At 38.1% G+C, this 143,115-nt stretch overlaps 4 protein-coding genes across 6 annotated transcripts; 2 read left to right on the forward strand and 2 right to left on the reverse strand.

The window, feature by feature from the left end:
• The first annotated feature begins 2,846 nt into the window (after nt 1–2,846).
• On the forward strand, nt 2,847–61,548 carry cdon (cell adhesion associated, oncogene regulated). The gene is made up of 19 exons (XM_027999003.1): nt 2,847–3,292; nt 31,997–32,129; nt 33,808–34,086; nt 36,145–36,291; nt 37,218–37,361; nt 37,441–37,743; nt 38,601–38,870; nt 42,204–42,466; nt 44,053–44,227; nt 45,614–45,733; nt 46,732–46,935; nt 47,645–47,826; nt 49,084–49,189; nt 53,425–53,547; nt 53,640–53,831; nt 55,040–55,320; nt 55,406–55,485; nt 59,044–59,267; nt 60,991–61,548. The coding sequence occupies exons 2-19, from the start codon at nt 32,063–32,065 to the stop codon at nt 61,149–61,151; spliced, it is 3,321 nt and encodes a 1,106-aa protein (XP_027854804.1). The 5' UTR covers nt 2,847–3,292; nt 31,997–32,062; the 3' UTR covers nt 61,152–61,548.
• Nucleotides 61,549–67,154: 5,606 nt separating this feature from the next.
• LOC114161399 (uncharacterized) lies at nt 67,155–70,072 on the reverse strand. The gene is made up of 2 exons (XM_028044654.1): nt 69,527–70,072; nt 67,155–68,757 (listed from the first exon to the last, which is right to left on the reverse strand). Exons 1-2 carry the CDS (start codon nt 69,801–69,803, stop codon nt 68,396–68,398), a joined length of 639 nt encoding a protein of 212 aa, XP_027900455.1. The 5' UTR covers nt 69,804–70,072; the 3' UTR covers nt 67,155–68,395.
• A 20,091-nt stretch (nt 70,073–90,163) lies between these two features.
• bcl9l (bcl9 like) lies at nt 90,164–132,747 on the forward strand. Of its 3 annotated transcripts, XM_028045140.1 has the most exons (9): nt 90,164–90,588; nt 112,068–112,141; nt 113,181–113,575; nt 121,435–121,554; nt 121,779–121,932; nt 122,721–122,805; nt 123,762–125,985; nt 127,659–127,913; nt 130,442–132,747. In XM_028045140.1, the coding sequence occupies exons 3-9, from the start codon at nt 113,263–113,265 to the stop codon at nt 131,527–131,529; spliced, it is 4,239 nt and encodes a 1,412-aa protein (XP_027900941.1). In that variant the 5' UTR covers nt 90,164–90,588; nt 112,068–112,141; nt 113,181–113,262; the 3' UTR covers nt 131,530–132,747. The 3 variants fall into 3 exon arrangements, with proteins under 3 accessions (XP_027900941.1, XP_027900942.1, XP_027900943.1); XM_028045141.1 differs by lacking the exon at nt 112,068–112,141; XM_028045142.1 differs by lacking the exons at nt 90,164–90,588; nt 112,068–112,141; nt 113,181–113,575 and adding an exon at nt 117,172–117,543.
• Nucleotides 132,748–134,697: 1,950 nt separating this feature from the next.
• cxcr5 (chemokine (C-X-C motif) receptor 5) lies at nt 134,698–138,955 on the reverse strand. The gene is made up of 2 exons (XM_028045143.1): nt 138,595–138,955; nt 134,698–136,011 (listed from the first exon to the last, which is right to left on the reverse strand). Exons 1-2 carry the CDS (start codon nt 138,625–138,627, stop codon nt 134,947–134,949), a joined length of 1,098 nt encoding a protein of 365 aa, XP_027900944.1. The 5' UTR covers nt 138,628–138,955; the 3' UTR covers nt 134,698–134,946.
• Nucleotides 138,956–143,115: the final 4,160 nt, after the last annotated feature.

Here is a 143,115-nt window from a genome sequence, read left to right on the forward strand (position 1 = left end):
TTATAGGTAATTGTTTGGGTAAAATTAACTTTGTTATTTTATTCTATGAACTGCTGACAACATAACTCTGAAATTCCAAGCAGAAATTTAGTATTTAATTACAGAAAAAGACGAAAAAGATGCAGTGCTTTCAGACCTTAAATAATGCAAAGAAAACAAGTTCATATTCATTTAGAAACAACAATACTGATGTTTTAACTCAGGAAGAGTCAGAAATCAGTATTTGGTGGAAAAACCAGGAGGTTTTCAGTGGGGTTCAGTGCAGTGGGCTCTGTATGTCCTCCACTGAGCAGCACATATCCATAAAGTTATTTCCCAAAACTTTGCTGTGGCTGAAGGTTTGCTGAATTTGGCCTTGACCAACCGAAGACCCCCTGTGAGTTCGTCTAACCTCTGGAGGACAAGCTGACACCTTGCTGGAGCCTCCTCTGTCAGACGGCGAGCTGCACCTGCAGCCTGCAGCAGGGTGGGCCACCAAACACACACTGGAACACATAAGTGCTTCTTCAGAGCTGATTATGCTGTTTACTCGTGCCCATACGCACAGCAGATGACTGTTTGCCTCCGACTGCTCCCTCTCTGCTGCATTTCTGAGCAGGCGTCTCTCCAAGTCAGGGGAATGGTTTGCAGAACACTCAGGCTGTCTAAACAGCAGAGGACTTTTCAGAAACACAGTTTATTTTGTTGAGCTGTTTTCAAAAAGAAACAGATTATTCCACATTAAATAAAGATGACAGCAATCCTTGATGCAGTGTTTTGTAACTGGGGTCTCAAACAGAAAGTGTGTGAAGTGGAAAATGGTTTTATTATTTCTCTTAACAATTTTATTTAATTCTTTTACTCATTTAACCACATTAGTATTGTTCAATCTAGAGAGTTTCTGCAGAACCAGTCATTGGGGTCCCTGCAGGCTGATGGAGACAATGGCTCACCATACATACCACAGCAAGGCGCCAGTATTTGTTAACAGAGAAGAACAGATAGTTTAGATAATTATTGTGTGATGGAATAAGGCCTGAGGCTTAACAAGCTTCCCTATGAAATATCATCAGCTCAGAGTTTTGAGAAATTGATGCACCTGCTGGGTATCCTGGTCTGACAATGTCCTTGTTATGCACCTGAACGTGAGTTCATTGTTTCTAAATGAACAAAGGGCAAAACATTTTCATTTGAGAGCAAATCTAAGCAAAATATGTTTTTATGGAACTTAGAAACTCCAATGCAAAAGTAAAACAAAATTTCAAAAAGGAATCAGAAACTAAAGTATCTATCTAATACCGATTTGGTATCAATATTATTGATATTCTGGATCAATCCACCCTCCTCTAATGGGCGGTTAAACTTTATTTGTGAAGGAAAACAAATATTGACAAAATGACGACATCACAGCAAAAGTAATGGACCCTGTCCTGACACATTGTTGATCCTAACACACACACACACACACCCACCTACACACTATTTACTCTTTATGTAAATGAGTTAGTTCACATTTTTAACTAACACTGACGTACCTGGCAACAGAAGTATTACTTCTAAGATTTTTAAGTTTAATTTTTTATTTTAATTTGAACTTTTTGACTGGGTTGTTTAATATTGATTTGATTATTGGTGGGGAGTTTTATATTGATCTTTTTCAAATGCTTTGGTGTTAAACGTGTTAAACTCAAAGCCCAGATCTGGTAGCCGTAGCTTTTTTATGGCCCTTCAGACTCCAGACACTAACTTACATCAGTCAGTCCATCCAGTTTTTTTACAAGTGCCTTAACTTTGTCAATCATCCCTGTGAATGTGATGCTAAAGTTGTTAATGGCAGAGAAAGAAATTACAATTCTAGAAAAACCATTTCTCTGCCATCATCAGTGGCTATGCTAACTAGCCTTAGCATTCATGGCAGGCTCTGACATGGGGAACTAGCTGTAGCTTAGCAGAGAGAAAAGGGAAGGGTGTAAGCAGCACATACACAGGCATAATTGACAGAGAGAAAATCTGTGATTTTGATTGCAAAAAGTCACAAAAACAATTGCGAAATCATGGAGGCACCGATGAATGCTAAAAGAAGTTCAGTACTAGCAGTTTGGCAGAGGAGCCAAAAATGTCCTCAAGTCAAAGTAAAAAGTAGTGTCCAAGAAACGACTCCAGTAAAAAGTTATTTGGTAAAAAGGCGACCAAAGTACAGAGACAATCAAATTAACACTCATTTAATATTTAAAAATTACATCATCAGACTGACCAAAATATAAAGTTAAGTGGATTTTTTTTTTAGGGACAAAAATTACAGTAAATCATAAAAGTAACAAAAAATAATCAAATCTGGCAAAAGAAATGTTTCCAAATCAGTTTCTTTCAAGAAAAAAACGTATGAAACTTTAACAAAAACTGCAGGTGTGTGTCTGTGTCACACTCTGTGTTGAATTTTTGGATAAAAATATGTTTGTTTTTATTCACTGGGTAGAAAATCCAGAAATTTTCCTCAAGTAAGAGCAGAAAGTAGTAGAAATTCTCCTAAAAGTAAATTTTTCTAAAAAGTTACTCATGTAAATGTAATTGAGTAAAAGTTACCACCCAACTCTCAGTACTTATGGACTGCAGGGACAGCTACCTACTAAACTCCTTACTGTTTGTCAGCTGGACCTGTTTGTAACGCGGTTCTTGAAAACATTCGTGATCTCGATTCGGCCCGAAATGAAAACGAGTGCGACACCCTGGCTTAGGTGATTCCTTAACGATGTCCACACGTGTGCTCCGAGGGGGGAAGGAGGAAGTTATTTTCTCGTTAGATTGTAAAACTTGTTAATGCACAGCTCCTTCCCTGCCCGCCTCCTCCCTCCCCTGCCCTCTCCAGGAGCCGTGCCGAGCTGCGGGGCTGGGACATTCCTGGTTTGACGAGCAGCCGGGTCGCTGCCATGATTTGCTGAGCAACTCGACACTGACTGCCCTCAAAGATGCGTGTGTGGAAGAGGCAGCAGTAGAGACGGTTGCACTCAGAAGGTAGAAGTTAGAAGTTGCACTTAACGGGACCGGAACAAGCGGTTTCGGCCCGAAAAACTCGAGTCCAGAACCAGACTGGGGGAAGTTGGCGCACCTTGGCCGCCGAAGCCAGTCGCTGCTTTTCGGGTCTTAAAGGAAAACAAAACTTTCCACCTCCGAGAGTTTTCATGTTCCTCCCGTCACCGCGCACTTTGAGCCCGTTTCTAATGGAGGGCCCCGCACGGATTTGGGATCAGAATAATGCGTTTGGCCGCTGCTGAGGGACCCGACGCGTCGCAGCTTTCGCCCTCCTGGAAGAGAGGTGAGGCAGGCGGAGAGGGCTCGGGGGAAGGGTCGGTGTGCGCACCGGGGCCGGAGGAGCTGGTCTGGGAATAACAAAAGAAAGGTGACGCTAAAAGGAGCTGTGGTTGCGGTGTTTGGTTAACTCTGGTGAACGGGGGCGTCCCTGCGCTGCTCCGAGTTAATACACAGTTTGTGTATGAAGCCACGGTGCAGCATTATGGACTCTGCCTCTGAATGCATGCATTATGCGCTGGGCTGGTCTGATTTTCTGCGTTATGTTTGCGTTTCGGCACAGCTTGAAACAAGCCCTTCATCTAAAAAGGAAATTATGCTGATTTGTGAAAGTTCTGATCAGGAGTGACGTGAACTGATCGCGTTAAGATATGTCTGGCTGATGGTTTAAAACAGAAAGGCAAGTATGTTTATCTCCAATATGCCTTTATTTTGCTTTTGATGCAAACATTAAAGATAAATAATAGAAAAACAAACACTTGTTTGAAGCTTAGGTGCTTAATTAGCTGAATATGAACAATTTTTACAATTTTTATTTTGCTTCTCTGGAATATGAAAAGATAACATTATGATATTTGATGATTAATTAGTCAAGCTATCTGCTCAGGTAGTCCACATGCAGCTGTAGTTTTAAAACATTTCCCAAACTGATTGGTGTTTCCATTAGTTTATATAACAGAAAATAAAGACCTGTTTGAATTGTTGAGTAATTTCTAAGTGTTTAATTAACACAATCTGAACCGTTTTTGCTGCTCTTTGCTTTTCTGGAGTTTGATAAAAAGATGATATGATGATTAATTAGTCAGGCTATCTGCTCAGGTAGTCAGTCCAGTTGCAGCTTTAGTTTTAAACATTCCCAAAACCTCCATTAGTTTTCACGCGTTATGTTTTTTACCATGGAAAATTTTTTCCAAACGTAAGATTTAGTTTTCTGTTACACAAAGGAAATGTTTCAGCCAGCGGACTGGCAGTGCACAGCATCAAGAGGGGGAAGGTTGGTGTATTTTTTATGCTCCATATAAACAGAGAAGATGCCCACAGAGTCTCTGGCATCCAGTTAAATGAACTTGGACTTGCAATAGAAAACTTGATCAACTTTAAAACCGCTTTAAAGCCAAATGTTGGCGTTTGGTCCTTTAAACAAATTCAAAAAGTTGACATTTAGATGCAACATATTGCTGCTGCTCTCTGGGACGACTTGAAGAAAAACAAAAGCTTAAATAAATATCCATAAAAGGCACTATTGAGTCTTGAACAGTCGTCTTGCACTCTGGTAGAAAGCAGATTTCCTGCAGGCTGTTTTTCTGAAAGTGTCTGTTTAAAAAGGACAAACATGTTGCCCTGAACACATCAGTGTTACCTTTACATTTCATCACAACAGCCAACATCAACCACCAACCAGAACGTCAACATTTGGTGGGGTTTTCCCTAGTTTCCTCCAGAGATGGAAAACTTTTATCATTTCAGATAAGTACTTTTGGTGTTACAAAAGGTGCAAAATGTAGCGCATTAAGTACGCCAAGTTAAATGAAGATGTCATCATTTGTTTACTGGGAACGTATTTCAAAGCATAAACCAGAAAAAGGTTTAACCATTTAGTTTTAATGGTTATTTGCCAATCTATTTGAGATTTAATTGGGAGATTCCTAAAACGAATCTTACAATCAGTGATTTTAAACCAGTTTCCAATCGATTCCTGAGCCTCTTGCTCACATTTGTTGTCATTTACGTTGATTTTTGTCCCATATTGGCGGATTCTAGGGGACGTTTTCTGGAATCTGTCTCTTTCTCTCCCACATGCGTGACATGCAGTCAGTGGGACACACATGGCTGCTCTCAGATAAAATCCCTCCCCAAGTTCAAACAGTTGCACATGCATTGTTGCGTCGGGTGGGGGACAAGAAGACGCTTCTGATGGCTTTCAGATCCCTGTGCTGCTTTCAACCAACGCAGAGAAGCTCGCTCTTTGGGTCCATCATCACGTTTTGGTGCAAAGTGCTTTTGTTTTTGCAGTAATTTGCTTTTTTTTTTGTAGCTTCTCTCCCTCAGTTTACCTCACTTTAACTTAATTGACTTGATAATTTTGCTAAATTACGGAGCATTTCTCACTTGCAGCTGTTTTTTCCTCTATTTATGGTCAAAGAAATTTGTTTTTATAAAAGTCTCTCAACAAATTGTGAGTACAGATGCGTTTGTAAACTTTAACATAACTGCAAATTGCATTTTGTCATGAAAAGCAAGATGTATATAAAAAAATCTGAATTATTTCAACAATAGCTGCCTTATTCTAAACCCAGTAAACCAGTTAGTTGAGTATTTTTGTCTAATTGTTTCCTCTTCAGTTCCTCTAAGTTTTTGTGACGCTGATTGAATGAGATGTCAGAGTATTTTTAATTTTTCTAAACTGTTTTTAAAGTGGGTTTTTTTCTCTTTTTTTGGGGGGAATTAATAAACCATTAGTGGCCCTGGCTCTTATCAGACCGACCTGCACAAAGCACAACCGCGCCATTAAGAGGGCCTGAATAATCTTTGAGCTATTAGGGCGCTCGTTAATGATAAACACATGTTTCTGTAGGAAAACTATGTTAAGTGGGCAATTTGAATGTAAGCATGTGTAATGATACCAGCCTCTGCTCTCATAATGGCTCTCTTGATTTTTTATTTTTTCTAATGTTCGTGAAGCCACGTGCACACCAGCAACGACAAATTATGGCTGAGGTTTTATTTAAAGTTAAAAAAAACAACAGGAAGTGAGGTCATATGTGAGTTCTGATCTTTACATGAGGTAACTGTTTGTGCCTTTCTTAGTTAATGCCAAACAAGAGGAAAAAATGGCAATAAAAGTGTATTTTTGTGTGATGTCTTTTTTATAATAACCTTAATTACCTCTTCGTTTTAATAATGCGTGATGGATTAGTGGTTGAAGACCAGGCGTGTCAAAAGAGATAATATTTCAGCAATAATTTGGGGAAAACTAAAACTTTTCAAAACAAAGTAATAAAGATGTTTATATACCGAAGTCCAGCTCTGACAAGTCTATATGTTGCATTTTTTACATGGTCATAAAGCCACTAAAGCAGTATTAATGTCCAATTTTTATGTTTTCACAAATTAAATTAAGATTTAATAAAGTTTTAAAAGCTCTCCATTCAGTGTAGAATTATAGAGATCAAGTCTGGCCAATATTTTTGTATTTTTTAAAATAGACATGATCAAATCCAGTCCAGACTCTTAAAACACTTTAAACTATCCCTAAGATTGAATCAGATGCTAACTGTAAGCTAACTGTGTTTTCACAGTGCTTACAAACCATTTGAATTTTTCCTGTCATCGTTTTGTTCCTTTTTTCTTCCTTGAACACTCTGCACAAACAATTAAACTTTTTAAAAGGGATTCCAGTATTTATGTAACCCAGTATAACATGCTAGGCTAATGAGACGTCTTTATTAGCTGACTCTGTCAACACAACAAGGCAACTTGTTAATTTCTTGCCTTATTATTAAGAGATTCTTAGAAATTTTGTAAATCTCTCAGTACTAACCTCCCTGTCCATTAGATTCGGACGATCAAACGCAGTCCAAACTTTGTAGAAACTGTAAAATAGCTCATTAATGTAGACAAGAATCTTCAACACAGATGCTAACTGTTAGCTGCTAACAACTAGCCAGTCAATATTTTCTTACGTTGCTTGGATTTTGGATCTTTTTTTAATTTAATTTAATTAATTTTTGTTCCTTTTTCTCTGTCTATGTCACAAGATGCGGTTCAATGTGTTCAAGTCTCGATAAATAAAATGGTGGCATAAGTTGATTCCACCAAGAAGCTTGAAAGCTGATGCTAACAGTAAGCAGCTAACGATTAGCTGGTGGCATTATTCTCACAAATGATTTAAGATGGAAATCAGTGAGTCTGATTGATAATTTCTCTTAATTTTTCAAGCCATTAGGCAAACCCGAATGCTCGTCCCAATGTGAATGGATTTGAATTTTCCAAATTGTGTTTTGCTTCTTTATTTTATTATGGTGTCAAATTCAACAACAGCTTTTGAAACTGGCCATTATTTTAAGGACCTGCACTGTTCTTCATAGAAATGGACCATTCAGGACCGATTTCAGGTTTTCGTCAGGATGGCTGATTAGTTTCTGATTTTTATTTGTGTATGCTAAAGAAAATGGCTCATGAAAGAGAAGAAAATATGCTCCAGTTTTCTTGTTTGAGGTTGTAGTTTTGAATCTAACGGAAAACTAACGGAGGAGGTAAAATGCAAAATCAACTTTTTTGAGATTTATGCCGTGTTATAATATTATTCCCTCATCAAAAACAAACCTAATGTTGCTTTGATTCCTTCATGTATGTTTGAGTTTGTCTACAAACTACATATTGATTGGCTGTAAACGGCATAATGAGGAGCATTGTTGTGATGGAGTCTCGTTAAGAGCAGGAGCTTCTTAAAGAGACAGAGGCCCGAATTCAAGGTGTCAGATGTGAAATTAATTCTTTTAAAGTTATGTTTGACATATACAGCTTTTTTTATAACTGAATGAAATGTATAGTTACTTGATTGTGCTGTAAAATAACACAATGCGCCTGGAAAACACTTAATACTTTAAGATCTCAGGTGGTTGTCATTCATCAAAACATGTCTCCTTAACCCTTATGATTTTTATTATATTTACAAGGAGTGTATCGGAGTACGTCCTGTTTATTTACTGAAGTGTTTGGAGTTCTTAGTTGGGATCCATTTAACTAATAAGAGAGGGAAACTTAATCTCGGACAAGGGGTGAGCTCAGCTACAACACAGAGGAATTTAGAGGCTTGTTTTATGGTTGGTGTTTGACCTTCCAGGCAGTCATTCCCAAACTAAAAACCTGGCTTGGTTTGAACTTCTGACACCTCTCATTGCTCTGTGATTGAGTCACGCTGCTGTAGTTTCTACCAGTGCTGGAGAGAAACAGTGTACTTAACTAAACCCACAAATAAACAGGTAACAATAAACTCTAGTAAAAGTACCACATGAATATTTCACTTGAGTAAAAGTAAGTACTTGCTTTGAAAAATAATAAGTATTGAAAGTAAGTTGAAAATATAACAAATATTGTAATTTTGGTCCCCACTGGAACCGAGTCGAACCGGATGGTCGGGTGTGAAAACACCCTAAATGTAAAATTAAGAAAAGAAAAAAGTAACCACAAGTACATGTACATGAAAAATGTACTTAAGTACAGTAACAGAGTACTTACACTTTGCTTCATCCCACCAGGGGATGAAACGATTAATCAGATTAATCGTTAACCCGTATCACCCACCTCATGAATAAATCATCTTTTTTGATGCTTTTTCTCATTAGCTGCCACATCAAAGTAGGGATGAAACAATCAGTCCAGTTGTGATTAATCAAGTTAATTGTGATTAATCAATTATTTAAATAATGACAGACTTACTCATTAATCAATTAATCGTTAACTGGGGTATATAGACTCAAAAAAGGCCATTTGATGAGAAAATAAATTAATTCAGAGCAGTAATAAAGCCAAGACTGTTAAAAAATATACACTGCTCAAAAAAATAAAGGGAACACTTAAACAGGTGTTTAACACTTAAAGTGTTCCCTTTATTTTTTTGAGCAGTATATAAATTTTGCATCTAAGATTAAAAACACCTTTGTCTAAATATGTTAAATAGTCAAAATTCTTCTAGTAGTTTAGTTTTAGGTTCTCCGGGTTCAGATTTACCAAACAATCAAATGTTTATTTTCATATTTAAAAAAGCAATTGAATCGTTTATTTCCATCCTTTTGTGTATTTCTAATAGAAAAGGCTTAAGAGGTTAAATGAGAAATCTGCAAAATGTGCAAATTTTATCCGATTAATCGTTAGAATAAGCGATTAATCAATATTAAAATAATTGTGAGCTGTAGCCCTAATTGGTTTCTAATGCTGAATTTTGTTCTGTTAGCTACTTGTGAATGATACATGAACCTGAGGGTTGTTTTAGACGGACAGAAAGGCGTGTTGGGCAGCGGGCCAGGGAGCCGGTTGGTGCTGATTGACAACACCCGGCAGCCTTGAGACGGGGGTCGCTGGCAAAGATGTGCTGGTGACTTTACTCTCCACCAACTTCGAAACTGTGAGCGCTGGACTGAGGGTGAAAGCAGTAGCTGAATGTTTGTGTCTCTGTCATTTGTAGCACTTCTTATCGGCTCAGAACTCGCAGTGTAATTATTTTATCTGGACAACACATTTCTCTCCTTCAAAACTCCTCAATGTTTCCACCCCCATCCGAGTTTGACAGACGATCCAAACAGTCTCCTGTGCGTAACCAAGTCGGGCTTTCAGACGACCCGTGCGCTTCCTCTGAACCGACCCTTCCTGAATTGTCAGAGGCGTCCACTGACCGCTTGTTCCCAACAAATGACTGGATCTAGTTTCTGAAAGTTTGGAGCAGAAAAGGACCTGAAACCGGGTAATGGCTTTCGAGAGATTGGAGAAATGAAATGAGAAACATCGGGCCGTAATTGTTAAGACAAACAAACAGTTTTTGGTGCAGCAGAAACAGATGTTGGGAGGAAGCCACTGAAAGGCAGCAGAGGCAAAAGATGGGTTGGTTTGTATTAATGTAATGGGAATACAGGCTCCTGCTAAATGTATATGTGTGCGTTTGTGTGTTCCCAGCATGATTAGGGAATGTGGATCAGTACCACACACGGCTGCTATGAGGAAGAATAAACCATCCAGGCAGCTTTAGATAATGAAAATGCACCAGGAACGGTTTAGTTGACGCAGTAGGGGATGCTGCTTCTTCTTCTTCTTCTTCTTTTACTCTAAGAAAATGTTACAAACATTGCAAAATAAAAATATGTCCTCTTTTATGTTTCTGGACAGAATAAAACTTATCTGCTTCTATAAACATTTAAATCTAATCCAGACTGCAGCAGATTCTCTACTGACAATATTTATTAAACAAAGAGGGAAAATGAAAATTAAGCACACCCCCACTGCTTCCACGGAGTTCACCATTTAAACAGCATTTAAATCAGCTGGATTTATTAATTGATCGTCATGAGTTTGACTTTCTATGAAAGTAACAGGTTTTACTTTGTTTTGCTGGTGTGGAAACAAAGTTTAGCAAACTGCAAAGGCAGTCCGGAAGGGGTTATCAGGACTTTTAAAAACGATTTCAAGTCATCAGCTGTCGAGCACGGTGGTGGAAGGTTGGTGATATGGGCTTAATCAGCAGCAGGAGCTAGGTAGACTAAAAATCTACCACAAGCTCCTCTGTATGTGAATTTAAGTCAAATTTGAGTCTGATGACTGAAGCTTGACCCAAACTGGAGGAGTTACATTGGCCTAGTCAAAGTCCAAACCTGAATCTAATTATATGGGTTGAAAAAATTACCTCACCACTGACTTTACCGCTGCGTAGGTTAAACCCCCCACAGTCCTGCGCTGCGTTATCACTGTCACATGACCAGACAAATAACTTCCTCCACCAGAAACGAATAAAATGGAAATAAATATCTGTCAATAATATTGATCCAGTTTTAATTATTGGGCTGATACTGATATGTTTAAAAAAATGACAAACATCCGCCAATCCTGATGTTAGTGCTGATATAGGCATCCCTAAAATCTGTATCCATTTGTGTTTGAGGTTAGATTACAGGAGGGCTGAAACAATTAATCGATAACTGAAATAATCAACTAATTTAGTAATCGATAAATCGTTAACTGTCTGCATTTAATTGTGTTTTTTTTAACACTTTGTGTTAATTACATTAGGTCTGAAATGGTTAATTGTGATTTATCAATTATTGAAATCAACTATTTGAGCAATCGATTAATCGCTAACTGGAGTACAAAGTTTAAAAAAAGGTTATTTGTCTTTTTTTTTTTTTTTGGCAAATTCAGATACTGCTCATATTCAGAGCAGCATTTAAGCCAAAACTTAACAAAATACAAATACATTTTGCATTCAAGATAAAAACAACATTTAAATATGTTTTACACAAAACTCAACAAGTGGCAAAGTTTTAGTTTCACTCGGTAAAAATTCACCAATGGAAAGCTATATTATTGCATTTTAGACATTAAATAGTTTATTTCTTATTTAACAAAGAAAAGTATTTGCTAATTTGCCTCTTTTAATGTTTTTCCAATATTGTATAAAAAGGTTAAGAGGTAAAATGTGCAGAATGTGCCAATTCAACCCAAAGATTTTCCAATTAATCGTCAGAATAATTGATTTACTGAAATAATCATTAGTTGTTTCTCTAGGTTCCATACATTTAAGACCTAGTAAAAACCAGATTTTTCATTAATATACCCTGGTTCATTAAACATTTAGTACCAAAAGAGGGTGTACTGTCTCTTTCCCGTGTTTTTATGTTGGTCAGATCTTAACCCGTACATTGCGGTTCTGCCAGAATCAAACCGAAATCGTCCAACAGAAGACTGATGGCCGCCATTGTTCTGTCGTTTTCTTAACTTCTCCCCTCCAGGAAGGAGAAACTCTGGCGCTGAACTTGTGAACCAGAGGAGATGTGACGCGATTTTTCTTTCTTCTGCATTCTTTGGCTTTTCCTGTTTGCAGTATTCATTTCTGTTTCCCTTCCTGTAAGTGACCCCGTTCAGTGGGTCCGTCACCTCAGCGCCGAGGCCCCCAGGAGCCAGCCCGCCCGCTAGCGACCGCAGCTTTCTACTCCCAAAACGCCGAACCAATGAGTCCCATCTGAGTGGGGCGGGTTTTCGGCAGGGACAGGAATGCCTGCGCCGCTCTAGAAGCCGACGCTCAGATCAGCGAGACTATATTAAGGGCCAACGCAGGGACTGGCTCTCCCCTTTTAGCTGGCAAACAGGCGTCTTGTTTGAAGGGCTGTTTTTCTCCCAGATCAGAGCGAGAGGCAGCATGGAGACCGCCGCTACCTGCCTCTGGTTCTGTGGTTGCGGGTGCCATTTTGGGCCTTCCCTCCACCAACATGTGGCCCTTCAGGGAGCAGCAGAAACCCCTATTTATAAAAGATATTTAAAGTGAGCCGAATAATCTAATTCAGATTGGTTCTGCACTGCAAAAACAAAATCTTACTAAGTATTTTTGGTCTAGTTTCTACAGTAGTGCAAATGTTTTAGAACACTTGAAACAAGAAAAATCCAACTTACAAGTTACAAGAGCTTGTTTTAAATAAATAATCACCTGTTATGCCTCTATAATCAACACAAAACAACTGTAAGTCAGCAACTGAACCCTTGTCGCTTCCAGCAGCCATTGTACAGCACATATAGCAGTAAAACCAGCTGACTGAACATGCTGGAACTCAGTGTGGGTTGCTAGGTGACAGAAGGCGTTCCACTGGGGTTGCTAGGTAACAGTCTGTGGCTCCTAGATGACCTGTAGTTCCTGCTGATTTGTGACGTTGCATTCGGTTTTTCAAACGGCACATTTTCCAGACACCAAAAAATGTTAATTGATTGCCAAACAAACAGGCGGGTATTTAAAAATAAAAAAAAAACACTTGGAATGTTTTCAGAAGCAGTAGAGACCAAAAAATGTGCGAAATGTGAATTTTGCATGATATGTGCCCTTCAATATTGAATAGGAATAGAACTAGTTCCATTGGCAGATTATTTCACTCATAAGACACTTTCCCCATGTTATAACTGAATAATCTCTCTAGTACTTTTTCAGGAATGTTAAGGAATTATGGACTCCAAACAAACTGAAATATTTAAGTTAGTTTTTTCTTACGTTTAGTGTACTTAGATCTTTACACCAGAAACCAGACCAAAAATATTTGGAAAGATTTTGTGTTTTTGCAGTGATTGGAGCAGACACTCCTACCTTGTTGACAAAGCTGGTGGGTGTCTGTAAGAGATGCAACGTTTTCTTGTTTTCTTGTGGTCGTTTCTTCCACAGAAAACTCCTCTGGCATCAGAAACGGCTTTCCAAGGAGTTCCGTCTTTATTTTAAGGGCCAGATGTGTGGATTTATCTCCCTCTGAGTTTGCTTCGCGATCGCCGCACGCACAACAAGATGTGCTACAAATGGAGACGGATAAACATTTAGACAGCCTAAATAAAGTGTTCACACTTTCTATTTAGGAGCAAGTATTTATCTTGAGGTCCTCAGGCTTGTAAGACAGCTGGTTTGTTTGCAAAAGATTTGTGGATTCGGTGAAGAAGACTAATTATATTTTAACTTTTTTTCTTTTTTTTTCTGCGTGTTTGTTTTGGTTGAGCCGTCTGCTTGTGGGGGTTCACGTTTTCGCAGTCACATAAATCCTCCCCTCCATGGATCTACAGCCGTTGCTTTAGCTTTATCATACTTTCAGAGTCCATTCATCACACAGACGACTGAAAAGTTCTTTCTTTCTCATGCCTGTCGAGCAACAAACAAAACGCCAAAAGCAACACCAAGCAGTTTCATCTCTGCAGGCGTTTTAGGCCGTCTGCACTGCCTGGATGTTTATCGTTTTGCTGCACAGGTTTAAAAAAGTAAATAAAGGTTTGAAAGGTGCAGACTTGCAAAGTCCATGTCAATAAATTTTTAGAAAATAGAGGGGTTTTTTTACATTTCACGCATTTTTAACAATTGTTTCAGAGTAATAAACTAATTTAATATTTGAAATTTTTCCCAAATACCTACCAGCTTGTTATATGAATCTACCACATAGCTTTGGAGATATTTTAGTATTTTTATGTTGTTTTTTTTTTACAGCATTATCCTAGTTTCGTCTGCAGAGAAAAATTAAGAAAGTCTTAATTTTAGACTTTCTTAAAAAGTCTAAAATTAAGACTTTAAATTCTTAAATTAATCAAAAAATCTGATGTGTTCATCACAGGCTGTAAATTTTGACGTGGAAGAACTATTTCATCTTTAATGCTCTATATAGTTCTAAATTATTCCTTTCTTGCTTAATTTTTTCTTTCAAACAACTCATAGACTACTGCTAGCTAGATGCTAACATACCCTTCCTACCTAGCCAACTAGTTTTTTGGGGGGGTTTTCGCGTCTGTTATGGTTTAAGTGCAAATTCATCATTTATCATTGGATTTCATCTGTTGCCAAACTACATGATGATAAGTAAATTTTTTACTGAAAAGCTTAACGCAGAAAACTGTTTGCAATGCTACTGCTAGCAGTGGTCTAAGTTCAGCTTTTGGTGCAACATAAATTCAGAAATCGGAGGTTTATTAGATTTTAAACACGATCAGGCTCCAATTTTAGCTTTCTAAGAAATTTATTTCAACAAAGTCGTTACTCTGAAGGGAGATGCAGCTGAAAAGGAGGAACCAAAAGAAAACAGAGCTGCAGCTTTCATCATTTCTGTCGCGATAGAGGGCTTAAATTTCATTCATAATGGTCTTAGAAAGTCTTAAATTTGAGTTGGTGTTTTTTGTTAAGTTCTGTATTTCAGAATAATTTAGTAATACCCTCCAAAACCTTCATTTTACACTATAAAGACAACACAATCTTACCACGAGGTTTTTATCTAGTTTCTAGTGGAAATATTTTCGTAGGACAAAACTAACTGACAAGATATAGGAGCGTGATTCAAGAAAAAATAATTCTTGAATGTGCCAGTTCCAAAATAAGACAGTAGAATAAATAATATGCTGTGGAAATAGTACTTTTTAAAATTAATAATAAAGAATGATTTACTTAAAACCAGCTCTTATATTTTGCCTGTAAGTTAATTTTGTCTAATTTCCAGTGTACAAGTGGACTAAACTTAGGCCTGTCACTATTAATTGCTCGCTCAATTAAAACAAACTCAGAAATTTCCATTAGCATTATTTATCATTTTTCTTTTTTCTCCCAATAATTAGATGATAAAGTCGTCAGGTTGGTGTTTTGGTCTCAACTAGCTCCTTTTTGTGAAAGACAGTTTTGTTTAGGAAGACTTTATAATTAATTTTATTTGTTGTTTTGTGTATTTATTTTGTTTATTTAAAATGTCTTACAGTTCCAGTGTTAAATGTTCATTAGAACTGAAAGTTTATTAATCTTTGAGAATGTGTTCTTGCATTATTATGTCATTATTACTTTTATATCACTTGAAAATGGTGTCAAAACAATATTATCGTTTATTGCGATAACGTCTGAGACAATTTATCACCCAGTAAATGTAGTTTTCCTGTGTGATTTTCTGGTTCAGATGTTGCGGCTGCAGCAGAGTCGGCCCAGATCACCACACTCCCTCCGCCGTGTTCGGCTCTTTGTCTGAATTGTTAGTTTAACTAACGCCTGAGGTAATGCGACTCACACTTTCCAGAATGTTCTACCTTTGGCCTTGTGCGTTCATAGAGCATGTTCTCATCTCCTCAGATGAGCCAGATTTTTGGGGTAATGTGAATGTGGCCTTTGTGTTCTTTTCGGTCGGTAGAGTTTATTTTTGCAGAACAAATCTTGCGTGGATGCCATTTTCTCCCTGCCTGCGTCGGTGCTGAACCGTGGACACTGACCTTAGCGTTTTAATGGCTTTGCTTGAACAGCCAGTTCTTAGGAAGGTATTTCATATTTTGTGAATAATATGACATGACCATTCTGACTGTGTTGAAATCAGTAGAATAAGTCTGACATTGATTGGAATTGGGCTAAGAAGGAATGGGATTTGGTTGCATTGGTGTCTTAATGGACCGGTGGATTTCCGTCCCTTTCTGCAGTAATTTCTGCTCTGGAGAAGAAAAGACCAATTTACTGGTCTTCAACTTGTCCTTTTTGCTGCCTTTGTGCATTAGCAGCCACATCAATTTTAATTGGATTAATCGCGATTAATCGATTATTGAAATAACTGCCAACTAATTTTGGAATCGATTAATCGTTAACTGGATTACACAAACTGAAAAAAGGCCATTTGCTGAAAGAACAACACATTCTGAGCATTAATTAAGCTGAAACTGTACAAAATACACATTCATTCTGCATTTAAGATAAAAACATCTTTGTCTGTAGAAATATTTTACCCAAAACTCTTCAAGTGGCAGTTTTATTTTCACCTGGTTCAAGGTCACTGAAGGAAAGCTATATTGTTACATTTTGTTTGTTTTTTACTTAAAAAAGGGGATTTAATTATGTATTTGCCTCTTTTAATGTATTTCTAATATTGCATAATAACGCTTAAAAGGTTAAATGAAAAATCTGGAAAATTTACCTTTTTCATCCAGCTAATCGTCAGAATAATTGGTAGGATAATCAATTACTAATTGTTGCAGCTCTAGATTACATACATGCGATACCTTATTTAAAAGGAAAATTATTTGTTTATTTGTACACTTTGATGTATTTCTAATGAATAAAAAGCTAAAGAAGTTAAATGAGAAATTTGCACAATGTGCCAACTTTTTAAAAATCAGATTAATCAATTAATCGTCAGAATAATTCTACCAGCCTTCTACCTTTCATTCAGTAGAAGAAAAACGATAAATCACGCAAGTGGAAATTAAGCTTGTATTAATTTAGCATGCGATTAATTGATTTACTTACAAGTCTACAGAAAATACCATTTTCAAAAGATGTATTATAGTTGAACAATCAACTGTTTCTGGTGTTTTATCTCAACTTTTGCTGTGGCCGTTTTGCAAACTACAGTAAACGTCTCCGGCTTGTCGCATTAATTACTGTTTTTATTTCAGTTCTCAAAAATATTTTCATGGTTTTGATCGTTTTGGTTAACTTTAACCGAATACGAACCGAAGTTATTAAAACAATTACGTTTTGGACCAGATTCTGTTTGAAGAAACTAATTTTATCACATTCTAAAATGGTTATGAAGTTACATACAGGACAGTCAAATTCAGTTAATGTTTGTAGGGATGAAACGATTAATAGTGATTAATTGATTTTTGAAATAATCGCCAACTAATTTTGAGTGTACAGACTTAAAAAAAGACAAGTTACTTTAAAAAAACCAACATATTCAGAGCAGTAATTAAGTCAAAACTGTACAAAAATGATAAAAAATTAAAGTTTTTTTTAAGATAAAAACCCTTCTTTCTAATTAATCTGATTGATTAATCGTGTTTACATATTGTAATCCTTGACACACTTTGGTACAAGGCAGTCAAATTCAGTTGATTTTTATAGGGATGAATGAAACAATTAATCAGATTAATCGTGATTAATTGTGATTAATACATTTTTGAAATAATTGTCACCTAATTCAGTAGCAGATTAATTGTTTATTGGGGATACAAACTCAAAAGGGGCAATTTACTGAAAGAACAACATATTCAGAGACGTAATTAAGTCAAAACTGAATAAAAAATTTATACATTTTGTATTTAAGATAAAAAAAACTTATTTGTTTTTCTCAAAACTTCTCAAGTTACATTTTTAGCTTCACTTGGTTCACATTATATAAGAAAAAAATGCCAGTTAAGCACCTTTTCTATTCAATTACGAATTGGTTAATCCAAAAAACAATTAAAGATATTATAGCTAAGTCTTTATAGCATGGCTATAGTTTCAGTTTTATAAACGCACAATATAATTCCAGTTAGTTATAGATTTTCCCCATTTAATCACCGTTTTTATTTATTTCAATTTCAGGTTTTGTCATTCCGTTCGTTTTGATGAACTAACTCTGGTTGGAACAGGCCAAGAAGGGCCGCATTGAGCATTCCTGCCATCCCTCAGCATTACCTTTCTGTCTGCGCTAATGGCTGAAAGGCCTGTGAAATCAGCTGGAAGCGCCCAGAGGGCCCACACAAAGGCCCAGGGTTGTTAGTTACATGCGCTTTGCAAAAGGTCTTGAAGGTGGCCTTGTTTGGCGGCGATACTCGGAGATCTGTTTCCAGTGTCCGAGGGCGCTATTGAGTTTCCTCCCCGCGGTTAATCCTCGCTGTTCAGGACCTTGGGAAACAACCGGGCCGCTTCGCAGATTCCCAGGAAAAACAAGACGTTCCAGAACAATCGCCAATTAAGACGGGGTTTCACATACTGTACCATTCAGCGGCTCCGTCTCCCTTTCTCTGCGCCTCAGGCTGGAATTAGCGCGGTCTCCCAGGTCCCGGCCCTGGCACTCGGGGAGAGTCGGGCTTTTGGGTGAACAGAGGCGTTGTTGGGAGGAGGCGGGGGTGTGTGTGTCCTTGGTAAACAGGGCTTTGTGGGATGTGACTGTCTGATCCCCGAGGGCCTCGCCTTTCATTCCTCCGCCAGTCTGATCCCGCTCCACGGCAGCGGACGCAGGGACTTTGGCGTCAAAGCGCTCTGGGGCCGCCTTGGCCTCTTTGTCACCTCCAGGACGGCTGATGCTCCGTCCGGAAACCGAACACATGCTTCGAGTGTCTGTAGCAAAAGCACCAGGTTTAAAGCAGGGACGCTACTTATCGATTAATGAATAAATCTGAAGTTGATTGATCTTAAAAACCTGACTTGTCTCCTATTTCAAGAGGGTTGACCATTTTTCCGTAACACAAGGAGTTTAATTCCTTCCTTCCCTTCTCTGTCTGAAAATCTTATCAAGATAAAAGCATTTTAGATGAGTCAATATCGATAATTATTGACTAGTTTTAAAAAAACAACATACCTGAAATACTGCCAGACTGGTGGCGAAACCTTTCCTGTTCATCCAGTTTTCACTCCGCACTGTTATTATTCATTTTCAAGCAGTTATGAGGCAGAGTGGCGAAACCTTAAACTGCTGCTGCGCCAGTTACTCAGTAGGTTGTATGGAGAATTTATCCGTTCTCCATGTTAAGCTCTTGATGTATGAAGTTGAAGAAGAGTCAGTGAGTTGAATTCATTAATTTATTAATACCAAAATAAAGGAGCTGGTCCATTTCTCATGCTACCTTTAGGATTTAGCAGGACAAAATGGCATCAAACAAAAGTTTTCCATTCCCTTTGTTAGCCTCTATCTAAGCTACGCTCTAAAGAGGGCATTCCTTTAGCCCTAGCTTTGAGGGCATTTCCTAACATGTCATTTCCTTTAGCTTTAGCTTTGCAGCTAGCTAAAAGAGATAAAAGGAAAAACACAGAATTATTTATTCTCAACAGTTGTTGCTAGGTAACAGAAGAGTGAGTTAGTTGATTTCAGCAACCTTGCTTTGCTAGCTGTGAGGTTGAGTGGCTAAAGCCTTTCCTCTGCCTACATCTCCCAGAATGCTGTGCGGTTATGGATCGGAGTTCAGTAAATATTCTATATATTGAATATTCTATTGGACCGTTTATCTATTGACATGATCTCACATCTATGGCGATATATATTGTTATTGATTATATGTAGGCAGATGGAAGACTCTCTCAACTAGCTCTCTCACTCTTCGGTTACCTAGCAACTCACTCATTCCTTGGTTACCTAGCAACGACCTTTTGAGTGGCTGATGCTGCAGCAGTTTAACGTTTCTCCACTGTGCTTGAAACAAACAAACAAAAAAAACCAACATGGACTGAAAAATGTGGATAAAACAGGAAAGGTCACGACACCAGGCTGGCAGTATTTCAGAGATATAAAACAAAAAACTAATCAATAATTATTGATATCGACTGACATGAAATGATTATCATGATACCTTTAAAGTGAACATAAACGACGACGTTATTTCTCCAACTGAGAAAGCAGCTAGCTTGCATCCTCCAAAAGCCCTTGAATGTGGTTTCTACCTCTCACAGTTCGATAAAATAACTTTCTCGTCCCGACTCCCTTCACCTCTTTCCAACTCCCACCGTCTTGCTCTCCCTTCATTCTCCTCCCTCCCTTTCTGTCTTCCTCTAATAAAGTCTTTAATCAGACGGTGTTGGGCTCAACCAGAACATCCTGTCTCCACTCAATAGTTTCTAGAAGCCCAAAATCAGCTCCTTCAGGATGTCGCAACGTTTTTTGGTGATTCTTTCAGAATAAAATTACTGATTTTGTGAAACCTTTTTCAAAACGTTGCAGTCAAAGTTCCTAATTTTTTTAAGCATTATTTTCAGCATAACGTCGTTTTTACTAGAAAGTTTAAGTTGATTCTTGAAAACGTTGTTGTACCTGAAGAATTGTAAATGAAAAAAATAAAAATAGAATACGCTTCATGGGAAAACCGGACATTTAAAACAATCAATGAAGTTTCCCTTAATGTGACGGAGCCATAATAAGAAAAAATGTAATTTAAAAAAATCTCATTTCAAGAATAAAGTTGAAATATGAGAATAAAGTGGAAATAATACAAGAATAAGGTAAAAAAAATATGAGAATAGTCATAATATTAGAATAAATATATAATTAAAGAATAACATCATTACAAAAAGTAATAATATTACAAGAATAAAGTCGAAATAAGACGATAAAGATGAAACAATGTAAGAATAAAGTCATATTACAAGAATAGTTATAATATTACAATTATAACTTATCATATTACAAGAATAAAGTCGAAATAATACGAGAATAAAGTCATATTACCATAATAATTATATTTTTACCATAAAGTTCGTCATATTATATTGACTTTATTGTCATACGTGTTTCTTTGTAATTTTATAAAAATATTTCTGAGTGGTTCTGATACTCTGTGGTACCTGAGCTGAACTAAAAGCGGAGGAAGAGGAAATCGAGGCGTGGCCGTTTGCCCTCTTTTTACCCGTCTGCCCCCGTCCCTCCGTGCTGAACTACCCGCCGTCTCGTTCGGGTTTCTGCTCCTCGTCTCTCTGTGGAACGGAGGAATGTGTTCGCTGCGGATCGTCGGTCGGTGAGACGCGGGGCGAGTGCAGACAGGTTCGGGGCATTCAGCACGGGTCAGATTAGACCACCGTTCCAGAAAAGACTTGCTCCGTCTCTTCCGCCCCGCTGATCTGCTTCACCCTGTTTTTACATGAATCCTTGGTGTAATTTGGACCCGATTGGTGCCTGTTATCAAATCCATGAGCTTCTGTTTGCTTTTGGCGCGGCGTTGTGAAGCGAACAGGCCGGGCCCTCTGCACCAAGTGGTGACCTGTTCTTCCTCTGCCCTCCGGCTCTTTGATGCTTTTGTCGCCGTTTACCCAGTACGACAGGGATGTGGGCCCTGCCCGCATGACGGGGGTAAATGGGGCTTTAAGTAGTTCCTACAGGCTGGAGGGTTAAAAAAAGAAAACAAAGTGCAGGTGCTAGCCGCCTGATAACTCTGATCTGTTTCCCTCCCCTGAGGGGATCCAGGCTTTGTGTTTATCTTCTCCTGTGTCATCACCAGGGATCCTGTATTTCCTGTATTTTAAGATGATTTCCTAGATCAAAGTTGGATTTTAGTGCCTGAAATCCTTTAAAAAAAGTGTTTTTCAAGGTTTGGAAAGGTTTGACATTCTTTAAAGACTCCTTAGAGAAGTTCAGGTGATTATCTTGTGCATAAAGGTGACCCCTTAAGCTTCCTTCAATAGGTTAGGATAGATTTATGGGCTAAAGAATTACATTTTTTCACAAAATCATTCTTAGATGATGAGATTTGAATCTGCTCAAGCTCCTTTCAGAATGAGATGTTTTAGGGTCTCCTGTCACTTTAAATCTAAATAAGCTGCTCCTGGCCACACCCCAACTCAACATTTACACTCGCCTGTAAAAATGGCTGCAAACAGATGAGCCATTATACAATCGTACGTCTTTGAGAAGCATTAATAGAGGCTTCTGCGCAACCAACAAGAATGCAGCAAGTGGTTTTTGTTAAGTCAGCAACAATACGTGGCCACTAAATGGCACATAAACCAGCTGGCCAAACATGCTGGCGCTCAGGTTGGGTTGCTAGGTAACGGGCGGAACTCTGCTGTGGTCGCTAGGTAACGGTGCAGTGGCTGCTGATTTGTGACGTTGCATTCAGAAGGTTTTTGAAACGACTCATTTTTCAGACACCAAAAAATATCAACTTACTGTTTTTTTTTTTAAGTGCTTGGACTATCTTTAGATCAGCAAAGACCCAAACGGAAGTACAACACCGTGTAAAAATTTAACATTTTCATAATATTGAGCAGGGAGGTAATTTACCTCAACACAAGCTGATTTGTTCAGTGTAATTAATATTTATTATTCCTCATAGCTCAATAAGTTCTTGATCTGTGTAATTTAAATAAAGGTGGTCAGGGATAGAGTTAGGGGGTAACATATTTTATATGTTTTTGAAATTGGGATATTTTTTTGTTAACAGTAATAGCAGTAAGAATTGATGCCATATAATGAATTGAAACTGTCTTCTTTAGTTCAGTTTTATTTTAACTCCACAGTGAAGTGCTGGAAAAGTTTGAAAAGTAACCCTGCTTGAGAGCAATTTGAATTTACTGTGAAACGTTTAGGAACCGTTTAGATGAATAAGTGAAGGTGCTGCATCAAACCGAAGCGTTTCAAACCTTTAAACCAGATGTCAGTTAAAAATGTACTAAACACAAGACAAGCAACTTTCCCGCTTGAACTCGCTGACATCCACTTCAGTTAAAGTGCAAAAAAAGAATAAACTTCAATACATGTTAGCTAATGATGTAATTACCATGGTTTGCTAAAATAAAGTAATTAGTGTCATGGATTATGTTTTATTTTTTTTAGCTTTATCTTCAAATAATTTACAACCAAAGATGAGTATAATAGAATTCATGAAACAAATCTAATTTCTTAAGGCTTTAAGTCTCAAAGTTTTAGAGTGTGGCGCAGGGGCCATTTGTGGCCCTTGAACTGATTTGTTGCGGCCCACCAACTGAAATTCAAGAATGATGCATATTTGACACATCCAGCTCAGGGATGTGACGTAGATGGAGACTTTTTATTTATGATGAGGGTAAAATTATAACAAACATAATTTTCTTACAACAACCCAAAGTATTCTGTATTTTATATATATATATATACAAGTAGCTTTTATAATAAATCGAACCATGTCTATTACTAAAAATGTCACTTTGCTGCATCCAAATCAACTTTAATCTAATTTATTAAACTTGGGTAAATACTGTAAACTTTTTGACAGGAAGTGACACAACTAGATGCATTTATTTTAATACAGCAAATGTACAAAATCTTGTTAAAATTTTTGCATTTACCACTACTACAAAAAATGACTACTTCATTTGCTTGATTTAACTTTTTTTAAAATTTGCTTTCACTTGACGATTTTGGCCCATGTGACATAAAGTTTGGACATTAATGTGAACTATGTCATGGTAGGAGATGGGAGGCAGTTTGTCCACATTATCTGTTATCTATCTCATGATGGTTGATCCTGACAGCAGCCATTTTGTTTATATTTCTCTTGCACATTGGTCAAGAGTGCCAATATACAGGTCTGGAAAAAACTAAGAGCCCACAGCACTGAAAACCTCCTGGTTTTTCCACCAAATTCTGATTTCTGACTCTTCCTGAGTTAAAACATCAATATTGTTGTTTCTAAATGAACATGAACTTGTTTCCTTTGCATTATTTGAGGTCTGAAAGCACTGCTTCTTTTTTTGTCATTTTCTGCAAATAAATACTAAATTTTCTGCTTGATATTTCGGAGACATGTTGTCAGTAGTTCATAGAATAAAAAAACATTTTACTCAAATATATACCTATAAAAAGTAAAATTAGAGAAACTGGTCATTTTAATTGTCTCTTAATATTCTCCAGAGCTTTGCTTTCTTTTTGTTGGTCTGGAAGTTGTGGCTCATCTATGCTTTGTGCTGTGCTTTCCTACCAAGATGGCGCAAGTCACTTCCTGTCCAGACTTGTGAGAACTATGTTAGTTGTTGAAAATTACATTTCAAAATAAGAGCATCAACATAGATTACACTGAGATTCAGAGATGTTTATAAGTAGAGATGGCTGAAAGTTGATGCCTTGCATTAAGAAAAAAAAATCAGTTTTAGTTGGTAAACATTTGACGTTGAGGCAGGAGATGGTACACTTAACTTTCTTTTTAAACTAGTCACCACACAGATCAGTTGTTTCTGTTAATTTCTGTAAGATTTCTACTGCTGGAACAAACTACTTGGTGTGGAAACGCCCACTATGACTCCGCCCACCTCCACTTGGCCACGCCCCTTAGTGCGTATTGACTCCGCCCACTTTGGAGTTTTCAAACTTTGTCGGTGGGGAGGTTTTGCTAGCTACACTTTCACACATTAGGAGCGTTTGGTTCGTCGTTTGGCTTCCTTTATTTAAAAGCTACTTCGAGTTTAGTCTTAAGAGGAAGCTTGAGTTTCTTTTCACTGTGGCTGCTGTCGCCTTCAGACGGGTCGGTCTCTGAGCCTCATGGTGTCCGTCTCCACTGAGCAGGAGGCTTCATGGTGGCGGATGTCACAGGAAAAAGCCAAGCAGATAAGAACCAGGAATGATGCCCCTTTGTTTCCTCGTTACGGCAGATCGACGGGTCCGATAAGGCAACTGTGTGTGTTTACACAAGGGCATCCATTTGGAAGTTCACGGCCCAACGGATCTACGAGCCGAGATGAGAGTAGAAATAAGACAGATACAGAATCATCTCCGGTGTCTTACTGTACCTTGTGCCAAAGTGCCGGTGCTTGGCAGCGCATTGTTCCAGCACTGTTGTTATCGTTGTAATTATATATCATTATTCCGGCAGAGGCAGGAGTTTCCAGCGCTGACATGGGGGCAGCGTGCAGGGCTTGTTGCGACCTGTGAGGTGGAGAAACGCCAGCCTCTGTCTGATGTGGGTTGATGTGCCTGACTGAGCATGCTCACATTTAAACCTGAGCTGGAAATGCAAAGAATATACATCCTGAGGTGCGACTCTGAGCCCTAGCATCAAATTTCCAGATACTTAGTCAATAATGATAGGTTTCAGTACAGGAGAGAGGGTTACATTTCCATTTTGATCAGCTCTTTTGACTCTTCAGTGTCTTTTTCAGTAAAATGTTCTGCACTGTTTGGAGATGCAACAACTGGAACTTTGTACCTTATTTCCCAACTGTTGGACTTTTTGTAAAGCTTTTGCTTCCCGACACTAATTTTGAGAGATTATCTTTAAGAGCTGCGATAAAACATTCAAAGCAGTGGTGGTTTTCTAGCTTTCCTGGAGTAAGCCGTCTTTCTTTGTTGTTGTTGTTGAAAGAGGGTGATGTCACACCATGTGTAAGAAAGAGCAGTCACTGTGAAACTGTTTTCCTCTTTAAAAACGGAGAAATTACATTTTAATACAATTATTAGCTTCCTGTGGTTAGCACAGGAAGCACCAGAGAGAAAATTTTGGGTTTTGTGAAGCTTTTGCCTCCTGATACTAATTTTCCGATTTCTTTTTAAGACCCATAATTTAAGAGGATAAACTCACGTTAAAATTCGCTGTAGTTTTCTAGCTTCCATGTCATTATTTTTTTATTGGAAGAAAGTCTAAAGTCACACCATGCGTTAGAATAAACAGTCACTATAAAACACTGTTTAACGCTTTAAAAACCAAGACAAAATGATCATGGAGTTGTCATTTTAACTCGAGGTGTGCCGATCGGTCGGTCACCGATCATAATCGGCCGATTGCCGTGAAAAAGTCTATGATCGGTGATCGCCGATCACCAAAACCGATCACCTGTATCTCACTTCTCAGCCTGCGCGTGCAGCTGATCACTTCTTGTCTTCGCGCAGCAACAAATCCTGTCATGTGGAACTTTAACGCTCTGAGAGTGAATGGGGAAATTAGCTCGGGGGTGAAGCGCGTCAAAATGCATCAACACAACGAATCTAACATGGCATTTAAAAAACAAACACTTGACGGACTTTGGCTACATCGAGGCTCAACGCAGGAACAAAATGACAGCAGGTAAAGCAGCACAACTACCAACACTCACCCTGATTAGCACAACAGTCAGAAAGCTAAACAAATAACCCAAAAAACAATTAAAGTCTTCGAGTTGGCGGTGAAAGATGCTGGTTCTGCTCTCGCTCTTGGACCGCCACTACGTGCTACTGGCAGTAATATTTCACAGACGGAGCGCCGTTTCTGCTTAAAGCTGCAGTATGTAACATAAACAACAACAAAGATTTCACATATTAAAACTTTCGCTATGTCCAAACATGAGAGATAACTTATGAAAAAAATAATGATAATAATTGATCTCCTCTCCCTCCTCCTGTATTCTGCAGAATTAATCCGCTCAGTCAGAACCAGCCAATCAGAACCAGCATTAATCAGCTAGCCGCTCTTAGGAAGTTCTGATTCAGTCATTTAGGATTGTTTATTTTGATGCAACCTGCATTTGACTTTGAATGAATGTTTCCCTCTTTTACTAGACATTGTTTGATATAGGCAGTGTTGTGAGATTTATTTGACTTGTGTATAATTTATGGAACCTTGTTGTTTAACTGGTTGCAGGTTTTTCAGTGTTTCTTTTGACTGACCAGCTGCTGTATTGTGCCTGCAAGTATGTTGCATGTTTATGTTAATTAGGTGAATTTATTACCAGATCATTTTTTAATTTTGCCAGATCACATAGTATCTTTTATAACTACCGCGAAAAATAAACAGTCGATCCAGGCGATTGGCAAAGATCGGCAGAGATCGGCCTCATGGGTGATCGGTATCAGAATCGGCAGCAAAAAACCTGATCACAGCATCAATAATTTTAACCCCATTTTTAGCTTCTTGGTGTTAGCACTGTTAGCATGGTGCTACCTGTGCTAACTCAGTAACGGACTTATTGTGGGATTTCAAGCACCAGCAAATTTTGTAGCTGATTTCCCAAGATTGTTTTTAAGAGCCATAATATAAAAGGATAAAACAACATTAAAACCAGCAGTAGTTTTCCAGCCTTCCTGAAGTAAGTTATCTTTTTTTTATTGAAAGGCTAACGTCGTGTGTTAGAATAAACAGTCACTAAAACGTTATTTACTCCTTTAAAACCAAGAAGAATGATCATGGAGTTGACATTTTAACACAATATTTAGCTTCTTACATTTAGCACAGTGAGCATCTCTAGCTTCTAGGGGTTAAGCTAGGTTAAGCTAGGGGCGTGCTGTGGTGGCGCAGGGGGTTAGCACGCCCCACATTTGGAGGCCTTAGACCCGCGGACGTCGCGGGTTCGACTCCCGGTCCCGACGACCTTTGCCGCATGTCCTCCTTCAAAAATGGCGCCGGCTCAGCTGGCTGCCAGCAGACGCAGCTCCCGTCATGTGTGTGTTAATCTGTGTATAAAAGATTCTTGCTGTAACTGCGAATGAATAAAGTCATTCTTCTTCTTAACACTGCTAACATAATTAAGCACATTTTGTAGTCATTTTCCATGTATGGTGTTTTTGTAAATCTTTTGCCTCCAGATTCTAGTTTTGATAAATTCAGATTTCTATTTGAGTCGTATACACGGGGATAAACCAACATTCAAACTAGTAGTAGTTTATTAGCCTTCCTGGAGTAGCTGGTCTTTTTTATTATTGGAAGAAAGAATGATGTTACGCCATGTGTAAGAAATAGTCTCTCTAAAACACTGTTTTACTCTTTAAAACCAAGAGAAATTATCAAGGAGTTGACATTTTAACGCCATCGTTAGCTTATTGGGGCTAAAACAGCACAGATGGCATCAGTAAGCAAATGTTTTGTAGCTGATTTTCCCAATTATGGGTTTTGTAAAGCTTTTTCCTCCCGATACTAATCTTGACAGATTCTCTTTCAGAGCCACAACATAAGTGGATACAACATTAGCATTTTTTGTTGTTGAAAGTATGACATCACACCATGTTTTAGTATAAACAGTTGCTATAGGACACTGTTTTTATAGAGAAATTACATTTTTATGCCAGTTTTAGCTCCTTTGGGTCAGAACAGACTGATTTTTTTGTTTTTGTTTTAAGCAGTTATGAAGCTCAGTGGCAAAACTTTAAACTGCTCCTGCGCAAGTTACTCAACAAGTTGTTGCTAGGTAACCAGAGAGTGAGAGGGTTGCTAGGTAATGAAGGAGTGAGTGAGATGGTTCATCCCACCAACCTTTCTTAGTTCACTTTGAGAGGTTGATCAGCTAAACTCTTTCCTGTGCCTTCATCCCCCAGAATGCTGTGGTTTAGTGACTGTTTCATATATTCAATAGTCTATTAGATGTATTATCTGTTGATATTGTGATATATTGTTGATTTATTATTCAGCCCTTCAGTTAGTGTTTATAATAATAAAGCAGATTTTGCTCACCAGTCATTCACTCTGTGTGTTAAATTGGGAAGAAAAGCCTGGTTTGTGATTGAAACAGTAAGAAGCGAGGGTGACCCGGGGCCACCAGACACCCGCTGGTGTGACCTCTCCCTCTGCTCTTCCTTGACCCCTGACCCCGGATTGAGAAGGGGGCGTGAGCCAGGAGCTGGAAGAGTTTATTATTTCCTTCCTCCTCCTCCTCCTCCTCTTCTCTGTCAGGTTTCCGATGAAGAGACGGAGTCGGGTGACATCAGTAAGGCCGGAGTTTTGACATTTAAAGCGATTAGCATTAAACTGCAGGCTGCGTAAACAGCTTGACATGTTGATTCTGCTGCTTATAGCAGGAGAAGTTGGCAAGGATTTTCAAAAAACACAAAATCTTATCAAGTATTTTTCATCTGGTTTGTTGTGCAAATGTCCTGCTACACTTGAAATAAGACAAAACTGACTCATAAGTAACTTTCAGCAAGATATACGATGAGCTTGTTTTAAGTCAATACTTTCTTAATATTGGTGAAAAGTACTGGTTCTGTTGGCAGATTATTTCCCTTACAGCATGGGGGAAATGTCTTGCTGTAAGTAAAATAATTTGCCATTGGAACTAGAATTTATTCATCAATATTATGAATTATTGACCTAAACAAACTCCTATATTTTGATGAAAAGATACTTGCAAATTAATTTAGTCTTATTTCAAGTGTACTAAGGTATTTGCTCTAGAAACTAGACCAAAAATACTTTGGGGTTTTTGCAGTGTACTTACTCTACCAAGCTGTGTTGGCTTTATTCACAGCAAAAAGACAAAATCTTACCAAGTAGTTTTGATCTAGTCTATAGTGCAAATATCATAGTACAGTTGAAATAAGACTAAACTAACTTAAAATTCACCTTTTAGTAAGATATAGGAGCTTGCTTTAAATTAATTCTTTAATATTCATGAAAAGGTTTTAGTTACATTAGCAGATAATTTCACTAAAATAAAGAAATGTTGCCCATATCCACACTAGAAAGTAGACTAATAAATACTTGGTAGTAATTTGTGTTTTTGCAGTGTACTTTCTCTCCCAAGTTGCGTTAGATTAGTTCACTGCAAAAACTAAAAATCTTACCAAGTAGTTTTGGTTTAGTGCAAATATCTTATTACACCTAACATAAGAAAAAACTAACTTACAAGTAAGATATAGGAGGTTAAGTTAAGTAAATAAATCCTTAATTATTTTTTTTAAAATACTAGTTACTTTGCCAGATTATTTCATGAAAAAATACGTTTATTCTGTCATAAGTGAAATATATAAATATTAAGGAATTAAAACTAGCTCCTATATCTTTCTACGCTAGTTTTGTCTATTTAAAGTGTATTAAGATGTTTGCACCAAAAACACTTGGTAATATTTAGTGTTTTTGCGTTCTGTTCACTATATTTGCTTTAAATTCCTACGCATCGGTTGAGTTGTCTCTGTCAGAACTGAAAATGAGCTCCTGCTCTCTGACAGGAGGCTAAGCAAACTGACCTGACTGATTGTCAGGTATTTGAAACAACTTCTTAGCCTGAAGAATGAGGGTTAGAAACCTGTTCACCTCCTGCCATCCCACCCAGGCGCCGTGCCTTTTCCCTTTGACCCCCCTCAGCCTCGAACGTCGATGGCTGCGAGCCGCCGGAGCACCAGCGTGAATGTCACAGCTGGGCGGCCATTGTCTGTGCAGCCTGAGGCTCCAGGCCTGGTTACCAACCAGGAGCACGGGATCAAAGCCGGCCGGGATTTCTCTGAGGAGGAGGAGGAGGAGCAGGAGGAGCTCTCAGAGGGTTTGATTTGAAAAGGATGGAGGAATGCTCCTAATTACGCTCCTCCTCTTGTCCTCTGGCTCTTCTGCTGGTGTGGAGGAAACACGGTGGGACAAGAGGGGAATATTAGTGTCGACGTGACTCGTAATGTCCTCACTCATTTATCTTAACATTTATTTTTACTCATTGGCCTTCAACCCAACTCAGACGTGATTTTACTTAATAAAAACAGTTAGTTTCTTTTGACTAACTGTGTAATTTTGCTCATGTTCCTGCTGTGACTGGTGTTAAACTGGTTTATAAGTAAAGCTGATGATGATTTATCGTTAAACATTTCTTACAGGACTTTTGATTTACTGTATTCTTGGTGTGTTAAATTCCACTTATTGACGGTAAATAAAAAAACTAAACAAAACTGACAGAGCTGGACAGTAAATTAGGATTATAATAGCTTTAGGTTTGTATAGTTTAGTTATTTTGTGACTTTTTGTCTAAAAACTATCTGAATGTTTGCTAGATTTGCTTAATTATTACCAGTTAAATATTGTTTAGTTTTAGTTTATTTTTTTTAATAGTTTTAGTTAATAAGAAATAAATCAATTAATTGCATGATGAATTAAAATGAGCTCAATAATTTCCATTTGCATGATTTATCGTTTTTCTCCTTCTACCAAAAACTGGATGATAAAACTTTTCATTCTGGCGTTTTTGGCCTCCACTATCCATTTTTGTAATTCATTTTATTTGTTGTTTTGTTTGTTTATTTTGGATATTAAAAATGCCTTCCAGTTGCAGTGTTAAAATGTTTATTAGAATTTAAAGTTTATCATCTTGTTATTATGCCATTACCATTACATTACTTCAAAATGGTCTCAAGATGACAATATTGTCGTTTTTCCCAATAACCATAAAGATTTGTTATTTTGACAAGCTGCCGTTGTTTCAGTTTTTTCATTCTAAAAGGTCAAAGTATTATATTGTGGTTCAGTATATGTGGATTGGTTAATGAATGCTCAACAGACGACAACATTTTCAAAGGATGTTTTCAATTATCGTTGAACAACCAACCGACTGGTGTTTTCTCTCAGGTTTTGCTGTCACTGTTTTGCGGATTAGCGTAGCCGCCAGCAGGAATATGGAGTTGTTACTGTTGGTAACTGTACTGACGTAAACTGCTAGTGTGGAGGGAAAACAAATTATCTCACATCAGTTCGAAATAAATAGATTCATAAGCACAAAAGCGAAAGGTATATCTATAATTTTGGTATGTTTTATTTTTATAAGCGCGCAACATAATTCCAGTTATTGTAGTTTTCTCCCATTAATTATTGTTTTTACTTCAGTAAACAAAAATATTTTCAGTAAGCTGGGCAGTAAATCAATAACAATATAAATCAGTATGTCAGTTCATAGAATATTGAATAATTTCAATGAACTTTGACCCAGAACCGCACAGCATTCTGGGTGATGTCGGCAGAGGAAAGGCTGTAGCCACTCAACCTCTAGAAAAGCTTACTCACTCGCTCTTTGGTTACCTAGCAACTCACCCATTCTTCGGTTGCCTGGCAACGACCTGTTGAGTAACGTACGGAGCAGCAGTTTAAGGTTTCCCCACTGTTCCTCATAACTGATTAAAAATAAAAAACAACGGCGTGGAGTGAAAACTGTGGATTGAACAGGAACGGTCGCCCAGTTCGGCTGTATTTCAGATAAAAAAACAAATCAATAATTGTATTATTTCGACTGATATGAAACGCTCGTATCGTGATACTTTTTCAGCCACCGGAGCATCTATAAATATCTCTAAATTCAACAATATGATTAAATGCAGTTTCTGTGCCAAGTCCCACCTTGTTTCTGTTTTTTTATTTTCAATTTTATTTTGTGTTTCAGGTTTTCTAAGCGGGCGAGGGCGCGCGCTCCAGGCAACACGGCCGCTGGCTGGGGTCAAAGGCCGCCATGGACAGTGGCCTAAGGGTCCTCCTGTCCACTGTGCTGTGGCTCAGCCAGATTATCAGCTGCTCAAGTAAGTTTGAACTATTCTTCCCTTAAATGAATCAAAACTGAAAATTCCCACAGTTTTTGCTCTTTAAATGCATCCATGACAACCCGGCTCTTTAACATACTTTCCTTTTTTTATAGCATCTTTATAAAAACATCAGAATTATTAATTTTTTTAAATCCCCTTTTTTTAGTTCTATGTTCTCTAATAAACATATTTTTTATGAAATTTATAAATCCTTTAAGATCTAAAATAAAATAAAAAACAGTTTTTGACAAGAAAAACAGACAATATCCAAATATTTGTGGTTATAAGTTTTTTTATATTTTGACTTGGCCGATCAAAATTATTTCAAGGGCAATAAATGGCCCATGTGCCACACTTTGGACACCCCTGATCTAAAGCTTAAAATGCAACAAAAAAAATAAATAAAATAAAATAAATAGAAACCAGAACAGGCAGAAAACAATTGGATTATTGTCTCTTTTGTATTTTTTTTTTGTCACAGTGGGAAATCTGTGGGTAGCGTTTTGAGAAAAGAGATTAATTTAATACAATTTGAAATGAGGCTATAAAGTCACAAAATGTGGAAAAATCATGAGAATATTTTCCATATTTGGCATCCAGCAGAGAATCTGCATATTTAATTAGGGCTACAACTGACAATAATTTTACAAATTAATTATCTATCAATTATTCTGGCGAATAATTGGATTTTTTAAAAATTGTTTTGTTCCAGAGATTTTTTTATTTAACCACTCAAGCCTTTTTTAATGCAACATTAGAAATGCATAGAAATATAAACAAGGTATTTAATTCCTTTTTTTGAATGAGAAACTAAACGTTTTATTGCGTAAAGTATAATAACAGTATTTCTTTAGGGAACGCTTTGATCATCTGCAGCTAAGAAAAATTTTTACAACATGTGAAAAGCTCAGCGCTTTCTGCTTGACTTAATACAGCGTGGGACGGATCTGTTTAATTTTTAAATTAACTGATTAATAATTGGATATGCTTAATTGGAAATGTTTATTTTTACAGGATTTGAACCAGGTGAAGCTAAAGTTGTGCAACTTGAGGAGTTCTGGGTAGAAATTATTTACAGACAAAGATGTTTTTTAATCTTAAATACAAAATTTTATATTTTTAGGACAGTTTTGGCTTAATCACTGCTCTGAATATGTTGTTCTTTCACCAAATAGCCTCTTTTTGAGTCTTTATACTGCAATTAACAATTAATCAATTACTAAATTAGTTGCCAATTATCTTAGTAATTAATTAATCACAATTAATCGATTATTTTAATATTTTTGGTCTAGTTTCTAGTCCAAACATCTTACTACACTTGAAATAAGACAAAATTAACATAGAAGTAGCTTTTCAACAAGAAGCAGGAGCTTGTTTTAAGTTAACAATAAGTTTTTTTTCTTCTACCATCAGGTTTTAAACAGTGACGACATTTAATGTACCACCAGCTGGTGTTGCTGCTTTTTTGTGGCCCATTTGGAGGAATAATTTAAAAACTAGATGAACTGATAATCATCTCCAAATTGCACCAATTCTTTGTATTAGTAAGGAGAAGCATGTTGCTGAGTGCTGGAGCCTCCCAGTGTTGTTATTATTAGTGAGAAATCCCAGACTGTATGTTGTAATGCGGTGCAATCGGATGATTCACGTTTCTGCTGTCATGTTTTCTCTCCAGCTCAGTATCCGTCTCTCCGCTCTGAGCCAACCTCTGTGGTCCAGAGTCCAGGTTCTGCGGTCCATCTGCAGTGCTCGGCGAGCCCTCCGTCGGCGGCGGTTTCCTGGCGCTTCCGAGGCCGTCCCCTGGACCGGGACTCGCTGCCTGGGGTGGAGCTTGGCCGCGGCTCCCTCGTCATCTCCAGCCTCACGCCCGACCACGCCGGCGTCTATCAGTGTGTGGCGCGCTCGGGGCGCGGGCCGGCCGTCGCCAGCCGCCTTGCCCGGGTGGCTTTAGCAGGTACGGAGGCAGATTAGAGCTGGGCTGTAAATCGATTTTATTGTTTCAAAAGTGGAGCTGTTGTACATAATTCACATCTTATATGTTATTGTTCTTCAGCTGCTTTTAAAAACAGCCAAAGCTCTTTTAAAAAACACACACAGCCAGTTACTGGTGTCTAGAAAAGGAGCAGTTTCAAAATCTTCTCGATTGTTAAAACACATTCAAGGGGCGTTGCACCGTTACCTAGCAACCTCAGCCTCAGCTGAACCCACCCCATCACCTAGCAACGCAAGCAAAGCTCCAGCACGTTTGGTCAGCTTGTTGTACAATGGCTGCTGGAAAAGAGAAGTGTTTTGTTGTTGACTTGCCATTCAGAAACCACTTGCTGCATTCTTGTTGGTTGTGTAGGAGGCTCTACTAATGCTTTTCAAAGATGAAAAGCATTAGTAGTTATACAACTGCACATCTGTTTGCAGTCATTTTCATGTGTGAGTGTAAACATTGAGTTTGGGGGCGTGGCCAGCAGCAGCTAATCTTGATTTAAAGTGACAGAAACCCTAAAACAACTCATTCTGAAAGGAGTCCAAAACTGATCAGACTATAAACTTTTTATTTAAGAATGATTTTGTGCAAAAAATTAAATGAACATGTTTTTATAACACCATAATCTTATGCCAACCCGTTCAGTGTCTTTAGTCAGAAGCTTCTTAAATGCAGACTGCTACAGGAGATTTTTCCTGCTTCACCATTTACTGTAATTCTTTGAAGACTTCTGAGTTAATGAGTTGCCACATCTGGGCCTGTCACAATAACACGTTTTCTGGACAATAAATTGCCCCAGAAGTTATTTCAATAAACATTAATATTGTTTTTTTGTTTAGATCATTTTCAAGTAATATAATGGTAATACTGCAAGAACACAGTTTCAAAGATCAATAAACTTTAAACACTGGAACTGGGACACATTTTACATATCCAAAATAAATAAACTAAACAGAAACAATAAATAAAATGAATTATGAAGTCTGTAAACAAAATTATCCTTAAAAAAAAAGACTTTAGTCATCCAACTTTGGTAGAAAGGGAGAGATTATTTTATTTATTATTTTGTTATTTTATTTTAACTTATTTATTACTTATTGTGACCCGCCTAACCACATCATTTAGTTTCTCTTGTATTTTTGTAATTTTAAGGAAGCACAGAGTGCTGGAACTCAGTTTGGGTTGCTAGGCAATGGGTGGAGTTCCGCTGGGGTTGCTAGGCAACGGTGCAGTGCCTGCTGATTTGTGACGTTACATTTTATATCTCGTTACATTCGAGATATAAAATTATATTTCACATTTCAAATAAAAACCCTTCTGTCTATGTAAATAGAATGATTAATCGATTAATTATATTTATGACTAATCGATTAATCATATTTAGATATGATTAATCGATTAATCATGCTGGATGAAACAATCACGATTAAACGGCTCACTCTTCAGGCACCAAAAAACATGAACTTATTGCCACAAAACAGCCGGGTGTGGGTTGTTTTTCTTCTTTTTTTAAGTGTTTGGGCTGATTTTAGACGCAGTAGGAACCCATCTGGAGGAATGAAAACGTGCTACGTATCGCCCGGCCTCAACACGGATCATAATCCCACTCTGCACACTTCATGTCAAAGAGCGTTGAAGAAAGAGAGGAAGCGGCCTTGAGTAAAGGAGTAAAGGAAGTTCATTTATGCGTTTCGAACAAGTAGAAAGGAAGAGTAACCTCGGCTGCCGGCCGCCGAGTGGCAGACGGGAAGGAAGCAGTTGGAGTTTCAGTCAGGCAGCCGTCCAGTTTCCTCTTGACTGCTGTCCTTAATGAGCCTTGGGCTTTCCTGTGTGGAAGCGTGTTATGCTCCTGTTGGGACGCTACTTTCTCTTGGCCTCCACACGTTAAGTGCTTGACCCCGATCGGAAGCCGTATCCGGCATGAACTGAATCCCTCTTTGCAACAATAAACAAACCCGGCGATCCAACACAAACAGCTTCACTTCAAGTAGCGCCGCTGCTCAGTGAGTGTTTTCCTCTCTCCGTTTCATGCAGAAATATCAGAATACGAAGCTGGCCGACAGCCGGCGGTGTCGGCGCAGGAAGGCAGCACGGCGGTCGTAGAGTGTCCGCTGCCGCGCAGCGCTCCGCCGGCTCGGCCCAAACTGAGAGTCAGAGGCGACTGGATCGAAGAGTCGAGAGGTTTGTTTGAAACTACGTAAAGACAGGACTTTTTAACTTTAATAATGATTTATTTAGTCTGTTTCATACTCCTGATGGAGAGCCAGACCTCTCACTGCTCTCTGCAAAACAAATGTATCCCAGTTCTTATCAGGGTCATAAAAGTATATTTTAGTTTTATTTTGTTGTGACCCTTTTGTTTGTTTGTTTAATTTAGTTGGTTTTAATTTGTTTTTAGTGTGTTTATTTGTTATTATTAGTTTTATTAGTTAATTAATTTTAGTGTTTATGCTTTGGTTAACTTTTAGGTGGAGAATTCTTAATCATATTGTGATTATGTTTACTTTTAATTATGATTGTCATTTACTAAAATAATCAACAAATTTAGTAATTGATCAATTCATCAGTTACTCAGAAAAAGGCAAATTGCTTAAAAACAGCATTCAGAGCAGTAATTAAACCAAAACTGTACAAAAAAATTTATTTCACATTTCAAATAAAAACCCTTCTCTCTATGTAAATAGAACGATTAATCGATTAATCATATTTATATATGATTAATCGATTAATTATGCTGGATGAAACAATCATGATTAATCTATTATTGAAATAATTGTTAATTAATTAATCGTGTATAGATTCAAATAAGCAGATTGCTTTAAAAAAATGACGTATACCAGAACAGTAATAAAGCTAAAACTGTACAAAAGTTGACAGCAGCAGATCTGTCTTCATTCTTTATTCTTTTTTTAAATTATGTTTTACTTGCAAACATCCCATCTTATAATAAAATCTAAAATAACCTGAAAATACGCATCGGTTATCGAAAGGAGGTGAAAGTTTATTTGTGCTGCATAAAACAGAGAAATTCTCCACCCTGCTCTGTATTTTTTGTTACATGCAGCCCATTAAACGCTGTAACTGAATGTGCTGTTCTCTCTTTTCAGATAACTATTTATTACTTCCATCCGGCAACCTGCAGATTGTCTCGGTGTCGGCCCAGCACCAGGGCATGTATAAGTGCGGCGCCGTGAACCCTGTTACCGGGGAAACCGTTGTTCAGTCCCATGGCGTCAAGCTGCTAGTCAAACGTGAGTAAATCTCATTTAAAAAATGCAGATTTCTGTTTGTTTTTACTACTGAAGTGATTCGTTGCATGTTTGTGTACAGGATCCTCTTCCTCCTCCTCCTCCTCCCCGTTGGTTCGGATAGTTTATCCCACCGCTCCGGTGTCGGTTTCGATGCTGCATTCGGAGCCGCTGACGTTGGAGTGCGTCGTCTCTGGGAGTCCTGCGCCTGCAGCCGCGTGGTTTAAGGACGGTCAGGAGGTCGCATCGGGGCCTTCGCTCCAGAGACGGAACAACAACCTGGAGTTCACGCGGCTGGCGAGGAGCGATGAAGGGCGCTACAGCTGCAGGGTCCAGACCGAGCGGGGCACGGCGATCGGCCCCGACTACACTGTAAACGTTCTCGGTAAGAAAGAGAAATAAAACTAGGGCTGTTAACGTGGTAATACGACGGGGTATTAGGACCATTGTAGATTAAAAAAGGAGTAAATTTCACGCAGAAGATTTTTTTGTTTTAGAATATTTCTGAGTTTGAGAAGTCAAAAATTTGCTTCTCTTTTTCTATAAAATGTATGAGTTTCAAAAAACTAGTGGAAATAATTTCTCACAAATTTTCAATTTTTCAAACTCAGATATTTTCTAGAAAAAAGTTGGAAAATTTCTGAGATTCATTTCAAAATGTTTGAGTTTTTTGTTGGACTTCTTAAAATTTTCAAAAGTTCAACTCAGAAACTTTTGAAAAGTTTATCATTTTTTCTCAAAAACATTTTTAGATTAATTTTCGAGTTTCTTCTCTCAAAATTTGACTTTTCAAACACCAATTTCCATGTTCTTTTTCTAGAAAATATGAGATAACCTCACTTTCTGAGATTTTTTTTTTTTTCAGGCAAAATTTCAACTCAGCTCAGAAACTTCCTTGATTTTTTTTTTTTTTTTTAATTGCAAGAAAATTTAAGAGATTAATCTAAAAATTTCTAAATTTTTGGCAAAAATGTACTCTTCTTTTTTTTTGGGGGTCGTATGTTAGCATGCTTTTAACAAGATTTTGATGCCTGTATATCACAAAATGTAGACAATTACAATTCAACCAGTTGCATAATTGTAATTGGTTGAATTTTAATTGAAGTGTGGCAGAAGCATGTATTTAATAGCTAGAGAGTGATTAAGAATATCTCTTTTAACTGAATGATGACACTAAAGAAAACCCAGGAGGTTTGCAGACGTTTTGCAGCAGATGATGGTTTGTCCGTGTTTCTCTAACAGAACCCGCCTCCATCGTCGACGGACCGGGTGACCAGCTTGTTCCTCTGGGCTCTTCTGCTCGTTTCACCTGCTCAGCGAGAGGAAACCCGTCCCCGAACGTCACCTGGCTGTTCAACGCCGAGCCCGTCGCTCCATCTCTACGTCTACAAATCTCCGGGTCCTCGCTCGTGGTGTCAGACGCGACGCCGCAGGACGAAGGCGTGTACCAGTGTCTGCTGGACAACGGCATCGGCTCGGCGCAGTCGCACGGGTTCCTCACGATACAGTCAGGTATGACAGCTTCGACTGACCTCAACTCTCTCAACTGATGGGAAGTTCTCAAACCTGGGTGATTTTCAGCTTTTATTTCCAGTTTATGACATTAAAAATTCAACTGAGATTTTTGTTGTTTCCTTCAGTGGTTCTTGCTACAGCGCCCCCCCAAAGGCAAGGAGGGGAACAGGTTTTTCAATTAGTTTGGTTTGTTTGACAGTGCAGTGAGAACGTGAACCACCCCAGCTGAAAATGTAGCAAATATTGCAGTTTTGTCTCAAATCAGTTGTGAATCCACACTAAGCTTGTGTTGGCTCTCTGGAGGTCTGCACATACAGTATCTGCAGGGCGTCCTTGCTCTCTGTGTTACACTGTGTGTGTGTAGGAGGTTTGGGGGGTGCAGGCCAAAGCCAAGGCCGCCTCCTCCTGAGCCTTGAACTGAGCGTGAGAGTGAGCTTTGTGCGCACCGTCGGGGATAAGCTCCGGACGCAGGAATGTAAGGAGTAGTCGCGGAGGGCTATGACGAGGTCCAGACCACCCAGCTGTCAACATCGTACACAACTGCCTTTTATTTATTAACACATCACAGCCCTCCTCCTCCTCCCGAGCCTCCGATCCTCTCCCGTGCCAAGGCCTCGCTCCTTGGCTGATTAATGCCGAGACACGGGGAGTTCAAATCAGACAGGATCCCCTCCACAAACCGCACCAGGAAGAGTTGGGATCAGTCTCTGCAGACCACCGTCATACGCAGAACCCGGGGCCCGACTATCAGGAGATGTAGTAAACACTCCGTGGTACCAGGCGCAGAGCTTATCGAGTCCTTCGTAGTCGGAGTAAACTGTTATTGCAATGAATCAGGAGAAATAATCTGAAATTGGTTCTTTTTGAGTTCCGTACGAATGTTTTCCATCACCATGAAAAGGCCGCCCTCGACTCTTTCCAATAACACACGAGGTGTTTTTTTGTACGGAAGAAAATTACGGCCACTGAAAAAAAAACTAAAAAGAAAATTCTAGCTTTTTTTCTCAGAATTCAGAAGTTTCAAATCAGAATTCTGAGAAAAAAAATCAGAATTCTGGGAATAAATTCCATATTCTGAGAATAAATTCCATATTCTGAGATTAACTCTAGAGTTATAAGAAAAAAGATAGAAATTTGAGGAAAAAAGTCTCAATTAGTTTTTTCCAGTGGCTCCAATCCTCTTACATAGTTTTCAGAAGAGGATTGAGAATCTAGTCGTCTTAATCCTCCTAGGACTATTACTACAGATTATATTGATAGATTATCTGTGAAAAATCATTTTTATGCGACTCTATTGTAAAAACATTTTTGTCTATAGCAGAAATGTTATAGACATTTCTATAACATTTGGTTATATATGGTTATATGGTTATGGCCATATATAGGGACTATAACTATAGGACAACCTACCAACTGTGCACAGTGGCGCAGTTGGTAGAGCTGTTGCCTTGCAGCAAGAAGGTCCTGGGTTCGATTCCTGGCCCGGGTATTTCTGCACAGAGTTTGCATGTTCTCCCTGTGCATCTCCAGGTACTCCGGCTTCCTCCCACAGTCCAAAAGCATGACTGTGTGTGTAAAAAAGCTTAATTGGTCTCTCCAAATTCTCCTTAGGTGTGAGTGTGTGTGTGCATGGTTGTGTGTCCTGTCCCAGGTGACCCTGCCTCTCGACCCGGAACGTTAGCTGGAGATAGACACCAGCACCTCCAGACCCAACTAGGGACTATGGGATTACTGATGGAAATTAGCATTCGGCATTTTGTTTAATCTGGTATTTTTTACAACATTGTACGTGTTTGTTTTGCTGCGATCACCATAGAGGCGGTACTATGTATTTTTACTATGTATTTTTACTATGTATTTTCCAGGTACATGTTACCATTTTATAGCACAATCAAGTAACTGTGCTGCCTTCAGTTGTTGTGATCAATTGCAGTTGCAGATTTATTGATTGCTAACTTAGTTAATAAATTAATCACGATTAATCGTTTCAGCCCTAAACCAAAGTGAACTTTAGGTATTTACCGTCCATGTGCCTCTCCCAAATGGTCTGGACCATGTTTGTCTCTCCGGGCCGCTCAGGTGCGATTCTCTCCGGTATTTTACTGGTCTGTGTGTGGAATGTGCGGCAGCTGGCCGCGGTCCGGGGATCAGGTCTCGTGTTACCAGCTTCAGGCCTGTTTGTTTTACAAAGTGGACCGGTGCGCAGCAGCAGCAGCAGCTTGTTACGGGACCCTGAGCCCTGAAACGTGGAAAACCTTCCTCTGCTCCCAGTTCAGCTCTGACCTCAGGGTCCAGTCCGTGTCGGCTGTTTGGCTGTTTCTCCGAGCCGCAGCGGTTTGGAGGAGACAGAAAGATTATTGTTATTTTTACTCAACTTGATTTTATTTTCTGTTTCATCATTTATCTGCCTGTGACGTCGTTTTTGTTGTGAAGCACTTTGGTCAGCTGAGGCTGCTGTAAATGTTTTGCAACTTTAGAGGAATCAAAATCAAAATTAAGCTTCAGATTCTGATGATGCATAAATCTCAGTAGAAAACTGACAGATCCTAGAGACAGTTTCCTCCAAAAATGTTGTTTTGTAAGAGAAGTTCACTTTTTTTTCACTTTATTTTTTTTATGTTTAAGGATTTATTTTTCTTTTTTCTCTTGATCCATTTTTTTAAGGACCAAGATGTAATAATGCTGTTGGCTTTACATTCATTTATATATTTAAATGACAAATTTATTATTAATTTTCTATTTTACAACTTGTTTTTAAGACCTGCATTTAGTTTTTTGACTTCCTGATCATCAAAGATTTAAAAAAAAATTTTTTTAAATCTAGCTTTTAACCTTTTTTCACTCACTGGACAACTTTAAAACTTTCAACATTTTCAGGGTTCCAGCTGAAATCTACTCCTTATTTATGTTCTATCTACAAAGGCCCAGATACACTGCTGTAATTATGAGATTAAACTCAGAATAAACGGTTTTTATCAGTGTATCTAATCCTCTTCTGTACTTTTTTGATGTTCGGTACTTTTAGCGTTTGTATTTGGCAGAAGTGTCTTGGCTTTAAAGCTTAAACGTGTGAGATTATCACATTTTAACCTAATAATCAAGAAATCAGTCCTTTGTTGCTCTACAAATATGTGGATAAAATCAAATGTTGTACCGTTTGCATTTGTCTTTTCTGAAGTCCTAAGAAATATAAAGACAAATTTTTGCTAAAAGAAGTTAGAGTTTAGACCTTAACTTTGATGCATAATGTAAATGAACAGTTATGGATTCGTGTGATTTATCTCAGATTTTGTCTCCTCTGACGTAGATTTGATATTTTTTCCCTCACAGATCCTCAGTTGGGATCCACTGCCGTTCTGCTGCCCAAAGCTTCACCGTCGTTTCATCCGATTCAAAGCGACGAGAGCTTCCTGACCGAAGACGACGACCCGTTTAACGCGCCGGCCGACCGGAGCGGCGACCGGCCCACTCCGGAGGCGCCGATCATCATCAGCCCGCCGCAGACGCACAAACCGGACGTTTACAACCTGGAGTGGAGAGCGGGCCGAGATGGAGGCAGTCCCATCAACGCTTACTTTGTTAAATACCGCAAGGTGGGAACATTTCTGCTGCCATTTTTATTCCCTTTGTTTGATCTGAAGTGTTGTTGACTGAAACAAGTGAATCAAAAATGTAAGGAGGTGGTTGATGACTTTTTAAAGTAAAAATATTAACGAAATAATTGTCTTAAAAAATGTTAAGTGTTGCACAAAGTACACTGCAAAAACACAAAATCTTACCAAGTATTCTACTGCAAATATCTTAAAATAGGGCAAAACTAAAAGTAACTTTCAGGAAGACAGTGAGACTTGTTTTAAGTCAATAATTCCTTAATAATGATGAAAAAGTTCTTGTTTCATAACAAGACATTTAACAAGACGAGACAAATATGCAAAGTAATTTTTAAGTTCAGATCTACAATAGAGCTGAAAAATAAACCAATAATACAATAATAACACGTAACAAATATCAATAGATAATACGTCTGATATCATTTTAAATAGTCAATACTAATATAGTTAAGAAATTTTGGTGGCACCAACTAACTCACTCTGGTTGCCTAGCAACTCGTTCGTTCTTTGGTTACCTAGCAACAGCCTGCTGAGTAACCTGCAGTTTAAAGTTTCGCCAGTTTGTCTCATAACTGCTGGAAAATAAAAAAAAATGACGTGGAGTGAAAACTGTGGATGAAACAGGACAGGTCATGTCATCAGTTTGGCAGTATTTCATATATTTAAAACAAAAACAACTAATCAGTAATTATCAGTATCACCTGACATGAAATGCTTATATTGTGATACGTTTTTCAGCCACATTTAAACCAAATATTTTCACTACACAGCAAAAACACAAAAGCTTGCCACGCATGTTTGGTCTAATTTAACAAGGGAATAATGTCTTGTTATAATAGTATACTTTTTAAAAATCAATATAAAGTAATTAATTATTTTATTATTTCTTTACTTATCTAAAACATAAAACGAATCAATAATGATTGATATCTACTGATAAGAAATGCTTATATTGTGATACGTTTTTCAGCCACATTTAAACCAAATATTTTCACTACACAGCAAAAACACAAAAGCTTGCCACGCATGTTTGGTCTAATTTAACAAGGGAATAATGTCTTGTTATAATAGTATACTTTTTAAAAATCAATATAAAGTAATTAATTATTTTATTATTTCTTTACTTATCTAAAACATAAAACGAATCAATAATGATTGATATCTACTGATAAGAAATGCTTATATTGTGATAAATTTTTCAGCCATATTGCTCTGACCTAATCCACAATGAAAAACATCCATTTAATAAAACAAAAAAACTACGTTATTGGCTTGATTTTAGTTTCTTTTGGTAATTTTGACCTGGCAATTTCGGCCCATGTGATCAAAACTTTGGACACCCCTTGAGTTGTTTCCCCCTTTAAAAAATGTTGTGATTCAGAGTCCATCTCACTATAAAACTGCAGCAAAACCCAGTAAGGACAGCATTGGCAGCAGCACTCAGTTTTGCTAAAGTTGGAAACTGTGACATAAATCTCACAGGCCTTGTTTCTGAGCTTAAAAAAAACGCTGACCTGAAAAAAGCTAATTCCCTGTTGCTTACAGGCATCTGTGTGTTTCTGCATCAGGTTGACGACATGGGAGCAGTGGTGGGGAGCTGGCAGACGGTCCGAGTCCCCGGCAGCGAGAAAACCCTGCGGCTGTCGGAGCTGGAGCCCTCCAGCCTCTACGAGGTTCTGATGGTGGCTCGGAGCGCAGCGGGCGAGGGTCAGCCGGCCATGCTCACGTTCCGCACAGGAAAAGGTCAGTCCCGCTAACAAAACACACTTTTAACGGTCAATAAACTGGTTTCAACAAGTGTTTTTGGTCTAGTTTTCACTGCAGATGTTTTGGTGTACTTGAAATAAGACAAAATTAACTTACAAGTAACTTTCCAGCAAGATAAAGGAGCTTGTTTTACTGGCAGATTTTTTCACTTTTAACAACACATTTTCTGATGGTAAATTAGACCAAAAATACTTGGTAATATTTTGTGTTTTTGTTGTGTAGTGAAAAGATTTGCTTTAGATTAGTGCTGGTTGATATGGCTGAAAAACAGATAATGGAAAAAGCAGATTAAATTACTCTATATCCATATTTACTGATACGTCTTTTTTTGTTTGTTTTAAATATCTGAAATACTGACAAACTGGTGGCGTTATTTTTTACTTTTAAACAGCTATGAGTCACGGTGGTGAAAACTGAAACTGCTGCTGCTCAAGTTACTCAGCAGGTTGTTGCTAGGAAACAAAAGAATGAATGAGTTGCTAGGAGACCAAAGAATGGATAAGTTGCTAGGTAACCAAAGAGTGAGTGAGTTAGTTGATTCCACAAACTTTTCTTAGCTAGCCATTAGAGGTTTAGCAGCTACAGCCTTTCCTCTGCCTACATCACCCAGAATGCTGTGCGGTTTTGGGTCAGAATTCAGTGAAGTTATTGAAATTTCTATCAGACGTATTATCTAATGATATTATGAGTCTGTCATGACTTATTATTATTGATTTATTATCCAGTGCTGGTTTACGTACTTGAAAAGAACAACAGTGTTATTATTGTGTAACAACAAGACTCACAAAGTTTTCCAGAGTCAGAAACTTTTAAGACTTTTATGACTGTGAATGTTCAGGTTCATTAAAAAACTTCACTTCTTTTTTGTTGTTTAAATGGTTATATTGTCTGTATTTGAATGAAAATTATTAGCATATTAAAAGAAGCCCAAATGGGTTTTGCACAGCTTTTAAAAAATCAACATAAGCATCTGTCTCAGGCTTCCATATGTTCATACCAATGTAAAGAAATCAATGTTGAAATTTCTTTAATTCCAGCTATTTGCTCATTTGAAGGCATCCATTGAAAATTAAAAATCCCTTCCCAGATGATCCACTTCATAGTAACAGTAACTTCTCTTGATTCCACACACTTCATCCCAATAAAGATGCTCTATTCAGAATGGAAGTTCATCAAAAGTGGCACAGACATTTCAAACATGGAAGAAATTTCTATTCATCTTCTCACATTTACACCCATGTACTTTTTAAAACTCCAGGATACGTCGCAAGATAGAAAAATGTTCATCAGCTCTAAATCTGCTGCTGGTTCCTGCTGCTAATGTTGTCTCAACCCCAGCAATTTTTTTCATATTTTTTCCAGAAAAGACCATCTCTCCCAGTAATAAGAATCCTTCCAAGCCTTCCAGCATCCCAGTTCCACCCAAGGTTCCAGAGGACAGACCCACGAAGACAAACTATGGCGTCGTCCTCCATGACAGACGTAGGTGTAGACCAGATCACAACGGCAGAATCTGCAGATTCCTATCATCATTCTGGATTGGACTCTGCAGAATCAGAGCTTAATGCTTGAAAAAAAGAAGAAAGTTCTCTGCTTTGTTTCGCATGGAAGCACAAACAGTGAACCAGCAGCTGACAGCATGTAACGACTCTTTGGGAGAGAAATGCTGTAACCAGAAAATCTCAGACTGCACACAGCATTGGGGTCACATTGTATGCATGTTTTACTCACTTTGCTACTAAACTTTCTGCTTGGGAGTTCGTCTCTTTCTTCAGCTAACCCTCTTTTCCTTCCACCCCTTCTGCCTTCTGTCTCTGTGACTAAGAGCCATAATAGTGAGTATGCGTCTTTCAAAGTCTCATACACAGACACAGATGCTTTTGTACTCATAACTAAAAACTGCAGTGTGTAAAGTAACATTATCTGTTCGGCTAATGTTAGCTTAAATCTTTTCATTATCATGTTGGCTTATACTAACATTAAGGGTAACATTAACTTAATCTACCCTGTAAGTTCACTTTAGCTTTGGAGTTGACATTAGCTAGGAAGCTAATGTTAGCTTAAATGTTAGCTCATAATGATTGGCAACATTATCTTAATCCATTCAGTAATGAAATAAGGTCATAATTTTAGAGGAACTTTAACTTTATACCAAGCTTAAAATGAGAAATACTGAGCATCTTGTGACATTATAGTTGGTGTTAAAAGCTAAAGTACACATTAGCATTGTAGTCCAAATTAGCTAAGAAGCTAATGTTAGCTTAAATGCTTTTATTATCATGTTACCTTAACATTATGGGTAACATTAAGTTAATCCTTTCTGTAAGTAAACTTAAGCTTTTGTGTCTAAATTAGCTAGAAAGCTAATGTTAGCTGAAAGGCTATCCTGATCATGTTCACTTATGTTGGGTAACAGGTAACAGAGTAAAGACTGCAATTCTGTCTTCCTGAGTCCTGATGTTCATTTGATTCGTTCACAGTTCCAGAAGCTCCCGACCGTCCAACCATCTCCATGGCAACCGACAGTTCGGTCTACGTGGCATGGATCCCTCGAGCCAACGGCGGCTCCCCGGTCACGGCGTTTCGAGTGGAGTACAGGCGCGGCCGCAGCGCGGAGTGGATCGTGGCGGCGGATAACATCTCGCCTCTGAAGCTGTCTGTGGAAATCCGCAATCTGGAGCCTGGTGAGGTTTCATGTCAGTCAGGAAAATCTGAATTAATCCAGCCAGATTTTCTCCTACATCAACAAATCTTAGCAGAGTTAAGCCAAAAAATTATATTCAAGTAGGAGTAGAAGTACGTCAACATATTTTTACTCAAGTAAAAGTAAAATGTAAGCCGTCCAAGAAATAACGTAAGAGTAAAAAATTATTTTTTAAAAAGGCGACTCAACTGATCAATTTATCAACCATTTAATATTTAAAAATTTCATCATCAGATGGATCAAAATATAAAGTTACATGGAAACTTCGGTATGTTAAAGATCAAAATGAAAATAATTGACATAAATAATAAATACATATAAAAAATTCAGAAACAATTTCTTTAAAAATCAAACTTGTGAAATTTTAACAAAAACTGCAGATGTGTGTTTACCGGTATGTCTGGTGAATTTTTAGTTAAAACAGTGTGTAAAGTATCCAGAAATCTTACTGAAGTTTCTATTAAAATTACTCAAGTAAAAATAAAAAGTAAAAATACTCCAAAAAGTACATTCATTTTCTACAAATCAAATATAACTGGTTACTTTCGAGCTTTGCTTCCTGCTTTCTTTCCTGCCATCACCATCTACAATGACTCTGAAGAATCTGAATTAATATGAGTTAAGAAAACATTTAGTTTCCCTTTGGGATCAAAAATGTATTTTTCAATCTGAATGTTTTCGTGTGGCAGGGTCCACCTACAGGTTTCGGGTCCTGGCTTCGAACACGTACGGCGACAGCCTGCCCAGCACGCCCTCCAAGCCGTACCAGGTCCCTAACGCCAGCCCTCACAAGGCCGACCGGCCCGTGGCCGGACCGCACATCCTGGCCACGGACGCCATCAGCGACACGCAGATCATGCTGCGCTGGACCGTGAGTCGATCAAAACAAACACTTTCATTTACAACCTGATGAGAAACTGGTTGTGCACTGCAGAAACACCAAATCTTGCCAAGTAATTTTTTAGTTAAAATGTCTTGTTGCACTTGAAATAAGACAAAATTAACTTACAAGTAATTTTGTATTGACTTGTTTTAAGTCAATAATTCTTTATTATTTATGAAAAAGTACTATTTCCACTGGCAAATAAGTTATTTTTCTCATGTTATAAGTGAAATAATCTACCAATAATATTGATTAAGATACTTGTTTCACTGGTAGATTATTTCACTAATAACAGAGAAAGAAATGTCTTGCTATCAATAAAACAATCTGCTGGTGGAACTAGCACTTTTTCATCAATATTAAGGAATTATTGACTTAAGATAAATGATTTATGTCTAGTTTAAATAGTTCTAAGTTCGTTTTGTCTGTTATGTTTGAAATGTCGACAGAAAAGATGATGGATTTCTGTCTTTTGGAGAAACTGAGAGAAACTTACTTTCATAGAAATAGAAAGAAACTGAGGCATTTTGAAACATTAAAACACTTTGACCTTTTTATTTTTCTTGGTTCGTTCTTCTCCTACATTAGTAAAAAAAAAAAAATAGCGAATATTAAGCCTCCAAACTGATAAAGAGCCTTCCACAGCTCAGAAAAGAAGAAATGTGAGGACCACTGCATCATTCAGATTCTCCCATGTTTTAGTATGTTCATCATATTTAAAAGCAAATAAATGAAATATAGATGCTTAGGAAATATATACCGTATGACAAGCATTAAAATAAAATGTTTTACAGAGATTAAAGAAATTCATCTCTGTAAAACAGAGCATTAAATAACCAACAAGGGATGTAAAACAGCTAACAGTGTTAGTATTCTTGTTAACTAGCTTAACGAATTTTGAGAAATTTGCGTTAATATTTACGATGGTAACTTCCTGTATGGACTGAATTTCTGTTTCCTGTTTCCTGTGGCAGCTGAGACTCAAATGTTTTCTGATTAAAGAAGAAATTTCCCTCTTTGTTCTGATTCTGCTGTTTGAGCTGCAGACGGATGCAGATAGTTCCCCTCATTTTCTCCACTTGATTTCAGCCGGCCTCATTATTTCCCCGAGCTTCGGGCAGACAGCGCAATCATCATGTGCTGATATCAAGGCCCGCCATTAGCCGCGGGGGAAAATGGCCTCGCTTTGGGTTGTAATTGCCCGCTGATTTTCTGCCGTCTAACAAATGTGTTTTTTCCTGCCAGTATGACCCCTCGAGTAACAACAACACTCCGATCCAAGGCTTCTACATCTACTACAGACCCACGGACAGCGACAATGACAGCGACTACAAAAGAGACGTGGTGGAAGGTGAGAGAACCGAGGAGTTTACAGCTGACATATTGCGTAAAATTCACATTTTGCAAGTTCTTGTACTTCTTTCTGGGTCTCTACTGTTTCCAAACAATTTAAAAATATGTTTTGTTTTTTCTTACATAAGTCGGTGTGTTTTGGTGTTTGAAATATAAGCTTTCTGAATGTAACTTCACAAATAAGCAGGCACGACCTCTCACCTAGTAACCCCAGCATAGCCCAGCCTGTTACCTAGCAACCCCAGCAAAGTCAAGCTTGTTGCTTAGCAACCCAACATGATACAGTTTACACAGCAGTTTGAGCTCCAGCACGTTTGTTCAGCTGGTTTTACCGCTGTTCAATGTTTGATGGACTATTAAGGCCATACTAAGAAAAAATAAAAAGATAAAATGGTTACATTATTGTGCCACTGAGTCACTCAGCTTCTCTAAATTGCTCTGATGTTGGTAGACAGCTGCATCGGTCTCTAGAAAATGCACTAGCCCACCACCAGCAGTTGACATGACGACCCAGACCATCACTGACTGGAACCACTGGACTTCAACCTTTCCAAACTTTGAGACCTTAATTTCCTAATGAAATGCAAACCTTACCTGCCTTCCAGAGAACGCTCTGAGATGTGCATGGATGCAAAACTGTTTGCAGTTATTTTCATGTGCCAGTGTAAACGTTGATTTATTTGTTGAATCCCAATAAGCAGCAGCTTATTAAAGTGACAAGACGCCCTAAAACAACCCAAATAGGCAGAACTGAGCAGATTAAAATCTCATTATCTAAGAATGATTTTGTACAAAACAAATATGCTGGACATGTTTTGTATAACACCATAAATCCGTCCTAACCTGTTCAAGGAAGCATAACAAGTAACTTTTAAAGCACGCTGTAGAGAGAGTTCACAGAGTGTTTGTCGACAGCGTTGTCCTGCCGTAGATGTAACCTCAGAGTGTCCAGATCAACTGGAGCTGGAAACGTAACGGATACTGGGAGTAGTGAAGAGAGGACATCTCTGTCCGTCTGATTTATAGAGACAGGGTGTCTTCTGGGGTCTGTTTTTAATAAACTGCTAATGGTACGGGCTGAAATCGGAGCCCGTTCAGAGGAAAGGGGCTCAGGTTGCTGCCTGGAATGCTAACAGTTGAGCCTGCTGCAGGAAGGGAAGGAGAGGCATCTATTGACCCAACACGACTCTGCAACATCTGAGCATTTGGCTTTCCAAACCCGTCGCCTGGCTGGACTCCAAAATATCAAAACAGCTGAAAATGTCACTCTGAGTTCAGTACATTAAACAAACTGCAGCCATATTTAGAGGATTTCTGGTCAATTTCAGGTTTTTTCCGATCTCTAACTAGACTTCAACATATATTTCTTTGTTTGAAATCCAGACAGCATGTTAATTTCAGCATTTTAAAGACGGTGCTCTATGTACAAAAAACAGATGATTGTTATCAACACAACTGGGGTCATTTATCAGAAGAAATCTGCTTCTACTTGATCTGACAATATACTAAAACTAATAATATAAATGCCAGATATATAGCTATCTGAAAATTTAGTAGCTTTGCATTGAAGTAACTTAATAAAATCGATGTTATGTTGTTGCTGATTTTACCGAATTGAACTCGGTATGGCTTCAGTCAGAAATCAGTAGATTTTAAACTATTTACTGTACAACTACACAGCAATGCATTCTGGGTACATAGTAAACGTATCGCATTAAGAACATGAGGAGAAAAACCAGAAATGCTGCGTAAACAATCTTCACTCATTTCAAAATAAAAGCGTGAATATAAACGTCTGTCTGCTTGGAGAATTCTTAACAGTCGATAAACTTTCAACACAAATATTGAACTTTATTCAATCTAAAGTTTAAAAACAAGCCAATTAGCGAAAAATTAGCTTTGCTGTTGGTGCATTAGTAGAATAGTGGCAGAGTGCCCATCTGGTTCTCTACTATCTGGTTTTATTTTGTCCCTGGAAGTTTCTTGTTTGAAATAAATTTTATGGAAAAAAGAGACAGAATGTGAGGAGAGGAAACAGAAATAAACAGTCTTCAACTATTTCAAAACAGGAGCATAAATGTAAACGTTTAACTGAAGAATTATTTACAGTCAAAAACCAAGATTTCAACACGGATGCCAAACTTTATTCAATTGAAAGTTTAAAAACGGCAAAAAGTAAACTAGCACTTCAGAATTTGTCCGAAAAAATACATTTAGGGAAATCTAAGTGTGATAAATGTTTTCAAAATCAGTGAAAACGCTAACATGCTAACTTAACGCCACTAACAGCGCAGTAGCGGAAACGTGCCCATGACTGGATTTGCTTAAACACAGGAGAAAAACAAAGTTTCAGCCAGTCAGGCAGGCTGATGGTGTTTGGAAAATGAGCCGTTTCAAAACTCTTACGTATGTAAGAATCAGCAGTTAGTAACTTAGTAACCCCAGCAAAGCCCAGTCCGTTACCTAGCAACCCCAGCGGAGCTCTGACTGTCACCTAGCAACCCCAACTGAGTACTATCACGTTTGGTCAGCTGGTTTTACCGCTCTATGTTGCTTTTCTTTCATAAAACAACAAATTTGAAATATTTAAATACTAACTGTATGCAATAAAATGAGATTTTTATACAGATGTAAGTTATTCCAATTGATTCTTCTCAGATAAAATTCTGGTCTGCATATCACTAATTAACTTACATATTTACTCCTATCAGTCAGCCCTCCGTACGTTCAGGCAGCAGCGTGTTTTCAGAAGGTCACTTTGCACCACTCGGACCATAAGCAGCAGCTTATTTCAGCCTCATTTGTTGGAAATGTAGCGTTTCCACATCCACAGGCCGTTGTCTGGTGTGTGATTCTGCAGCGCGTTGCTGCGGTGTGACAGTGTGTGGTTGTTGAGCCGTGGGGAATGTACGGAGTGGGAACACTGGAGGCCAGCCAGAGCAAACATGAAGCGGCCATATATGGAGCTGGAACAGAGCGATGCGACCGTCTGGGTCCCGGTTGGTCTACTGTTGTGGTTGTGAACAGGGACTGCACTGAAAATGAGACCAAGGGAAAACACTTGGTTAACAAATTCTGGCTCCTTACAGAAACGTATCTGTGGTTTAAATTTCTCCACCACGTTCTACAGGACGGCTGTGGAGGCTGAAAAACCTGAAACAGAACAGAACTTGATGTTTCCATCAATCAACATCAGAACTTGTTTCCATCAGAAACAAGTTCAGAAATAGTCTGAACTTGTTTCCTTGTCTATTCAAGGAAATAGACAAAAAAAGGGAAATTTTGTCTATTTCCTTGAATGAAAACAAGGAAATAGACAAAACATTTGTTTCCAGACTTCATTATTCCAAAAAAAATGTTCTTCCTTCCTTCCGTAGTCGCATTGTCTTTCATAAACAGTTTTATTTATCAGGTTTCTGCACAAAACCTTTAAATTTCCTCCTTCGTTTTGTTTCCTTAATTGCTTTTCTTGTGTTTTTATTTCCATCTGTTTTCTCTGTTTATTCTTTCATTGGTCTCCTAGTCTGTTTCCTTCCTTGGTCTTCATGTCTTTCCTTACTATCTTGGTAAAGAAAGCTAGTTTCCTTTATTTCTCCCCTGGTCTCCTTGTGCCCTTCCTTCCTACCTTAGTCTCCTTGTAGGCTTTTTCCCCTTCTTGTTTTCCTTTTATCCTTCTTTCCTTTCCAATTCTCATGATGTTCTTCCTTCCCTGGTTTCTTTGTTTCCTTCTTTTCTACCTTGGTCTTCTTGTGTCCTTCATTCATTCCATCCTTTCGCTCTGTGTCCTTCCTTCCTTACTTCATCTTCTTATATGCTTCCTTTGTTGTTTTCCTTGTGTTCACAACACAAGGTCTTCCCTGGTCTCATCGTGTCCTTCCTTCCTTGGTTCTCTTCATCCTTCATTGGTCTCCTAGTATCCTTTTTACCATCTTTGGTCTCACTGTGTTCTTCTTTCTTACTTTTGCCTCCTTCCTTCCTAGTTCTTCGTGTGTCCTTCATTCCCTCTTTGGTTTTCTTCCTTTATCTCCTTGTTTCTTAATTTCCTTCCTTCCTTGGTCTACTTGTTTCCTTCATCACTTCCTTGGTGTCCTTCCTTGCTTCCTTTAATCTAAAAATGACATAAAACTACAAAGCACTCGGTAAATGTGATTCCTCGTCCTTAAAGCAACCCCTGACCGTATCTTCATGCGTATCTCTGACTTCTTGTCTCGTTTGTCGTCATCGTCGTCTCAGGTGTGAAAACCTGGCACATGATTGGCCACCTGCAGCCAGAGACGTCCTATGACATCAAAATGCAATGTTTCAATGGCGGTGGGGAGAGCGACTACAGCAACGTGATGATCTGTGAGACCAGAGGTGAGAGTTTCAGCCTCTAGTGTCGATGATGATGATGTCATCAGCAAACGCTTCTCCTCTAAAGCCGCCGCTCCTCTTTCTCTTCTCTGCAGCTCGTCAGTCTCCGGATTCGCCCAGTCAGCACCCCTTCACCCCGCCCGGCCCGCATCCTCCAGACCCCCCGACGCCGCCCGGCGGTCTGCTGTACCTGATTGTCGGCTGCGTGCTGGGAGTGATGGTGCTCATCCTGCTGTCCTTCATCGCCATGTGTCTGTGGAGGAACCGGCAGCAGAACAACATGCACAGTGAGACCAACAACTGATGACGCAAAATTCACATTTTGCACATTTTTGTACTTCAATTTGAGTCTCAACTGCTTCTAAAAACCTTTTTAAAAAGCTGATTTTTGACGATGAACAGCAGATAGTGATGCTCAATTCTGATTTTTTTGTTGCTAAAATCCGATTTTCCTTTATTCTTTGAGTGTAGTATTCTTCATATCACTAAATATAATATCACAAATCAGCAGGCACAGCCCGTTACCTAGCAACCCAACCAGAGCTCCTAGCGAGATTGGTCAGCTGATTTTACCGCTGTATGTATGCGCTGTGCAATTGCTGCTGAAAAGACGAGTTTTGTTGTTGGTTTATGTAATGTTCAAAGACGGTTGTATACTTGCGCATCTGTTTACACCCATATGTGAAAATGGCTGCAAACGTCAAGTTAGGGGGCGTGGCTAACAGCAGACGCCCAAAAACGGCTCATTCTGAAAGGAAGAACTGATCAGTCTATAATCTCATTGTCTATGAATATTGTTGTCCAAATAAGAATGTATTTATCATGTTGTACATAGCCTATAGATCTATCCTAACCTGTTCAGGGAAGCATAACAGGCCACCTTTAATAATAGTTGGCTCCGCGGCGGCTTGTGAGTCATATTCCAGTGCATGTACTTGTCCCGAGGTGCTTGCAAAACTGTTGGCTTATGGTTCGGTACGTTCGCTCTTTGACCTTCTGGATGTGGAAATAGTTGTGGGTTTTAAAGCTTTGGGGGAAATTTGAAAAAGAATCAGAGGTCTACGTTTTCTGCAGCCTTTTCCCATCATTCATTGGGCTTCCTCGGGTGAACAAAAGTTGTTTTTTTTTTAAACTGGAAAATTAACTTTGTTTGGTCAGTGCGAATAAACAAATCTTGCATTTTATTATAGATTAATCAGATTGGTAAGATCAGTATTTCAACCTGTTGGTTTTAATAAGACACAGCAATAACAACCTCTGTTGCGGTTGCTAGGTAACAGTGCAGTGCCTGCTGATTTGTGACATTGCATTTCAAATGTTTTTGAAATGGCTAATTTTCCAGACACCAACAAACATTAACCTGTTGGCTTGGGTTGAGTTGTTTTTAGAAGCAGTAGAGACCCAAATGCAAATGCAAAAAGTGAATTTAGCAAAATAAGACTTGATTTTAAGGTTTAAAGGGGCTAAAGCTCTCCATTTATGCACCACCTTGCAGAGTATGACCCTCCTGGCTACCTGTACCAGCCGGCGGACCTGAACGGCCACGTGCTCGAGTACACCACGCTGACGACGGGCGGCGGGCGCGTGAATGGAGGCGTTCACGGCGGCTACGGCGGCCAGATGTTGCCTCAGGGCTGCCATCACCTCCACCACAAACTCCCCAACGGCTTGACGTTGCTCAACGGCTCCGGCGGCTTCGTACCGCACGGCCACGACGGCACCCTGCCTCACAGCACCCACGAGTGCGAGCACCCGCACCCCCACCACCACCTGAATGTGAGTTCTCCGCTGGCGACCGGAGCAGACGGGTCTGTCCGCTGTTTTTTGGAGGCTAACTCAGATGTTGGTGTTGTGTTGTCAGGGTGGGAGTTTGTACACGGCTCTTCCTCAGAAAGAGACATCAGAGTGTATGAGCTGCCAGAACCTCTGCAACAACAACAGGTGGGAGGAAGTTCTTAAAGACAATGGAGATTTTTCTCTTCAAACTGCCTTCCTTCATTCCTGTTTCTCTTTCTTTTTTCCTTCCCTGGCCTCTTTGTCTCCTTCCTTCCTTCCTTCCTTCCTTCCTTCCTTCCTAGGTCTCCTTGTGACCTTTAACCTCACGCTGTTGTTTTTTAATTTTAAGCTGTTATGAGGCATGGTGGGGAAACCTTAAACTGCTGCTGTGCAAATTGCTTAACAGGTTGTTGCTAGGTAACCAAAGAATGGATGAGTTGCTAGGTAACCAAAGAGTGAGTGAGTTAGTTGATTCCACCAACCTGAGACTGAGCGGCTTAAACATTTCCTCTGCCTACATCCCCCAGAATGCTGTGCGGTTCTGCATCGGAGTTCAGTGAAATTATTGAATATGATGCAATATTTAATAATTTCATGTTGAATACTTAATCATATTCAGTATTAAATAACTGCACAACTCACAGAAGACATTATTGGAAATAAGTCACTTTTTGAAAAGAAAAAGAAACTAAGAGGAAAAAACCATTAAAATCAGAAATTGAAATTGCCCAGCTCTAGGTCAGGTTATTTCTAAGTTATATTATTATTGGGCATACTATGTTGGCTTAAGTTCAAGATGCTGAAACTCTTTTTTTAAACACCAGAATTGCATGTAGACAATTGTTGTTAGAAACAAAAACTTACTGCTTTTAACACTAAAAGTTTGGCGTAACATTAAGACTCATTGGGAGAGGAAAATATCTAATGGAGCCGCTTATTAAGACCAGCCTTTCCTCCTGGCATTGGTCAAAGTATATTTTTCAACTGGTATCACAAAAACTTAAAACTTGTTTGAAGAAGGTGGTTTTATGTCTTTTAGGCAAATACAAATTAAGCATGATGTTTTACAGAAGGACTTCTTTAGTTTTCTCCAAGACATTTTGTACAATCATCACTTATTTTTCCAGATGACCAGCCAAGCTTCAATCCCGTAGAACATTTTCTTAAATTTAATGAGTCCCAACCATAAAAAGAAATTGATTTCTTTTTTTATGGGCAACTAATGATGCTAAATCCTCTTACAAATGAAAAGTCCAAACCCATTGGGAAACAGATTTGCGAGTTGAGATTAACAGCGAAACATGGTCAAAGCCCATTTCACTAACAAAAAAACATGTTTTTCTGCATAATCTACACAGGTTACAATGTACCACACAGTTTATGCAGGAACTTCACCCTCAATGTTCAGCGCTCTGTATAAACGCAACTCAAATGGGGGCAACTATTGTCATTGTATTTGGCTTTGTGCTTTTTGGAAACACGCTGAGCTCCGTTCTATTTATTGACGATTCCTACATTGTTTCTTTATTTGGATTGTCTCTAACGCAAACTTCGATATCTATCAAGATGTTGAATTCAGTTACAGTGGATCCAGGGAAAGCCGCCTTTGGTGACTAAAATTGCAACATTTGTTACATTTTCTGTTGGTTTGGTTCGCTTTTGAAAAACCTGTTCCCCTCCTCGACTGTGGTGGCGCTGCACCAAGGACTACTGAAGGAAATGACACAAAACCATCTGAAGAAGAAACTGAGTGTAACTTCCTTCTTCATAAAATGTAAACAAAAATGGAGTGGTGTCAGATTTTAGCGGTTGTAAGATTTCTCTATTTTCCGTTTGGTAAAAAAACCCACAAGCTACTCCTGCTAGCGCTAGACTCTCCAGTTGGTTTTGTATTTACCTAGAATGCCCTCGCTGTAGTTCACTTCCTGCTTTTGGAGCAGTGTTTAGTCCGCTTGACGTTCACATTAGCGCTCAAACCGCAACAGAATTCAACCATCTATGTTTGTAGCCAAACTAGAGTTTGCTTTGTTGGTCGGCATCAGAGTTTGATTACACATTCACACCTCCTCAAAGAAACCGGACCTTCTAGACAAATGAACTACAGGTAGATTAAAATGGACTAAACAAACGGGTTAGCCGAGCGCTAGCGGGAGAAATGGCTCGTTGTCTTTTACCAAAGACCAAACAGAAATCCTACAGCCGCTAAAATCTGACACCACTCCATCTTTTTACATTTTGTGAAGAAGGAAGTTGCGCTCAGCGTCTTCGTCAGAGGTTTTCATGTAATTTGCTTCAGTGGTTTTTGGCGCAGCGCTCCCACAGGTGAGGAGGGGAACTGATTTTTTTGAAGGGTTTTGTTCATTTGACAGTGCAGCAAGAAAGAGAAGCACAGCAACTGAAAACGTAACAAATGTTGCAACTCGACAGACTATCAAGTGTGAAAACACCCTGAGATACTATTGGGAGAAAAATGTTAATGAAGTGAGAAGTAGGTTGGTTTTATGCTAGTTGACTTTGACATCCTAACAGGTACATGTGATTTTCAATTCTGCATTTCAAAATAAGGCTACTCACACACCATCTTGTGACAGAATATCAATGGAACAGGTGTTTAAATTGGCTAATTTAATTTGAACGTAATCTCTGCTGCCATGACAGCTAGTCGAACTGCTGCCAGTTGGTTGCCACAGTAACGGATGTGCATGTGGAGGAAAGCCAACACAGAGGGAATGAGAAAACAGAGGCATTTTGAGTTGTTCTCCACCAGATTTTCTGCGTTATTTTTCCTTTTTTGTGGCAAACTGCAGCCACTGTAGTTTCTGGAAAATTAACAAATGACAAAACCGGGACTAATTGCCTCGCTTGTCATCAAAGATGCAATGTTCGTTCATAAAGTGTTGAACGAACTGTGGTTCCTACAGTGGCAATTAGGTGAAATCAAAATAATAGTCCGAAATAAAAGAGGAATTTTTAAAATATTTTGTTGCATCTTAAGAAAGCTGACAGAAGCCAAATGGTTTATAGATTTATATCATGGTATAATAAATATTTTACACATCAAAACATCTGAAATATTCTCATTTTTTATAGAAAACGAATAAGAAATAAGTGACGGATTCTTCCGATTCGTAATTGCGCCTGTAGATGCACATCGGTAGCATTAGCGGCTAATTGGGCCCCGTCTAATCCAGTAATAGATATTGACGTACAGGAGGACATGCCACACTTTTCAGATTTAAAACATTTGGTCTGTAACTTTAAATCTCCACATTTTCTGATGGTTTGCAGTTTTACCGGGAAAATAAATAATCTGAAAACGCTTAAATGATGCATAACAGTTAATCTTGGTTAAAATATTAAACATTCCTCACATTTTACAAAACAGAGCTGACAGAACGTGCTTCTGAGGCCCAAACGGACTCGCGCGCACACAGACTGAGATGCAGCTCCGGCCCCCTGTTTGCCTTGTTTATGTGTTTAAGAGTCTCCAGCATCACAGTTTACTCTGTGTGCATCCAGCCGGCAGACCTAATGAGCTCTGTGTTTATTTACCTCCGGCTGCTGGGAAAATGGAGGGGGCGGCGTCACAATCACATCGTGTACCGATGAAGCGGCGTCGAGCTCAGAAACTTATAAACCACAATGTGTCACGGTTTGGTCAGCCGGTTTGGATCCGTTCCTGATTTGTTTTGGTATTAATCCTGCCTCTCCGTCTCCGACCAGATGCTACAATAAAACCAACGGCGCTGCGCCGTTAATGCACCGCGTGGCGCCGTGCCACCAGGACGGGCTGGAGATGGTTCCGCTGGGCCAGGTTTCCCCGCAGTGCCGCGGGTCGGACCCCGACGCCGGCTTCCAGCCGCCAGACGGGAACAGAGGGTCGTCGCCTTCCCAGCATTCCTGCTGTCTGATCCGGAACAATGAAAACTCTCAGGGGGACAGCACCGGTGACTTGTTTATTATTAGTATTTTAAAGCATATTTGTTCAAATTCAATCATATTTTTATGATCCTGAAGGGAAATGAAATAAAATTTTGTCCATCTGGATTCAAATTAGTGAAGAAATTTAATTTGAATCGGGAACTATAAAGTAGAGATGCACTGATCCGATATTAATATCTGATAATGGAAAAAATATTCTAGACCTGGCATCTGTGACAATAGACAGATCTATTCAGTCTAATTCTAGGCTTAATTATTTATTTTACATTTTATTTAGAATTCTTAATTGTACTTTCTGAACCATTTGACATGTTTGACTGATAGGAACATTTTTGTCAGTTTCAGTTTCCTTGTTATTTATTTTACATTGGATGTTACATTTTTAATTGCACTTTGGTCTGTCGGGCTGGGTCCCAAAAGTTATCGCAATAAACGATAATATTGATTTGAAACCATTTTCAAGTAATATAATGGTAATAAAGGCATAATAATGTAACAACACAACCTCAAAGCTCAAGAAACTTTCAATCCTACTGAACATCTAACACTGGAACATTTTAAAGATCCAAAATAAATCAATGAAACAACAAATAAAATTAATTATGAAGTCTCTGTACACAAAATTATCCTTCTAAATAAAGTTAAGACCAAAACACCAGACTTTTATCATCCTGTTTTTGGTAGTTTTGTACTCAAGTACACTAGCTGAGTACTTTGCCCAGAGCTAATGCTAACACACTGCATTCACGTTTGTTGTGAAGGGTGTAAATACTTTTCAATGTGTTAGTCTAAAACCGCTGTTTTAAAGGGGAAGTATTATGTCTTTTCCAGGCTCTTTGTGCCATGTTGTAGCGCAATAAAGCAACTATTTTACCTTCAATTGGTATAAAATAGTTGTATATATCAAATATCACTTAAAAGAAATTTTCCTTCCTGATTTAACTCCTTAAAATTGGGCCTCTGTCTCTTTAAGAACTCCTGCTCTTTCTGAAGCTCCGCCTTCTGGAAGTCGTCCCAACATGGCTCCTCTATTAACCCTTTAACAACGTTTTTACCAGCGTTTCAGTGAGAAGTAGCTTCTATAATGAGATGCACAGTTCCACTAATTGCTGCTGGCTAGTACGAAGGAGCTGAGTGGGTGTGGAGTTAGGTCCAATCAGGCGTTTTGCACAGCTGAATGGTTGCCATGGAGATTAAAGTATGTCTCGCACATGCAACACTCCATGTTTGTTTTAGATGAGGGAATAACATAACATGAAGTAAAGCGCAAAAAAAGTAAAATTTTTTATGACACCGTCCCTTTAAGAGATGCAAGGCTCTCATAGTTCAGCAGTGAACTGTCACCACTGCGGTTTTATATCAGCATTTCTCATGTTTGCAGACAAACTTTGCAGCAAAGCCACAAATTGCACCATGAGCTTCTCCAGAATCCGGCCTCTTTTCTCCTTTCTTTAGTGCACACAGAACAAACATTACAGACCAACAAAAAGATCTACAAAGTAAGAGAAAGTAAAACAGCAACAACAAAACAAATCAAAACAAGGAGGTAAATATTAAATTCATACGTTCAGAACAAAAAACACAGAACATAATCAAATGGTGTGACAAGAAAAACAATTCAATAAAAAAATGTCCTTTAATCTTTGCAGTTATTTTTTATTTGCTTTTTTTTTTGAAGTACAAACTGACAAGCCGTCTCACCTCTCTCTGTTTTTGTGGTTTCTGCAGCGGAGGACGAGCCGGAGGACAGCGTGGAGACGGAGGACCAGGTGGTGTCCTCCTGGGACGGGCTGGGCCTGCCGGACCTGGACTGTGACGAAAAGCCCGGCTGGATCTCCAGCAGTAGCCTGGTGGGAGAGCTGATCCCGGCCGGCCCACAGGAGGCCTGAGCCCAACTGGCGGGAACACTGGGAGGAAGACAGAGACTCTAAATGTGACGGTGAAACGGGACTGAGACAAAATGGACGTTAAGGAATGAAAAGACTCAGAGATGGAAACAAAACAAAAACTCTTAATCCCACTGGAGGGAAAACTCATGAAACATCAAGAACTCTTTAGAAGACTTATTTATTTTTTGTAGTAGTAAAATATTATTTCATATGAATGTATCTGTTTAAAAGAAAAAAGTTTGTCTTTTATATTATTTATGCCTTTTGGATGAGAAATACTTTTTATTTTTGTTGTTTTGTCCCTTTGTGTCCTGCTCCAAGCTGTGGAGATTAGCGATTGTTTGTGTAAAGTTTTGTAATAATATAAAAAAAAAAGAAGATATGGGAGACAAACATCCATTTTCTCAGAATATCCTTTGATCTGGTGACCTTTGAACTCCGCAAACACTCCTTGCTTTGTTTGGATCTGCCCGGCTGCGGCGCGCTTCGCCGGATGCTCGATAACTCATCACTTTCCGCAAAACGCATGTCGGCTTTGAGAGCAGCGCTGACCTTTTGACCCCAATCTGTTGCAGAAGTGAAGCGGTTGCGCTAACAGTGAAGCCTAATGTCTGATGCTAATCTGGAGTTTTACAGGATGTAATCTCTGTTTACATGGCAAATCTGCAACCAGCAGATGGAAAGAATATGAAGATTTTACAGAAGAGGCTTAGGGCCACTGATAGAAACAAATTATGAATTTAATCTCAGAAATCTGGCTTCCACTGTCCAAATTCTCCCTTTTAATCTCAAAATTTTGACTCCCACAAATTCTGACTTTCAGTCTTACAACTTCAATTCAGTTCAAAAATACTTTATTGATCCCAAAGGGAAATTAAATGTTGTTGTAATTTTCCTTCAAATTTGAAGAATTCAAATTCTTCAATGATCTCCTGTAGCAGTCTGTATCAGAGCGAATCTGAAGAAGCCTCTGACTGAACACTGTTTTCCCAAGAAGCGGGATGATCCATGATTTTCTTGATTTTATGGAGAATCCTTCTCTGTATTATCAAAGGCTCCCCAGCCATTAACTGTAATCTCAGTATTCTGACTTTTTTTCTCCAGAATTCTGATTTAAAACTTAGAATTCTGATTTTTTTTTTTGCAATAATTTTGATTTTAATGAATGGGGGAAGAAGGGAGCGGGAGATCGACAGGCGGATTGGCGCAGCGTCTGCTGTCAAGCGGGCGCTGTACCGGTCCGTCGTGGTGAAGAGAGAGCTGAGCCAAAAAGCGAAGCTCTCGATTTACCGGTCGATCTACGTTCCCACCCTCATCTATGGTCTTTCGTCATGACCGAAAGAACGAGATCGCGGATACAAGCGGCCGAAATGGGTTTTCTCCGTAGGGTGGCTGGGCTCTCCCTTAGAGATAGGGTGAGAAGCTCAGTCATCCGGGAGGGACTCAGAGTAGAGCCGCTGCTCCTTCACATCGAGAGGAGCCAGTTGAGGAGCATCTGGTCAGGATGCCTCCTGGACGCCTCCCTGGTGAGGTGTTCCGGGCACGTCCCACCGGGAGGAGGCCCCGGGGAAGACCCAGGACACGCTGGAGAGACTATGTCTCTCGGCTGGCCTGGGAACGCCTCGGGATTCCCCCGGAGGAGCTGGAAGAAGTGGCTGGGGAGAGGGAAGTCTGGGCCTCCCTTCTGAAGCTGCTACCCCCGCGACCCGACCTCAGATAAGTGGAAGAAGATGGATGGATGGATTTCAGAATTCTAAAATAGAATTTCAAAACTTTGACTTTTTTTTCCAGAATTCTAATTTTTAATCTTAGAATTCTAACTTTAATTTGAGTATTTTGACTTTTTTTAAATTATTTTTTTGCCAGAATTCAGATTTTTTAATCTCAATTTTTGGATATTTTTCCCCGTCAGAAATCTGACTTTAAACTTAAAGTTAGAATTTCATTTTATTCTTAATTTGAGAATTCAGAGATTTTCCCCAAGATTTCATTTTGTTTATTTTATTTTATTTTTTCAGTATTCTGACTTTTTTCAGCTAGAATTCTGGTTTTTAACCTAGAAAGTCTACGTTTTCATTTCAGTATTTTGTCTTTTTTCGCCAGCATCATATATATTTGGCCCCAGAAATCTGACTTCAAGTTTCAGAATTCTCAGATTAAAAATCTAAATTCTGGTGGAAAAAAGTAAAAATTCTCATATCAATGTCAAAATTTAGTTTAATTTCTAATCTCAAAATTATTTTATTCCCATAATTCTCTTTCCTCAGTATGCCAATTTACATTCTTTAATCTCAGGATGATGGAGAAATCTTGCACCCTAAATTTAATTTTTTTCCACCCGTTTGTTCCCTTCTATAGGTTGTGAATATTTATTATTATTTTGGAAATACTGTAAACAAACCCAATCTACTAGAGCAGCACACCACTCCCATTGTCAAACAAGGACGTGGCAGCATGATTGTAGGGTATTAAGTGAACTTACCCTTTAAAAAACTCACAAACTTGAGTTTTTGCCTGCAGTGTGATGCCTGCCTTGCTGTGCTTCACTAAGGACCACCTCGGTTCGGGCTTTCCAAACGCTCGGAGCCTGTCTGGCCCGGTTCGGTGCCAGACCCGGCTCGCCTGGCATCCTCTCCCCTCAGTCATGGTACATGTTCCTGGACCGAGTCTGTGCTGTGGCGCGGCCTCTTCCGGCTGTTATTTTCAGATCTGATGGCGGCGGCAGAAGTGCCATTAGGGCTGGCAGGAGGGGAAAAAACACGTTTCTGTCGCAGGAACAAAAGGATTTTAGTTCTGAAATGTTTTTAAGGTTTCACGCTTGACCCAAATCTGAATGTTAACCTGTATCTGATCTTTTCACGACAGTCTGAAAAACAAAGATAGGATTGTTGATAGTATCTGATCTTTTCGATGTGGTCGAATTCACCCGACCTATACGTCATTGATACTCGACAAACGTCACTATTCGGCGCCCTGATATGCGGAAGCGGAAAGAAAAACAACAATCATAAAGGACGACAATGCGGGTTAAGTTGTTCATGTGCTAGACAACAACTTTAAAATCGTAAGTTACGATTCATGTTTACTTCCGCAAACACTGAGCACGCTCGCGACGTGTGACGTTACTGCGCCCTCTACTGCGCATGCGGGACACTTGTAGGTTGCATTCACACAAGCAACTTTTCTAGTATTCATGAAGTTAAACATAATACAATCAACATAAATAAATGTACCATAACATATAAAGTATATGTTCAAACTACATTTTTGCAGAGAAACAAGAACAAAACAAAATGAATCGAAAACTTAGCAGGGCAAATTTTCAAGCATTTTTTGACTTCACAAAAAATAAGGACAAATTTAACTCATTCTCTGTATGAAGTTAGGGATGGTTTTAAAGAAGTGACATTTGTGTATGTAATGTTTGACTAACGAGAGAACATTATTTATACTATTGTCAATGTTATGATCATTACATAAAGACTCAAAATTTAACACAGGAGATCATACAAATTGCATATATTTGGAAATGGGAACGACCACTCACAAAAAAACAAACAAAAACATCAGATTTGCGCACTAAGGCCCCTGCAGTGTGAACGTAGCCAAAAATAAAAAGTAATGGTCCACAGAACTGGTTTGTTGAGTTTGCTTGCAGCTTTAATTTTATTTCAATGCAGTCGCTTTGAAAGAGGAACGAAACAATGTGGTCAAAAATGGAGCCAGAAATGAAAGAAAAATGGTCTGGGAAAGGGAGGATGATGCTGAAAGATACAATCCGGCCTGATGAGACCGAGATAAAGCCTGAGGTTGTCTCTAAAATGAGCCGCTTCTCCATCTCCCACATCCGTCAGTCGGCACTCTGCTTCAGCCCTGCATGCCCCCCTCCACCCACACGGCTACACCCCTTCATTAAGAAGCCCAATGGAACAAGAAAACTTATTGTTCGGACAGGAATTTTGCCCCCTTGTGCTGCATATCCGACCTGTTAACACCAGTCCGCCCACCGTTCTCTTCCCAGCACGCCCTGAATGAATGAAAGAAACCCATGAATCCACCAGTCTGTCGCTGGCTTTCTAGATTTAGCGTTTTTTATTTCCTTGACATGTTCCAAACCACAAAAAAAACATGCTGCTTTTGGATAAAAGCCAACAGCACTGAAAATCATAGGGCTGAATTGATGAATCATGATAAAATTGATTGTTGAAATAGTCGTCAACTAATTTAGTGATCATTAGTGATTCATCGTTAACTATAGTTTATAGACTCAAAAAAGGAATTTTTCCAAAAAGACCAGTCAGAGCAGTAATTAAGCCAAAAGTGCCCAAAAACATATGTACATTTTGTAATTGAGATTTTAAAAATCCTCTACGTTTTAATAAGTTGACACATATCAATTATAACTAAAACAATTTATTGTGATTAATCAGTTATTGAAAGAATCGTAAACTAAATTTGTAATCGATTAATCGATAACTAAAGCTTACAGACTCAAAAAGGGCCATTTGCAAAAAGACCAGTCAGAGCAGTAATTAAGCCAGAACATTTATACATTTTGTAATTGAGATTTTTAAAAATCATCTGAGTTTTATTAAATTAATGACATTTAAATTGGACTCAAACGGTTCATTGTGATTAATTGGTCATTGAAAGCTTTAATAAACTGACACATTTAAATTGGGGCAGAAAATGATTAGTCGATAATTGAAATAATTGTCATCTAATTTAGAAATTGATTAAATGTTAACTAATGTTACACATTCAGGAAAATGACATTTGATAAAAGAACAACAAACTTATTAGTCATCTTTTGCGATCCTGTTATTAATTGGTTAATCCAAAAGATAATCAGCAGATTAATACAGATTACAACACAGCCTTTACGTTAAGTGAAGCAGAAAGGGCTGAACTTTTCTCATGTTCTTTTCTCAAAGTATTTAGTTTTTAGCTGCCACAAGTTACAAAGCATTCACTAAAGGAATGCTAGGTTGTTGCATTTTAAGCAATAAAATGTTTATTTTCTAACTTTAAATAAGAATTCAATTATTTATTTTTATCTTTTCATGTATTTCTTACATTGCATAAAAAAGGCTTAATTGAAATATCTGCAGAATGTCATAATTGTTATCCGATTACGTAATCGTCAGAATTATTGTGCATAATCAGGCTGATTCAACGATGCATAAAGGTGTCAGCTGTAATCCCAATAACCTTCAGGATCAAACTTTCTGTATTTAAGTGGTGCAATTCAGAAAGTGATCAACTTTAAACCTTTATTTCAATAAATTCGAATGACTAATGAAAAGGCAACGTTCAAATCCAGTCAAATCCTAAATAAATATTTAAAAACCTAAAGATTTTTAATTTTTTTTTCCATTTATTTATTCACTCATTTCAAAAATAAGCAACAGTTTGTTTATTTAAAACACACTAATTGCTCAGAAAAACATTTGTGTTGTGTGCAAAGATTTCTATATATTATCAAAAAGTTTCCAGAATTTGGTTTCTTCAGATTAAATCTCAACTACAATGAATGCTACAACATACAGCCTGATGCACTCAAACACATAAAAAACAGACATTGCAGAGCTATTAGGACACAAAAAAAAAACACTAATGAGTCATATGTATGTGTGGAAAACAACAGTCTTGTCTAATGAATCCACCGTCCAGGTGGTTTCAATAGTCAGGACTGGGAAAGGCTTTGAAATTGAAACCACAACCTGCATGACTGCATGACTGCAGGAGACAATAGTGCAGTCTTCACTGATCAAAGCGTGTCAGTCTGCATTAAGTTTCAGCTACAAGGACATTTAACAAAAGTCTTAACTCTACAAAGACAGACTCATATTTTCCATTATTAGCTGCTTTCAACAGATGTGTAAACATCCAGGAAAGAGCCATAAAAACTGTATTCAGAGATTAATTAAAATGATCGCTTTAAAGGAAAACTTGGTAGATTGTCACCACACCCTTAAACTTAAATTCTGGCTCCATTTAATGTTTTTTCAGATAGTTCAAGTAAAAAAAAAACATCTCAAGAGAAGCTATGTGTCTTCATTGTGTTTTGGTTTGAAGATTTTTTTGGTGCTTGTTTGTCTTTTGATGCAGCACTGGGGAGATTCCCAGAGTTGGACACTGATCTAGACGATTTATGATCTTTCCAAACTGAAGCTGAAACAAATTTGAGTCTACTTTGTTCAGTTTATGTGAATTAACTGCGGATTCAACTACAGACATGTTGCAGCGTCACGTCAAAACTGCTAGCCAACGACTAGCATTGGTTTTAGCTGTCAAGTTATCAACATGACGCACTAAGTCTTTCATATGCACATGATATATGCAAGAATAATGGATGCAGTGCTTTGCTACTAATGGTGAACACTACGACAACTAGATAAGGTCAGGAAAAAGTTTTAATTACAAACAAAGGCGAGTTAGAGAGAAATATTTCCGGTATGCTAGCTTGACTTTGACAACTTTAACATATAGATGTGCTGTGGAATTCTGTTTCAATTCAGTTAGAAAACATAATTTAAAAGGCAACATGAACACCAATTTTCTAACAGGTCACCAGTTGAGCAGGTGTTTAAATTAGCTAATGAACCACTGCAGCGTTAGCTTAGCTAACAACAGCGGTGGCTAATCTACCTCAGAGATCACTTATTAAAAACCGCAAAATAAACATCAAGCCTGAAAACATAGAACTGAAAGAAACTGAATTATCTGCTCTTTGTCTAGGAAATGTTTGAGTGTTTTTTGGTATTGAGTACTGATACATTAGCACGATTGTTGTCAGTCAGTTGCTATGGCAACGGGTTTGCCTGGCATAGCCGTCACAGAGAGAAAAGAAGAATACTGAGAGGTTTTGAGTTCTTTTTCAAAGATTTTTTTGCATTATTTTCCTCTTTGCTGTGGTGCACAGCATTAAATTAACAATACCATCATCTACAGGTTTCATTTAGTTAGCGGTTTTGTTTTACTGTGGATGCACGGCTATGGACAGCAAGTAAAAGAATCAACTTTTTGCTCTCTGTGCGCAAGTGCAGAACTTCTGCAAGCAACGTGTCTATAAAGTTTTTTTTTTTGTTTTTTTTAACTAGTTTTCCACCTCCACAAACAGCTCAAGTAGTCTTTGATTTTTGAGTTAAGGGGTCTTCATCGCCTTTAATCACCTGCCGGCTCTTTAAGCTTTACAATGTGACCAAGTTTTGCTTTAAAACTGTCGATGTTGAGGAAACTCGTTATTTGTCCTCCACCTCAAGCCGGGTGAAGTAAAAGGTGATCCTGGCTCCTTCGTCTGTGTCGTACAGAGCCTGGCAGGTGTACATCCCGGCCGCGTCCTTCTGCAGGTCCTCTACCACCAAAGCGGGGGCATCATCCCGCAGCTTGATGCTGCCCAGGCTGCCGGCCTGCAGCTGGACCTTGGGGCCCTGCCCGTAGTTGTGTGCCACCGCCACGTTGTTGTCGGTTCCCGGTTTGGTGAACCCCCAGATGTAGATGGCGGGCATAACGGAGCCGCAGTCCAAGGTGACCGAGCCACCTGCAGTTGCAGTGGCGTTGGAGCGAATGTATTCCACCTCCTCCGGGTCAAATATCTCCAAACCTGCAAGACAAGATGGCTGGAGTCAATTACTGTAATTATCAACAAAGAAAGACAAGAAAACAGCCTCCGGACTGACAGGTTTATTCACTTCTGTGTTTCGGGATGAACAACAGGTACTTAAAGACAGTTTTCAGCCTCTGGGATCCTTGATAGGGTGAATTTTATGACTGTCTCTTGCTTTACTCAGCAGTCTGACAAAATAATAATACCAATCAAGGGAAAAAAACAAATACCAGTTTCAGCTTGTCTCTAACTGAAGCTCTTTGTTATCGGTGATCTATTATGCTTACTCCATCAGGTTAGGATAGGTCTTTGGGCGATACAAAATATGTTCTTTACATTTTTCGCACAAAATTATTCTTAGATAATGAGATTGTAGTCTGGTCTGTTCTGCCTATTTTGAGCTGTTTTAGGGTGTTTTGTAATTTTAAATCCAAATAAGCTGCTGCTGGACCACACAGTTTACTCGCATATGACATCGACTGCTGGATTACACAACGTACGTCTTTAAAAAGCATAAGTAGAGCCTCCTGCACATGCAACAAGAAAGTGGCAAGTGGTTTCTGGATTTACTTATTTTTTTCTATATAAAATGGCCCTAACATACCATAAACATACAGAAAATATTAACTTCTTGCTAAAACAAAAAAAAAAAAAGCTGGGTGTTTTTAAGCTCTTCAGATGTTTTTTTGAACCATTAGCATCACAAATCAAAGTACAAAAACATAGAAAATATAAGTTATCTCTTTAAAACACAAAGAGCCTTTACCTTGTAGAGGAAGTGCGAGGCAGCAGAGGAGGAAGCAGACATATAGAGTCATCCTAAAGACTTTGAGTGGTGCCATCGCTGGAAGCCTGGAATCAGAAGCACTGGTAGCGTTTCCCCTTTCTGGTCTTCTCTGCTGTTCACACCGAGAAGGACTGAAAGCAGCTGGAGCACCAGCGGGGAGAAATTCAGTCAAACTACACTTTAAATTATTCATCTGCGTTTCCACCTCCTCGCTGGCGCTCCACCGGGCGAATGGCTGAATCTGAGAGAGGGACATATAGGGTGTCAGGATGATGTCGCTGCTTCATCTATTATTGAAGTTGCTGGCTGAGGGGAAACTTTTTAGAAATTCCATCACTTCCAAGAAAATTGAAAACAAAGGCCAGGCAAGGTCAAGACCTCTGAGTTTCCCCAGAAACAAACAAAACAAAAAAACAAAACTCATAACACAAAAGCGTCACAAGCAAAAAGTAACAACCAAGTTCAATCTTTGGCAAGCTGGAACCATAAACTTCAACGTTTTGGTGTAGGTTCAGTTATCCAGTTATCCAGGATTTGAAAGTTTTAAATCAAGATGTTTTGACTCTTATTAAAGAGGCTTATAAATTGTAAGCTGCTTACAACTTATAAGCTGCTAATGAGGCCATTTTTATCACCAGTTGTGGTCACCATTTTGCTAAAGCGCTAACCGTGGAGCTAATTTTCATTTAGCGCCTTCTGCTAACATTGAAAACATTTAGTGCACTTACCCAATCCTAATTTACTTGGCTGATTTCTAAACTTCTAGTTGAATAAAGTTCAACATCCGTGTTGAAGTTTTGGTGATCAACTGTTAATAATTCCTCGGCTAGATAGATGTTTATATTCATGCTCTTATTTTGAAGAGGGTGAAGACACATGCAGTTCCATTTCCTCTCCTCATTTCTTCTCTGTACTTTTCCCGCCCAATAACAATACAATACAGGAACCAAATAAGACACAGACAACACAGAACAAGATATAAATACAATATATAAAGACATTGTAGAACCTGAGTATAAACGTGATTGAAGTTAGCATTTTAACATTAGCTTCTGCTATATAATGTGTTGGTATAGCCCCTTAACTTTAGCAGAGCAAATATTTATGATGCTTTGGGGTTAGCGCAACTAACTTTTTAGCTAGTTAGCCTGCTACTTGTTATCACTATATGTTAGCACTTATGCTTTGAGCTAATTTGGACTTCAAAACTTCAATCACATTACTGAATAGAAAAAGTTAACAAGATAAACATAAATACACTACATAAAGACATTATAGAACTTAAGCATGGTGGAAGATCGCATTTTAGCATAATCTTCTGCTAAATAATGTGCTGGTGTAGTTCTTTAATGTTAGCAGAGCATGTGTTTATAATGCTTTATGGTTAGCGCAACTAATATTTTAGCTAGCGTGCCCCTTATCATTTATCACTAAATGTTAGCATTTAGGCTAACATTAGCTGTTTAGCTAATATGGATTTAAAAACTTAAATCATCTCACTGAATGGATTGAGTTAATGTTACTCAACATGCTAAAATGATGTTGAGCTAATACGATGTTGAGTAACATCGTATTAGCTCAACATTAACAATATTATATCATTAATATAATATTAGTTATATTATATAATATAACTTATTTATTAGTTGTATAAACTAATATATAAGTGTTGACTTATATATAACATAATATTTTGAGAATGTTTGAAAAACATTGCGGGTCAATTGTTTTCCCTCGGACCTTTCCTGGTTTTTCAGTAACTTTCTATCTTTGCAGAAACCGTTTAAAAAGTCAGTCAGAAATATGAAGTGTCTTAAAACTTTTGCACACTACTGTATGTCCATGAGAACTGTGCACCAGATGTGTAAAATCACAGACCTGTATCACATTCAGTGGGGAAAAAAAGCTTCTGCAGTGAAATCTGGCAGATTTTCGGGCCTGCAGGCTGCACCGTTAGAGTCCGAAGCTCAGCGCTGCTGCCATGCATGCAGTCCATAAACTTGCGCTTATACTGGAGGCAACCCCAGACTGATGAGAAACCTCTAATTAGTAACAGCTTTAAACGTAGCTCGTTTTTTTTCTTCGCTGAATCAGAGGAAAGGGCTAAATTTAGGATTCAGCTGGAAGGCAAACAGATGTAATTTGAACTGCAGAATAAGACAACATTGAGGGCAGAGCGAAGTGATGTGTTAAATTAAAAGATGTTAACACAGATATTTTCTGATAAGACAGCCAAGAATCAATCAATCAATCAAATTTTATTTGTATAGCACATTTCAGCAGCAAGACATTTCAAAGTGCTTTACATCATTACAAACACAGAATCACAATGCAATATAGAATCAATCATTAAGTCAATAAATTTGTAATTGATTACATTTCAAATACAATTCTAAACAGGTGGGTTTTCAGTTGAGATTTAAAAGAAGTCAGTGTTTCAGCTGTTTTACAGTTTTCTGGAAGTTTGTTCCAAATTTGAGGTGCATAGATGCTGAAAGCTGCTTCTCCTCGTTTGGTTCTGGTTCTGGGGATGCAGAGCAGGCCAGAACCAGAAGACCTGAGAGGTCTGGAAGGTTGATACAATAAAAGCAGATCTTTAATGTGCGTGTATTTTAAAAAAAACTAACCGTTTTACTGCTTCATAAAAGCATGAGTCACGCCGCCGCCAAGAGGATGATGTAATGTGGAGGTCCACCACAAAAGAACGAGCTCAAAACATTTTTAACGTGATGTTGCTGGAAACCTCAACTTGTCATGTGAATATTTATGAATATATTTCTTAATATTTTGGAAGAAAGTTTTTCTAAAAAAAAAAAGAAAAAAGAATTCTCTGCTTTCTTCTGTTTTCTTTGTGGCTTTGAGCCGTAATTGGGAAAATCAAAGTTGTTGCTTACATCGGGTTCAAGAGGACCCTCTAAATTAGGAGTGTCCAAACGTTTTGTCACTTCATCATCAAGTTTAAAAGACTTGTGGGCCAACCAAATAAAGAAAGAAGGAAGAAAATAAATAAATACTGTGTGTTTTTTAAATGTACTCAACAATAAATCAAGCTGCAGTGCAGTAATTAAATGAGAAAAGTACTGTAGTTAAATGGTTTGTTGGAAAACAATGTGACTTATTGATAGATCCAAAACATATAAATTTTGAATTAATAGAAATTGTTTTTGTTAATAAAGAAAAACTATTTTTTATTGGATGCAGCTGGGGAAGAGAGCAGGTAGAGGCAAATCAATAACAGCTAAAATGGGAGCCATTTCTTCTGCTAGCACCGACATGTTTGTTCGGTGTGGTTTTTTTACCCAGAATGCCCTGCGCTATTGGAGCGGTCTAACCCTGGTTCGTCTACAAACCTGTCTTGGTTCAGTTGAAGTGAACTCTGGTTCGGTTTGAATGCATTGGTGAACGCCAAACGAACCGGAGACCGCTCCAAAAGCAGGAGGCGGACTTCAACGCAAGGCATTCTGGGTAAACACATCCAAAACAAACGTGGGAAAAAAGACAAAAGAGAAATCCTACAACCGCTAAAATCTGACGCTACTTTTTGTTTACATTTTGTGAAGAAGGAAGTTGTGCTCATTGTCTTCTTCAGAGGTTTTTGTGTTGTTTCCTTCAGTGGTTCTTAGTGCAGCGCCACTGCAGGTGAGGAGGGAAACAAATTTTTCAAAAGGTTTGTTTTTTTGACAGGTTTTTTGAACCGCAAAAAATGTAACAAATGTAGCAACTTCTACCAGATTATCAGGTGTGAAAACTCTCTTAATGTCTGCAAACATCAATGAAGGGAAGCAGATCAGATTTCCTCCACAAAGGGATGAATAAGGTCAGACTGAGAACATCTGCTGAAAACTGAAAGGTGGCTCCACAAACTCCTGAATCACAGGGTGGAGCAGGAGTTTCCCACGACTGGAAGACAGTGACTGGAAACTGTTTAAACTCCCAAACTTTGAAGAAGACATTTGAACTTGGCCTCAAAGTCATTCTGCTTTACGCTTCTACTGCATCCTAGATGAGACAAACTGCAAAAACAAGCATGATGCGTCGTGAATGAGACCACGAACGATGGACGGTTCTGCTGCGTGGAGACAGAGTTGACCACATTCTTGTCTGGTGAAGCACATCCTCTCTGAAACGCTGCAGTCCTGCCACATCTACTGGCCGCCCGCCTGATTCTCTTCAGGGAGAAGAGGACCAGGCGGCTGGAAAATGTGAGCTGTTTGAAAAACAAAATGTTTGGGCGAAAGTGGGGAGCTTCATCTCTTATCTGGAGCTCTTCTGGTTTGGTAAAAGCTTTCAGGTACCGCGGTCCGTTCGGCCAACTTCTTGCGGTTTCTTCTTCATCTTTGGCAGCAGATAAGACGTCAGAATCAGATCCAGATAGCTGAGGCTGTTCCACATTACTGCCACCCGGCCAGACTGCAAACTGTTGGCAGAACAGGTGGGACCTCTGAGCGCGCCTTGTAATTAGATCAGTCGTTACCACAGTGGCATTGTTGAAAGCTCAGCTAACCTCTAATTTCTGGGGACCACCAGTATGGGAATGTGCTGCTATGGTTTAAAGGTGACATATAATGCAAAATTCACATTTTTATACTTCTGTCTGGGTCTCACTTGCTTCTAAAAACAGTTTCTTGGCTATAAGTCTGGGAAACTAAGGCTGTTGCTGCCCATTGCATCTGGTCAAATGCCGTTGTTAAAATCATCAATACACATCAAATATGTTGGTCAATAGTTTCATATATTATCGTTCAAAACCAAATCTAAACGGGTGGATTTTTAGCCTTGGTTCAAAGGAACTCAGGCCCTGTTTACACAACAGTTTCTGGTGAAAATTGAAGAGTTTTGTTGTGTTTGTACTGTACATTTACATAAAACCACCGAATGTTTCCTCTGACAACGGCACAGACTGAGTATGGATTCCAGAGTGCAATGTTTCTGAAACGTACCGGTGTCCATTGTCTTGTAAACAGAATAAATGAATCTTTTCTGTCAGGGAATCCCTAGCTCATGCATAGTCTGACGCAAAATGTAGCTGCTTCCTACAATCCACAGAAGAAGAAGAAACTACGGACAATGCTGGTGTTACTACAATTCGTGTTTCCCCATCAGATACGGTTCCCCCAGCGCACAGGTGTACCTGACGGGGAATCGAAGTAGAACTTTTTTTAAAACACATGCGCACTTAGTTTCAAAGAACTTAGCACCAACTAGTGGCGTGGCGAGAGCATTACACCTTTTCGATGCGTACCGTTACTGTGTAAACAAAGATTGTAATTAGAAACAAAAATTCAATTTTCGTTGGATCATTGTCATATAAGCAGGGCCTCAGTGTTTCAGCTGTTTTGCTGATTTCTGTACTCACTATCGGTAACATCACTGAATGAAGAACAACCTTTTGTTTTTTTTTTTGTTTGTTTTTTTTTTACCCCTCCAGGGGGTCTTTTTTGTGGGCTCTAGTGTCCCTTATATGATAGTAGGCTGACAGGAAACTGGAAAGGAGAGGGGGGGAAGACATGAGGCAAATATCGTCGAGTCCGGGAGTCGAACCCGCGACTGCCGCGTCGAGGACTCAAGGCTTCCAAATATGGGTCGCGCTAACCACTACGCCACCACGACACGCCCAAACAACCTTATTTTAACCAAAAATTCACCAGACACAGGGGCACACTTAAAGTTTCAAGAATTTTAAATTGAAAGAAAATAATTTACAATGTTTTTTTTCTTTGTAAATATATTATTTATATTAATTATTTTCATTTTGGTCCTTAAAATACCAACATTTCCATAACTTAATATTTTGGTCCATCTGATGATGTAACTTTTCAATATTAAATAATTGATGTTTTTATCAGTTGCTCATTACTTGAGTCCACATTTTTAACGAATACCGTTTTACTATTGAGTAATTTCTTGGACGGCTACTTTTTACTTTCTCTTGAGTAAAGATATGTTGAATTCGTGCTACTCTTACTCCTGTACAATTTTTGGGTACTCTACCCGCTTCTAACGCTGTATGCACTGTGCCATGGCTGCTGAAAAAGACGAATGTTTTGTTGTTGACTTACCATCCAGAAACCACTTTCTGCATTTTTGTTGCTTGTGCAGGAGGCTCCACTTCTGCTTTTCAAAGACAACCGGTTGCATAATTTTACATCTATTTGCAGGCATTTACACATAGGTGAGTGTATACGTTGAGTTGGGGGGCTTGGCCAGACGCGTAAAGGAGACCAGAAACCAAGAGACCAGACAAGAGACCAGAAACCACCTACTGCATTTTTGTTTCTTGTGCAGGAGGCTCCACTTCTGCTTCTCAAAGACAAACAGTTGTATAAAACAGCTCAAAACAGGTAGAACTGAGCAGACTGAAATCTCATCATCTAAGAATTATTTTGTGCCAAAAAAATGTAATGAACTTGTTTTGAATTTCCCATAGACTTATAATGGGTCACTTTTAACAGAAGACGATTTAGGATGATAAAAATAATCTGCGCTGGTTTCCAGTGAGAATGTGTGTTTCCACTTACGACCTAACGAGATTCTGATTTCGCTCCATTTTTCCTTCTCTGACAGAAACTGCTGTTCAACCTCTTTGTTTTTCTTTCTCATGAGAATGGCTTGGCCTTTCTCCAGTAATGTAGACTTCCTCTGACTTTAAAGACCACCACAACTCGGTTACTCCCCCCCACTCGGCTGCCGAGTGACGGACCACACATTGAGCAGGTGAAGGCTGTTTATCCTCTGCTGCACAAGCTAGCATCTTGCATCCTGGCCAGACTAACATAATTTCAGCTGGGCAAACAGCCATGCAGGCGTTTGGTCTTGTGAAAAACACAGAAGCATCATCCTCCTCCCCCCACCTTGCCATGTTAGCCTTGACTGCAGAGCAAAGCCACAGCTGACTGGCCTTGGGACAAGGGAGGCAGGAAGGGGCCTCTTCCCTTCACGGAGCCCCAGGAGCACACAAGCACAAAATATTGTTTAGGAGATATTTTACGTTTATTTCTGCTTTTCTCAGAAGTCTGGGTCAGGTTTGAAAAGAAACAAAATGCAATTTATGTTTAAAGGGGTGGCATTATGTGTTTTCCAGCCACAAAGTGCCATTTTATAGCAACTCTGTTGCCCAAACATGAGTTAAAAGAGATTTAACCTTTGTAACTTTTTACATAATAGTTAAAACTGTCAAAATGTTGTGATACTTTGACATGAGACGGATAATCAGAAAAAATCTATTTCTTCTTCTTCCTCTCTGTTGTCCTACTCCCACCTGCAGAAATACAACAGTCTCTGTCAGAAACAACCAATCAGAACCAGGGGGCGGGTCCTATGTCTGTCAATCACCCTTTTGTATGCGTTACTCACATTCTCCCCCTGTCTTTCTGCTATGTTAAAGCTTCTTCCTGAATGCTAAGGCTAGTTAGTATTGTTTTATTTTAAGGCTAATAAGATATTTGTAATAGAAAATAAAGCATAAATACTTGGTAAGATTTTGTGTAAGTTTTACTGCAATACAAGTTTTTTATTAAAACTTTATTATTCTGCCTTGTTTTTACTTTTTCACTGAATGTAAAAAAGTAAAAACTCCTGGAGCAGCTTGTGGAGGATACGGCAGAGGAGTCTTTTTTTACAGCGTGCTGGTTGAAGCGTGGCTAACAGTGGTCCGGTTTGGGTATTTAAAAACCACAGGACAACACACGGTCTGGCTGTTTCCCCCTCTGGTGAAACTGAGCGCAGGTCCGTGTCAGGCAGCGTCCTGGCTGAGCTGACCTGCAAAGAGCCAGATGAGGATCGGGGTTTAAGCACCGCAGAGGCCTTCTGCAAACAACATGTGGAAAGGCTTTGGTGGCTAATGTAGCGTGGAGTATTTATATACTGAGCAAAGACCTGACCACTGTCCGTCAGGATCCAGGCAGCAGTTAGGCTGCTTTCAGCTCTGACCTCTGCAGTGATTTCCTCTGGAGTCCGCTGCCCGACAGGGCGCGTAGGCTGCTCCAGGGTCAGCTGTTTAGTGTACAGTAGCTCAAACCAACAATCCTCCCACAGCAGGGGGTCTGTCATTGTTTTCCACATGGCAGCTCAGGCCAAGGAACAACTTGGTGAGATTTTGTGTTTTTACAGTGGAGCAAGTGGTTTCTCGGTACGTCAATAACTGTACAACTCTGTTTTCCAGCAGCCATTGTACAGCGGTAAAACCAGCTGACCAAATATGCAGGAGTTCAGCTTAGGTTGCTAAGTAACTGGGCAGTCATACTTTTCAATTCATATATCTGTTGTTTTTAAAGTTTTACCACTAACGTTTTAGTGTTCAGTAGCAGCTAGTGCTCTTCTTAGCTACAGCTAGCATCGCTTTAGCTAAAAGCCTTTAGCTTTAGCTGATTTGTTTTTGTTTAATGGGGTTAAACAGATGTTTTAAAGTCTAAAAACTACTGAATACTTTCAAAAATTACTCTTATACTTCCATCTCTTATGGATGGATGAAGTAAAAAACAGCTTTAAATGAATTTTATTTCTACAGTCAGCTGACTAATTTCACTGTCACTTCTTCTATTCAAGTTATTAATGCTGCGGCTTTCTGTTATTATCCAATTCATCCCCACATTGTGATGTTGACAAGCCAATTGTTGAGATGTTTCCATAAAACCAGAAAAAAGCTAAAAGAAAAAAAAAAGCATTCACCAGTGAAATTACTGTTGAGTTTCCCAGTGGCGTAATAGTTTAAACATAGTTTAACTCCTTTGTGTTCTTGGGATGACACATTTAGTGTGTAATTTACAAGCCGGTTGGCAGGCTGTTTATTCAAATCGCAGGTGTAGAAAAAGTGACAATACAGAAGAGTTTGTCCCTGAGGTCTATGGTTCTGCAGGCTAAAACATTTCAGAATAAAATAATACTTTATTTTAATCATCTGAACAAGCTAAAGTTCTGGGAGGCTGCTTACCATCGAGATCAGCTTTTCCTGAGCATGGAATTTCAAAGTGTGCCTTCTTCCAGACATTTTCCTTCTTGCGTTTTCCTTCCAGTGTTTGAAGTGACAGCGCTGGAATCCACAGTTGTTTTGAAATTGTTCCAAGAGACATTCCTGGCTGTGCGGCAAAGGCTTGGGAAAATTATCCTCTTTGTGCGATCTGCACTGAGCTCCTTAGATTGCCCTATTTTAAGCTGTGTTGATCAGGCAAAAGGGTTCTGTCTGAAAAACCCTTTATGTTGAAAACATAAATTAAATATTTGACTAATTGAATATGGCTGCATATACAGTGTTACTTTTTCATTCATATATCTGTTATTTTAAAAGATTTACCACTAACCTTTTAGACACTATGAGTTTTGTCAGTAACAATAATAAATCATTGGATTTACAGCATAGCATGAAACGTAGCTTCCATTTAACCATTGAAGGGCTAAGTGAAACAAATGGAAAACTTAAGAAAATAACACAGCATTTTCTTTTGTTTAATGATCAATTCTAGTTTAATTATAGCCTAAAAACAAACTCTGTTGTCAATTGATGGTAGAAAACTCAGCATTAAAAATGTTAGCTTTCAGATTAGCACACTGGATTGAACCAGTCTTCATATCTTCACTGAATGTATACTGAAAACAATATAAGATGACAATTAAAATCCATGTATTTTATAAAAATAAATATCCAACAATAAAAATTTTGGATATTGAATGGGATCAGGTTCAGTGTATCACGTGAAGTTTTTAAAAAACGTTTTACTACAGTTCAGGGTAAGCTAATGCTACCAGAAGCTACTGCTAGCATAACTAATGACAAAAGGCTAAAAACAATGCTGCATTGTTGTTTCATAACATTACAGACAATGGAGGGGATTAAAACATAAGCATCTGGGGTCATTTTATGTTAAAATGTTTTATTAACATAAAAAGTTTTACTATTTTCATGTTAAATGTAAGCTAGCTGTTTCAATCGCATTGATTTTAGAGGAAAATGTTCTCTGATAGTTCCTTTTTTCATCAAATTATTCAAAAACAAATGTTTTAAATTAGAATTTTGCCAAGAGAAAAGCAAACTTAAACTTAAAATGATTATGTTTGTCTTAGCTATTCTTTCCAGGTGATGGCAGATTTTGTGCAGATCGGTGTGGAAATAGAATAAAAGCAAATCATCACAAATGAATGACTCTGGGATGTTGCACAAGCTGTTTCCCACAGGGTTGAACCACAGCCACTATCAGCAGTGTACAAAACATCCATTCACACTTACAGTGGCCGCAGAAACAAACACTTACAAAGATAAACAACGAAACGATCCACAGGTCGGCATCAAGGCTTCACAAAGCGACCCACATCTGTGTTTCACTCATGTTGGTTTCTCCATTTGCAAGGTAAAGACATTAAAGCATTAGATTTTTTTTTAAAAAACAAGCCTGAACCCGGAGTGCTTTCCCCATCTGGAAGCAGTAGAGGGCTTGTCTAAAAGATAAAAATTATATGAACGGCTGCTGGCAACTCAAATGTCCAGTCTGGGATCAATTACATAGACAGGACTGAGAGAAAGAGGAGGAAGTATAGATTCTATATCGACCACAAGCACCCACACAAACTTTAAAAAAAGAAAGAAAAATGGTGCCTGATCTGATGCTGGTGCTCCATTCCTGGTGTCTGGTTATGGATTGGCTGGGACCGCATGCTGCCACATTCCCCCCTGACTCGTACTCGGCATTTAACAAGCGACTGATGGCGGTTCCAGATGAGGCCGCCGTCGGCCAGCTGCTCTGGAGGGATTTCTGCAGGGATCAATAGGATAAACTGGCCGTCTATTATCCAGGTCAGATTTACACTGCAGCAAAACCAGAGTTATTCCTTTTATTGGATTACGCTTACTGCAAAAACAGAAAAATCACAAGGAGTTTTTGGTCTAGTTTCTTCTCCAAATATCTCAGTTCATTTGTAATAAGACAAAACTACCTTAAAAGTAACTTTTCAGCAAGATATATTAGCTTGTTTTAAGTAAATACATCCTTAATATCAATTTTAGAAAAAAAATACTAGTTTTGATTGGATTGGATTTGACTTGATATTGTTTTTTTTGTTTTTTTTAGTGTTAAGCACATTATTATACACAAAATCTTACCAGGTATTTTTGTTTAATTTCTAGTCCAAATATTTTATTACTCTTGAAATAAGACAAATCTAACTTACAAGTAACTTTTAGCCCAAATATGGGAGACTGTTTTAAGAAAATAATTAACTGATATTGATACAAATGCTACTTTGATTAGATTAGGCAAGATTTCTCATTTTTGCAGTGTTAAATACATGATCCACTGCAAAAACACAAAATCTTCAGTAATTTGGACTACTTTCAAGCGCAAATATCTTAGTACACTTGAAATAAGACAAAACTAACTTAAAGGTAACTTTCCAGTAATCTACAAGAGCTTGTTTTAAATGAATAATTTCTTAATATGGACGAAAAAGTTCCAGTTCCACTGGCAGATTATTTCACTTATAAAAAGACATTTTCCTTTGTTAAAAGTGAAATAATCTACCAGTCAGTATTAAGGAATTATTTACTTAAAACAAGCTCCTATGTCTTGCTGAAAAGTTTCTTGGAAGTTAGTTTTGTCTTATTTCAAGTGTACTAAGATATTTACACTAAAACTAGACAAAAACACCTGGCATGATTTTGTGTCTTTGCTGTGCACCCTATATTTGTATTTGGTGTCGACATATTTTGAGCATTTCTGCACCACTAGACACATCTGCCTCGCAGTCGTAACGAAATGCATCATGGGATGTTTAAGGCCCAGAAGGAGGAGGGTCAGACTGGAATGAATATGAATAAAGTAAAAGCAGACAGGCCGACCAGGAGGGGCAAGAGTGGGACTGAGACAAAGGAATTTAATAAGATCCAGACCTCTTTGAGCTCTCACTGTTTTAAAAGACGACTTTGCCGTACGTACAACTACACTCTCCGTCTCACTGCAAGACCCGAACTGGCGGTCACGGCTTTGTAAAAGGTCAAAACAACACCTCCGGAGCTCATAACCAATTCATAAATGGAGCTGGACTTCACCTCAAGTGGCCCTAGTAAACTTCACAGACAGGACCTGCTCTGTGTCTGCCACTCCCCAGAGAAAAGGGTTATGTTTTCTCATGTGGACACTATTTTCACCAGATTATTCTGATGTGACATTAGAAATTACACCTAAAAGCGACCTGAAGGTTTAATTTGTTGTAAGAAAATGTAGAAAAATACCTAAAAATGGCTTCTAATGCCCCAAATGTAACAATTTTTCATTTGCAGTAAAAATACTGTTGGTTGATCATCTCTGGTCCTCTAGACTGGCTATGGAGCTACATTGGGGCCATAAAAGTTGTTCAAAAGGGAAAAAATTGAAAGTGGGAAAAAAAATTGAATCTGAAAGAAATTAATTGAAACTGAAAAAAGATTTCAAAGATAAAATAGTAGAATCTGGAAAATGTTTTAAACTGAAAAAATAGATATATTTGAAACTGAAAAAAATGAAACTAAAAATATTAATTTAAGCTCAAAATGTTTTGAGACTGAAGAAAATTTAAACTGAAAAGAAATAATTTGAAACTAAAGAGAAAATATTTGAATCTGAAAAACAAGCTTTAAACTTAAAAAAAATAAACTGGAACATTAAAAAAATAACTTGAATCTAAAAAGTAGTTTTGAATTTTTTTTCAGTTTCAAATCCTTTTTTTTTCAGATTCAAATTGTTTTTCTTTTTTTTTTTTGTTTTGTTTTCTTTTTCTTCTTCTTTTGACCAGACTTTATTGCCCTAATGTAGTTCACACACTCAGGTTCTCTGTTTTTATCAGAACTGCTTCTGGTTGACAGAAGAATTGACAGAAAAAGTGGGAGGAGCTGTCAGTTAGCTGTTGCCATGGCAACCTCCAACTGTCAAGAGCAGAACTTACAGAACTTAACAGAACTTACAGATAAATGTCAGAAGATAATTTTTTGACAAAGTGAAATGAATTTGAAGAATAAATGAACACTTTTTCACAACTTTACATCTATAATATTGTAAACATAAAACCCTGTTGCCTTAGTTTTTGTGGTTTCAATTGCAAACAAGACAAAGTAAAAGACTTTTTACCATGTTGTAATTTCAATAATCTACTACTAGTAGTACTTTTTCATCATTATTAAGGAATTGTTTACTTAAAATAAGCTCCAATATCTTTCTGAAAAGTTACTTTTAAGGTTGTTTTGTCTTATCTCAAGTGTACAAATACATTGGCACTAGAAACTAAACTTCTTGGTAACAAGATTTTGTGATTTTGCAGTACTGAGCTTATTTGTTTTTGTTGACTGATTTCATTTTAAATGTGTAAAACAGCGTAAAAACCTGAAATTCCTCACACATTATTTTGCCATCTTTAAGGAAAGCATTTAAATAATTTTTCCTACTTTTATTTTCTAATGTCTTGGTGAAAAATAGCGAGCTTCATTAAAATTCATCAGAGAATCTTTACTGCCATCTACTGGCAGTTCTAATTCTCTACAGTCAAATGTCTACATTTTCTTTTCTCCTGTATTTGTTGACATTCACTGCATTATATTTACAATTTTCAAACGTTCTTTAAATAACGACATATTTTATTTAGAAATGGTAACATTTTGCTAAATAAAAAACTAACTAAAAAACAGCAAGTCAGTGTGTTTAGTATGGTGTAAGGAGTAAAGTAAATGATTTCATTAAATGCACCAACACCTACAGTGCAAAATTCTTCATACCCCTGCTAGATTTAGATTTTAAATGTATTTTTAGTTGACCAAGAAATAATATAGCTTTAATATAAACAAAGGAGTATTAAAAATGATTTATGGCACTTTCTCAGTAATAAATTTCTTTTTATTGGCATTTATATTAATCAACCCCTTATTATAATTGTTAAATAGCTTTCTGCATGTTTCAACTAGTATTTTGATTATTTATTCTTGAAGGTCAAAGGTCTCCTCGTCATCACCTTAATTTTTTAACTCCCTTCACAGATCATTCTATCAAATTCAAATATAGGTTTATCAACGAAATGGAAACGCTTGTTTTGAAAATCACACAAGTCATGTGATCAACAACCGGCTGTTACTACTGGGGGAAACGAAATGGCACGTCATGTTTTTAATAGCTTGTCTGGTGAGCAAACGTATTCATCACGTGTGATAATAATTATGTTTCTTTGTAATGGAAACACCGGAATTGCTGGATACAGTTATCACATGACGTCACATTTCCTGCTTCCGGTTATCCCGCCGCCATTGGAAGCAGCTTTCCACTTCATTGAGAACCGCGATGTTTGGATACTGTTGGATTCCAGGGTGTAAAAACAAACAGTAAAGAGGAGTTTTCATTACATCCAGTGAAGGTGAGTAAACTTTACTTCTAAATACTGAGTGTCTTGCTAATATGTAGCGGAAACCAACACAAATAATCTGATACGGCACGAACTTTATCTGATCACTTAATTAGCGGCTAGCATATTTTCAAATGTTTCTAAAAAATAATTCGGTAGTTTATTTAACAGATTCCTTCATTATAAATTATGTACTTTGTAGCCAAATGTGTGGAGAACGTGGCAATAGACGGCACATTCTAGTTAATAATTAGTCTTTTTTTCTTTTAATTAATGTTCCTTTTGACGTTTCTAGCGCTTACATTTACAATGTTAGGAATATAACGTCTTTCGTGACGCGGATGAACTTTAAGCACTTAAAATGCAACCACAAATGCGGTCAATTCCCATTGCAACAACCGATCACAATGTCACCTTCCTCGTTGTATGACTCTCAGCAAACACAAATGACTTGTTGACTATTGCTAAATATTTAACATGTAGAGCAGAAAAACCCTTAAAACTTAAAAGTAGGTTTTGCTCTTTCTTTGTAGCGCCGGTTACCGGTTGCATCCTAGAAGTATTTTATGTAAATTATTACTATTTTTTAAAGTTAGGGATAAAACACTCTTTTATTCACGTATCTAATATATTTTATTTGTCTTATTAATTTAATTGTTTAAAACATTTTGCCTAGTTACTTTTACTCAGGCGCAGAGGTTGTACAGGATCTGAGCTGCGTTCTACGTCACTGTTTTTGTCAGTAGTAAAGTTTTAACAAGAAGAGACTTTTTTTTCTGTGCGTCCATGCCTGGCTGTTTGAGAGAGAACAATAAAAAAAAAAATACACACACAGCGTGGGGCAAATTAAGTTGCCGAAACTGAAGAAGGACTCCTGTCTGTTTCAAGAGTGAAACAGTTACTAATAAGATGGCTTACTTCCGGTCTGATCTTGTGGGAGCTATAGCTGCGTCTTAATTTCAAATGTACAAAAAATGTTGTTGATATTCCGCTAATGTCAAAAAAACACAATTTCACAATCACATTTTTTTCCATTTATATATATGTATATATATATATATATATATATATATATATATATAAACATTAGTCATTAAAAAACATGTGAGACGCCATCATCCTCCAACCACTTCCTGTCGTCATCTGTGTCGTTTCTGCCAGTAGTAACATCCTGTTGTTGATCACGCAACTCGTGATGCAAGTTTTGCAAAATACTCAAAATATTTTCAGTAATTCGAGACCAGAAACTTTTTATTGAAAAGCGTGACTATTTGTTTCCATTAAATAAACTTATTTTCATAATTTTAATTTAAAGGTCAATGGAAATGCAGTTTATGAGAGTTTAGCGCTCAACTGAGAACATTAAGCAACATGTTATGGCATAACCTTTCTCAAAAACAAGTTATTGAATCCATTTCCCTCCTAATGAAACCAGAGCTTTGGTGGTTTTTTCTGGGTGGTCTTGTGATTGTGTGGTTGCTGCTTTCTGTGCAGCTCCTTGATCAAAGTTTTCTTTGCTTTATTCATCACCATGTTGGCCTGAATCCAAAACAAGTCGTCTGTCTACAGCTCAGAAACTTCCTTTCATCATGTTCTGGCCTGGGCTGTGTGCAAGGCGTCCGCCATCTTACCCAGGTCATTATTTGGGTCGAGCCTGGTATGAGCTGGTGGTGATCAGAGCTGTGTAACCGCCATCTTAGTATTTACAACTAGGAAACGCTTTGGAGAAAATAGATATTGATGTTCCTTCCTTCCTTCCTTCCTCCTTCCCTTCCCTTTCCTTCCTTCCTTCCTTCCTTCCTTCCTCCCTCCGTCCGTCCGTCCTGTTTTTCTCTGTCCAGTTCCTTTTTTAGTTTGTCATAAAAGCAAAACTCCGCCTATCGTTCTCATTTCACTTCTTACAGCAGCTCCTCCTAGTGGCCTGGAGTGACATTACACCCCACAACCCAACATAGAGGAATCAAATCGATTGATGGGTTTGTAAAGGTAAACAGAGATTAAAAATGCTTACATGGGAAAACAAAAGTATTTACAAGTCAGAGGAACTTCTCCCTCTGTTATGAATAACTGAAAACAAGATGGAGATCAGCATCCTGGGAGCAGTTACCGCTGTCCGATGATGAGGCCCTTCAGGCGTCGCCGCCATAAAAAGTGTCAACCTATTAGAGTAAAGTAACGTTTCTGGCATGCAGCGGCCGCACTTAAAGCACAATTTGTTCAGCCGTATTAGTAATTCACCCACTCAGACTGACCTGCGCCTCCCGGGCTGACGGCCCTTCAATTATTCATCTGGAAGCAACTGCAGCTGCAAACATGGACGCCATCATTTACACTCTTCTTTCTTTCTTCCCACCTTCTTTTCCTTCCTTCCTCCCTCCCTTCCTTTTATCCTTCCTTTCCTCCCACTCTCCTTTCCTTCCTTCCTCCCTTCCTCCCTTTTATTTTTGCTTCCTTCCTTCCTTCCTTCCTTCCTTTTATCCTTCCGTCCTTCTTTCCTACCTTCCTTCCTGTCTTCCTGCCTTCTTTCCTTCCTTCCTTCTTTCCTTCCTTCCTCGTTAAATTTGTCTCTTGATTTATTTTTCCTCCGCAGCGCCGTCTCGTTCCCTGAGGATAAACCAATTTGCATTCTTATTTTCCTCCTCAGATCCATGCCAGTTTCCATGACAACATAGTTTCACTTTCTCGTCCTTCTCCCTCTGTCTCTCTCTGTTCCTCGCTCCTGCTCTCTCATTTCCCGCTGAGCCTTTCTTCTGTTCTCTTGACCTTCCTCCAGCGTTTCGTTCCTCCTTTTATTCCAGACAAACGCTGGAGTCTTCCTCTCTCCTCGTTCTTCTGCCGGGTTAATCGACTCAGAGGGAGGAACTCGGATTGTCTCTCTGCGTTTTCCTCATAATAAACATAAAATTACTCAATATTATACAATCTGTGCAGCTAAAAAGTTTAGCATTTTCACTTAACAAGATGAATCGGCCATAATTATATCGTCTGTTAGGGGTTTCATGCTAAATTGGGAGATAATGACTTCACTCATTTGATGCTAATAAACTCCTAAGCAACATAATTAGCTGTGCATAATGGCTGCTGGCAACAGGTGCAAAGAAGCTTTTTTTTTCTTTTTTTTGTGGAAGGAATCTTTTGTCACTTCTTTGTCAAACAGAAGGTCTTTCAGATCAGTCTGATGATCCAAAACGAAGCTGCAGTTTCACAGCTACACTGCAAAACACAAAATCTGAACAGATATTTTTGGTCTACTTTCTAGTGCAAATACCCGAGTAAACAAAACTAACTTACAAGTAACGTTTTAGCATTATATGGGGCTTATTTTAAGTAAATAATTCCTTAATATCTGATTATTTCACTTACGACAAGGGAAAAATGTCTTGTTGAAAGTAAAATAATCTGCCAGTGGAACTAGTACTTTATTTTTAAAACAAGCCCTATGTCTTGCTGAAAAGTTATTTGTAAGTTAGTTTTTTCAGCATTGTGCAGAATATATGTCAAATTAAATGTGGAAACGTTTTTGAATTAGTTTATTTTAAGTCACAAAAATATTTTATCTGCATTGTGTTAAGTTTTTAAATCCGCTGAACATCACTGATGTGAATATGTAGTAAATTATATCACAATGCAACCCTTTCTTCTTAGGGCTTAACTTTATTTTATTTTTATGTCAGAGAATCGAGTTTGTGCTTTTATTTTATTATTGAAGAAAATGATTTGATCACTATAGATAATTTAGGAATAAAGATTATCCTCATGTGGAATTGTGAATATATTAAGCTAAATTTATCTGAAGTAAATTACAAAAGGTGAGTTTTTTTTTGCCCGACCACCAGGGGGAGCAAAAGAGCAAAGGTAAACCAGAACAGCTGGAACAACAATCATGGATTCCTCTCACCACTAATAAGCTGAGATTGTTGCAACTTGGTGCTTTGTGTGAACATTTTCTAACTTTCTCAAAACATCAAGATGACTGAGTATTTTTTAAAGTTTCTCAAATAAACTAGATGAGAGCAGGTGTGTTTTTTTAGTACAGGAAGTAAAATCAAATCATTTAAAAAGTAATGGCAAGTGGTTAAAACTTGGAAACAAATCAGTTTTTCAACAAAACTTTAATCAATATAAACATAAACTATGATTTTATAACCAAACTCAACTTTATTGAACATTTATTGATTCTTTGGTCAAATAATTATTGAGATTTATGCATGGTGCAACTGACGATATTATAATGAATATTTTTAAGCCTTTTGTTCTTTTGTTCTGTCTACTTTGACCATGTCTGGATTAACAGAAATCTAAAATAAAATCAAACTTCTGTACTTTCATTATTTTTAAAAACAATCAAAGTTGTTTGTTTCCTATTTATAATAGCCTGGAAAATGAAGCAATAAAATAAATCACAAAAATCAAACATGAATATGAATTGTTTATCTATTTGAAATCCAAAGGTGGAAAAAATTTTATTCAATATTAAAAAAGTATAAAAACATTCGTAAAATATATTAATGATTGGATTAGCTATAACGTAAATAAATAAGTGTAATAAAATATTAATTTTTGAACACCTTAATATTGTTTTGTCATAGATTTGTGTTTGTAGAGTGAATGTTTATATTTGCTTTATGCAGCTAATTTAGTGAATAAAACTGAATATATATTATGCAATATTTTCCAGCTTTATTTATAGATGTTTTACATCTGTTTGATTATTTATTGATCTTTAATTTTAACGTACATAAGTTAATAAAAGACTAAATCATGATTCGTCAAAAGGCAATGCAGATATAAATAAATTGAAAATACACTAAGAATAAATTTACTTATGCTTAAAATACATTTGTGTTTAGATTGTAAAACTGAATATATTTGTAATAAAAGTATATATGAAAAATACAAAATTATGATTTTCCTCCTTAAAAATTTTGTATTTTCTACAATATGTAATGAAATATTTGTCTAACATGGTGAATGTGCATGATTTCATTGACATTTCACCTGAAATGTATAATTTGTGGATTTCTTTAATAACTTCTAAGCACAAACATAGAATCCCCGTTTCTAAAATTAGCATCAAAATGTTGTGGAACCAGTTAATCTGGACAAGATGCGTTTATGTCAACTTTTGATCAGAATTTTGTTTCACTTTAGGAAACGTTACAAGGAGAAAATGAAGATCTTTGTCAACCATATTGCATGAGATTATTGCTTCTTTAGTTCCTTTTTGTATCATATAAAATATGCAAATGTATTGTGGTGCCAATCCTTTCAGTGATTTATAAACTAATAATATTTTATTCTCTGAGCTACAAAGATAAACAACTGGATGATATTCTCTAGATCTTGGTGAAACCTTAGTCTTTTAATCCTGAAAATTTCACTGTTTAGGTGATAGAAGGCCGACTTTATAACTGACTTTATGTGGCTCTGAACGCTCAGGTCAGAGTTCATTACTACACCCAGATTTAAAATGCCCCCCTACCCCACTTTGAACAAATTTGGTATAAGGAGAGACAATCAAAGGATAAAACTTTGAAACTCCACGTTTTCCATGTTTTTGTGGAAAATCTCTGAGATAACCTCAATATTTTTTTTTTCTAGCAACTTTTTGACTTTTTAAGCTCAGAAATGTCCTTTGGGAAAATTTCAGATTTTTTTTTCTAGTAGAGTTTAAAATTTTCAGACTCAGAAATGTTCTTATTTTCTTTTCTGGAAAATTTAATTTTTTGTGCAAATTTTCAACTTTTCAAATCAGAAATTTCTGAGTTTTTTTCTAGCTGTTTTTTTTACTTTTTAAGCTCAGAAATTTCTTTTTTTTTCCTTTTTTATAAAAGTTCTAAAATTAATCTCAAAATTTGTATTTTTTCTAGCAAAGTTTCCACTTTTAAAACTGATAAATTTTCTTATTTTTGTCTGGCAAATTTCCGATTTTATTTCACAATTCTTTTACTTTTCAAATCAGAAATTTTGGAGTTTTTGTGTAGAAAATTTCTGAGATTAACCTCAAAATATCAGATTTTTTTCTGTAGAACATTTTAAACTTTTCAAACTCAGAATTTTCCTTATTTTTTTCTAGAAAATTTCAGATTTTTTTTCTGGCAATTTTTCGACTGTTTAAATCAGAAATTTCCCAGTCTTTTCCAGAAACTCTCTGGAACAAATCTCACATTTTCTCAGTTTTTTTGGCAGAAGTTCACTCGTCCATTTTTTTTTTTTTTTGTATGTAATTGGCCGCCGTCCACCAGACATTTTAAACCTGACAGAAAGAGAGTGATATGAGGAGTGCAGTTTTCGGTGACTGGATGTCAGCAGAGTGACATACGGATGCCCGTGTGGCCACACTGATTATTGTTAGCGGCTGGGAGTGATACGGACTCGTCCTGCCCTTCCACATCTTGAACAGTGGGAGTCATGAACCGCTGCAAGGTGACGCGTCCTCTGATTTCAAGCGAAACTTCAGCGCAGACATGCCGATGTTATTAATCACCATCTGCACCTCGCTGTGAACGCCAAGCGGCAGCTCGTTTTTTTCCTTTCTTATCAAGCGACAGGATCGGGACCATCTTTGCGCAGTGATACCGAGAGCGGCGGCGGCGGCAGCAGCGGCGGCCACTCCGGGGAATGTGGACCGAACCCGGGGCCGTTGAGTCCCGACATGATCGGCCTCTTCTGATCCCAGACAGCCGCCGAACGTGGTAGGAGCACCGCCGCATTTCTCAACACTGTCACCGCCGGAGCCTGTTGGGTTTCATAACCGCCCGTTTGTACGTGTTGAAGCGCGTAACTTTCTTCCTGAGCCCGATAAGAAAAAAAAAAAAGTTGAAATCCCATTAGCTAGCGCCGCTTCGCCTTGCAGATGTGCGCGCGCGTGTATGTGTGTGTGGAAGACGGCGCTACGGCGACGTCAGCCTAGCGGAGACATGAATTAGCATGCTAAGTTAGCTCCGTGGGTCTGGCTGGCGCAGCGGGGCTCCACTCAGCAGCCGCCGTGGGGTTCACGTCAGGGGCATGGGTCCTCAAATTCTCCCGGTGGGAACGCCGTTCCGGTTCGAACCCCACCGCTTCCAGTCTGCGGAGAAGGAGCAAATGGGTGTTTTGAATCCAGATGTGCCCACTTCTAATGTTAGCTTGTCAGCTAGCTGATGGGAGCAGCGGCGTTTAAACAGCCTAAGCTGAGCAGGTGACATACTGTGGGTATGTGGAAAGAGCTGCAGGTTTCACAACACCCCTTAATGCTGTAGAGGGGAGAAAAGGTGCATTTGCTTTAAATATTGCAATAAAAACGGGTGTGAAAAAGAAAGTACACCCACTTTAAATTATATGATTCAACATATCAGCTGAGGTGGGCAGAGTACCCAAACATTATACTCACATCAGAGTACTACTACTTCTACATATTTTTACTCAGTAGCAATCTAAGAAATTATTCAAGAGTAAAAAAAAAATTGGGCGTAAAAAGTCTGCTCAAGTACTGAGTAACTGATCAATTTATCAATCATTTAATATTTAAAAATTACATCATGAGACCGGACCAAATTATAAAGTTAAGTGGAAATTTTGGTATTTTAAAGGTGAAAATGATAATTCATGTAAGTAACAAAATATAAAAAAATCAGGCAAACGTTTTTCCAAACTGCTGAAACTTTTAACAAGAACTGCAGGCGTGTGGCTGTGTCTGGTGGATTTTTGGTTAAAACATTTTTTATTCAGTGGGTAGAAAATCCAGAAATTTTACTCAAATAAGAGTAGAAATACTTCATGATAAAATTGCTAAAGTAAAAAGTACAATGTAATAAAAATACTCCTAAAGAAAATTTTTACAAAAAAGATACTCGGGTAAATGTAACTACTTACTACACAACTCTGCATATAAGGATGTTCATCAATTTAACCTCAAATGTTGCCAGCCCCATAACTATGGAAGCACAATACTGCCAAACCTAGCAAATAAATATAGCAGTGGTTTCTTTTTACAATGAGAAATCCCCTAATTTTAAGCAGATCAAAAACTTGTTATAACGAGAAACTCTCGTTCTAGTGAGATTCAAATTCATTCAGGGATGCCAGAGTTCATCAGATGGAGAGCGAGTGAGCGACGTTGTCGTCTGCTAGAGGAATTTAAAGCGTGAAACTTTGTTGTCTTAACGAGTTCTACATCACATTTAAACGAGGTTTCTCGTCTTAACAAGTTTTGCATTTTTGTTTCAACAACGTGTCTCGGTGTAACACGTACTCCACTTTGTTTTACGAGAACGTTTTTGTAATCTTAACGAGTTTTGCATCTCGTTTTAAACAAGAAACAATTTTAAAAAATTAAGTTTTGTGTCTCGCTTTTGGGAGTTTTCTAGTCTTAACGAGTTCTACATCTCGTTTAAACTAGGTTTCTCATCTTAACAAGTTTTGCATTGTTTTTTTAACGAGAAGGTTCCTCGTCTTAAATGGTTTTGCATTTTGTTGTTACAAGACGGTTCTTAAGTTCTGCATTTTAACGAGGTTTTTAATATTCATGTAAACGTTTTGCACTTTTACCAAGTTTTTGTCATGTCAATTTAACAAGTTTTGTATCTTGTTTTAAGAAGGTTTCTTGTCTTACCAAGTTTCGCAGTTTGATTTAAGAAGGACTTACTGGGGCAAGCAGTGACCTGATGCTTTGTTTTAAATTATTTTATTAACTGAGCATCAGCAGTTAGAAGGTGGGAAGACATTAGCAATTAGCAACCTGATAGAAAAAATGCTGTTGCTCTTAATTTCTGGGATTATTCTGGAACATCTGGAGGTTATTGTGCAAAGTGAAATTTGTCAAAAACATAAAAAAATTAACATAATTTCTTTAGTCAGAGGCTTCTTCCAAATAGCTGTAATACAGACTGCTACAGGTGTTCATTCTATCAGCATCTACAACAGTTCTTTAAAGGAAATTGTATGAGTTACAATATTTAGTTTTCCTCTCGGATTAATAAAAGTCTCATAGAACTGAATCAGGAAACAACAATCTGGGGAATTTTCAAATTCCAAATAGATTTTTTAAAACTGGGAAACATTTTAGATCATTTCTGATATTCCCAGAGCCCAAAGCTGCATCTCCGACTGTCTCAATTAGCATTTAGCACACTATGAGACGGAAACTGCTTGTAGGAGAATGTTTCTGCTTTTCTGAAACAATATGGCTGCACGACTTATGTTTGCATTTAAATCAATTTGGAAAAGAGATGCTCAGAGAGAAGTCGTAGCAGCTGTGAAGCACGGTAGTGGGAGGTTTATGATCTGGGTTTCTTTTTGTCTAATTTGGCTAATCAAATAAAGGAACATGTGATTTTTATATTCATCTCCCAGTCATTAAACACTTCAAAATCAGTAATTCTCACATTTTCTGGTATATAAAAAACTCACCATCTCGTGTAATTTGATACACATTTCCTGATTTTAATTAAAACTCAGTTAAAGATGAGGCTTTAGACCACTTTATACTGTTTTTAAAGAACTGGACTTATTCTTTGCCCTGATTGCAGTTTTCAGGCCGATTACTGATCTTTACAGAGCCTGACCGATTTCGATTTTGGCCTGTAATGGTGCTTTAACAAAGCACTTTAACTGTGGTCTGTGGACAGTTTTGCAACTTCTTTGGATCATCTTTACTTTGTATATTTCTGTTTCCCAAACATTTGGGGATTTTTTAAAGGCTTTTTACAAGTTAAGGTTGTTTAAAAAATCTTTTAGCATCATTGGAAGAAATAAAGGACTCTTTAAAGTATAGGTGCACTGATTGCAGTTTTCAGGCCGATCACCGATCTTTATAAGACCTAACCTGCTAATTTCCATTTTGACCTGTTTTGATGCTTTAATATTTATTTAATTTTTAATATTTAGGAACTGAAAACGTTTTAGTTCTTAAGATCTTATGATTAATATTTTAAAATGAGTTTTTATTGTTTTTAGATTGAATAATGCTTTTATTGTCATTCTGCTGCACTTGGAGATTTACATGTAAAGTCCGTTCTAAATAAAATGTATTATTTAATAACAGTTGAAGAATGTGAACACTTTTTTAAAAATCTGTTTTGAATCATTTTTACTTCTTTATATTTTGTCTTTGCAAAATAAATGACTTTTCAGAAAAATACAAGGATTTTGTTAAAGGAGGAGTGCACTGATAGCAGTTTTCTGGCAAACTGATGCCTATTTATTGTCTGAAAAGTTGCTAAATATAGAGACAAAGTTGCTAAGTTTATTAATTAGATGGGTGACTCAAGACACACAGACCTCATTTTTAGACGATTGGTTTCTCATTAAATATCGGCCGATTTTCAAAATTAAGAAAATCGGTCCATTTTATTGGTGAACTCCTAGTTGAAGCCATTATAAATCGGTATTGGTAAAGAAAAGCCAATTGGTTCATCTCTAATTTTTGCTATAAATTCATATAATTTTTATACGTATTTTTAATCATATTGACAATACAACCTCAAAACTGCACTAAAAATGTATTGGAAATGTAAAGTGTGTAGAAACCGTGATGTGATTAAAGCTCTATTACAGCAGCAGATATATTTGCACAGCAAAGTGCTTACGTGTTGCTTCTGAAAACTGGTGTCATGTATATTTAAGGCCTCTCTTTTCCTGTTACTGTCTTCCTCTGTGTTTTTATTTATTTATGCTGGGCTTCTGCCACCGGCCTGTTGAATGCACCCATGCTTTACACAGGTTTGTCTCAAGCGCGCTTTCTCTCCTTGTGCACAGTCTTTCTGCATGTGTGTATCTATAATATCCTGCAGAACTATATTTAGCTCCTAACAGAGTTTGCAACTTGATTCAAATTGTCTCTCAGGGCTGCTGAGAGCTCTACGTTTCTTTCCTCTGGAGGTGAAACGTATCACTTTCTAAGAGCTGTGAGCATCTTCCTGTTTTCTTTTTATTCTTGCTGCATAAAAGTGCAGCTGAACAGTAACTTGCAGCCATGTTTTTAAGCACTTTTAAGGACAAATCAGACTTGAAATGATCATTTTGTGTTAAAAATGTACAGTATATATTTGTAACTTTTAAATGCAGCTGCTGCTGCATCCACACAGATTTGTTGAGCTGCTGACAAAGTGATTCTTATCTGGTTAGGTGATCTGAGAACTTTGGGGTGAGTTACAGGGAGTGCCGCTAAGGTGAGCTATGAAAGAATAATGCGACACTGAGAATGCCTCCATGCCCAGGCATTGAAGTTAGAGTCCAATGAAATAAAAAGCAAGGCTTCAGGGCGAATTCCCCAAAACATAAAGCCGATCTGACTGTGACACCTGCATTGTGTCGCATATTTTCATACCACTGCTGTTGTGCTTATCTTTTGCATGTTTTGCATACAGAGCAGCCAACGGAAACTGCTCCGCCAAAAACATACAAAAGCTGCTAATGTTTTTATGTACAGCAGACAGATTTGGAGCACAGGCTGGCTCTTTAACTTGATTTTGTGAGGTTGGGTGAGAATGACGCAAATTTGAGCCACGATGACTCCTGGAAATACGGAAGAGGATTAGAGCCACTGAAAAAAATCTAAAAAACTTTTTGTTCTTAGAATTCGGACTTTACTCTTCCGAGTTTAAGTCAAAATTTTGAGAAGAAATGTCAAAATTCTGACAAAAAAGGCAAGATTTTGAGAACAGGCAAAATTAAAAAGTCAGATTTTTCACACAAATTTCAGGTTTTTGAGAAAAAGTCCTAAAAAATATTAATTGAGAGAAAAAATGTCAGAATTGAGAGCCAAAAGGTTGCAGTTGAGAGACAAAAAGTTGCAATTGAAAGGGAAAAAAAGTGAATTGAGAGGGAAAAACAATAAAAACATTTTGGGGAAAATTAAAAGTCAGTTTTCTTAGAAAAAGTCAGGATTCTGAAATTAAAATCAGAGTTCTAGAAAGAAAGTTAATTTTAAGAAAAATTTTAAAATGTGAATTTTCTTCAAGTACTATACAGTATTTGTTTGTGACACTATGAATGCTGTGCCATACTTTCACAACCATACAGTTACCTAAAAATAAGTAATACATTGTTTTTCTTTTTAATAATAATCTTTAACGTCATCACAATAGTACCACAAATTATTGCGATAAAATTCCAATATCGCCCAGCCTTTCTCAGAGACGATATTTCACAGTAACATGTCCTGGATGACACCAAGAACTGCTAATCCACTTCATTTGCTTTTGCTGTTCCGCGTTAGATCTCCTTATTGGTCATAATGTTAGAAAGCAAAGCTGAGGGATGTTGGAGTAGGGGATGCAATCCCTGCCCATTATGATCAATGGAAGAGATGGCTCAAGCTTCCTTTCTCTCTCTGTTCTGCATCCATGAACCTTTTTTCAAAGGGGTCATAGTTCATGTGCTATTTGCGCTTTTCAGATGCTAATCAGCCGCTCCCAACTGTAAAAACAATTCCTCATTGCCACGGTTACGCATCAACACACACACACACACACTGTTCCGAAAGTAAAAGAAGTAGAAGCTGCATAGCATCCAGAACCAGAGAGAGTAACTGTCCATCAAGCAACAAGAAGCAATTATAAACAAAATTTAGAGCTACATGATGCAGTTTGTTGTTTTTCTTCCCCAGATAAAATCCTGATTTTAAAATACACAAAAGTTTCAGGTTGTAACTTGGGAAAACATTTTTTAAAGTGATATAAATATTTTAAAACTTACACTCTGCTCTTTTTTTGAGTAATTAAAGCACAAAGGTCAAATGAAGGATTTCTTAGTGTAAGATTTTCTGCTTTGACTGTGGCGGAGGTTTCGTTCAGAACCAAGTTTTGGTCTCGGTTGTTGTTGCGTAACGCCTTGTGCAACGTCTAATGATTTACAGAGGAACAACAGTTAGATCATAGTTTGGTTTTGGCACTTTGCTCTAATTAGACAATGTTGAAATGTCAATATTTACTATGCATTCCTGTTTCTGCAGTGCAGAAAGATGAGATCTGGAAAGGATACATTTGTCAGCTCAATAAAAATTTTTTTTTATTTTGTAGCTATATGTGCTGCTGCATGAGTTTTGCTGGCTGCTGCTGTTGCTCTCTTACATCGACAGCGAGGTGTTTTAATCTGAGCTGACTGGCCTCTGCCCATCACTCTCGTTTTCCAGCTGCTTCTGTGCCATAATGCCTGCCTTCAGTCCGTAATGAAGCTGCAGTTAAGTCGTTTTCTGTGCTCTATTTGGATGTCTTCCCAGAATGTCTTGGAGAGGATACAACCCTTAACCCAATGTGCAAAACAAGCCCGGGTCTTCCCCGCTCCTGGAGCCATTCGCTGGGTTCCTGAAAGCTTCTTTACACTTTATTTCCATCCAGTTATTGAAGGAGTTGGTGTGGAAATCGCCAAAGTTTTTTTTTTTTTTGTCCTCCATTTGGTTCTGGCCACAACAACAAGACTCTTTGCCTCTGCTTAACTCGCCTTTTTCTGTTTGTCGTTCAGTGGTTTGCTTTGGTGTAAAGAAAGGTCAGTCTCGGGTCACGTTTCCTGCTGTCACTGCTCACTGAAGCTGTTGGCTGAAAGATTATGTAACGTACAGGAAGTAAGAGGAACAGGAAGCGCATTAAGGCCTAATGAAGCACTTTTAAAGTGTGAAGTTGGTCCATTAAGATGGTTTCGAACTGAATTTCTTCAGCTTCCCAACCGCTTTGAGTTTAGACATTTCGCCGACTGTTTTGTTGATTAGTGGAAATCAAACTAACAGACCAAATAAATAGAATAGTGATTGTCTTTGTTGTCCAATGCAGGAAATTCAGGTATAACTGCAACATGCAGATCATACAAAAAATCAAATGGTTAGAAGTACGGAAAAAAATAGATTCTATAGAGCCTGTTGTATGTTATTGTTTACATCTGGAAAATTTGCGTGCTTCCACAGTCCTTGTGGGCAAAAAGACAATTCTTTTGGTTGCCATCCATAGTCGTGCTGCTGCGATAGAACAACTCCGTTAACAAAATGAAACCTGGAGATGCAGGTATTATTAATTCAGTGCAGTGCGCCACAGCAAAGGGAAAAATGATGCAGAACAACCGTTGATAACTCGGCTACGCTACGCACAGTCGTTGCCATGGTAACTGGCCACAACACTACTAATGTATAAAGATTCAATACCAAAAAACACGCAAACACTTCTCACACAAAGAACAGAATATTCAGTTTTCATGAGTATTGAGCATTTTGTTTTCAGGCTTAATGGTGATTTTGGTTTATTTTTTTATTTTATTTTTAATAAGTGATTGCTGTGGCAGATTAGCTACCATTGCTGTGGTGGTAGATTAGCTAATTAAACACCTCCTTCACTGATGATCAGTCAGATTTGGTGTGTGTGTATCACCTTTTTCTTTCTTTTTTTTGAACTGAAGTGAAACACCGAATTCCACAACAACATCTACATGTTAAAGTTGTCAAAGTCAAGCTAGCATAACTGGCCTACTACCATCTAACTCGCCTTTTTTTCTTTATTAAAACTTGTTCTTGAACTTATCTAGTTGTTATAGTGTACCAAAGCACTGCGTCTCTTTTTCTTTTGTATATGATGTATACATTTAAAATTTAGTGCGTTATGTTGAAAACTTGATAGTGAAAACCAATGATTTTCATCGTAGCAGCAAAAAGCAAGCAAGCAGCTTTTTGCTGGGATCTTGCACACGTGACGTCTTGCTGCAGTAGGTTTATAAAGAATTGCAGTTCCTAGTCCTGGGAATTCTGAATTGATTTAAAATGCTCAAAAAACTATTTTAAAATACATTTAGGTTGTGCGTCTTTTGTCTCTTGACATTTGCTTCCCAGCAAACTCGGAGTTTTGGGTTATGAACCATCTTGCGATGCTTTCTCATAGTTGTACAGAAACATTTGCACATGCTGACACTCATTGTGTGTATTTACCTTTTGTGTCTACCTTTTCTCCATTTCCTCTGTGGTTACTCTGTCTAGGGTTGTCACGACACCAAAATGTCAAACTCTGTCATTTTCGATACTGGAGCGGTCTTTCTTGAAAGCATATGGTTCTTTCTAAGAAGGATCTGAAAAATATAACAACTCACTTTTAAAGTATAACAATGTTTTCATTGTTTTGAACAGGTCAAAAATGTTAAGCAGTCAACATCCAGATTTCTGATTTCATGTACAGCACATGTAATGGTAAAACCAGCCAATCAAATGTGCTGGAACTCAGCTTTGGTTGCTAGGTAAGGCCCTGAGCTTTGCTGGGGTTGCTAGGTAACGACACAGTGCCTGCTGATTTGTGACGTTACATTCCGGAGATTTTCATTTTTTAGATGCCAAAAAACATTAAATTGTTAGGCCCATCGCAATAAGCAATAAATCAACTAAAAGACAATCAATCATTTCCATTTTTATCACTTATCCTTTTTCACCTTTTTTTTCTCTCTCTCTTTTTGTACCAAACCGGATGACAAAAGTGTTTAGGTTGGTGTTTTGGGCTCAACTAGTCCTTTTTTTGATGGAAATTTTGTTTAGAGACCTCATGATTCATTTTATTTGGTTTTATTTTTGCTTGTTTAATAATTTTGGATATTTAAGATGTCTTCCAGTTGTAGTGTTAAAATGTTCTTTAAAATGTCAAATTTATTGATCTTTCGGAATGAGTTCTTGTGTTATTATGCCATTACATTATATTAAATGTAAATGGTCTCAAAACAACAATATTACCGTGACAGGCCTGCAAATTATTGTCAAAAACCAGATAGGTGGGATTTTTTTTTTTTCTCTGAAGAGTTTTTGCGGCGCTAGTGGCTCGTATTTTTTCTACAGTAGGCAGACAGGAAGGAGGGCGAGGAGAGGGGGGAAGACATGCGGTAAAGGTCATCGGGACTGGGAGTCGAACCCGCGACGTCTGCGTCGAGGACTAAGGCCTCCAAACGTGGGGCGTGCTAACCCCCTGCGCCACCACAGCACGCCCCAGGTGGGATTTTTAAAAAAGCAATAGAAACCAAAATGGAAGCACAAAATGTGAAATTTGCATATTTCCATTTTAATATATTAGGTCCAAAATCCAATTCTCTTTTAGACCTCAAAGGAAACCGGAAAGGACTTACTGTTTCATTTCTAATTCATCTTTCAGGTTTAGCTCTGTAACTAAAACAGCATGGGTCATTCTGGTGGATGATGCTTAACTATTTACATCTTTTGTTTTTTAAGAAATGTTTTGTAAAGTTCCTTAAAAACTGTTCAGACAGAAGAAACGGGGGCCTTGAAAGAGTTTTTTTACTGTAAATGTTTATTTTTATTCCGTAAGAGTGGAGACGGGTTAGCTCAGTCCTTCACTGGGGATTTATTTAGTTATCAGTCACATGTTGTGTTAGCCGTGGCCTTTTCCCAATAGACATACCACATTCAGCCCACTTTCCTCCTCCTACGGCTGGCGCCACGCAGAAATGCAGTTTGCTGACGATCTGATGTCACAAGCGTCTCCGCTTTGCGTCCGTGTACCCGTATGAGCCCCTGCGTCACGTTATTCATTATTAATTCGTCAGTGCTGTTAAACACTTGGGCCTCTGTGTTTTCCTGTGTTGTTGATCCACAGGATCCACGCCAAGGCAGAAGCTGCCTTGGCGTCGGGTTTTGTTCTCTCTGGTGGCCCTGACTTTCCAGGACTCTCTGCGTCTATTAATAACCGCTCTGCGTGACCCACTGGGACTAGACGGGAGCGCTTACCTCCTCATGGATAAACACCAAATATGTTTGGTTTGATCCCATTTCTGTCAGTAAACAGATGTAACGTCTTAAACTTCTGGTATTTTATGTCGTAGTCTAGTGGCGTCCAAACGTTTTGTCAAGTCAAAAGTGCAACAATTTGGTTTCAATCAAAAACGAAAAAAAGTTGGTGACATGTTTGGTCCATCTCAACAATAAACATTCATTATTTTAGGGTCTTGTGTATAAGAAATCTTATTCCAAATTTTCAGCAACAAATGTGACTCAAATCCAGTTAGCTTCTTTTGTGTTGTTACGAAATTGTCAGCTCCCGTTGCTGAATAACTTTACAATTGATCGATCCTGTGTGACGTCAACATTCTTCTTTGGTGCGTCTGGGCTGCTTTTGGATCGTAGATCATTCACACAGAAATCTGATTGCGGTTGAATATAGTTCTTGGTATGAATGACCTGGGGGGAAAAAATCGCAATTGAACATCAAGATCTGCTGTGTGAAGGTAGCCTTAAATAAGAACAGGGTTTGGGTCACTGTCTTTCTTTGAAAACAGTTTGGCATATTTATCAAAGTTTCATAAATCAAATGTAGACATTTTAGGTGCATTCATGTCTGCTTTTGAGAACTATTGGTGAGCATTTCTAGTTCTATTTACTGTGATAAAAAAAAAATTAAGCAACAAATGTAAATATTAAAACATGCATTTAAATTCAATTTGTCAGTAAAAAGTTCTGCTTGGGTTGCTAGGTAACAGTCTGGGCTTGGCTGCGGTTGCTAGATAGTGGCGCAGCACCAAATTGTCTCAAAACAACAATATTATTGTTCAGTGTAATAACTTCTGGGGCAATTTATCATCCAGCAGAATTTGTTATTGTGACAGGCCCAATTATGAGGCAGCCACCACTGTGTTTTATGGTAGAAACTATGTGCCGTATTCCACAATTTAGTTTATACGGCAAGCAGTTAGTTGAAATTTTATCTGAGGTTTATTGAAGGTTTAGAAAAAGCCTTAATACATATCCATGTCACACATAACTGATTTATATCTCAAAAAACCTCACAGCTGTATTTTCCTTCTGCATCAAAATTAAGCCCTTTTTTAGTACATGGATTAAAGAAATATGGATTTTTAAAATATCCATATTTAAGGAATATAATGTGTGCTTCCAGCACAATATACCTATTCAACTTTATTTTTACATTAATAATTTTAATACTTGATCAAACATCCTGCTTAGCAGTGTATTGCCATTTGCTTCTATTACAAAATTTCAGAATGTTGGCTTCTTTTTGTGTGCTCACTCATTTTAACACATGATGATCATGTGATTTGAAAATTTTTTAACTCATTGAATTATTTCCACTTATTTGGTTAGATCCATCTGGACAGGATCCCATTTTGAAATCGAATTTGCTCCGGAACGACTTGGACGAATGTCAGGGAAGCATTTTCCGTCGCTGTGTTGTGAGACTTCATCTTCTGGAGAAGAAGTTTATTGCCACATGACGCCTCCGATCAGAAGCAACAGCAAGTTTGGTGGCACGCTTAATAAAAGACGGATTAAAAAGACAATAAAGCGGAGAAAAACACTTAGACAGTAATTGCATTTCATTTGACAAAATAGTTTGATTGTATGAAATGCATGAGTCAGTCTTTTGTGATAGCTGTTGTATCTCAGTTCCAAAATATGCTGATTAATTCCCAGAGAGAGAATTATTATCTGAGATGTTTGAGCTTTATAAAATCAAAGACTCCTTTTTATTCCAAACATATTGATCTAAGATTATTCTGCATGTTTCTGCACCGAAAAACTGCTGTTTTAACATCAAAACTCCTTCTGTTTGCCTCACGTTTTGTCCGATTAACATTATTATTTGGATTTTTCCTCCTTTCTTTCTGTAACATTTAGAAACTTTTAGTAGCCTCAGCAATTGAACACAATAATAAGAGTTGTGATTAGTGTGGGGCCTATATACCCAAATCATGCAGGTAGAGTTACAGCATAAAATAGGGGTGTACTGATAAATTGGGTCTGATTTTTCTTAATTTTGGGTGATTACCTGTTTGTAGATACTCAGTCATGCTCCGCCATGAGAGATGGCTGTAATAGTCACCACACTGTTGCCAATTTGGCAACTTTCTGGCTGTATATAAATAGCAATTTTTTAAACAAAAAAAGATAATTGTCAAAATTGGAATCGGCAGGTCGGGCTTTTTAAAGACTGGCGTTCAGCCAGTCACCGTTAATCGGTGCATCTGTAGTACAGAGCATATTAGAATGGCCTACTCAAAGTTCAGACCTAGAAGTGGCAAGATGTTATGGCACTAGACCTGCAATAATGCTTATTTTTATTACTAAATATTCTATCAGATATTCTGCTGATTAATTGGTAAGAAAATTGGCACATTTTGCATATTTTTAATTTAACTTCTTAAACCTTTTTTCATGAAACATTAGAAATACATAAAAATATGTAAATAAACAATTAAATTAATATGTTTTTGCCTAAAATGCAACAGTATTTCCTTAGTGAAATATAGTAGTGAAATATGTCATTTATTCTGGTTTAGATATTTTGAGGAGGAGGAGAAAAAAAAAACCCTTTCAGAAATCAAGATGGTGCACAACCAGTCTAAACAAGACAAAGAAGTGACTCAGAGTGGATCAATGCTTTAGCGTGTGGCGCCATGTGTGAGAAATAAACAGCTTAATGCTTCTGTGTTGTGTTTGAGGTGAAAACCTTCTGGCCCGCTTGTATTCAGCCCACGTTATTTAGGTGGAAATAAAAGCAGACCGTAAAAAAATTACACCTTTCTAGTCGTCTCCTTGCAAAAGTTCCTGTCAGATATCAAAGTAGTTTCCCAGTTCAGAGATCCATTTTTAACATTTCCAAAACGCTTGCAGTAAAAAATGCGGGTTTCTCTGTTGCGAACAGAAGCAAAGGGTAATAGTTTGTTCAAATCAGTCGTTCACAACAACCTACCGGAGAAAATGGATCCCAGTGTGAAAGGCAGTTAAGAAACTGCTGATCAAGTCAACAAAACATGAAAGATTTAACTGTGACAGGCCTGTTTCTGCGTTTCAGAACCAGTAAAGAGCATGCATCATTGAATTAAACACGGACCCGGTTGGAACTGCAGCAAACCTCCCAGTTCAGCTGGATTATCTGAAAACAGAAAACCATTTGATCAGGCTTGGTTCATATCAAAATTATTAATGATATTTTAGCATGCGCTAAGCATGGTAAATGCTCAAGTCCTGATTTGTTTCATATTAATTGTTGCGTCTACAGACAACTCCCACTGGTTTCAGCCACAAAGACAATGATTATCTCTAGTCTTAGTTTGGAGAATTTTCCTTAAGGTGCGTCTGCCTTTATGCCTTTAATGTTAAAAATGATACTCGTATTGGTTTTCCTAGTATTTATGACCAGTTTTCCCAAATAAAGCCTTCAAAAGTAGCGGTTAGATTAAACTTTTGAATAATAATAACTTCTCCTGAGGAATGGGCAATAAATCAAAAACAATATATATCACAATAGACACGTTTTCAATATCAAGACATGATATATTCTGATAGAATATTCAATATATAGAATATTCAGTGAACTGCTTTTCAATGCGAGCCAACCGAGATTTGTGGCACTCCTTTGTTACCTAGCAACAACCAGCTCTCACTCTTTGGTTACCTAGCAGCAACATGTTGAATAATTGCCGCAGCAACAGTTAAAAGTTTTGCTGTTGTGTCTCATAACTGCTTATAGGTACAAATAATACGGCATGTAGTGAAAACTGTGGATAAAACAGGAAAGGTCACGTCAGTTTGGCAGTATTTAAAATATTTAAAACAAAAAACGAATCAATAATTATTGATATTGAAGTTTCTCAGCCATTTTGTTCTGTTCTACTTCTCCTAATCCCATCATGTGACCACTTGTGTTTTGTCATTTAAATTAAAGATTAGTTTGAATTACTTCTTATGCTTTTTATAATAATTGTAATGTAGATATCAAAGCCTTGTTTGGTAATTATTCTTTGTATTATTTTTTATTTTATTTCACTAAATATGTGCAGTTAACAAGTACTGTTAACAATGTAGGTGTAACCTTTGTTTTTAGCAAGACAAATTGATCATTGTCTAGGGACAACAGATGAAAAATAACCTTTTGGCTATTTTTGACTAATAATGGCTTTCTCGCCACAATTAGCGAAAAAGCGCTAATTATGGCAGTTTTACAAAAATGTTGATTAATGTGTATTAATCAACCCTACCAAATAAATCGATACTTTTGAGGTTTTATCAATTTCATCAATATCAGATTAAATCCCGGTTTGTATAGCCAACCACTAGATAGAAATATTTTCTTTTTTTGCAACATTTAAAAACCTTCATAATTGTTAGTGGCAGAATTTATTTAACTTTTTTTTTAATTTGTCAGTTCATTAAAGTTTTTTTGTGCCGCTGTTAGCATAAATCATTTAGATTTCCTTCCTGATTCTCCAAACTGAGATTGTTCCCATTGCTTCTTATTGCAGGTAAGCTACTGACGAGTTACAGATATTCCACAGAACCCCGCTACCTAAAATCTTTCTATTTAAAACATTGGACAGACGACATTTCAAAGCGCATTATTATAAAGTAAAAGTTATTGCTGCAAGTTGTTCCAAAAACAAAAGACACCTTACGCATGTTATAATTACAAAATACGTAACATTTCTTTGCTGGGCGGCTGTAATTTACTGTAATGCTTTAATATAAGGAAATGAGAAGAGAGATGCTTTTCCACTCAAGTCGTCTTCATATATTTTCTGTTTAAGTAGCTGCTCACACAGATTTGTTTGTTGTGCGGAAGCCTGAATGAAAAGCAGGGTTTTAGCTGGATATCCTGTAATTGCAGACAGTACACAGCAGACGATTGCACTAACAGAGAAGTACTGTTCTGAAATAATTGTAGTTTTACCCATATTGCCAGTTGGAGGAGCAGAAATCACAGATTGAACAGAAAGAAACCAGCGGCCACTGAAACTCTGACTCTTCTTTGGGTATTTCGTTTCTTTCTCCCTGTTTGGTTTCTGATAGTTGTGCATTATAAAAGCAGATTTTTGTTTAGATTTGCTAAAATATATTCATATAATTTAGCTGCAAGATGCTAAGCATACTTTTGTCCTGACGGTAACTGAGTTATGAAAATGCAGATTACTCAATCTTACTTAGAAAATTCACCACAGATAAATTTGAGGTCCCAGAGCAGCTCTGTTTTTCTTTAGTGCATGTGCCAAATTTAATGGAGGATCTGGATTTAACTTTGTTAGCATGACAGCACTGTGTAATGTATCCTCGTACTTTATTGTTTTTCTTTGGCATTTGCATGTGAAGCGCATCTGTACAATGGACTCGGTGACTGTAAATGAGACTTTTACCGCAAAAGTTTTCTTCGTTGGCTCTGATTTAAGGTGAACAGGACGCAAAGTTAATCGTCTCAGTCACTTAATAGCTACTTTTAAAATCATATCAGCACTAGATCTTTAATTAAATTTATACTTCTTATATTGTTTATATAAAATTTGGTATTAAAGTTAAAATCAAACAAATTTTTGCCACTGACACTAAATCTGATTTTTTTTTTTTTCACTTTTTTGTTTATTTAGGATTAGAAATTAAACTATATTTGCTTGCTTTAGTTTTTTTTTTTCAATAAAGCAAAGGGAAAAAGTGATAACTTTCACCAAGTTATGCAGAGAAACAGTGAAAAGGAAAGAAATTATTTCCAGCCTGCTTTGACTGTGAAAGATTCCCTCAAATGGGACATTAAGTTAAATTTTACAGCCACGATATTAATGTAGAAAAACTGAAGATCAGCCGGATTGAATGGATTTGTTGAATATTTCTGTAAAAATGTCAGCAGTTATGACTCATTTTCTCATCTGTTACATTCCTCAGAATTTAATGAATGCAGATGAAACCAATTAAGCATGATTTAATTTTAGATTTTCATCTATAAAAGAACGCAGACGGGAATCAGAAATTCATTCATCTGTTTGCCTCGGGTTTCTGCAGTAAGACAAACTGAAATGAGACAAAAAATAAAACAGTTTGACATCACTACCCGCATAGAACAATAATTTAAAACAAACAATTTAATTTCTAGTTATTGAAAACGGTATATAAGAGTCTACATTGACCGTTTGCACTGCAAAAACACAAAATCTTACCAGATTTAGTTTAGTTTCTAGTGCTAATATCTTTTTCCAATTTAAAAGATGGAACCAATACTTTTTTAAATCAATATTGAAGAATTACTGACTTAAACAAGCTTTTATATTTTTCTGAAAAGTTACTTATGAGTTAGTTTTGGTTTATTTCAAGTGTAATAGGATATTTGCATTAGAAGCTAGATGAAAGATACTTGATAAGAGTTTGAATTTTTGCAGTGCAAAAATGTGGTCATAACTGATTACCATTATAGTACTTGCAATTGGTTTCAACTCAATAATATTATCATTTATCGCAGTAACTTCTGGGTCAGTTTATCCTCCAGCAGAATTTATTGTGACTGTCAAGTCAGCAGTTTTCCAAGTGATTGTTTAGCAAAACGAGACATTTCTGTTTTTAAAAGTCAGAAAAGCTGGGAAATGTGTACGTTTGAAAATAAGCCTGAATAATCTAAAATCAACAGATGTAAATGCATGGAATATATTAGAAATCTAGTTCCCCATAAGTATTGGAGTGCTGACGTAAAATAGCTACAAAAATAAAATTCCAATTTTAATTGCATCTTTTTCTTTCTTTTAAAAAAATTTTGCTGGATGATTGTCTCAGAAGATAATGCGTTAAACGATAATGTTTCGAGATAATTTTTAAGTAATATAATGGTATAAAAATGATAAAACACAGTCTTAAAAATCAATAGAATTTGTTTGCTACTTTTAAAATTCTAATGAACATTTTAAATAACAAAAATAAATAAACTAAACAGCAGAAACAACAAATAAGACAACTTATTACATCTTTATAAGCAAAATTGTCCTTAAAAAAGATCTAGTAGAGACTAAAAACACCAGACTGAAAACGTTTATCATTCAGTTTTTGGTAGAACGAGAAAAACGATAAATCATGCAAATGGAAATTATTGATCTTGTTTTAATTTATCATGTGATTAATTGACTTATTGTTTATTATGACAGGTTTGCATTAACCAATTCTTTGAGAAATCCAGTAGCTTAAAGTCTTTGACATTTCAAGCTAAAATTCATAACAAAATATTTTAGTAGTTTATACTTTTTAATGTAAACCTGAATCATCTGAGCTTTACAAAAATAAATGATTGAAATAAATCAGTAACCGGGATCTCCTTTAGTATTGAAATGCTGAGATAAATTAACCAAATATAACTTTTAATCTTTATGATATTTCTGTTTTGTTTTTGTTTTTCTTTTTTTTTTGTGAGGGGAAAGATGCATTTTGTTGGACGATAGATTGCCCTAGAAGTTATTGGGATAAACGATAACGTTGTTTGGAGATGAGTAATATAATAATCCTGGACCACATTCTTAAAGATCAATAAGGCTTATTTATATTTTAAGGAACGTTTAACACTGGAACTGGAAGACATTTTAAATATCCAAAATAAATAAACAAAACATAAAAAACAAATAAAATTAATTATTAAGTTAATTATCGTCCTTCCATAAAGGAGCTAGAGACCAAAGCACCAAACTGAAGACTTTTATCACCCAGTGTTTAAAGTCTTTCACATCTCAAACTGAAATTTATCCTAATCCTGTATTTTGTATTTATTTGTTTTCTACATTTGCGTCGCCTTGATTCCCTTATCGTGTCTGCTACGGCAGAACCGGCCGTGACCTCGGTCCGCCGCTCTCTGGCGTTCATCTCCTCACAAGCATCCACTCGAAGGTCAGCGTCTTGATTAGTCTGCTGCCTCCTCCCGTTGTTACACAAAGCCAGTGACTCATACTTTGTCAACAGTCTGATCGTCCGAGTTAATGAGTGACGAAGCTTTCGGCCGACCGAGCGACCGGTCGGCGCTGAGGCTCCGCGCCGAATCCGCCCGGTGTTGGTTAATGACTAATTGCTGTGTTTACCGACGCCCAAAGCCGGGGGAAATGTTGGTTTATGTCTCTCTTGATCTTCTGTTGTTTGCCAGAAACAGGTGTGGGAGGGTCTTGTTGAGACCTGTAGATGTTTATATCCTTTTTTTTTCTCCCTTTCACACACAGACGAAATTATATGGAAGGGAAAAAGTGTGTAGAATCTGTTTTCTGTGTGTGAATTATGTTTACACGAGGTTAAAATCAGAAATGCAGATTGAATTCTGCTCTCTAAGTTTTTCACTTTGCTGAGAAATCTAGAACGGAGACACTGCAAAAACACAAAATTTTACCAAATATCTTAGTCAGATTTCTAGTGCAGATATCTTATTACACATTAAATAAGAGAAAACTAACTTAGAAACAACTTTACAGCAAGATATGGGCTTGTTTTAAGTTAATAATTCCTTAATATTGATGAAAAACACTGAAAAAAATCTGCCGTTGGAACTAGTGCTTTTTAAAGCCAATATTAAGGAATTATTAACTTAAAACAAGCTTTTTTATCTTAACTTTTGTTATATGTTAGTTTGTCTTAAGATAAAAACTAGACAAAAGACTTGGCTAGATTTTGTGATTTTGCAATGTATAATATGTTTCACACTGCAAAAACACCAAATATGTTTGGTAGTTTCTAGTACAAATATCTCAGTACATTTGAAATACTACAAAACTAATTTACAAGTAACTTTTAAGCAAAATATGGAAGCTTGTTTTAAGCCAATATTTCCTCAATATTGATAAAAAGTTCTAGTTCCACCTGCAGTTTTTTGTTGTTGTTTTCAATGATAACACTTTTTTCATGTTATACTAAAAATAAAGGAGTTACTGACTTAAAACAAGCTCCTATATCTTGTTTAAATCTTGTAAGTTAGTACACTAGAAATAAGACAAAACTGAGATATTTACACTAAAATCCAGACAAATTATTTTTTTTATAACACTAGAAAAATGTTGTCTTACAGTTAAAATAATCTGCCATTAGAACTAACACCTTTTAAAATTAATATTAAAGAGTTATTTACTTAAAACAACCTATATTTTGCTAAGAGTTACTTGTAAGCAGAGTTAGGTTCCAACTAGTTACATTTACTTGAGTGCGTTTTTTATTTATTTATCTACTTTTACTACGCTGTTACATGAGTAATTTTATTATGAAGTATCTCTACTCTTAGTTGAGTAAAATTTCTGGATTTTCTACCCACTGAATGAAAAACAGTCATGTTTTCACCAAAAATTTACCAGAGACACACCTGCAGTTTTTTATGAAGTTATTTATTGAAAGAAACTGATTTGGAAAAAATAAATATTTTGCCTTATCTTATTATTTTTGTTATTTATATGAATTATTGTCACTTTGGTTATTAAAATACCAAAATTTTCACAGAACTTTTATTTTGGTGCGTCTGATTATGTATTTTTTAAATAATAGATGATTAATAATTTGGTCAGTTACTCAGTGCTTGAGTAAACTTTTTACCAAATACTTTTTAATACTTTTTTTTACTCTTGAGTAATTTCTACTTTTTACATTTACTTGAGTGGAAATATGTTGAAGTTCGGCCTGTTGCGATAAATGATAAATCGCTTAATCGCACTATCGACCTCATTTTAATTATTGGCTTTATCGTTTCTTCCGGCCCTTTTCTCTTTCTGTTGATGACACTGAATGAAAAAAGGCTCAACTCCGGTGCTCTCCACTGACCCTCCCTTCCTCATTTCCTTAGTGTAAAGCTCAGCGCAGACTACACAATCTTAGAGCTGTTGGCCGATTGTCGGCCCATTTTCAAAACCTGAGCGACCACAAACTAGCCGACAGAAATCCTAGTTATAACGGTTCGATCGGGTTCGGACCTGCCGTGTGGTGTCCAACAATGGGCACATAATAATGGCTATAAGTTCAGTTAACTAATTTTAAAACCAGGCATTAATCAATGCTTTACTACAATCTACCTGCAATGCATGTGGCTAGTGTCAGTCCTGACCGAATGATAGTCATTATAACCTATTTACGTCACGTTAACGAAGAACAGCTGAAAAGTTACCGGGTTTATCAACTGCGGTAGCAATTTAGCTCCAACTCCTCCCCTTGTCATTTCTATATTCTTTGTACGAAATGTTGAATAAACATTAATATTGTTTCCACATATCATCTCCAATGTCCGCTGGGTTTGGGTTGCGCCGTGTCAGCTGTTTGGGATTCTCCTCCGTAATTTCCCCTCAGAAAGCACAGAGGGGAATCTGCGCTTTCTGATTGGCTACCTGTCACATTCAACAGGTTGCGTTAACCCCTGATTTGGATCGGAGCGGCCATGTCGATCTACCGTAACACACTACAGGATGATCGATTACAAAATCGCAAGCGACAATCTTCGAACGCCCAACGTTCTAAGATTGCTGTTTCAAAAAACCTGTAGTGTGAACTATTGCATCAGGTAGTCGATGTGCCCATCTTCTCTATTTAAATCTAATTATTACTGAAGGGCAACATAGTATACAGACTTCATAATCTGCACTCTTTTGGCTGAATGCAGTATTTATTTCCACCTTGGCTTTATGTTGTTTAGTTTTTATTCAAGTACATTTTTTGTTAATGGAGACTGAGAATCCATTTTTGGTGGTTTTGTTTATTTTGTTTATCAGTTCCCGTGTTAAATATTCTTTTGAAAATAAAGTGTATCTATCTTTGGCAGGAAATCGCATGCATCATTACGTCATTTCCATTAAATCAATGTAAAAAGGTCTTCAAACAATATTATCGTTTATCGCAATCATTTTTGAGACAATTAATTGCTCAGCAAAATTTGTTATTGTGACAGGCCTAGTTGAAGTAGTGCTACTTTTACTTGAGTATAATTTTAGTTAGTTTTAGTTTATTCCAAGTGTACTGTGAGATGTGGACTAGAACGGGAGTAAAGATGCTTGTTAGTAGTTTGTGTTTTTGCAGTGCAGTCCTTATCATCTGGCCTCTCCATGCAGGCAGAATAGATTAAAAGCAAACGCAGACGCACTGAGGATGTCTGAGTGAGTCAGAGTCTCAATCAGGCTCTCGGTTTGGGGAAACCGAGGGAGAGGTAGAGCGCTCGCTGGAGTTTTTGTGGTTTGCAGAGTGTCTGGCAGGGGGGTGGGACCTTCAACACTGCTGAGCTACTTCTGAGTTTCAGATCCCTCCTCCTCCTCCGTGCAGCACTCTCTTTTGGCTCAGTTTCTCTTAAAGGGCCAGTCGCCCCGCAGCGCGGCGTCTCCTCGGCCTTGCCGTCTTTTTATCTCTCTTGTCTCCGCACATAAAGCTTGATGTTGACCTCCAGGCTGAGGACGCAGACAGATAGCAGCGGCTCTAAAGGTTGCTATCTGCCTCATCTGATGACATTCCTCTCCTGCTGTCCTCCAGGTGTGTGTGTGGTCAGCGAGGCGCCCTGCAGAGCAACATGGCAGCATGTCAGTTGAGCGTCTAGGTGTCTTTAGGTGAGTGAGAAAACTTCATTTCGCCCCTCCACCCCCCAATCTTCTTTCCCAAGGTTGAATTGCCTGATTTCTTCCTTTATTCTCTTTAGGATGCAAACAATCGGTTAATGGTTTATTAGATAAAAATGAGCTCCGATCGATTAACGAATTACGTCCGCTTGAGACCATCTTTCAGTGTTGTAGTTTGGCCGCCATCCAGCAGAGGGCGACGCTGGGCATCCTTACGCGGAGCCGTTGAGACAGAATCAAAGATGGCGGCGGGAACTTTGTAGAACGGGGATGATAAACGGTCCAAACAGAGTCCGGCTTGGGATGGAAAATCTACTTTTTGCGGTTTTGTTTTGAAATGTAAACAGTCGACCAACTCTTTAAGTTATCAGCTTTAATAGCGCTTCATTCAGCCGAGCTGCACAACGGAGTAACGTCAACTTTATCACCTAAAAATTACTGATGTGCTACGAAAGTGAGGTTGACCGAAAAGCGGCGAGTATAAACAATAAAGAGAAAAAATGTAACATGATGCCAACAAGCCGTTTATTTTGAGTTCTGTCGTGAGTTAATGCACTTAATAGAGCGAAGTGTTATTACTAATTCAAGAGCAACCACAAACTGCTTCTGTATGACTCTCTCTGTTAATGGGGGATAATGTATTTCACATATTTTATTCTTTTCATCGTTTATTTTTCTTATTAGCAAGTTAAGAAGTTCTTGTTTTGTTGTAGTTTATAAGTCTGTCAAAGTTTCACCATATTATGAATAATGTACCCCTTTATGTTATGTGAAGAGGCTTTACCCTCTTGATACAAGGAAAAAACTATTTTTAACAAAAATGGTAGCTTATCAATTAACCGTTAGTCTAACAATAAGATCATTCAACTTCAGACTAATTTGTTAATTGATAACCAGTATCCCTACATCTTTTAAATCAAGTTTATTTGTATAGCATGTATAGTTTAAAGTGCTTTAAATCATAAAAACGTCATGAAGTCATCAGTTATGGAAAAAGCACTGAACATTACATTTTGTTTTTATGTTCTAGTGTGGCCTGTTAGCAATGTGAGCTCCACTAGGGGCGCTGCAGCTCTCCTCACCAAAGCGTCCACCTCTATTCGGCCGTTCAGATGCACACCGACAACAAAGCGGCCAACCATGGCAAGCAGGTCAACAGCGACGGCCGCTCCCAAATCCCAGGTGTGAATCAGCAGCAGCAGCAGGGAGGTGTTCCCGGCATCCATGGAGCCAAAACCGGACAGGTTTCCCTGGGCAACCCGGGCCAGAAGGCGGCGGCGGCGGCGGCGGCGGCGGCGGCGGGGCAATCGGTGAGCGGAGGGATGCTGAAAACCAAATCCAAGCGGGAGCGGAGCGTGTCCATGGACTCTGGCGAATCCAGGAGCGGCGCTCCGGCTCCTGCGCTGGAACCAGATGCCAAAGCAGGTGAGCTCTCTCATAGGGGAAAAAACAAACAAAAAAACTTAGATTTTTATTGATTAATCAAATTTTTAGTTTTTGAAGATCTTCATTTTTGTTATTTTTTTATTTGTTTTCACCAATGCACTCCTGGGGTTTCCATAGTTCAATGTGACGTCAACGCTCCCATGGTGGCCATCTTGTTTGACAGCTTCTGTTTATTTTTGCTTTGAATTCAGGTCAACTCCACAATAGAATATCAAAAATTAAATATTAGGGAAAAACAACTACTTTTTTCCGTACTACAGTAAAGAACAATATATATCATGATAAACACGTGATCAATGTCAGTCTCAGTTTAATAGAATATTCAATGCATAGATTATTCACTGAACTCTGATCCAGAATCACAGAGCATTCTGGGAGATGTAGGCAAAAGCTCCTCAACCTTTCATGGTCAGCTAATCAAGATTATTATAAACTCTACCTCTTATGGTTGTAGTTGTACTATTAATATTTTAAACCTTAGATGGAGTAACTTTTCAATGAATAAACAATTTCCCCTTGGATGTCAATAAAGTATATTCTATTCTATCTGTGGCATCAACTAGCTCACTCACTCTTTGGTTACTTAGCAACTCACTTGTTCTTTGGTTACCTAGCAGAGTAACTAGCGCAGAAGCAGTTTAAGGTTTCACCACCGTGCCTCATAACTGCTTAAAAATAAACAACAAAAGCAGGAACAAAACAGGAAAGGTCACATTAAAAGTTTATTATTTCAGATATTTAAAACAAAAAACTAACCAATAATTATTGGTGTGGACTGATATGAAACTCGTATATTGTGATATGTCTTTCAGTCAAGTCGTCTAGCTCTAAAATAAAGTTGTAATATTAGAACACGAAAAAATTAATTTAAATGAGGAATTTTGAGCATCTTGTGAAGTTATCCAGAACAGAAATACTTTCATCCTTTACCACATTAGTATGACATTATTATAAGTAGCAGGACTTTAAACGATTGAGCAATGACTGAATCTATTTCAAACAAGTAACCAGATGAAATGAGAGAGATCCTGATTAAAGCATTTTCTCAATTTTAAGATGTTTTTTCTGGTAAACTTGCGCTTGTATTCTGCCATTATTGTCACTTTAATCTCGTAACTAAACGCTGCCATACAACTAACAGAAGGAATAACTGAAATAAAAGCCACTTTTTGAAAATATTTTCCATCATTTGTAGAGAATTGATTTGAAAAAAAATCTATTTAAAATCTGATTTTATTTTTCAGTCATATTGCCCTGCCCTGCTCAGGTCTAAATTTACACTTCCTTTAACTTCCTATCAGCAACATCTTTACCCGAAATACCAGATTACGTGCATTCGCCTCCTCCACAGCAGGAAGTGAACGTAAGGACCGAGAGGACGGATGAATTTGTTTTCTCTTTCGCTGAAATGCCCTGACCTTTTGCCAAAGCGTCAGAATTTCCCCTTCTTAACTCTTTATGGTGTGTTTCACATCCAAGACATTCATCTGGTTTCTGTTTGCTTGTAGGAAAATAAAACAAGTGTATGATTTGCATTTGTTGTTTTATTTGGGCTTGTGTTTTGAGAGTTTTGGCTGCAGATCACATTAGTGTGTTTTAGTGAAACTCCTCTTTGCTTCCTGTACAACCTACACTCGGGCTTTCATTGGTACAGAGGACATCTGTTCGCATCGGTTTCCTCGACGCCTGCGCTAATCATTGCCTTTATAACAACATCATGCTAATTTGTGGTGACTTGCTTTCTTTGTCTCCAAACAGAAGAGGGGGGCGAGTCCTCACAAACTGTGACTGTAAAAACTGATTTGAGTGCTGTATGCAAATTCTGATATGCACATTCTGAGAAAACAAAAACCCACTCGAAGAGGCGTGGCTTCGGCGCTTGAAGGATGATAAATGAAAATAAAAGCTCCCACTGACACGTACGCACAGCTACAGCTATTCTCTTCAGATTTACCTTAAACCGGTTGAGCTTCTGCCCTAAAGCTTCTCTGTCTGCTGCTTGCAAAAACACAAAAGGTCATAATGTTTGTCTGATGGTGTAAAAATCCTCCTGCTGCTGTCGTCTGCTCTGCATTATATAAACAACTTCCTCCTTTACTGTACTTTTGCACGCTGTGGTTGCTCAGACTCGCCCCACTTGTGTTTGGAAAGCTAGCCGCACTCGGTAGCACTGTACTCAAGTCTGTGAACTTCTTCAGATGTTGAACGTCAACGCTTCTCAAGTGGATTTCATGTGGTAGACCAACACAAAGTGGAGAGAAAAAGATGGAAGTTTTTAAAACCAAGGTCTGAAAAGTGGGTGTGCTCATGTATTCAACCCAATCCTCCTAAATACAATCGACAAAATTTAATCTCTGTATGAATGCAGCTGTTCTGTGAAACAGACGATATAAGATTATGGCACAACTGAAAACCGACCACACAGGAACAGATGAGACCCATGGTGACACTGACCGATACGATTATTGGAACAACTAATTTAGTAATCAATTAATTGCTATACAGACCCAAAATTGGCCATTTACTGAAACAACAAAATTAAGCCAAAACTGCATTACAGCAGGGCTGAAACGATCAATCATAATTATTAAAGTAATCGTCAACTAATGTTATCGAGTAATTGCTAACTGGAGTTTACAAATTCAAAAAAGACCATTTGCTGAAAGAACAATAAGCCAAAACTACATTATAGCATGGCTGAAATGATTAATCATGATTAGATTATTAAAGTAATCGTTAACTTGTTTAGTAATTGATTGATTGCTAACTGGAGTAAACCCTACAGTGTATTAAGTGAAGCAGAAAGGGATGAGTTCTCCACATGTTTATGTTGGAAGTAAATTTTTACCTGCATATGCATCCTTTGCTACAAATGATCAAGTATTCAACAAAGAAATGCTGTTGTTTCATTTTGGAGGACTGAGCAATTAATCGTGATTAATCAATTATTGGGATAATCATCAACTAATTAACTGGAGTATACAAACCCCAAATACGGCTATTTGATGAAAGAACAACACATTCAGAGTAGTAATTAAGCCAAAACTGTACAAAAAATATGTACATTTTGCATTTAAGATGAACAATCTTCTTTGTTTCTAAATATGTTCTACCCTGAACTCATCAAATGGCATTTTTAAAAGTTAAAAAAAAATCATATTAAGCATGTTTTGCTGTCAGCTTATTAATCTAAATATAATCAACAGAGTTGTTAACGGCATTTTTTCTCTGGCTGCAGAGAAAAAAAATCTTTTTTTAGCATCTTTTGCTAAAAAAATGATTAAGAAATCTAAAAAAAATTATTTCATTTTAGGCAATACAATTTTTTTATTTTCTTATTCAAAAAACTAATTGAATTATTTGTATTTTGCATTAGTTTTCTAATATTGAATGTTAAGACTTACGTGGTTAAATGTAAAGTAAATAATGTGGCAAATAATTTTTTATCCAATTAATTGATTAATCATCTGAGTAACAACTAACAACTGCAGCCCTATATTTTAGGCAATAAAATGTTTTTCTTTAAAAAATGAATCAGATTATGCTTATTTGCATCTTTTAATGTATTCCTAATACCTAATATAATTCTAATTGGTTAAATGAAAAATCTGCAGAATGTGCCCATTTTTCATCCGATCATATGAATAATTGATTACTTGAATAATTGTTAGCTGCAGCTCCAATGGTGACTGGTGGCCTAAATTTTACTCTTTGGGCTTCATTGAAGTTCTGAGTGGTGCCGTAGGTCGGGTAAGGTTCACCATCCAGCCGGTCAGTGATCCTAAACACGCAGCCACGGCTACAGTATGACGGTTTAGATAAGAGTTGCACAATATAATAAATTGCAATAGTCATTAAAAGTTCAATGTGTGAGAAATCTCAGCCAGAAAGGAAGCTTGGGGGAACTTTTTTGTACGCTGGAAAACTGAAGTATAAGGAAGATGCAGGTTAGTCGAAGCATATTTAGTAATGTCACAATTTCCTGAGATTCTGTGTTAGTGGCTTAGTCAAAGTCCAAACCTACATCCAACAGATAATCTGTGGAACGACTGAGAAGTTTGAAGAATCTTTCTGGTCAGTCTGACTGAGCTTCAGTTGTGCAAAGTTGGTAGAGAAATACTCCGAGGTTTGAAGCTGCGACTGCAGAGAAATCTGTTTCTACTAGAGGTGCACTGATAAATTTATCATCAATTTCTTTAAGTTTGAGTGATTCACTAATACTTGGGTGCAGAAACAATCTTGTCTCCCTCTGCAAATGTCTGTAAATCCACCACTGCTCCCCTTTTCTCTGCTGGGTAACAATAATCATCCCACTGATGCTAAATTAGCAACTTTTCAGGCTAAGAAATCTGTATCGGCAGGTCAGGCTTTTTAAAAATTGGTGATTGGCCATAGAACTGCAATCGGTGCACCCTTGTTTCTGTGAAGTCTTGCCTCAGGGGCCTGAATATGCACACCTCACTTTTCAGATTTTGAACTGTTGGTTGTTTTTCTTCCATTTAATTTACCAATACGGATCACTTTGTGCTCGTCTGACTCAGATTCCCAAATGAAATTAACTTTTGTTTTACTGTAGCAAACCATGCAGATTACCATTTGCATTCATTTTATTATTTTGTATTAAAAATTAGTTTTTAATCTTTTCTAGTAAGTTAGACATTGTTTTGAATGAAGCAAGTTTCTTTGTATGAGAATTTTTAGAAATATTCTTGAGGACTTTCATAGTTTTTCTTGGTATTTTCTGCTGTTTTTCAGTCATATGTTCTAGCAATCAACAATCAGGTGTTAGAAATTGTTTTATTTTCTCACAGAAAATAAAACCAGAATAGTTTTTTTCCTCCTCTTGTTCATGAAATGCATTAAAGCTGAAACCTCCCACTTTCTTTCAGTCAGTAAACGCATCAGCACACACCAGGCTCTTTGTTTTGGCTCTAAACGTTAGGGACATCCTGTGATGGAGATTTTTATGGTCCATGTTTCTTCTAGAAAATTACATTTTGATATTAAATTTGGTATCGGAAGATTTTAGTTAATTTTTGTCGTTTTTCCTATCAATCAGATCAGTAAAACTTGGCTGATATTAGATGCTTATTTCCATTTTGTTTGTGTTTTAGGAGCCTGACGGGATTGGTCATTTGATTTTTGTTTGGTCATGTGACACATTTAGTGATGCAGCAATTCAAGTCAAAAGGGTGAGGAATATATGATATTGGTAAATATCTGTTATTGGCCAAAACGGCAATACTAATATCTGTCGGTATTAGCCCTATTTTTCAGATTGGTTCATTTTTGGTTTCTGCCATTAACTTTTGAGTTAAAGCAAAATTTACTCAAGAGTTTTCATGTTTTGGAAATAAAAATCTCACTCAATCTGAATTGGAGGAATAAAATAAATCAGTTTTACGTGAGATTAAAGAATCCCTGGTCTTTCTAGCCTGACCCGACAGTTAAGATTAAAGAAAATAAATGAAGACAGAAGTGAAATTAAAAGAAAAAACTTTCTGAAAGTCTAAAAAAACTATCAATAAACTCTGTTTAAAAGTTTTGCACCATCCTGCATGCGATGTAAATGTCTAATATGCATTTCAATGCGTTCCAGGCAGCTTGTATTTCCCTGCTACGCCACCGTTCGGTCAGGCAGCCCAAACAAAGTCGGGGGAAATCCCCTGCTTTAGAAATGACACATTATACTTCCACCATGTGGTCTCCGTCAGTTTGATGTCTGGAATAACTCTCCTCCAAGGTGTTTCTGCTCTAGCTGCAACTCAACTCAACTCTGCTGCAGTTTGTTTCAGCCTTTTATTCTTAATAAAAACGGGAAGGAAATTAGAGGAACAGTCGGAGAAGAAATGTGGTCGAAAACAATTTAACAACCGATAATTATTTCCATCTTGTTGCCGTTTGTTTCTGGAGGAGTGGAGGCGGCTGGTTGGGTGGTATTTGTTTGGTCATGTGATTTTGATGTGGGGAGTTTAACTGAAGCAGTCAATGGTGTGCTCAGTTTCCCCCCCCTCAAGGTGTCGAAATGGCAGAAAAATATATTTAAAATATTTTTTTCTTTTTGTGTAAAATCTACTGTTACCATATGTGCAACTTTTTTGCTGGGTTTGCGGCAGTCAGGCTTTTGAAATATCGTTGATCGGCCAGAAAACTGCAATCAATGCACCTCTACTGTCATTTTAATAACGGCTATCAGTCTGTAGAGCAATTGGTTGGTGCAATGTTGACCATTAGCACAAACAAAATATATACCTCTGGAAAAAACTAGGAGACCATTTAAAAGGATCAGTTTCTTTGATTTAACTTTTTAATGTGTTTCAGTAAAATGAACATTGTTCTTTTATTCTATGAACTACTGACAACATGTCTCTGAAATTCCAAGCAAAAATTTAGCATTTATTTGCGAAACATGAGAAATGGTCAAAACAATTAAAAAAAAGCAGTTCTTTCAGACCTCAAATAATGCAAAGAAAACACGTTTATATTCATTTAGAAACAACAATATTAATGTTTTAACTCAGGAAGAGTTCAGAAATCAGTATTTGGTGGAACAACCACAGGTTCACTTGCAGTGGGCTCTTCATTTTTCCCAGAAAAAGCCTTCTTTATCAGCTTGTTAAGCCGTTTTAAGTCCCGGACTCTGATGCTGCTGCTCCACAGTTAATGGCAGATTTATAGAAGATCTTCCTCATGAAGCTCAACCTGCTTTTTTATTATTTCATTTTTTCACGTCTCCAGTCCTGTCTGTTGTTTAGGCGAACATCACAGTATCACACTGGATGTTCATAATGCAACATAATGGATGTTGTTCCTGTATTAGTGACTTTTATAAACAGCTGTTTTGTGTGAAAGAAATCTGTTTTGTAATTAGTTGTCTGCTTTGAAAAGCAATAGAAAGCCTTATAGTGATTTATAATTGATAGTTTGAAGATTTTTAGATGCTCTCTCTCAAATGAGCAGTTGCAGTTTTCTGGTCATTCTTAAAAAAGCCTCACCTATCGATTCCGATAATGGCCAATACCAATGTTTTTTTGTCTGAAATGTTGCTGAATAAGGAAAATTTCTGAATTGGCAACAAAATTCTGATTTTAATCTCCTAAAAAAATCTGAATCAATTTTTCTTTTCCAGTGGGCCTAATCCTTTTCCGTAGAGCCAAAATCTGATTTTAATTTATTAAATTTGTCTAAATAAAGCAGGTGTTTTGAAAGAAAGTAACCTAAATCCTGTTCTTTAAACTAGGCCTGTCACAATAAATCAATTGATCGCATGATAAATTAAAAGAAGCTCAATAATTTTCAATTGCTTTGTCGTTTTTCTCTTTTCTCTCGTTCCAAAAACTGGTTAATAAAAGTTTTCAGTTTGGTGTTTTGGTATCAACTATTCCTTTTTATTTTTTTTTTTTAAAGATGATTTTGTTTACAGAGACTCTATAATAATTCATTTTATTTGTTGTTTCTGTTTTCTTTATGTTGGATATTTCAAATGTCTTCCAGCTCCAGTGTTTAAATGTTCATTAGAATTTAAAGCTTATTGATCCTTGAGAATGTTTTCTTACCACCATTATATTTCTTGGAAAATGATCTCAAAACAACAACATTATCATTTATCACAATAAACTTGTTATGACAGGCTTATTTACAACTCGAAAGAAACGTAAAAACCCGGTTATTTTTGTTTGACACAGTAAGCTTGCAAAATCCTTTTTACCTTTTGGATCTGTGATGACTAAAATCCATTCAGCTTCATTTATTTGCTTGTTTGTTTTTTTTTACTTATTTTTAGCCCACACAGTTTGGCCAGTGCTGCTGTTGATGTTGATGTGTGTTTTTTCATCCAGAGGGTGTGATGCGCAGCAAGCGGCGCTGCGTTCTGACCAAGAAGCAGCCTTACAGCGGAGACGAATGGTGTTCTGGTCCAGACACGGATGATGAAGACAAACCGCACTCCGGCTCCCAACGTAAGTCTGTGAAATCCTCACCAACGCAGCTGTAACCATGGCGATATCAATGAATCTTAATCTAATTACAGAAATCTCCTCTTTTTTTTTTTGTATGTAGAATCCATAGAAGCTTAGAGGAAAAAAGTTTGGTTTTAGCTCCATCTAGTGTTGAATTGTTGCAACTGAGTGCATGCTTGTTTCAGCTGGAGAGACGTTGAGTTCTGGTTCTGTTGGTTTCTCAGGTCCGATCCCGGGACATTCGGACCGCCTTCCTGCTGGAAACCTGGCGGCTGAATCCGGGGTGGCCGTCATCGGATCAGGACCGGCGCTGAAGGCGGAGCTGCCGCAGCCTTCACAGCAGGTGGTCTACGTTTTCACTACCTGCCTGGCCAACAGGTGAGACGCACGTTCAAGATTTAAAAAAAAAAGTTCCTACAGGTGTTTATTATAAAATATTTTAAAATGCTTGAATTTTAGGAAAGTTCTTGATTTCTTCATAAAGTTATAATATGTTTGATTAAAAAGCCTAAATTATTTATTATTTGCAGTTCAAATCAGATATTTTCACACACCTAATAAAAACATTTAAAAAAATTCTTTTTACTGTCTGAAATAAAATCAGACTTAAATTTTCGTTTTTATGCCAGTTAGAATGACAAAAATTATTTTTATTTGCTAAAGGCCTGAAAACCTGGCAAGAATACAAAATTATTACTTATCATTTGTGTAATTTTGGTTGTATTTGGTGTTTAAGCCTTTAGTTTGAGCAGGAAGGTGATTTGGTTGAAATATTTCATTAAAGTGAATATTTATTATTCCTAATAACGCAGTGAATTATTGATCATCTTATATTTTATGCTAAACTGTGTTTCTGTATTTTTTCTGTTAAATTAGAGTTTTGTTATCACAGCAGTTAGGTCTATAAGGTGTATGAGAGAATGTAAAATTTTTATTTTAGTTTTTATCCTGCTGTAGTCTGTAGAATAATGCCACCAAAAATAAATTGACAGTAATAAATAATTAACTTTCTCCTTTAGTTTTTTTTTTATTTTTTTTATCTCCAAAGTGCAGTGCTGGAAAAGTTTGTGAATTTGTCTTAAAAATACCTTAAAAGTTTTTGAATTTTACTTTGTATGAACCATGTATACAGCATTAATAAGTTCATTTATTTGTTTTTTCAACAGTGCTGCTGAGGCAGTGATGAAGGGACAAAGTGATTCAATCCTTCGCTTTCACCAGCAAAATGTTCCAAACTCCAAGTTGGAGCAGGTCAGAAACCGAAACTTTATTTTTATGAGTTTATTTTGTTAGTCTCACATTTACATTCTGATTATCTAAAAGACAACAGCTGCAAAATGTGTGTGATGGATGATTGGTAAACCTAAGTTTATCACTTGTTTCTGTTCCTGTTTTATTTTAAAATAAAACTTAAAGAAGACATAAATAAATAAAGGAAGGCTTTAATGTTTTGTTTTGCCAAATGGACTTTTACTCCGATTGTGGGAATATGAAAACACCACTGAATTTTAAATCTACTTTCAGTGGTCTGGTACCGCTAAAATCTCATCTCTTCCTCTGGAATCCAATTTGTCGCTTTAATTCATTACACTGCAAAAACATAAAATCTTACCAAAGATTATTTTCAAATTTTTAGTGCAAATATCGCATTACACTTGAAATAAGGCAAAACTAACTTACAAGTAACTTTTAAGAGCTTGATTTATGTCAATAATTCCTTAATTAATAATTGATTTAAAAAAACTAGTTTCACTGGTAGATTCTTTTACTTGTAACAAGATATTTTTCCCATAGTCTGCCAGTTGAACTAGTACTTTCTTATTAATATTAGGGAATTATTTACTTAAAACAAGCTCTTATATTTTGTCAATGTCAAACTTATTATATACCACATTTCCAATAGCTCAAGCTGCACAAAGTGCTTCACAAGTTAAACGCAAACAAGAATACCGGTAAATAAAATGCATAATAGGGGTACAGTAAAATATGAAAAAGGCAATAAAACAATAAGAACAGCTAAGCAGCTGTAAGATGAAGTATTTGTGTTAACTTGAACTTGGTAACTTTTAAGATATTTTTACTAGAAACTAAATTTAAAATACTCAGTATGATTTTGTGTTTTTGCAGTGTGGTCTATAAAGTTAAAATATTTAACAGGGTGTGCATTCCAGTTTGTTAGGTTTTAATGTTTGTTTTCTTTGCTGCAGGGCTACCAACAAGGGAAGCTCCCTAACCTCCCTGAGAAGGTCAACTCCAGCTGCTCTCTGTTAACCGGAACCCCCAAGTCCCAAAGCGGAACACCGCGGCCAGCCTCCGCCGGAGTCGGAGGTCCGTCATCAGCCGGACACTCTGACAGCGAGTCTGGTCAGGTCAGACCTGCCGGGGCTCCCAGCAGTAACAACGGTGCCCCCCAAAGGACAGGTGGAGGACTTAGAGAGTCAATTAGCGGTGCTGATTCGGGTGCTGCCTCCTCTCCATCTGGAGGCGCCAGCATCCTGTCCGCTCATCTGCAGGGTGATGCGCTGCAGAGAGACAGCAGGAACATGGATTGTCTTTCCAAGGAGCAACTCGAACACAGAGAGCGCTCTTTGCAGACTCTGAGAGACATAGAGCGGCTGCTTCTGCGCAGTGGAGAACCGGGAGGCCCAAGCTGCGGCAGTGCGAACAACCCAACCAACTTGAATAATACAGACAGGAGTGGCGCTGAGGATGGTGAGATTGGTACGAACGCCTCTGGGAATTGTGCTAACGCTAGCATGTTGCCGAAAAAGTACGAAGAGCCTCTCCAGTCCATGATTTCCCAAACGCAATCTCTCGGTGGGGCAGTTCTTGACAACCCGCGTTTAGACTCTCACCACAACCTCCCACCGCCATTGCATCACCAGATGCACTCGCCTGTAGACAACATGGCGCCCCTGATGGGGCCGGAGGGGCTCACACGGGAGCAGATGGCGTGGAGGAAGCTTAAGGAGGAGTACTACCAGGAAAAGAGGCGGCAGCATGAGATTGAGCACCCTGGACCCCCGCAGCACTTTAGAATGATTCCTGAGGCTGGCATGCATGGGGCCCCGATGATGATTAGAGGGCCACCTCCTCCCTACCACAATAAACCTGGAGACCAGCAGTGGGATTCTGGGAATTTGATGCGACGGGGAATCGGTGGGAATGGGAAAGTGTTTGAAATGCACCCGGAAGGGCCACGGGGCCCTCGGTTCCTGGGTCAGATCCAGAGAGGGCAGCCAGGTGGAGGGGGTTTCCCCGGATCCTTAGAGGGTCTAGGACCTCAGAGGTCCATCCGACCCGGGATGATCTGGCTGGAAGACGTTCCAAACAGCGGTGGTGGTGGTGGTCCCTTTCAAGGCTGTTACCCCGGCGGAGCTCCCCAACACTTTCAAGACGATGCTGAGCTTTTAGCGCGCGAGGAAATGTTCCGGATCATGGAGAAACGGCAGATGCAGGTGTCCAGGTTTGAGCTAGACCGATTGGCTAAACAGCAGCAGCAGGGGAACATGGGGCCAAGAATAATGGATGGGTTTGGGGGTGCAGATTTCCCCAACATAGTAATGGTGCGAGGCCCGCCGTCTGGTCGGGTTGATCCAATGGATTTTCCCGGTTCAAGGGAGATCATGGGGTCACCTGGAGCGTGTCATCCAATGAGAGACTTGGTGGATTCCCCTTTAGGCAGCAATATCCCAATGGGAATGAACCCTCAGATGACCCTTCAGCAGCAGCAGATGATGATGTCACAAAGGCTCAGAGGGGGGCCTTTACCAGGCATGTTTGGTCCTGGAGAAATCAGCGGAAGAGGTGGGAATAAGGGGATGATGCCTGGACCCGACGGGCCCTTCCAGTTCCCGAGTCAAGGTCCCTACCCTGAAGGACAGGTGGACGGGTCGTTTCTTCAACAACCTGGCCCTGAGATGTTCGGCCCTGACCAGCCTGGACCCAATCAGCTCGGAGCTACGTCTCGGCTCAGCCATTTGCCTCAAACCGAAGGCCTTAGAGGAGCGGATCTTGCTTCCAGGAACGCCCCTGAAATGTCTGTCAGCGTTAACTCCCTCGCCTCTCCATCAGTGCCTCCGCCTCACCAACTCAAGTCGCCATCCCTCAATCAAGAGCCATCTTCTCTCTTGCCTTCTCCGTCCGCTCCAGGGCTGAAGTCGCCACTGTCTAACGCCGGGCACCACCCCGGTTTCCCCCCGGCGTCCGGAGCGGGAACTCCCTGCTCTTCTTCCTTGAAGTCTCCTCAATTAATGGCGTCCTCCAACCTCGGCTTGCACTCTCCGTCGGCTTCTCCAGGGCAGCTTAAGTCTCCGGCTATGGCTGTTGGTTCTCCCGGCTGGACGTCGCCTAAGGTTGCTCTTCCAAGTCCCGGTGGTCCGACCGGTGGAAAGCCCCTCGGCAATGGAGGAAACGGCTCTACTGAAGCAGGTACACTTTAGTCAAGTTTATTTGCATAGCACATTCCAGCAACAAGGCAGTTCAAAGTGCTTTACACCATAAAAACATCATACAGTCAAGCAATGAACATTACATCTTGTCAAATGCTATCATCAAGCAAATACATATCAAATATGTTGATTACTGCTCCACTAACTGCTAATCGAAAGCACCTCTAAACAGGTGTGTGTTTAGCCTTCATTTAAGAGGGAACTCTGTGTTTCAGCAGTTTTTGGTTTTCTGGGAGTTTGTTCCAGATTTGTGGTGCATAGAAGCTGAATGCTGCTTCTCCGTGTTTGGTTCTGGGGATGGAGAGCAAAACAGAACCAGGAGAATCGGATTAAAGAAATTTACAAAACAAAATATTGGTAAATCTGGCACAACACTGGTGTTACTATCGGATATCAACATCAGTCCAATTTTTCATTTTTGAGCATCCTGACCAGTTACTTTTCTGTAGTTTAGAAAACTGACCTGTAACAATAATAGCTCACTTTCTAAGTTAACCTGAAGAAAAGTTATACAAAGATCTGAAATTATATTCACTTTAAAGTTAAAGAGGCAGGCTCACAAATACGCTTATAAAAAATGTCTATGTTCTAGCTTTTAGTTTATCTGTTCATCTTCAGTGAGTGTAATAGATGAATTCTCACCTTGCCCCATACCTGTCAAGCTTTGGGTTTGAGAATACGGGAAATGTCGCCTGGAGTTGGGGGCGTGAGGTGGGGAGTGGGAGGCAGAAAATAGACCAGGGCGCACCGTGTTCCGGCCGGGAACACGGTGCGTAAATTTTCCTCAAGGAAAATTAGGTAAATTTTCCTCAAGGAATTTTAATTATCGAGGTACTCGCATCTTTCGAGGAATCGCTTCAGCCCTAATAGGTTTGTCACTTTAAATTCAAATAAGTTGCTGCTGGCCGCGTGCCCAAACTCGCACATGAAAATTGCCCTGAATAGATGCCAGCTGACCAAACATTCTGGAACTCAGCTTTGATTGCTAAGTGACGGGCAGAACCCTGCTGGGGTTGCTAGGTAACGGGGCAGAATCTGCTGATTTTTGTTGTTACATTTCGTAGGTTTTAGAAACGGCTCATTTTCCAGACACCAAAATATATTAAAGTATTGCCAGAAAACGGTGGGTGGTTGTTGTTTTTTTTTTTCTTTTTTAGCATTTGACCTGTTTTTAGAAGCAGTAGGAACCCAAATGAAAGCACAAAAATGTGTAAAATGTGAATTCTGGATAAAAGCTCCCCTTTAAAGTCTATCCTCTGAGCTACAGAGAGCCAGTGTATGGATTTTAGAACTGGGGTTATGTACTCTATCTTCCTGGTTTTAATGAGAACACAAGCAGTAGCATTCTGGATTAGCTGAACTTTTTTTTTTTTTAGGCAGACCTGTGAAGACACTATTGCAGTAATTAATGCTTCTAAATATAAACGCATGGATGACTTTCTTTAGATCTTGCTGGAACATTAGTCCTTTAATCCTGGAAATGTTTGTGATAGGGTTAGGTAAAGGTGATAGAAGGCTGACTTTGTAACCGTCTTTATCTGACTCTGAAGGTTCAGACCTGAGTTCATCACTACACTCAGATTTCAGGCCTCAACTTTTGTTTCTTTTAGACGAAACTCTGCTACTAATAACTTTTTTTTGTATATTTTGCAGGACAGCCCCATCCTCCAAGAAGTTCCAGCTCAACGCCCCTTAGCCAACCAGCTTCTATGAATGCCAGCATGCCCTTCACTTCCTCCCCGGGTGCGACGCCATCCCAGAATCCTTTATCTCTCATCATGTCTCAGATGTCGAAGTACGCCGTCCCCAGTTCGACCCCGCTCTACCACGATGCAATCAAAACAATTGCCACTTCTGACGACGAGATGCTGTCTGATCGACCTCTTCTGTCTGGTGTCACTATTGGAGGTATGAAGATGCCATAACTAGGCCTGTCACGATAACAGATTTTGCTGAGCGATTAATTCTCAAAAATTATTGCGATAAACGATAATATTGGTCGAAGACCTTTTTACACTGATTTAATGGAAATGATGTAATAATGCATGCGATTTCCTGCCAAAGATAGATACACTTTATTTTCAAAAGAATATTTAACACTGGAACTGATAAACAAAATAAACAAAACAACCAAAAACAAAAATAAAATGGATTCTCAGTCTCCATTAATAAAAAATGTACTTGAATGAAATCTAAATAACATAAAGTCAAAGTGGAAATAAATCCTGCATTCAACCAAAAGAGTGCAGATTATGATGTCTGTGTTGCCCTTCAGTAATAATTCAATTTAAATAGAGAAGATGGGCGCATCGACTACCTGATGCAATAGTTGACACTACATGATTTTTTTGCCCCGATAGAACGTCCGCCGTTCTAAGATTGTCGCTTGCGATTTCATAACCGATCATCCTGTGGTGTGTTATGGTAGATCCTTGATGCTGCTCTGATCCAAATCAGGGGTTTTCCCCGACTGGGAGCTTTAAGGCAGCCTGTTGAATGTGACAGGTAGCCAATCAGAAAGCGTGGATTCTCCTCCATGTTTTCTGAGGGGAAATTACGGAGGGGAATCCCAAACAGCTGACACCATGCAAAGAATATAGAAATGACAAGAGGAGGAGTTGGAGCGAAATTGCTACAGCAGTTGATAAACCCCGTAACTTTTCAGCTGTTCTTCATTAAGGTGACATAAATAGGTTATAATGATTTTCATTCAGTCAGGACTGACACTAGCCACATGCATTGCAGGTAGGGGTTGAACCAATTAGTCGACTAGTCGACTCTAGGACGTCTCGCGAGTTTTTACATTTCATGTCGACTAGTCGCAGTCATGTGATTGCCGGTGGTGACAGCCTGTGCTGATCTGACAGCACAGTATACGTCACAAGACACAAGAAAAATAAGTTAATACATTAGTTTAAATGATATGTAGATGGATGCATATTTGTGGGTTTACAGTGTTTTTAAAAGGAGATGGAGTTGCAGCTGCAGTCCACTACAAAACACGAGCCGTCTAAAACTCGCCCCCTTCCCGCTAAGGATGTCACTTAGCCGGCTCACGAGTGTCTTTGTCGACGATCTAACTAATACATTATGATGTTATGTTGCTGATTAAATAAAGATCTGTGGTAATGACAGCTGCTGATTAAATAAAAGCCTGTAGTTGGTAATGACAGTGTATACTTGTCTGACATATATATAGCCGTGAGTTCGTGCTAAGAATGACACTTCGTGCTTAGAAGTGTCATCAGATCAGCTGTCAGACGTGTATGACACTCTGACAGCTGATCTGACAGAACACTGGCTACAAAATGGCGTCTTCAAAACAGATCGAGGACAAGCCCGCATCTTGTCAAACAGGTAGAAATTCGTCAACAGTGTGGAAATATTTCACTAAAGATGACTCTTCTGGTTTAACTACCGTAACATGCAAAATCTGCAAAGCTGTGCTGAAGTACAACAAAAGTACGACCGCGATGCACAGTCATTTGAAAAGGCATCCGCTAATGCTAATGCTAGCTCCTGAACAACCGGCTCGATCCAGTCAGTTGTCAGTAACTTCATTCATGTCAGTGGAGAGCACTGGAGTTGAGCCTTTTTTCATTCAGTGTCATCAGCATAAAGAAAAAAAGGCCGGAAGAGACGCTAATACCGATAATGAAAATGAGGTCGATAGCTTTAATTCATCGTACGATTAATTGATTTATCGTTTATCGCGACAGGCCTACCCATAACAGAAACAAAATGAACATTTACACATCAGCATTTAAGAAATATCAAAACAAAACGTTTTTGTGATGATTCAATTTAAAAAGTGAAACTCATTCATTACACAGAGTGCTATATAACTATGGCTGACAGATAAAACCCCAATATCCTCTCATAAATAGAATATTAAATAAGGATTAAATTAAACCATTTTTAAAAAAAATAAATATTTAGGGCTGAAACGATCAATTGGATTAATCAAGATTAATTGATTATTGCAATGATCATCAACCAATTTAGTATTTGATCAATCTTTAACTGGATTAAATAGAATCATTTTAATTTAGTCCAGAGAAATATTTAAGGCTGAAACAATTAATCATGAGTAATTGGATTAATAACCGATTAATTTGCTCGATTATTGCAAGACAATTGCAAGTCAGGAATGTTTATGGTTGAAATTAATCGAGATTGATTCGATTAATCAGGTGTTGCAATAATCGTCAACCAATTTAGTAATTGATTAATCATGAACTGAAGTGGAGACTCAAAAATGAGTCATTCCATTACCTGAAAAACAAATTCAAAGCAATAATTAAGGCAAAACTGCACAAAAATATGTACATTTTGCATATTAGATTAAGAAAATGCACTCTGTTCACTGCTTGAACTGAGTGAATTAAGTAAACTCATTTGTTTTGTCGTCCATGTTTTCTCCTCTTCCTCTCCAGGAAACATGGCGAACGCCCAGATGTCTCAGATGCTGAACTGTCAAGGCTCCATCGGACTGCAGAACGAGCCTCAGAGCCCGATGGGTCTGGTCAGCCAAGGCCAGCAGCATCTGTCCCATGATGCCCCTGGGCCTGAACTGGGCATGCCAGCGATGAGTTCGGTCATCATGGGAGGCGGCGCGCCTGACGGGATGGGCCCCAGCAGCGCGTCGCCGCTGTCGGCGGGCTTTCCTCGTATGCAGCCGCCCATGCACTCTCCGATCGGAGGAATGCCGCCGAACTTTCCCCAGCCCAGCGACGACATCCTGCCGCATCAGCAGCTTCAGATGCTCAGCAAAGGCCACCATCACCAACGTGCGCCGCACCCGCCCGACTCCTTCCAGCCACTGCCTCTGGGCGACGGCCCAGATTTGAGCGAGGTGATTCGGCCGACACAGACGGGGATCCCAGAGTTCGATCTGTCTCGCATCATTCCGTCCGACAAGCCCAGCAGCACGCTGCAGTATTTCCCCAAAAGCGAGCCTCATCAGAACCCGCACCAGCAGCATACTCCACAGCAGCTGCTCAAGCAGCTTTCCCAACATGGCGGAGGCAGTGGTGGCAGTGCGTCATGCAACCCGCATCTAGCCAGCCTGCAGAGCATGGCGGAGCAGCAGCTGCCTCCCCACCCTTCGCACGGAGTTATCCGACAAGGTATGGGAGGGTCGAGGGCGGTGATGTCCGCCGGCGGCGCCATGTGTTCGCCGGGACACATGATGGGAAGGACAGGAATGATGCCGCCTCAGCAGCAGCCGGCCATGATGGCCAACAATCTCCTCCACCATCCGTCGGGGCCGTACCCTGGCATAATGCCGCCGCAGCAGCACCCGCACAGTTTGATGACGCAGCAGAACATTATGATGATGCAGGCGAAACAGAGGAGCATGTCAATCCCAGGGGAGCCGTTTGGACACCAGGGGCCCATGGTGGGGCCGCCCCACCCTCAGGCGGCCATGATGGGGCAGCAGCAGCCGCTCAGGCAGCGGGGGATGACTCTGGACAGTCCGATCGCCTACAGCTCCGGCGGCATGGCCAATATGCCTTTCTGACCCGGCTTCGTACTTACACAACGTCCGTTTTTGGTGTACTGTTATTCCCACCTGAGTGAAGTTCCTCCCTCGACATCTTCTTCAGATTAAACGAAATTGCTGTCAAACATTTGTGCAGCAAACATTTTTTGTTTATGCTGTTTTTAAAGATATTAAAGGAGACATGGTAGGTAAAATTCACATTTTGCACTTTTTCCATTCTTCCGTCTGGGTTTGTACTGCTTGCCCAAACACTTAAAAACATAAACATCCAGCTGCTTTATGGAAGTAAGTTAATATTTTTTAGCGTCTGGAAAATTATCTGTTTGAAAAACCTCTGGAATATAGTCACAAATCAGCAGGCACTGCCCCGTTACTTGGCACCCCTAGAGAAGCCCAGCCCCGTTGCCTAGCAACCCCAGCAAAATTCCACCCATCACCTAGCAACCCAAGCTGAGCTCCAGCACGTTTGGAAAAGACGAATGTTTAGTTTTTGACTTGCCATCCAGAAACCACAGCAGCTTATTTGGATTTATAGTGACGGAGGCCCTAAAACAGCTCTTTCTGAAATTCTAGAGATATTCATAAATGTTTCCGGAGGTCATCAAAGGTCAACCAACCACTGTACATTTACAAAATCAAACGAAATTGATACAAATTAACTGTGCTATGCTTGTGCAGCTAAATTATTTGTAGCACAGCTGATTGACGATGATTTTTTTTTTGTGCTCGTTGATCTTCAATGATCTCTGCAAACATTTAATATTTTAAAAATTTTGCTAAACAAACTTTTGACACCAACCTCGTTTAATTTAAAGACGGTTGGGGGGCCAACTTCAATCGGGTGTTAATCCCGTATATGTCTGAGTGATGATCTCCAAGTTTTCTGGGCTGAAGCTGATTTTAAGACATGTAAAAATTTCAGAGCACTGTAACACTGTTCAATAAATTTGAAGCCATTTTCTAAATAATAAAAATACTGTAAATTGTGTAAATTTCCACAAAATCTGTGTATTTGCTTGGTGACGGTCAAGAGAGGAGTGCCTCAAATTTCTATTTGTTTTAATATCATTGATTTATTTTTTTCTCCAATTAAAAAAAACAACTTGTGAAAATAAATTATATATAAATATATAATATATACTTGCTGTATATAAGATGCAATGTGTGATTGTTTGAAGTTGTTCTGTCTGTGTTTTAATAGAAGTCTACAAATAGAATAATAATCTCTGGAGTTAATTTGGTTATTGTGTTTATTTCTTTAGGCAACAGTTATTTGTCATATATATACATATAAAATAAAAAACTTTGTTTAGCTACAATACAAGCAAATAATACAGTTCATTACAGCCCTTTTATCCACATAGTAAATACAAAGTTGTGAATACAGAAACAGGAAATGCTGAGTATATTGATATATACTGTATATATAGGATGTTAACTCCTCCATTTTGATCCCAAATTTGAGGTTTTTTAATAGCAAATTTGCAACTTTTCAGAAATGTACATGTTTTTTCCAAGAATTTTTCTTAGATTAATCTCAAAATGTCTGGGGGGAGAAAACGGGTTCTAGAAATTGTTTGACTTTTCAAACTCAGAAATTTTTTTTTTTTTTTTTTTAGAAAATTTCTGAAATTGACTTTTCTTCTACTGCTTTTCATCTCCAATGGTCCTAAATTGCCATCTTACTCATTGGACCCAGTTTGGTTGACTGAATTCAGTTATTATGTAGCTCTTTACTTGGTCTCAAATGGATCCCATACGAGTGCCCCATTTTTTCCCTAAAGTTTTTCTGCAAACCTACCCAGGGGATCCTGAGATTTGTTGGGGTTAGCGACCACAGCCGTCCACTATAAATATCTAAAATCTAAAAATACTTGAAAGCTCCTCTAAAACACTTATTACTTTATTGTAATAGTTGAGACTCGAAATATTCCTTAACATGAATACGCTCAGTGGAAACCATCGCAAAACTGCCACGGAAGCTAACATTTACGGTCTTCCTCATTTCCTCTTGGTGGTACAGCCAATCAACAACAAGGAAAATAAATGATGTTCCTGGATTGGCTGCTTTGCAAACGCCAGCCAATAGTGTGTCAAGTAGCATTGTTCTGAACTACTTCAGTTTCCGAAGTTGCATTTTGTTCCTAATATTAAGATTTTCGGCAAATAGGCGGGGGTCCACTGTGTACACAATTTTACATACAATGCCAACTCCTTACCGTTCCTCTTTTCAGCCCATTTCGTGCCTTTAATGGGCCACATATGTAAAGGCATACATACACTAGCGTACTTCACTCCGCGGAGGTCTGCGCATGCTCAATACGGACTTAAACTGAATGTCGCACTGTGAACTGCTCGGCGGGAAACAATGATCAAATCGGACTGTTTTGTATGTGACACTGATCTAATAAGTGTCGCCGTCCACAAGATGGCGCCGAATGAGAATCGGCGCCATCTTGTGGACAAAATGACGTCACATTTCGAAGCGCGTCTCACGGAAGAGACATAGCAACTTGGATGATACATCAACGACTTTCAGAGAAAAAGACGTGGAGGAAAATGCTTTCGCCCTGGGTAAGGATTAGACACCGCGTAGGAAATTAGTACGCGCGACTGAAATATGTACAGTACGGCTGAGTTTGTGGGAGCCTTAAATGTAAATTGTAGCATAGGGCTGGACAACACGGCCGAAAACTTATCAGGATAAGTGGTTCATATGAATCGACTTCGGTAATTATTATTGATTGTTTTTTTGTTTTAAATATTCAAAATACTGCCAGATTGGTGGCGTAACGTTCCCTGCTCACTTTTATGCAGCTGTGAGACACAGTGCTAGTTACTTAACCTGTTTTTGTTAGGTAACCAGAGAGTCAATGAATTAGTTAATGGCACAGATTTCACAGTAATCAATAAATCAATTTAATCGCATGATGAATTAAAACACTGTCAATAATTTCCATTTACATGATTTATTGTTTTTATCTTTTCTCTCTTTTTCTTCCCAAAAATATATAAGTGTTCAGTCTGGTGCTTTGGTCTCAACTCGATAATTTTGGTAACAGATACTTCATAATTCATTTTATTTGTTGTTTTGATTATTTATTTTGGATATTCAAAATGTCTTCCAGTTCCAGTGTTAAATATTCATTAGCCTTTCAAGTTTATTGATCTTTGAGAATGTGTTCTTGCATTATTGTGCCATTATTACCATATATATTAGTTAAAAATGGTCTCAAACATCAATGTTGTTTATCACAATAACTTCTGGGACAATTTGTTATTGTGACAGGTCTACCACCAACCTTACTTAGGTAGCCATAAGAGGTTGACGGCTAGCTTTTTATGTATTATCTATTGATACATATAGATATATCTGATTTATTGGTCCAGCCCTTTGGGTAGCACTTTAGACTCTTGATAAATCTGAGTCATTAGTCAATACATGACCATGCTGTTCGATGTCGTTCCATCAGAAACAGACGGTCTTCCGTAATTTTGAGTTTTGATAAACCGCAGGCAAAAGCGGCCGCAGCCCAGACGACACAGAAGATGCAACAGCTCATTACGAAACTGCACCCCAACAAATGCGTACAGGAACGGGTTGAGGCAGCAGTGTGAGACACCCAGACTCTCTGTCACAGCATGAGCTTGAGCTAGCGCTTTCCAGGACCAACAGGTGTCACTCGTTACGACTTCCAGGTCAACGAGAGTTTTCATCAGTGAGGTGATGTTGTTTGGTAGCCAGCAGACACAAAACACAATGGTGACAAGCAAAGCCAGCCGGATGGCTCCCTTCTTTGCTTGGCTTTTCTGACTCTTGAACAAAGTGATGACAAGTGCGGTGTAACAGTAACACATGACAGCCAGCGAGAAGAAAAAGCTCACATGATGCAAGACCCTGTTGGCCAGAACCCAGTTTTGCGCATTGATTTCATAACGATAGTAATCACACTCGGGCAAGGAGTCGTTTGTGTTTGACCTGGCAGAGAGAAAGACGGCGTTGGGCAGTGACAACAGGAAACAGATGAGCCAAAGTGAAGCGCAGGTCAGGTGCACTTTTTTCGGGCGTCGACTTTGCATGCTGGGGATTGCGTGGACGATGGCCAGATACCGATCGAATCCAATGCAAGCCAGGAGGAAACTCCCACACAGGAGGTTCAGGTTTCTCAACACGCCATTGAGCATGCAGAAAAACTCCCCGAACATCCATCCGGCGACGCTTTCGACCACATTGAAAGGCAGCGTGAATATCAGCAGGAGGTCGGTCAGGGCGAGGTGCAGCAGGTAGATCTCAGTGATGCGCAGCCGACGGTGACGCCTCAGGAGGATGGCGACCATCAGGCCATTTCCGGCCAAACCCAGAAGGAAGATGAGGCTGTTGAGCACCGGACTGAACACAGAGTAAAACTCCAGGAATATCAATCTTTCGTCATCGCAGGTGAAAGTGTCTTCATTATAATCTGTATTATTGTCATAGTTGTAAGAGTCATAATCGTTGTCCTATGAAATAAAGAACAAAGAGAATTTTGTTATGACAGCAGCGGAATAAGAGTCATTATGTAACAGATAAACAGACTTAAACCCTGCAGTCTTCTCTATCAAATCGGTTCCCGGAAACTCTGAATGTGCCAGATGGTTTCCTCTTCCTCTTTAAAGACATCTGAGCTATTTTTAGCTATTTTGAGTAGCAAAACATCCATAGCAAATAAAGGAGAACTACTTTCTATAATCATCTGCAATGGATTCACTTGCTGCAAAAACACAAAATATTAACAAGAATTTTTAATCCTGTTTTAGTGCAAATATCTTAATACACTTGAAATAAGACAAAACGGACTTACAGTTTTTAGCCGTAAATAGGAGCTTGTTTTAAGTTAATAAGTCCTTACTGTTGATGGAAAAGTCTTACAACATGGGAAAAATGTCTTATTAGAAATGAAATGATCTGCCACTACAACTACAACATTTTCATCAATATAAAGAAATTATTGACTTAAAACACGCTCTTACTTGCTGAAATGCTATTTATAAGCTAGTTTTGTATTTTATATATATATTTTTACTGAGATATTGTTTTTGGAAACTAGTCCAAAATTACTTGGCAAGATTTTGTGTTTTTGTAGTGTATATCAAGCCTGAAGTATTATAATTTATTACTATCGGGAAATCCACAAAATTTAGTTACACGCCAACTGTTGATCCAAAATCCAGAGTATTTTGAAATTATTCTTCTTCGCCCGTTATAATCAAACTCCATCAGATATTGGAGATGTGATTGGTCCATCTTTGCTGTCAGGCTGCAGGTTTACTGGTGACTCCTGAAGTTGGGTGTGTTCATACTAGTCCTGTTTAATCCGCTTCAATCAAACTGTAGTTTGTTTGTCTCGAAAGTCCAGTTCGTTTGTGGAGGTGTGAATGCACAATCAAACTCTTATGTGGACCAAAACGGTGAACTCTGGTCCGTCTACAAACCTCGGTCTCTCTGACTGAGACCGGTTCAGACAGAACCGCTCTCTGAACCGCTCTCTCTCTCAAGATGTCAACGAACGTTTTCGTCAGCGAGGTGATGAAACTCTGAATTGAACTCTGGTGCAGATTAAATGTGAACGCCAAGTGGACCTAAGATTGCTCCAAAAGCAGGAAGTGAACTACAGTGTAGGGAATTCTGGGTAAATACAACCATAACAAACGTGCTAGACTAGCGGGAAAAATGGGTGTTTATGCATGCGGTTGTTTGTCAACAGCTCCACTTTTGTTTGTTTACATTTCGTGAAGAAGGAAGTTGCGCTCAGTGTCTTCAGATGTTTTCATGTCGTTTCTCTTGGTGGTTCTTGGTGCAGCGCCTCCACAGGCGAGGAGGGGAACAGGTTTTTCAAATGATTTGGTTTGTTTTAACTCAGTGCCGTGTGAAAAAAACCCGCTGCAGCTGAAAATGTAACAAATGTTGGGACTTTGGTCCCCAATCGAACCAAATCTACCGGAATATCAGACGTGGAAACACCCTGGCAAACATACTGACCACTTTCCATCTACTACATTCTCCTACTACTCTCCTCTTTTGCAGTTAACCTCTGGTTTTTCTGTCCATCTAAATTATACTTCATCTGACATTTGTATCATTATGTTTTACCTTTTCTCTCTTTTTGACAATATTACTAAGAAAGCTACTGGTTACTATGGTTACCATAGTTACCCTAGTTTAGCTAAGTTTTTCTCCAACATTGAATTACGTTTTGCTTAACGTAGAAAGTGCTCCTGTGTCAGTGATTCTCTACTTTCTTTCTCTGCTTTTTCTGAAACTTCCAGTTGGACGTTGAGTTTTTATTAAGACGAGGTTTGTTGTAAATTGGTGCTATTTAAATAAACTGAAGAATTGCTTATAAAGTTACATTAATAACCATTAAAGATTTTAATTAACTAGATAAAAAGAAAACTTTGTCAACTAAAAAATTTATAAAATGTAATCAGTTCATCTTAAACAACTTGATCTTTACAATTTTGGCAGCTACTTTTAATTCGGCTCATTCATATAGCTGCAAATGACAACAAACAGCATCCATTTTATACGCAAAAATGTGTAAAAGCATATAAATAATCTGATCATGTGCATTATTTCCTCTTTTTCTGCTATATTAGAAAAATCAACCCCTCAGTGCATTTATTTTAAATATTCAACATGCTTTGGACAACTTCTTCTTTTCTGGTTGCTTGGTTAAATAACAGGAAACAAGCAGTGCACAGCTAATTTGAATAAATCCCATATGTTACATACATCTTTCCTGTCTAGGTTTATTTAAGACATTTAAGGAACAGGGCAATTTAAATGATAAAATAACAAACAAGCAAGAAATATTGCATTGCAGTTGCAAAATAAAGAAAAACAATACAAATATTAGGTTTCCGTTTTAAAAATCTGTATTGGTTTTAAAATTGAAATATAGAAATATGAGAAATTAGGTAAATCGACTTAAATTATAGTCTGAATCCACTATCTGGAGATAAAAATAGATTAAAAAAAACACTTAAATGTACGCTAAATGATGAATTAATCAGCGTTATTGTGAAGGTGGGTTAAAGTCTCACCATGTCTCCAGTGTAGGTCTTTGTGAAAGCCATGACGGCGCGGCTGGAGATGATCGTTTCACACTTATGCAGCGGCAAAGCGCAAACACTTCCTCTTATGCTTTCCTTTTAAATTTGCCTTCTAAAGCTTTCTGTTGGGTGGAGACACGGAGAAAAGAATTAGCAGCTGAAAAAAGATTTCTGCAGCGGATACACGAGCAGCGATGTGCAGCCACAGCGACAAATTAAATGTGGTAGACTCAAAAGTAGACTTGGGCCAAAAAAACAACCTGAAATTAAACAAATAAAGTTGCCTGATATTTATGGTAGATGCAAAACTCGAAAGGAATTTTACCACTGTATATTAGGGCGGTTGTAGATAGAGAAAAGAAGTACATTTTTTGCCAAAAACTCTGAAATTTAGCGATTAATTTCAGAAATTTTCAAGAAAACTTTAAAGAAAAAAAAATTTGTAATTAAATGTTTTTTTTTTTCTCATTTGAAATTCCAGCCTGACATTACAGGAAACATCATAACTGTAAGGTGTGCTTGTTTAAACTTTCAGGCTTCTCTCAGTACTCCGTACTGTAGCTTTAAGACGACTATCTTTATATTTCTGCTCAACTTGTTTTTGTGTAAACTCGTTTAATTCTGCAACATTTGGCCAAAGACTCTCCCAGTGATGCCCTCTTCAGGTCCAACAGTGGCTCCTGCAGCTCAGTTTTCTCATGTGACGTCACATGCGTCACCGGCAGCCATCTTGGTAGGCAGTTCCTATGGAGTTGCTATGACAACAAGCTTAGAACTAGCTCTCGACTCACAAACAGTGTAAGTACATTACAGATATTACTCGATTACATTTTTTGAGTACTCTCTGTGTAATACTTATTTAAAATCAGAGAGATTTACTGACAAACTAGAAAATTTGCTTTGGTGGTTGTTGTGGTTTCTCAGTTTGTTTTTTCTCTTCCAGACTTCTAAGGTGTTGACCTTCTTTCCCTTTAAATCATGGGTGTCCAAAGTGTGGACACAAATGGAGCCATTTGTGGCCCTTAGACTGATTTTGTGCGGCCCCTGACTGCTATTCAATATGACCGGTAGATAAAGGCGAAAATTTTTAATTTATAATCAGGGTAAAAATTCTTAACATGATTTTCTACACAGGAAAATGTAAAGTACAACAGAATGTATTTGTGTTTTTATAACCAAGTTTTAACAAAAGGTAAAACTGGATTTTTACTGAAAAGCCGACTTTGCTGCAGCCAAATCAGCTTTTATTCTTTCTTAAAAATTGGGTAAATATAGTGAGAGTTTTGAAACAAAGTGACTCAAATCTTGTTCTTATTACTGAAAATAAATTAATTCAATTGAGCCCAACAAATGAAAACTAGACTCCTTTTTTAAATACACTAAATGTGCAAAATTAAAGATTTTGAAAAACAAAAATTTTGATCAATATCAGAAATTTTCTACAATTTTTTTTTAATTTTTTAAAATTAAATACAATTTCTGAGTTTTTGGCAAAAACGTACTCCTTTTTTTCTATCTACGACGGCCCTGATGCACCGACATAAAAACACCTTTACAGTTTTGGATATACAACAAATACCAGGCTACTTTATTTGCTTGATTTTAGGTTGTTTTGTTTTGACCTGCGATTTTCCCCACTTTTCTCTGTTTCTTTTCTTCTTACTTTTTGTCTCTGTGGTTGTTAGATATAAAATAACCCCAAAGCAATATCTGATAAAGTTTTATGTGTGGCGAAAGCAGCAATGCTCCACTTGTGAAAGTAAAACTGTTTGACCTTGATTACTCCAGTAACAACTTTGAATGCCGCACTACCAGACAGGACTTGTTCAGTAAAATTAAACTAAATAAAACAATTCAGTGTTTAAAATGAAATCTACTTTGTTTCTTTTGGGAAGAATACCAGTGTTATCGTTTTTTACTGTGGTACTTTCTGTGGCAATAATCAGAGTTTTGTTTGATTTCTGACCTTAACTGTTTAAATATTAGGCCACTCACTTTGTTTCAGGGATTTTAGAGTCTGTAGCCTCCAAACATCAACACAAAGTTTGGTGTTTTGGAAACGACTTAGATGTGAAGGAGGGGAAGAAACGCATTGTTTGCATGTTTGAGGTTTAAGTCAAACAAATGGGGGGTGAATGCGAATTACTTTTATTTTTTAAAAATGTTTGACAAACAAAAAATTTAATTTGGATTTCACAATTAGTCACCATCTAGTTTCTCTCTCTCACTTACAAACTTAATGAAATGCACTGAAATGTGCAAAAAGAACAGCATAAAATGCTCAAAATGATTTTTGGAGGCGACATTCTGGCATTTGCTCTGAAAGCACGACTATCTTTGCAAAGCTTTGCATTAATAAACTCCTATTGGCTGGCATCATACATCTGCAAGCCGCTACAGCGAACCGTAAAGGTCACGGGTTGAAGGTGTGAACAGAACCACATCATCTGCAAAAATCAGACATTTCGAAACCAGATACCGTGATTTCCATAAACACCACAAATGAGTTGAAAAAGTTTCCCCCACTGAGGCACTGAGGATGTCTTACCTTGGCAATGCGTAGAGGCTACCAGAGTTACTCTTGTTGAAAATACATTTAAAGATGCTACGAAGCTGCTAGCATGTTTTTCAGTGTAGATAAAATAAGTTCAAACACTTGAGACCTTAAAACATTCAGTCTGACTTTGATCACTTATGTGGAGAGCCTTTCTGTGATCTGCTCGGCGCCACTGAAGTCGACTTTCACTTCAAGTTATACATGCCCCCAGTTTTCTTTTGGACATGTTTGTCTTTAATCTTCCTAAAACACGTTCACCAGAAAACAAGCAGATATTTATAAATAGAGAGAAAAATACAGTGTTGTTTTCACAGCTTTGAATAGAATATAAATGTCCAAAAGTGGTGAAATTCAGAATAATGACAGTATGGAGGAAGGATATATGGTAACGCTCATTTGTGCACCCAGGATGCAGCCATGTGTAGCAAAAGCAGCTCAACAAATCAATCAAACCAGTTCAGGAATAAATGAAATTTTAAATCTATTTAGTGTAAAAAATAATGTAAAGTTTATATTAAAATGTATTAAACTTTTTGATTTTTTTCCAGGTAATTCATGTAGAATATAGAGACTTAAAAAATTTAGGACTACTTCTTTAGAAAGTAAGGCTGATTAAATGTGTACAAGTGACCTGTTATGTTTCCTTGAACAGATTAGGAGAACTCTACGGGTGATACAAAACAAAATCATTCTTAGATTGAGATTATAGTCTTCTCTGTCTGTTTTAGGGCGTCTTGTCACTTTAAATCCAAATCAGCTGCTGCTGGCCACGCCCCCCAACTCAACAGATGTGCAATTATACAACCGTACATCTTTGAAAAGCATGAGTAGAGCCTCCTGCACAACCAACATGATTGCAGCAAGTGGTTTCTGTATGGTAAGTCAGCAACAAAACAGTTAGTCTTTTCCAGCAGCCATTGTACAGCGCCTGCAGAGGAGCAGTTGAGACCAAATGGAGGAACAAAAACATGCAAATTGTCAGTTTTGCATAGCAGGTCCACTTTAAGCTTTATAGATACGATCATTTAGCTGGAGCGAAATAAACATTTTGTCACATTTCAAATGTAAATCTGTCTTTATCTGGTTCTGAATGTAATTCACGTACTTCCTTTGAAACGTTTTCGGCACTAAGCTGCTGCTGTCTGCTGCTTTCAATATGAAAACATTTGGAGGTATAAAACCGCCTTTGATCAATGCTTTCAGTCACAGTTTGCTTCATCTTTCCACACAAATTATTTTGTAAAAAAACTGCTTACAGAGAATATTTTCTATGCTGAAATAATTGATTAAAGTAGTATGACTTTTTCAACATCTGTTGTGTTCACTGGTCTGAATATTACACAGTTTATCTTGTTTTTTAGCTAAATATACTAGTTTGACTTTGTGAATAATTATAACCTCTATCAAACTACAAAATCCATAATTTTGTGGCCTATTTATGGTATTTTGTTGCTAATATGTGTAATAAACACCGGAAACAGAAATTGAGAATAGCTGCTGTTTTTATGCCATTTTAGTGGTTTATTACTGGGGGTTTTTAACCTGTTTAAAGAAAATGATCACTTATTTTATCTTGGTAATGACATGCGAAGTGAACCTGCTTTATTTCTTCATGGTTATGATATGATTCTGCTTTGGAAATGCCTCATATTTCCCCAGGTTTCATAAGTTGGTTTCGCGGTTCGGCCACTTGGGGACGATAGAACAGGAAGTGAAATCATGCATGTCAAACTCTGAGCTGACAGGACATGCTAGTCTTTAATCAGCTGCCGGCATGGCTGTCTGGTCTAAAAAAATTATTTCTATGTGGTTGTTGCTGAGTTTCTAGCTCTGCTTCTCATGGAGAGAGAAAACTATCTTAGCAGGAAAGGTGTTCAGCAACACGAGAGCAGCTTAAAATCATTTTAAATAGAATATTGGAAAAAAGAGTCAATTTCTGCCAAAAAATCAAGAAA

This window comes from Xiphophorus couchianus, chromosome 18 (genome assembly GCF_001444195.1).
Source record: "Xiphophorus couchianus chromosome 18, X_couchianus-1.0, whole genome shotgun sequence".
NCBI classification, from domain to species: Eukaryota; Metazoa; Chordata; class Actinopteri; order Cyprinodontiformes; family Poeciliidae; genus Xiphophorus; species Xiphophorus couchianus.

What these genes read in the sequence shown, in the direction of transcription:
- cxcr5 (XM_028045143.1), bottom strand. Translation starts at nt 138,627, where the DNA reads ATGGCTTTCACAAAGACCTACACTGGAGACATG. An exon ending in AGACCTACACTGGAGACATG is followed by an intron (nt 136,012 to 138,594) that starts GTGAGACTTTAA and finishes TTTATTTCATAG; the next exon opens with GACAACGATTATGACTCTTA.
- LOC114161399 (XM_028044654.1), bottom strand. Translation starts at nt 69,803, where the DNA reads ATGTCCCTCTCTCAGATTCAGCCATTCGCCCGGTGGAGCGCCAGCGAG. An exon ending in CCTCGCACTTCCTCTACAAG is followed by an intron (nt 68,758 to 69,526) that starts GTAAAGGCTCTT and finishes CTTGTCTTGCAG; the next exon opens with GTTTGGAGATATTTGACCCG.
- cdon (XM_027999003.1), top strand. Translation starts at nt 32,063, where the DNA reads ATGGACAGTGGCCTAAGGGTCCTCCTGTCCACTGTGCTGTGGCTCAGC. An exon ending in AGATCATGCTGCGCTGGACC is followed by an intron (nt 47,827 to 49,083) that starts GTGAGTCGATCA and finishes TTTTCCTGCCAG; the next exon opens with TATGACCCCTCGAGTAACAA. An exon ending in GATGATCTGTGAGACCAGAG is followed by an intron (nt 53,548 to 53,639) that starts GTGAGAGTTTCA and finishes TCTTCTCTGCAG; the next exon opens with CTCGTCAGTCTCCGGATTCG.
- bcl9l (XM_028045140.1), top strand. Translation starts at nt 113,263, where the DNA reads ATGCACACCGACAACAAAGCGGCCAACCATGGCAAGCAGGTCAACAGC. An exon ending in ACTACCTGCCTGGCCAACAG is followed by an intron (nt 121,933 to 122,720) that starts GTGAGACGCACG and finishes TTTTTTCAACAG; the next exon opens with TGCTGCTGAGGCAGTGATGA. An exon ending in AAACGGCTCTACTGAAGCAG is followed by an intron (nt 125,986 to 127,658) that starts GTACACTTTAGT and finishes TATATTTTGCAG; the next exon opens with GACAGCCCCATCCTCCAAGA.